Raw genomic sequence first — 143548 nt, forward strand, 5'->3', positions numbered from 1 at the left:
TGGAGCTAGGCTTTGAACCTGGGAAGTGTGACTGTAGAGCCCACATTCCTAAACCACTATGCTACGTAGCATCAGGACCAACCTTGGAAAGAGATATGGTTCACATTCCCATCTGAGCTCCAACCTAAGCACATCCACCCCCATGGACATGGTCTGTGCTTTTCCGGTCACTGAACCCAAATGAAGAAATAACCAAATAGAAAAGGTCAAGAGTTGAGGCTGTGAAATGATGGGGAAGATGTGGGCTCTTCTGGGTAAAGACAGAGGAAAAAGATTAAGGCTTTTCAAGAGCCATAAAGTAAACATGGGGATGGACTTTGAATATTTCTTTACTAAATCCTAACAAGAGGAAACTGCCCTGGTTACCTTTCAGAAAGAGGAGAATGTTAAAACTTGAGAGGTGAGTTTGGGACATTAGTATTTTTACAGTGTTCTCAGCTTATGATCTTGCTTCATCTCAAGACCAGTATGGGAGATGAGGCTAATCAGGCTCATCTTAATGAACGAAAGACTCCACAGCTTCGAGGTTAGGGGATGTATCTGAGGCCACGGAACTACCCATCACTAGAACTTAGGCTGGGTCCCAGCCCTCTCACGCTGGTTCACTGTTGCTTCCCAAGCAGCTCTTGTAGAATCATAGCTGCTCAGAGGAAGTTGATTCCTGTAGCTAATTATACTGAGCCATAGTACAAAGTGAAAACATAATTAGATTCAAAGAAGGGTTACACAGATTCGAAGTAATAACCCAATATTGCAATAATAAAATTCAAGACTTATATCTCTGACTTTTGATGTAGTTGTTCATTTAAGAAATGAAATCCTAGGTGCTTATTATGTTCAGGGACCATCAAGGTCAAAGATGACCTGGATTGCCTATTCTACATGCAGCACTGAGAATCACAGCAAAGAAAATGGAAATACTGATGTGGAGTTTTTGCATGGGAGAAAATGGTATTAATTTCAAAGGAAAAGCTGGGACAGTCAGGTTTGGGGGGTAATTCAAAATGCCAGCATCAGAAATTTGATTTTATCCTGTAGGAAGAGAAGGACCAATGAAGACTTTCAACCAAGAGAATGATCACCAATATCATCATCATCATCATCATCATCATAATGCCTTTCACAGAGTACCTTCTGTGCTCAAGATTTCTAGCTCTCACACCCACCCCATGAGGTCAGAACTAATATTAACCCCACTTTACAGAGGAGGAGCCTGAGGCAGAGGTAACACAGCTCATAAGAGGCAGAGCCTGTATCTCCCCGAGATCACTTTACTGTCACCCTAAACATTCTGCAGGATCTGTGCTTTCGAGTATATGCTGAAAAGCACCTGCAAGTGGGGGTCTGGGAGCTGTCTGCATTTAGTTGGATGGTTAACAGCATGAGAAAGACCAAATTTAAGGGGAAAGAGAACAAGACCAGAGAAGCAGAGAGAGAAAGAGCAACAGAGGCAGGCAGTGCCAAGGAAACCACACAGGTATGAATTCTAAGAAGGAAAGATGGGGATAATGGTGCAGAAGATTACTTAGTGGTCAGGCAGGATGCAGATGGATAAGGAATTGTAGGATTTGCCAACTTAAGAGGGTTTCTAGGACTTTACAGACAGCATTTTCAGGGGAGTGGTGGGGGTGGGCGCCAGATTGTCGTGGGCTGAGGAATGAGTGGGAGGTGAAGACAGGGCAGGCAGCATGTAAACTTACTCTTTCAAGAAATATGATAGTGAGGGGGAGGGGAGGAAGGAAGCCTGGAAGGAGAAAATGGTGGCTGGAAGGGTTTTCTAGGAAGGGGGTGGGAGAGGATGGAGGTGGAGAGAGTCCCAAGCAGTTGTAAGCCAGTGAAGGAGAAGCTGAAGGCCAGGAGACAGGGAGCCTCTTCCTCAGAGAGCCCCAGAGGGAGCTCCAAGGGGTGGCTGGAGAGCTCAGTCGGTGGCATAGGTGATAGCTCATGTGGCTGAACTTCTCCAGGAAGGACTATGAAATGACGAAGGTGGGTCTGATGATCTCTGTGGCCCCTTTTGGACCTAACATTCTTTTGCTTTTCTTCTTCCTTCCTCCCTTCCTTCCTCTGGCCCTTCCCTTTTCCGTGTTTCCACAATTATTTAGTGAGCACCTACTATGTGCTAGGTCTAGCGCTAGGTTTTGTGACTGTTACAATGGACAAGACATCATACATCATCTTTTCAATTGAGTGGAAAAACAGATGTTATACAAGAAGATGCACAGATATGTGTGTGACTGTAGATTGTGTGATAATATTAATAATTAAAATGTTCATTGAGCACTTTCAATACATCTTATAAGCATTTTGTTATTAACTACACACACACACAGGCTCTTAAGACAAGCACTGTTGTTATTCTTTTTTTGCAGATCAGAAACTGAGGCAGGTCAGAGGGGTCAGATGACTTCTTCATATGACTAAGGAAGGTAGAGCATGAGATTTAAATTCAATTTGCCTGTCTCCAGGCAGGAGTGCTGAACTACCACTGTCCTGAGTCACCGTGTTTAGAGCACTGGGCACCAGGATAGACAAGATTTGGAGGTAACCCTACCCTAGAGAAGGGTCTGAGTACTGGGCAGAAACCAGAAGTTCATTTACTCCCTCTTTCTCCAAGTGTGGTCCCTGAGCCAACAGCATTAGCATCACCTAGGCACTTGTTAGAAACGCATAACCTCCAGAGCAGCCTCACCCACTAGATCAGGATGCAGTTTAACAAGACCCACAGGTGCTTGGTGTGCACATTAAAGTTGGAGAAACCTGTTCTACTATGACTTCTCTTATTAGAAATGGGAAAGTTTGGGGGTTACAGAGTGATGTAACTTTAGGGCTAGGTGTCTGGCGTCCAGCCTAGGCCTGAATGGATGAGGCCAGTGGGCAGGACAGAGGGAAGAAGCGGGCTCGGCGCGCGCAAGGTGCTCGGCGCGCGCAAGGTGCTCGGCGCGCGCAAGGTGCTCGGCGCGCGCAAGGTGCTCGGCGCGCGCAAGGTGCTCGGCGCGCGCAAGGTGCTCGGCGCGCGCAAGGTGCTCGGCGCGCGCAAGGTGCTCGGCGCGCGCAAGGTGCTCGGCGCGCGCAAGGTGCTCGGCGCGCGCAAGGTGCTCGGCGCGCGCAAGGTGCTCGCGGGCTCCCAGGCCGGGCCTAGCGGGACTGAGGCGACGTGGGCGCCGGGCGGGCCGGGCCGCCGCGCCGCGTCCCAGTCCCCGAGCTGGCCCGGCCCGGCCCCTCAGCTCCACCCCCTGCCTCCCCCTCCCGCCCGCTCGCGCCTCCTGAAAAGCCAGCCCGCCCGGGGCGGCGGCGCAGAGCCGGGCCCGGCGCACGAGGCAGCCAGCGCGGCCATGACGGCGGAGAAGGCGCTGCCTCTGGGCAACGGGAAGGCTGCCGAGGAGGCGCGGGAGTCAGAGGTGCTGGGTGGCGGCGGCGGCGGCAGCGCGGCGTCCGCGCGCGACCCGCGCGACAGGCGCGACAAGGCAGTGCACGAGCGCGGCCAATGGAACAACAAGGTGGAGTTCGTGCTGAGCGTGGCTGGGGAGATCATCGGGCTGGGCAACGTGTGGCGCTTCCCTTACCTGTGCTATAAGAACGGCGGAGGTGAGGCTGCAGGCAGTCCCAGGGAGAATGGGGTGAGGGGAGCCAGCCTGGTGGGGGCGGGGAGCTGGGGGTGATAGCGAAACCCCTCCCGCGCCTGCGTGTGGCGGGACCCTCGCGGAGAACGCCGGCCCTGGGCCACCTGGCGCGCAAGACTACACCTGGGCTAGGCTTGAGGCCCCAGTGCGCATGCGTGGGTGCCTCTTCGCACCTGAGTGTGCCGCCTGCTAGCACGCGGGGACTTGTCAGTCAGGTGTGTTCTGTCTCAGCATGAGGTTCAGAGCAAGACCAGGAGCCCTCGATGTTTGGAGCAGGAGACTGCCCCTTTTGAGGCTCAGCTTTCCAAGCTGGAGACCTGCAAGAAGGAAAAGGGCTCTGATAATGATTTGAGTAGGCTGGGGTTTTGCCCACTTACCAAAAAGCCAGCCTCAGGACTAAACTTTACTCGCCTCATCTCATTTCATCCTTCGAGTTACATGAGGAAATTAAGGGCCAGAGAAGTCACTCACTTAAGGGTAAAGATGGGATTCTGATATGAAAGGCCTTGTTTTAAAGTGTGATTGGACAGACACAGGGAGAACTCTTAGGTGAGGCATTGCTGTTTGATTTCCTGCCTTTCATTTGCTCTTAGGGTCCTTTCTAGGGCCGCTTGTCTGGGAAAACGGGCACCAAGCAGCTTCTTTTACTGGTCTCAGAGTCACTCACAACAGATAACAACAGCACTGATTTAATGTTTAGAAGATGTTTAAAGCTTGCAGGGAAGGCAGGGAGGGGAAGGTGATGAGGCAGTTATTTCTAGTGACAACAGGCCTGAGTCGGTTTGGTGGAGATTCAGCAGTGAACCCTCAAGTTTCCCAGCTCAAGGAAGGGGCTCCAGACTTCAGAAACCCCCACCTGTCCTATCTGCAGGACATCTGGCAGGTCCATGGCAAGGGATCTTGTGAAACCTTGAATGCACAGTTTCTTCAAGGAAAAGCCTGTGTCTATGTATTCCTCTCTTTGCTGGGTCCCTAAGCCCTCCAGCAGATCCTTAGACCCCGGTGAAGGTGGCTCAGAGGTTGGCCAGCAGGGACCACACTGTTAGGCTGCATGGAGCTGGACTTCCTGTGCAGGCAGCTGCAGGGAGAGTGAAAAGGGTACTGATTGGCCAGGGCCCTTTCTTTGGAGACATTCATCCTGAAGGCACAGGCTGCTCCAAGCCTGCCCTGCACTGGTAATGAAGTGGCTGCCGGTGTTGGTGGCTTGGCAAGTGGACTCAGAGACCTTGAACGTGCCCTGTGCCCTCAGCTGAGAATCCACCTCTCTTTGCACATTCAGCCCGTATAAGCTGCCATGTCCACTTAGACTCATGAGGAAACCCTTTAGGATAGTCCCAGGCAAGAGTTGTTTTAACATCTTTTTTTTTTTTAATGTAGGAAATTGTTATGCCAAAACAAAACAAAAAGCATTCCCAAAAGCAGAAAACAGTGTAACTTGCATTAATTACAAACTCTGCCTCAGATTTGGGAAAAAAAAAAAAAAAAAAAAAAGGTTGTAGTGAGTAAAGTTTAAAAATGAGTCATTTTTTTTTTTACTCAGCAAGAGTCTCTGTTGAGTGCACAGATATCCTGGTTTAATTGATCTAGTTACCTTACTAGCTTTGTGAATACAGAGGCCACAAGGCTTTCAGAAAGTGTTATCTATTAGATCCTAGAGGGTTCACGGTAAATTATAGCATATTAAGGAAACTTCTGTGGCTTGTTTTAATCACTTAGATTCAGCAAACAGACCCTCATGTTGTCTTTAACACATTTTCTGCCCTCTGATATAGTTGGACTATCTGCTTATCAACTGTTCACCTCTTAAAAAATATCTACTCAGCTCTCCTCATAAATTGCAACAATAGTTTAGTATTTCTTTCCCCATGTGAAACTTTGTAAAAATAATCTCTTGCCCGGAAAAGCTATGACCCTTTCAAAACCTGGTTAATATGGTCCTATTATCAGGATTGATCAAAATTGTTGCTGTTAATCCTGTGGTTAAAGAGACTTCATTTAGCAAAAAGCAATTGCAGTGAAAGCCTTCATTTGTGAGATCAGATGGTGGGGAATAACGTGTGGTGTTTTCATGCTTTGTTATTAGACGAGAGAGGGAATGAGGGATTTGGAAAAATCCCTTTCTGGTTGTAATGGCTCGTGTTCATCTCAGTTATTTAATTTGTTTCTCAGAAAGGGCCAGGCAGTGGGTATTGTGTTTCAAGATAGGAGCCCTAAAGCTTACTGTGGTCTTTTCTCAGATTGATTCAAAGCCAGCCTTTCTGGACCAACTCCTTATAACCCAACTCCATACCTGGGCTTCATGTACAAGGGCCTGGGAATCCTCATTGCACATCTCCTGGAAATTGCTTTTCTTTATGAAGAAGACTTTTTGCAGGTCATTTCCAAAGTAAGACGAAGAGGTTCCCCTCCCTTGGTGTGTTGAGGTTACTTTATTTATTTATTTATTTATTTATTTATTTGATTTATTTTTTGTATTTTTAGGGCTTCATCCAAGGCATATGGAAGTTCCCAGGCTAGGGGGTCTAATCCGAGCTGTTGCTGCCGGCCTACACCACAGCTCATGGCAATGCCAGATCCTTAACCCACCGAGTGAAGCCAGGGATCGAACCCTCAACCTCATGGTTACTCGTCGGATTCATTTCTACTGCACCACAAGGGGAACTCCAAGGTTACTTTAGAATGAGAAAAGAAAAGCTCAGCATTCAGGGAGGGAATGGATTTGACCTGTGCTGGAAGATATGAATAAAAGAGTCAAGCAGCTAACACAATTTCTTATGCTTTGTCATCTTAGCTGCACAACAAGTCTGTGAGTGAAGTGGTACAGATAATTAAGTATCAAAAGTATCCCATTTTACAGGTGAAGAAGTTGAGGCTGTGAGATGTGAGGTAGAATCAAGGGAGTAGGGGGTGGGTGGAGAGCACAAACCCAGGGTCACGCTTTCTAACTGGTCCTCATGGTGGGAACTTGAGCTCAAGCTCAGAGAATATTCCCTCTTGCCTATAGTTGGTGCTTATTAAATGGCCGAACACAAGGTGGTGGGGCCAATTTCAACCTCATTCCCTTACTTTGCACCCTTGCAGGGGCATTCCTGATTCCCTATGTGGTGTTTTTTATATGCTGTGGAATTCCTGTCTTTTTCCTGGAAACGGCTCTGGGACAGTTTACAAGTGAAGGCGGCATTACGTGTTGGAGAAAAGTGTGCCCTTTATTTGAAGGTAAGTGCTGAATTACTCAGAAAAGAAAATGATGCCTGGGTGATAGCAAGCTGTGAAGAGTGGCTGAACACTGCTTTAACAAGGTGGAAAGAGGCTCAAATCACTGCTTTGCCTTTCTTCTCTCAGGCATTGGCTACGCAACGCAGGTGATTGAGGCCCATCTGAACGTGTACTACATCATCATCCTGGCATGGGCCATTTTCTACCTGAGCAACTGCTTCACCACCGAGCTCCCCTGGGCCACCTGTGGGCACGAGTGGAATACAGGTATGGCCCCCAGGGTGGGTCTCTCTGCTGATCCTGCTGGGGGATATGGGATTGGTGATGTGTCGTGTCTCTTGCTATGAGTCCAGGTTCTGTGGAAACTGGGGGTTATTTCTGCACCTGGTCGGTACACTCTGTGAGTTCAGAGCTCTGAACATGAGCTGAGCACTGGCATAGGGATCAGCATTGGGAGAAGAATGGTGATAGTCTTTCCTTGCTTTGCCAAACACAGAGACTGAGCCCTTTGGGGACAGAGCAGGGGTATGAGGAAGAAGCACTAAACTGAGATTCAGGGCTTCATGCTGCAGTTCCAGCCCTGCCTCTGAGTGTCAGATTTTCCTCTGTAAAATGAAGGTGTTAGATTAAATCAAGGCTTGCAGACAGGGAACCTGTAAGCCAGTTAGCCTTTAGATAAGTGACCAGAAAATTTCAAAAATGATTTGATTGCCCAAATTGAAAAATTAGAAGACTTGACCTGAAAATGTAGGTTTCCACTTTCTCTTGAAAAATTGAAAAGACCTGGCAACACCACAGTTACATTCCCACATTCTTACTTGGCAACAGGGGCTGCATCTGAGAAGCAGCTGTGGCCTTTGCATGAAGCATCTGTCCTCCAGCTGGCCGCAGTCCCCACCCAGCCCACCCTGCCCATTTGCTGTACCTGTCCAACCAAGGTAGAAACTTGAATGCACCACTATCTTCCCTTGAATGGATAACTTTGTAGATTACTTTGGACTCTAATATACTATTCGCTCTTCATTTTGTTGTCTTAGCAGGATCGAGTCTTATAATCTAAGGAAGGCAGATATTTCCCGAACCATATCTATCGAGGCTGTGCTTAGTACACACATCACTAATTGATTCTAGAACTATCCCTTTTTGAGTCTAGCCTTGACCTCTGAACTCTTCTCAGTAGTGCTCTAGGCAGCCACTGCCTTTTGACCCAAATTGGCAAACATGCTTTAACCTACTCACCATTGTGTTGTCGCCTGTGGTTGGCTTTTCCCTGGAAGTGGCCAGTATCTCCTGAAGGCTGAGATACAATAAGACGATCAGATGCTGGTCACCAGCAGAAGGAACAGCAGGCATTAGGCCAGGAAAATGGTGTGAACTAGCTTTTGCCCTGCATGACTTTGCCTTGCCCCTCTCCCTGCCACATTGTGTGAGGTCTCATTTTCTCTCCCTGGTTCTTAACCTTTCTTTACCCAGGAACCTCATGAAGATATGTATCAAACTAAAATTCAAGGACATATTCTTAGAGGCCTATGAGTCCTCCATGGTAATTTAATTTAATTGTGTGTATTTATTTTGAGGATACTCTAAAAATATGTGCATGTTCTGGCTCATCTTCACAGCCACCTTATGAGCGAGGACAGTCAGGGGATCTCGGTGCCTGATTTTGTCCCTGTTTATAATTTAAGATGCATTCTTGGTGAATAGGATGATGCTGGCCAAGGGAAAAAGAACAGAGTTTTAATGCATAAATGGTTATTGACAATAAGTCCAGCCAAAAACACAACAAACTGTAGGAACAAAGATTTTGCAAACATGTGACCCAAGAAAAATGGTGGTAGAGAAGTTCCCATCGTGGTGCAGCAGAAGTGAATCTCACTAGGAACCATGAGGTTGTGGGTTCAATCCCTTGCCTCGCTCAGTGGGTTAAAGATCTGGAGTTGCTGTGGTCTGTGATGTAGGTCGCAGACACGGCACAGATCTGGAATTGCCGTGGCTGTGGTGTAGGCCGGCAGCTGCAGCTCCAGTTCAACCTCTAGCCTGGGAACCTCCATATGCTTAGGGTGTGGCCCTAAAAAGCAAAAAAGCAAAAAAAAAAAAAAAGGTGGTAGAATTGAGTCTCAAATAGCTCATGGAAGAATAAGCAATCTGAACCCCATAGACCCTGCCTCCTCTCTGTCAGTTCTTTTTTTCTGTTGAGAAATCCATTTATTCTCACAAGATGGTTTTTTCGTACACATCCATTTTATGCTATCAATTTGAATTGTGTTGGTTCTATAGTTTATTTGGTATTTAGCTTGTAAATTCCAGCTTATAGCTGTATGAATATAATAATCACAAAGACTTTATAACTCATTATTTGTACATAGTTATATGTTTTAGTAAACATACCTTCTCAATCTTGGGTGTCTGAGAAATGCTTTTACTCTAGACAAAAAAAATTGAGAAACATTGTTTTGGAGAAGCAGATCAAAGCTAAGGGCTCTTCTCTCTCTCAAAAAAGCACAAGGGCACATTCAAGCATTTTGCTTATACTAGCAGGTTCCCAGACTCCTCTTAGGACTGTCTGGGGACACACAGACTACCTCCTCACCTAATATGGTTGGCACTTATCTAGAGAACTGGGAAGGGGGCAGACACGTGGAACGTTTTCCCAGTAGACTGTAAACCTTTCTTCCAATGCTTTGCAACTCCCTTTCTCTGAAGGCATGTGACCACTTGCACTTGCAATGTGTGAAACAGTATGTATAGGATGTGCTTCCTGCTCCAGAGATTTTACATGTAGTTGGGGGTTTGTGCACATGTCAGGAGAGAGAAATGCCAGAATGTGGTCAAACACTGACACACAGTGGCCCCGTGCTGGCCACTGTGCTGAGTGCAGGACCTGTCCTCAGGGAGCTCAGTCTGGTGAAGAAGGTGGCTCTCTGAACAGGGAGATGCTGTAAAGAGGCCTGGATCCCATGGTGGCAGACAGAACCAGGCAATGACCATGGCAAAGGAGGTGGCACCTGACTGGTAATGATTCTGTGTTCTTCCCCTAACTGGCTGGTGGCTTGTGAGAAGGACGAGGGGGTGGGGTGGGTAGGTGGAGTCCCCTCAACAACTTCTGAACCTTGATTCTTTTCAAAGTAAAGGGGATTGGAGAAGGTGATTCCTTGAAGCACCTTTAAATTCTGCCTTCCTTAGAATTCGGGCAAGGGAGATCAAGGAAGGCTTCCTGGAGGAGAGGTTAATGGGCTGATCTGGGCCTTAAAGGATGAACACTAAGATGTTTTGTGTATGAGATTCAAATCTCCCTTAGTCATCGAGTTTGATGAAATTAGAAGAGATCTTCAACAAATCCTTTCTTGGATCAAATGAGGAATATGAAGGAACAAGGGATTTCTTTACACACTTGGATGTTATTTCATCCAATCAGCAGCTCTGACATTAGCCTCTTTTTCCACGAAGGAAAAGTGAGTCTCAATTGCATTACTGGCCCAGGGACACCATGGCTGACACCCTCCTTTAGCCCCGTTGTTCCTGCCAGGGCCACTGAGCCAAACAGGTCAATGGCGTCGACAGGCTTTAGTCAGGGAAGTGGAAGAGGGGAAAGATTTGGGAACAAAGCTGGAGGAAGGAATTTGAAAGGGCATATTAGTGTGAATAGGAGAGAGGAGGTGCCGCCCCCCCCACCCCCAAACTTCTGCCTCTGTTCCAGTCAAGCCAAGCCTCCCTCTTAAACTGTTTGTAAGTGATCGATTTTCTCCAGTGTGCTCTGAGGCATGTTTACCTGGAGTGGCTGGGTGAAACCGCCTGGCTGCACCATCAGCTATGAGTGTTTTCCAAGATGCAGCCCTCACGAGGTTAATTTTCTTGTGTTTCTTGTCTTGTTTCCACTGTAGAGAACTGTGTGGAGTTTCAGAAACTGAATGTGAGCAACCACAGCTACGTGTCCCTGCAGAATGCCACCTCCCCCGTCATGGAGTTTTGGGAGTAAGTGGAAACACCTTGTCTCCTTTGGCCGGTGGGGGCTCTGTGCTGGTGCTGCTCGGTTATCGTGGCCCCCACCTCCAGCCTCGGACCCCTTGGCTTCTGTGAGCATCTGACTGCTTTGGAAGTTACAGTGGAGATCTTGAGAGGTTTCCCAAAGGGGCCCCCAAGAGAAATGCTTCCTTGTTCTTTGATGACATGTCCACGTGCCTAGTTACTTACTGGGGCAAGAAGTGCTTGTTAAAATGATGGGCAGTTTAAAAATTCATTTTTAGCAAAAGAGAGGATTTGATGTGTTTGCAGTAAACTAAGTCAAGAGTACATTCAGCCTGGAAAGCAGAAGTCTCGGGGGGAACAGGTTAGCTTTCTCTCAGTAGCTGCAATGTCATGCGGAAAGGAAGTAGATCAACTTTAATGGATAGAGGTTGTAAAGAAGTAGGTTTTAAATGTACTTAAGAGCCTAGCCTCACCAAGCTGTCTGCAAGTTCTTCTGAAGGTTGTGAGCCCTCGTTCCTGAAAGTGTTTGACCAGCGTAGGGCTGCTGATGGCTGTTGGGAAGGTTTCTGGACCCACTGACATGATAGGCAGTAATTGGGTGGGAGGGCATTTTCCCAGAGATGGGCATTTTTTGTCAGTGTTCCAAAGGGAGCTGTGACCCAGGAGTTACAGAGCTGCCACAAACAGTTGTACAAGTTGCTCACTGCATGACCCTAGAGGGCATCGTTTACATTGTGAATGTGCAGAATTGTGCAATGCCGCAGGATTTGAAGAGACGTTTCCTCTGGGTGTTGAAGCCTGGCTAAATGCTTTGAGGCTTTTCAGTTTTAAAAGGTCTGGCTTCATTGAAGAATCTCCCCTACGCTAATGTTGACTAATAGTAGAGTAGAGGGGCAGTGGCCTTAGGAATGATTTTTATTCTTTTCCCAGATACCATTCTTCTCCTTCCTACTCTAGAGGTCATTATCCTGAATTTAGATTTATCATTCTATAAAATGCATGTAAAGAATATGAGTTTATAATTTTCAATATAGATTATATATACATATAATAGTTCTCTCTCCACACACACATACATATACAAATACATATATATTTGTATCTCCAAATCATACCTAGCTCCTTCTTGCATGTTTTAAAATTTTATGTTAATGGTATCCATGACTTACATTTTTATAACTTTGTTCCTTTGTTCAATATTGGTTTTGAAATGGTCTCCATGTGGATACATGTAGCTTTGCTTCATTCATTTTGTTCCTGCTGTTTAATATCTCCAAGAGACTACACGATATTTAGCTGGCTCTTTTTGATGGGCATTTAGACCATCTCCCATTTCCCATTATGATTAAGCACATTGAATGAATGTCTTATTTGTGCTTCTCTGCACAAATGAAGGTAGCTAGAACATATACCTAAGAGTGGAATTACTGGGGATAAGGTCTACACGTTGTCAGTTTTATCAGATTATGTCCAATTGCTTTTTAAAGGGACTATTCTGTTATACTTTCCAAATGAGAATTTCTACTGCTTCCCATTCTAGATCTAGGCACTTGATCTGGCCAGAGTTTTTAAGTTCTGCCAGTGTAAGGGACACAAAATTGCATCTCACTGTTCTAAATTTGTATTCTGTAATTACTTGTGAGGTTGAGCATCTTTTCTTTTTTTGTTTTTGTTCTTCTCTTTTTGGGTTTTTCATCTGTAAACTTCCTGCTCATATCCTTTTCTCTTTGGACTATCTTTTCTCATAGGTAGGAATTCTTGATACATTCTAAATTTTAATACCCTTGCTGCAAACAGCTTTTCTTAGGGTGTAGCTTTTCTTTCTCATTTATGTGTGGCATATAGGAGTTTCATTTTTATTGAGTTCAAATTTGCCAATATTTTTCTTTTTACTTTGCATAGTTGGTGACGTACTTAAGATATAGTTTCCAACCTCAAAGTTGTAAAAAAAATTTTTTTTCTAGGTTTTCATCTAAAAGTTTTAAACTTTTGATTTTTCAAATTCAGGAGTATAATCTAATCTACCTGGAATTTTATTTTTGCATATGGTACGGGATAGGAATCCAGGTCTTTTTAAAATACAAATAACCAGGAGTTCTCGTCGTGGCTCAGTGGTTAACGAATCCGACTAGGAACCATGAGGTCGTGGGTTAGATCCCTGGCCTTACTCACTGCGTTAAGGATCCAGTGTTGCCGTGAGCTGTGGTGTAGGTTGCAGACGCAGCTCGGATCCCACATTGCTGTGGCTGTGGTGTAGGCCGGTGTCTGCAGCTCTGATTAGACCCCTAGCCTGGGAACCTCCATATGCCTCAGATGCGGCCCTAGAAAAGGCAAAAAGACAAAACAAACAAACAAACAAACAAAAATACAAATAACCAACTTCTCCAGCTGTACTTGCTGAATCCTTCATCCTTTCCCTACTGGTTTGTATTACCATATTCCATGTAAAGTTTTCCTGAAAGCATAGATCTGTTTGGGGGCTCTCTTTTCTGTTCTTTTCATCTCTTTTGTTAATTGTGTGTCAGTACTACACCTATAGTTCAATTTTAAGCCTTGGGCTTATAAGCCAGGTCCCTTGCTTTGCTCTTTTCTGAAATTTTTTAAGTCTTCCAGATGCATTTTAGAACCAGCTCATCAAGTTAACAAAAAAACAAAAAAAAACCCACTAAAGAACAAAACAACTCTGTGGGGGTTTTGTCTGAAGGACTATTGAACTAATAGGTTAATTTGAGGAAAATTGATATATTTGTGATTGAGCCTCTCTGTCCAAGAACATGGGAGAGCCCTTCATTTATTTAGGTTTTTTGAAATGCCTGATGAAGTAGTGCTACCTGATGTGGTTGGCAGAGAAGCAGCATTAGAATTACCTGGTTTGAAATGCAAACTCCGTAGCTCTCTCCCGACCTACTGAGTAATATTACCAAATAGAGCATCCATACATATGACTTTGTGCTAGGGTGGAAGCTACTTTGCAGGTGGGCCCATGTGGCCTTTCCCAGCTTCATTGGACTATGGTTTCCCAGAGGAATGCTTTGGAGCTGCACATTTGAGGGTCTGCAAAACATGGTCTCTGTGCTCCTTTAGAGACTCCATCCTGAAATCCCACAATGGATGAAGTCTCTGTGTAACATATGTTCTTTTGCACCACTCATTTCCTTTGTAACATGTATGGAAAACCTCAGTTAAATTATTATTTGTGCATTGTCTGAATTCTCCAAGAGGTGGTCATGAAGCAGCACCATTTTTGGCTTTGCTCGCTACTGACTATCTACGGAAGGCCCTGGCGAATGTTTACAGAGTATACAGGTACATGAGAGAAAGGCAAGCAGGCAGTATTTTCTAGAAAATACTGCAGGAAGAGAGTCAAAGTGGGCTCTGGCAAGAACTCATCCTGTCATGAAGCTCCCCAGCCAGCAGCACTGACTGCTTTGGGGATCCCTGTGTAATATCCCTATCATCCACTCATTTGGACACTGTGGGGTGGGAGGGGACAGCTAGTCTTTGTCTTCACATGTAACTGGACCTTTTTGTGTGGTACTTGGTCATTCAAGATGAAAGTCCATGGAAGGACGAACCATGGTTCTAGTTGTCTGCTCCGATTGCATTTCTATCATCTATGCAGTGTTGAAATCTGTATCCTAGTACTCAACTACTGGCTTGACACTCCTTCCTTTGTAAGATGTTGTTTTGGTTTGGTTTGGTTTGGTTTGCTTTTGGCCACTGCAGTGGCAACGCCATATACTTAACCCACTGTACCACAAGAGAACTCCTGTAAGATGTTTTTATCAGGCAGCTTGAATTCATCTTGTCTCCAGAGGTGAACTTGGAGCATAGAGACTGTGTGAGATGTCCGTAGCATCCTAGGAAAAGCTCTTTGGGGCCATGTTTGAGAAGAGTTGAAAGCTATGCTATTCAGTAAAAATATCTATTACTTTTGATTGAGTCAAATTCTGAAAAATATTTTCCTGTGCAATCATTTGAAATCTTTCCCCTCCTCCACCAGCCTTACCCCACCCCTGAATGCTAGCATTCCGCTAAATACAGCCCAGCAGACACTTTGGTAGAAGGAAGCCCTTCCTTAAATTCAGCCAAAGGTTGGCTTCTAGGGCTTTGGATAGAACATGCCTAATTCCTTTTCCTTGACACTTCAGGAAGTGACAGCCCTTCAACTGTTGGATCAAATAGCCTCAAAATTGTTTCTTGCCTAGTTCTCTTGCTGTCTCTTTGTGTGACCAGTTCTCATGTCCAGTGTGCTCTTATTGTCTTGTTTCACTGCCTTTAACTCCATGGAGCTCATTCAGAGCCACTTTGCTTTGTTAGAATAGACTGCCTCGGCCATCTGCTTGTTCATTTGTTCAACAAACGTCTGAGTTCCTGGTTCCCTTCACATATTTGGGAAAGGAAGATGTGTAAGACGCAGTTCTAACCCTTGAGAAGCAGAGGGGAGAGAAGCCCGTAGATTCCCCTAAAATCAGTGACAAGGTCTACTTCCCTGCCTACCGTTGGCCACAGCTTCATTCTGACCTTGGGCATCTGGTATCTTGAAGATTCCTTTTTTCTTTTCAGGGAATAGTTAAAAGTACTAACTTCAGAGCTCCCGCCATGGCACAGTGGGTTAAGAATCCAGTTGCAGCAGTTTGACCCCTGGCCCTGTGCAGTAGGTTAAAGGGTCTAGCATTTCCACAGCTGTGGCTTGGAGTCATTCCCTGGCCAGAGAATGTCTCTGTGCCATGGGTGTGGCCATAAAGAGAAAAGAAAAAATGACTGGCTTAGCCAGTGAGAACAGCTCGGGCTCTGCATCAGTCCTGGATTCTGGCTTGGGCAGGGGGGCTGTGGAGCAGGGGCTGCTTGTCTTCCTGGTGTCTGATTTCAAAATCAGGCCACCCTGGTTTCCTTTAGTAACTCATTATGCGTCTGGCACCTGTGCGTTTATCTCAGTATGTTTGCAGTTCTACATTTTTGCGACCATGTCCTCTGGTGGAATTGAGTGCTATAGGAGTGTAGCCAGCACTGGAGTGTCAGATGGACTTTGGTCTGTTTTTATGTCCCTCTCTCATGCCCTCTGGTCCCTCTCATCCAGGGTTTTGCAAGCAAGTCCATGCTGGCCATGTACACAGTTGAAATCGCTTTTGCGTGGCATCCGTTCAACACACATTTGTTGAGAGCATATTGTGTGCTGAGCCTGCATTAAGCTCTAAGGGTGTTAGGTTCTATATTTTTATTCAGAAGGATGCAGTCTTGTCTTTCTGGTTTATCTTTACTGGAGGAAGTTTTAAAAATTTGTTTATTTCTAACGCATGTGGCCACTTGACTTCCTTTAGACACAAAATTTGGGCTCAGAAGAACTGGAATGAAACTCTAGTTCTTTCTGTGGACCTGGGGCCACCCCTGCCTCCCTCTGACTCATCCAGCTGCCTTCTCTGCACTGGCTTCTCTCTGTCCTTTGGATGTCCTGGGCTTGTCCTAGCCTGTCTCAGGCTTTTGTGTAGCAGAGTCCCTTTGCTTAGAAGGTTTCCCAGCAGATCCTTGTGTGTCTGGCTCCTTCTATCACTGAGTTTTAATTCAAGTATTATTTGGGAAGCTCTCCCTGAGCATCAGGCTGAATCAGCACCCCAGTCACTTTCAACCCCATCTCTCTGTTTTATTGTTTGCTTAGGACTTATCTGAAATCCTTGTGTCTTTTTTATTAATTTATTCTCCCTCTCCCTCCATTAGACTCTAAACCCTGTGCCAGCAAGGACTGTCCTGTTTTGTTCCGCATTGACTTGCCGGCATAGTCTTGGTACTCAAGATAATTGAAATGCGTGGATGGAAGAATGAATGAATGAATGAAATTTTCCTAACCCCATGGCATTCAGTGTCCTCTTACTTTGCCTTTGTCCTCTCTGTGGAAAAGTATAAGTTCCCAGGTTCAGAAACATAATTCATAGGTCATCTTGCTTTTAAAGAAGTGGGTTCTCTGGTGAACCCTTAATTTCCTTATTGCAAAAGTAATCCATGTTTTTGTAGAAAATATGGGAGGTTCGTTTGAATAAAAGAAGAGAAAAACCAAGATGGGATTTCATTTTCCATGCTGCTAAAGCAGGGTGGAGTTACTTGCTAAAGTCTACTGTTCTGACTGCCTTGTATCCACCAGACCCACCCTGGTAACCATCCCTGAAGCCTGAACCAGGCCTCACCTCATGGGGTGGAGAGTAGTGCTTCTCCACTGCCAGGAACAGAAGCCCTAGTCCTTTTGTCACTACCACCAGCAACTTTCTGCCCTAAGTCATCGGCACCAGGGGTGCCTGCTGACCCAGAGCCCCCAGACCCCAGAAGGACCAGTCCTGATGGTGATGCTGTCTGAACACTGTGCTGAGATCAGGAGCTCAGGGTAGAGGCATGGCTTGTATGTCCACATGTCAAAATTCTCCTTACATTATTGTATTAGGATGTAGGATGCAGAGACCTGGACTCGAAAGCCAGACAGCAAGAATTTGAATCCTGTTGCTTCTGCTTACCAGCTTTGGCTCATTACTTAAATCTCTCTGCAACTCATTTTCTTTGTCTGCAAAATGAGAGGAGGAGGCAGAGGAGAAAGCAGAGCCATTGGGCTTTAGTAAGTGCTGAAGAGCTGAGATCTCCTGCTATTATCCGTTGTTGATCAATAGAGTAAAGATACTTGTGTGTAAAATAAGCTACAAGGGTCTTACACTCAGTAATGGGAGACAGTGATTTACTAAACCACAAGAGTTCTGTCTGAGGTTCCTTTTACATCCTGACAGAGGCAGTGAGCGATGGGAAGTCATGTTTATTTATTATGCACCTACTGTGTACCCTGGCCCTGAGCATGGACCGCCAGGCACGTTACTTCATTTCGTGCACCCACCCAATGGATAAACACTGTGACATTACTGGACAGAGTCTCATCTCACTCGGGATTCTGAGGCCAAGAGAAGTTAAGAGATTTATCCAAAATACCTGTCTTGGCTAGCAAGAGCCAGAGCTGGGCCAAGAGCTAGCCTCTCTCATCCAGCCTGGTCTCTCCATCCTTCTGGGCGTGCTTCTCCTGTCTGTGTCTGAAATGCCATCAGCTGCCTGATTGATCTTGGGGCAGAATCCCACTGGGATGTCCCTCCTCTCTGCAGCCCTGTGGCCCTGGGTTCTTGAAGGGAGAGTTCTGCGGCAGATGGAAAGGTATAATTGCTGGAGGGAGGGAGGAACTAGTGAAGACAGATTGAAGTCTCAAGTGCCCAGCACAGACACACACAATGAAAAACCTGTGGGGTTATGTCGTCTTGGATTTCAAGAGGTTCCTTTGGGAAATGACTTGAACCTTGCTTTTAATAGAATACTGTGGTTTCCAGCTGAGCCAGGCCTTGACTGTGAGGTGAGTGGACTCTGATTTGCTGTGATGACAAATGTAAATTGATGCTGGTCTCCTGGTGTATAGCTTGTGGCCCTGCAGCTGGTGGCACAAGGGATTAATGAGTGACTTTAATTCTGGCTCGGGCACAGGGTAACTCAGAAGAGGCCATTACCAAAGTTTAGTGCATCATCTCAAATCCACATTATTTCTAATAAAACCAGAAGCAAGTATTTGAAGCTTAACAGATTTACATGCATGGCGCATGCACACACACAGTCTGCTCCATGCTTTCCCTGGAAGACACCCCCAGGATGAGGAAGCACCAGAGCTGGGACCTGACTCTCCCACTGATTGGTGGAGACATGGGTATGTGATTTTGAACCTCAGTTTCCTCCCTGGCAAATGGTGCCCCTCACCACCATTCCAGGTGCTGTCAGCATAAAGCAACAGGGGTAGGAAGGTAGTAACTGGTCAACGATACTCTTTCATCTCTTCATCTCACCCATTCTCAGCCTGTCCACCATCCCCCACCCTACAGCTCAGGTAGATGAGGTGACATGTAAGAAAGAAAGTCCTGGCGGGGTGCATTGGACTGTGGACCCACTCCCATCCCAGCCCTTTTGTCCAGGGCTTTTCCCAATGTCACGTATGCCTTTTCTGCCCACTGTTCCTCTGTAGTAGACAGTGGCTCTCTGCCAGCCCCAACACAGAATATCTCAGAAGGGCAAAGCCGAGTAAGGTATTGGACCTTTCTGGGGCTTTCAGCCACTTGTAAAGCAGAGCTTCTGTATCGGGAGAGTCCAGGGGCTGGGAAGGCTTGGGCAGCACTTTGGGACTGTGCTGAGTCCTGGCAAGGGGGAGAGGGGCAGGAATCTGAGGGTCCTGGGACCCCAGCCACAGGGCAGGAAGATCTTTTCTGCAGCATGAGATCCCTACTTCCAGGCTCCTTACTGCCTCCACTTTGCAGGAACTTACCTTCCAGCCATGCCAGATCGGAACAGGCATTGAACTTGGGGTCAAGAGACAGGTGCAAGGCCAGGCTCTGCCACTTACCAGTTTGTGATCTATGGCAAGGTAAATGTCTACTTAGAGCCTCAGTTTGCTCTGAGCAATGGGTGTAAAACAAGATCACACACACGATAGTGCCCAGTGTTCTGTTCCAAAGTGTATTCTGCACAAGTTAGGAAACATGGCTTTGGAAAGACCAAAACGTGTTGGAGCACATCCCTCTTAACATTTTTTTATTCACTTTGTGGTATAATTTATATACCATAAAGTGCACCCCATTTAGGTGTACAAGTCAGTGGTTTTTGAGTAAATTTGCCAAGTGTGAAATTAACACCACAAGGTAGGTTGGGGATGTTTCCATCACCCTACCAAGACCTCTCACTCCCACCCCTAGGTGCCCATTTACCTACTTTCTGTTTCTGTGGATTTGCATGGTCTGGACATTGCGTATTAAATGGCATCATACATGTGTGGTCTTTTGTCACTGTCCTCTTTCGCTTAGCATGTTTCCGGGGGTTCATCCATGATCTAGCTCGTATCACAGCTTTAGTCCTTTTCATAGTTAAATAATATTCCATTGCATAGCTTGACTATAACTTGTCTATTCATTGATGGACATTTGGGTGATTTTCAGTTTGGGGCTATTTGTGAATAACCCCAAACTGAAATGGCTGAGTTTTATTTTATTTTTATTTTTATTTGTCTTTTCTAGGGCTGCACTTGCAGCATATGGAGGTTCCCCAGGCTAGGGGTCTAATCGGAGCTGTAGCTGCCAGCCTACACCACAGCCACAGCAATGCCAGAACCGAGCCGCATCTGCGACCTACACCACAGCTCATGGCAGCACCGGATCCTTAACCCACTGAGCGAGGCCAGGGATTGAACCCGAAACCTCATGGTTCTTAGTCGGATTTGTTAACTACTGAGCCACAACGGGAACTCCATGAGTTTTATGTTTAGCTTTTTAAGACACTGTCAGACTTTCCCAGTGTGGCTGGCTGAACCATTTTACATTCCTACTAGAAAAATGCCAGGGTTTCATTTCTCTGTGTTCTCAAGGACACTTATTATTATCTGTATTTTTGGTTATAGCTATTGTCGTGGGTGCACCCTAGTGGGTGTGAAGTGGTGTCTCATTGTGGTTTTAATTTGTAGTTTTTTTGTTTTGTTTTGTTTTGTTTTGTTTGTTTTGTTTTGTTTTGTTTTAGGGCCCCACTTGTAGCATATGGAGGTTCCCAGGCTAGGGGTCAAGTGGAAGTACAGCTGCTAGCCTATACCACAGCCACAGCAATGCCAGATTCAAGCTGCATCTGCAACCTACACCACAGCTCACAGCAATGCTGGAGATTTGAGCCACTGAGCGAGGCCCGGGATCAAACCCACATCCTCATGGATCCTAGTCAGGTTCAATAACCCCCGAGCCATGACGGGAACTCCTTAATTTGCACTTTGATAGGGGAACAATTCCAAGTAAGTTTGGGAAACTTTGAGTGAAATAGAGCTATAGCCTCGTCTTTACTGCAGGACTTCTCAGAGCCTTTAATATTCTGATGAGTATTGAAACTCTCTAAGAAGGGCTACAGGCTTCTCCCATCCAAGTATAAAAAGTAAGTCAGAAAGAGAAAGACAAATACCATATGATATCACTGATATCTGGAATCTAATATACAGCACAAATGAACTTTCCACAGAAAAGAAAATCATGGACTTGGAGAATAGACTTATGGTTGCCTAGTGGGAGAGGGAGGGAGTGGGATGGATTAGGAGCTTGGGGTTAATGGATGCAAACTATTGCTTCTGGAATGGATTAGCAATGGGATCCTGCTGTGTAGCACTGAGAACTATGTCTAGTCACTTATGACTGAGCATGATAATGGGAGAAAAAAGAATGTATACATGTATATGTAACTGGGTCACCTTGCTGTACAGTAGGAAAAAAAAATTGTATTGGGGAAATAACAATAAAAAATATATATATAAAAAAAGAAGAGCCACAGTGTGTAGCCATTTCTCAGTGAGGTTCTGGTGTTACCTGGGAACTCAGGGTGTCTAAAGGATTAGTGTTCTCTGAGAAGTATTAGCTTAGGACTGGGGTTAGGAAATTCTGGGCCAAATTCCATTTGCTGTCTGTTTTCGCAAATAAAGTTTTATTGGACGATAGCTGTATTTTTCATTTACACATTGTCTCTGGCTGCTTTCACACTGCAAGGATAGAGTTGAATGGTTGGGAAAGACCATGTGCCTCGCAAAGCCTAAATCAGTGTCATCTCACCTCGTACAGAAACAGTTTATTGATCCCTGTTCTAGGAGAGCCTGGCGTATATAGATATCCATTGCACCTTTAGGTGGAAGGAACACAGGCTCTAGGACTACAGGTGGCAACCAAGGAAGCACTTGGTGAGGTTTTGTATTTGAGCTGGTGCTTGAAGGACAGGAAGAATGTTGAAGGTGTGTGGGAACTGAGAGGGACCTTCCTGGCCTAGACAACCGTGGAATGAATCGTGGAAAGTGGAAAAGTGCAGGGTGTGTTTGGAGACCAGAGGGGACTTCTGCATGGCCTGGGAGGAGAGTTTCTGCAGACCAACTTCATTGCGTAATTATCTTCCCTGAGTGACACCTTTCTGATCCATCTTCCCCAGGATGGGACTGTGGGTCCAAGCTTTGTCTCTGAAGTTGGACAGATGTGGCTTTAGGTTCTGCTTCTTGACTTTCTGGGCATGTTATTTCCCTAAGACACGGTTTTCCCATCCGTCAAGTAGGAATCGTGGTGACATTCACCTCAGTAAGCGTGAAGGAAATGCAAGCTGTCACTGTCCCCAACAGCACCCTTCTACCCTCTGCTGGCAGAGCCACCTGCCTTCCTCATCACAGTAGCTTCTGCTCTAAGGATGCTCAGCAGCCTGCAGGGAGTACCCAGTCACTGTCCCGAGGGAATGCATGATGCAAGTGCCTGAGTATCTTGCCCAGGAAGGTCCTTGCCCTGAGTCCCCTGTTGATTTAGGGCTTTGGCTGAAGGCCCTGCAGGAGTAGACCACCCCCAAACACAGGGAGAGTTGGGGGCCTGCACTGGGCTGGGGAAGCAAGAGCAGGACCCCGAAGGTGAATGGATTTTGGAGGAGACAGGGAAGGTGCATTTGTTTGGGTGATGGGCTCTCTTTTTTTGCTGCTTTGGGAGACCAGGAAGGAGGCCCGAGCGAGGCTATTTATAGCACAGCCCCTCAGCGCCAGCTTTTGGGGCGGCCTCCGAGTCCCTGGCAGCGCTCCCCTCCATGGCAGGTTAAAAAAAGGTGATGTGTTTGCCGGCTCCGTGATGGACATTAAGATGAGGCCTCCCCAGTCGGCCTCGGACCTATTCCCACACTGCCTCCCCTAGACTCTCTGCCATCCGTCTGTCTCTGCTTTCTCTTGTCCAGCCCCTCTGGCTCTGGAAGCTGAGTGTTCGGAAGGGAAGCACCAGGTGGAGGCTGTGTCCTTCCCTTGACTCAGCCCCTTTGTGTGGGACATGGAGAGGGCAGTGAGGGTGACACAGGATTGGATCATGGCCATTTTCTCTCTGACAGCAGAAGACACAGGGGAAGTCTTGAGTACGAGGTGTCTGCTTATGGGGTCATTGTCTGCTAAGACAGCAGGGAGTGTGGGCATCAGAAGAAGCTGGTTTCAGGTCCTGATCTAGGCCAGTTGCTTCACCGTTCTGGGTCTCAGTTTCCCCACCTGTAAAATGGGTCTGAGCATACCGTCACGGTAGTTACGTTGCTGTCGTCACTGTGAAGGCTGAGTGCAGTGAGGCACGAAGGCTCTTGGTAGCACTGCCTCAGTCCCCTCTGCTGCTGCCTCCTTCTTGTGCCTTCCTGGAAAGGTCTCTTGATAAGGATAGTTTGCCTTTTTTTTTCTTTTTATCTCTTGTCTTTATAGGGCCGCACCCGCGGCATATGGAGGTTCCCAGGCTAGGGATCTAATCGGAGCTGTAGCCACCGGCCCACGCCAGAACCACAGCAACACCAGATCCAAGCTGCATCTGTGACCTACACCACAGCTCACGGCAACGCCGGATCCTTAACCCACTGATCGAGGCCAGGGATCAAACCCGCAACCTCATGGTTCCTAGTCAGATTCATTTTCACTGCATCAGGAGGAGAACTCCTAATTTGCTTTTTTAAAAAATTTTGTTTTATGGCCACACCCATAGCATGAACATTCTCTGGTCAGGGAAGTGTTGAACCCAGGCTGCACCTGCTGACCTACACCTTAGCAGGATCCTAAAGTGGAATCCTTTAACCCACTGCACTGGGCTGGGAATTAAACCCATGCCTATGCGGTGACCTGAGCTGCTGCAGTTGATTCTAAACCCACTGCGCCACAGTGGGAACTCTAGATAGCTGGCTTTTTAAACTTAACTCTTGGGTTCCCCAACTCATTCCCTCTTATTCCTATAGACATGACGTCTCCACCTGTGGATTCTTTTCCTGCCACCCATCTCAGAGCTTCTACCTGCTTCTCTCCTGCCTCATCCTTCACTCCTTCATGTTTTTGGAACTTCCCCTCCCTCTTGGCTCTTTCCCATTAAGTATCCCAGTCATGCCAACCTGAAAATAAAATGAATGTAAGTTAAACAGCTCTTTTGCCCAGTGGCCAAGAACCACGAGCTTCTAACCCTGTCAGAGCAAACTTTCCCAAAGAGGGTCTCGCCTCCCGTCTGGTCCCGGACGCCATGCTCTGAAGTCTGCCCGCTGGGAATGAGCGTCTCTCCTTGCTTCACCCACTGCTCTGGTCCCCAATCCCACAATGCCCTCTCTCACACACAGCGGCTGCAAGGCCCTCAGCAGACAGGCTGCATCCCATTCTGGAATGCCCTCTCCCTCTGCCTCCATGGATGCCACCTTTCCTGTGGCTGCCCTGCCTCTCTGCTCACTCTTCCTGGTCTTTTAAAGGGCACCTCCCTCCCTCTCTGCCCTGTATATGATGGGCTCCTGGGGGCTCTGTTGTAGCCCTCTTCTGCCTACTTCTCCAGGTCGCCCCAGGGGGCCTCGTGCTCCCCCAGGACACCTGATGCCCAATGGCTCGGGGCTGAATCTCCTCCTTCCATCTCTGTTGTGACTTTTTCACTCAGAGACCCAGTTGCCTCTGGCCTTGAAGCTGCCTGGGTGTTCTGCAACCTCTCAAAATCACCTCATCTAAAAGATATATTCTCCACCTCCTCCTCCTCTGCCCTGCTTGACGTTTCACTCCTGCTCAGCTAATGCCCCACCCCCAATCCATCCAGCTACAAGCCCACTTCCTTGCTACCTGCCACCCCCCAGGTAGTCATTTGTGCCCCTGCTGCTCCCCAGCCCCCTGTCCTCTCCAGGGCCATTTCCCTACCTTAGTCCAGCCCTAGCCTGTTTATTGTCCAAATTAAGGCAAAAGTCTCTGGATTGAGTACCCTGCTCCATTCCACCCTTACTGTTCAATCTTTGCGCTGCAGCCAAAGAAAGCTTTCCCAAACAGGCATCTGATGAGGTCTCGCCACTTTTTAAGATTCTTCCAGGCTTCTGTCACCCTCAGGGTGAAGCCCCAGCTCCTGAGCAAGGCTCATCCCTCCAGCCTGGTCCTCGCCCCCTCTTCTCACCCTGTGTCCTGCTACACATGGTGCCCTTTTTGGCATCTCTGAGCCCTTGTTCCAGCCTCCCGGCTTTTGCCTTTGGTGGCCTTTCTGCCCTAAATGTCTCCCTCTTCTTTGTCACCCCCCACACACCCCAGGACCTCCCCACCCCACCCCCGCCTCCAGATCCTGGCCAGATCTGCAGCTTTTGCCTGACCCTGCTTTTCCCTGTCCTGACCCTCTCCATGCCCTGCTCTTTTCCCTTGTCTGTTCCCCAGTGGACCGTGAGCTCTTGAAGGACCCTCAGGCATTACACAGTACCTGACACACTGATGACACCTTAATAAGTATCACTTGAGTAAATTAATAAACATGCGAAGGACGTGTGCTGTGAACCCCTCTTCGCCAGCGCGCAAAGACGCATAAGGTAGCTTTGGGGTGTGCACTCACCATAGCTTTCCTTTATAAAGGAGAAAAGAAGGGGTGGCTTTATTGTCATGGGGGAGCCTAGGAGCTAGCACTAAGGCTGAGCCTAGATCCTCAGGTTCAGATCCCGGCCCTGCTGCTTGCTGGTGGTATGACTTTTGACAAGTTACCTAAGTGCCTGGGACCTCAGTGTCCCCATCTTTGAAATGAGGATAGCAATTTTACCTACCTCGAGGATTGTTGGGAAGGTGAGATGAGTTCCTGCTTGAAAAGCTATGGAAAGGAGGTATCATCCTTCCCACTTGACAGGTGAGGAAGCTGAGGCTCAGAGAGATGTGATCTCGCTCTCCCAGGGTCACACAGCTGCTCAGGAGCACAGCTGGGATTTGAGCCCTGCCATCTCTGTATGTGCCCAGGACTGGAGAATCAGAGGCAGTACACCTCCAAGCTCTGAGATGTCAGCCTCTGGGTGGAAATCTCTAGAAATAGTCTTATGGCCTGGAAAAAAAAATTGCTTCACGAAGCACCTGCTTTCATGCCTGGCTCACTGTAAGGCCACAGTATTACTCGGGTAAATGAATCCCTCCCAAGGGCCCCATCTAGTCTTCGACACTTCCCGCCCCCTGAATGGTGTTGGGAGGTCTGTTCCTGGGTCCTTCTTTGCCAGAGTGTTGGCAGCAAACTCTTCCTTATTCAGACCTTTCTTCTGCCTCAGCACTTCATGGGGGAGGGTCATTAAGAAAGTTTTTTCCCAGGAAGAGCTGTGCCTTCTCCAAGTCTCCAGAGTCGAGTGTCCCAGCCCCCATGCACTCAAAGGCTGCCCTTGTGGATTTGAAAACAACCCCACAGCCCTGCAGGCTGAGAACCTGGCCTCAGAGCGAGCCTTCTTTCTTTAGAAACTCAAGGTCCATGGCTAGTTAGAGTCAGTGCTGGTAAAACCTAAAAGAAAATAGTTTGAGGATGTTTTCAAATAATGTCTGGTGGAACAAAAGAGCAATTCATCCTGCATCGCTTTTAGTAATCTGCTTCCCATTCTGGGAATTAGATTGTTCAATTAAGCGAGAGGGCCCTGAAGCAGGCTGCATGACTCAAAAGTTTGCAGCATCCAAAATGTGGAAGTGAGGGCGCACGAGCCAGCTCAGTGCTGGCAGGTCTGCCCCCTTCTTTCTCTCTCTGTCCCGGTGCGGTTTCCAGTTTTCAGATTCTTTGCTCAGAAAACAACTGCAGCAACAAGAGGGCGTGTGCATGCACGCGCGCGCTCACTCACTTGCATGTGCAGCCCTGCTAGACCTGTCTCTGTTTCTTGAATGGAGAATTTGGAGTCCACAGTGGATGGGACAGAGCGAACCAGGGCATTTCTGCCGTGGCCTCTTTCTTTCCTGCTCTGGGTTGTCCTTTCCCATTCACCAGCTGATGGGCAGTTTGTAAGGTGGTAGGTGTATGTCCTTGGCTATGAGGCTGTTAGGCTGGAGACAAGGGGGTCAGTGAGCATCCTGATGTTCCTGCAGAATTTTGAGGGTGAGTGGGCGTGTCAGGGTTTTTCTCAAGGGAGAAAATCCATCCCGTCAGTAGCTTCCCAATGGACTCCTAATTCCCTCTCCAGGTCCGCTCCAAAAAACAAACAAACAAACAAACACAAAACCATCTTGGAGTTTGTAAATCATACCTTCATTACCAGGAAATTGTACTTTCACAGTGGTGCCCACGCCTTGCTGTGCATTAGCCATCCTTGGGTAAACGTAGCAAAAGTGCAGCTTCCTGGAAACTGTTCTCAAAGAATTTGCACTCCATGGGTTCAGGATGGGGCACAGGAATTTGTGTATTTTTGTCAAGCCCCCCACAAGGACCACGCTCTAGGTCCTGCTGCTCTGTTATAATAATAGATAATCTTGAAGGTTTCATTTAATATGCCCTATAATTTTAAAATGAATTAAAGCCAAAGACTGCCAAGACATAAGAAGCAAATGAAATAACTGTTATAACTAAGTGGTCTTCTTTCTTTCTCAAATAACTTGGACTTCTTTTTGCCCAGCTTTTCCTAGTGCAGGGCAAGAGCCATACCATGCATGCCTTTTTATCCTCACTGCTAATATAGTGCCTGATGCCTAGTAGATGCTCAATAAATATGTGTTTAAGTAGATGTTCTCCCTTTAGACTACAAGTATGAGCTGGTTTCCTTTTGAGTAAATCGCTGACTGCATGCAGCCCAATTTTATTTGGGGGCCAGCCCGATTTCTCCAACAGGGACTGGGGCTGGAGGGAGCCTGCAGACCAGCACTAATTGGTGTCATTGAGTAATTAACACAGAATCAGGCCCCAAGTGGATTCCCAGGGAGAGGCACTGAGGGAGGCTTTCATGCTCGGTGGGATGGGAACTGCTTTCTTAAAGGACATTCCCAGAGTACCCATGCGACTGGCATGGTCCAATAGGGGTGATTTGGCAGCTGGAATGGGGTTCATGGAGTGGGTTTGGAGGGGGGTTGTGTTGGTGCCATGGTTTTGCACAATATGGAGTGTGGTGAGTCTGACTTCAGAGAAACACAAACCCCAGGATGGGCTCTGGGAGCCAGGCCAGTGTCAACTCTGAAGGCTGGATAGGTCCTAAGGAAGGGCTGTGGTTGGTCACATTGGCTCAGCACACCCAGGGTGTCTGCTATCCTGTGGCTGGGCCCTCTGGGACACCCCTCCCTTTGGCATGCTGGTCAAGGCTCCCAATGATTCCTTCTCTGCTTCTCTTTCTTGCTTTTCCCGTCCGGCCCCTGGGCTCCAGCGTTCCCCAAGTATCCCATGCTCTGTGTTCTGGCCTTTGCTCATGCTAGTTCCCAGACCTACTACAGCCTTTACTCCCTCCTTCTCCTGGTAAACTCTACCATCCTTCAAAGTCAGGTTTAAATAGTACTTCTTCCAGAAAGTTTTCTCTGACCTGCATGGCAGTCAGGATAGCTTGGGTTATGCTACAGTAACAGAGATCTTAGTAACTTGAAGCAACATTGAAGCAACAGAGTTTCTTTCTTCTCTCTCTCTCTCTTTTTTTTGAATGAAAGATTCCTTAAATTCTGCAGTGCTTTACAATTTTCACAAGTTTCAAGGAGTTCCCATTGTGGTTCAGTGGGTTAAGAACTTGACTAGTATCCATGAGGATGCAGGTTTGATCCCTGGCCTTGCTCAGTGGGTTAAAGATCTGGCATTGCCACAAGCTGTGGTGTAGGTCACAGATGTGACTTGAATCTGGCATTGCTGTGGCTGTGGTGTAGGCCAGCAGCTGCAGCTCTGACTGGACTCCTAGCCTGGAAACTTCCATATGCTACAGGTGTGGCCCTAAAAGAAAAGAAGTTTCATACACATGATTTTATATAATCCCATAGTAACCACCTTTTTTAATCCCCCTCTACTACCCCTCCCCCCTACTCTCTCCCCACTGGTAACCCCTAGTTTGTTCTCTGTATCCGAGAGTCTGCTTCTTTTTTGTTTTATTCACTAGTATGATGCAGTGGAAATGAATCTGACTAGTATCTCTGAGGATGCGGGTTTAATCCCTGGCTTCACTCAGTGGGTTGGGGATCTGGATTGCCTTGAGCTGTGTTGTGGGTCACAGATGTGGCTCAGATCTCACGTTGCTGTGGCTGTGGTATAGGCCGGCAGCTGTAGCTCTGATTTGACCCCTAACCTGGGAACTTCCAAATGCCACGAATGCGGCCCTAAGGCAAAAAACCCCAAGAAAACAAACAAAAACAAAAGAATGATATCGTAGAGTATTTGTCTTTCCACAGAGCTTCTTTCTTGCTCATACATAATGTCTGATGGGGGCGTTGGGAGGCGGGTGCACAGGAGATCTTGTAGTCACTTAGGAACCCGGACTGCTAGAGGTCCACCTTGACAGGCGCTTCTGTTACGATGGCAAGACTAGAGCAAAGAGAACATGGCAAACCACACCCCCTGGCTCTGAATGCTTCTGTCTGAAATGACATGTGTGTCATTGGCCAAAGCAAGTCCTCTGGCCACTGCTGAGTTCAGTCCTGCTGTCTCTTGGCATCTCTGAGGTAGGCTGGGTACTTCTTGGTCTTCCCAAAGCCCCTGTGCATCTTCCAGTGTGGCCCCTACCATACTCTTCCATAACCAACTGCTAATCAGCCCATCTTTCTCCCACACAGTGAATCCATGAAGGCTGTTCCTTTCCAAGACCCCCAGGTCCAGCCCTGAGTTTGGCCCAGAGGAGATGCTTAGCAAATGATGGGGACCAAGTGAGCTGTCCCTGCCCCTCTGAGCACGTGCTTTGCCCAAGGTGGGGTCAGGCTGGGCTGTCTCCAACCCCCATGACTCTCAGCCCTTCGTTCTGTAGGCGCCGGGTCCTGGCCATCTCAGATGGGATCGAACACATCGGGAACCTTCGCTGGGAGCTTGCCTTGTGTCTGCTGGCAGCCTGGACCATCTGCTACTTCTGTATCTGGAAGGGGACCAAGTCCACAGGAAAGGTAAGAGGTGGGCCATCAATGAGCCATGGGCAGGAGACCGGACAAGTTGTCCCTGTACAAGCGCACAGGTGGCCCAGAGAGTGCCAGGGAGCCCAGGTTGCAAAGGCCAGCTCTAAGTTGGGGGCTAGGAGGAGCACTGGACAGGGAGTCCATTCAGGAGCCCAGAGATAGAATCCCAGTCCACCACCTAACTTGCCACATATCTCAGGGCTTTTCACTTCTACTGTCTGAGCCTCAGTTTGCTCACCTGTGAAATAACAAAGGTCTGTCCTATTTTCTTATTGAGTTGAGAGTCATATAAGGAAAGAAGAATTACGGTGCTTTCAAGGAGTTCTAATTGTAGCTGAGCTGGTTAAGAATCCAACATAGTATCTGTGAGGATACAGGTTTAATCCCTGGCCTTGCTCAGTGGGTTAAGGATCCGGCATTGCCATGAACTGTGCTGTAGGTCACAGATGCGACTTGGATCTGGTCGCTGTAGCTGCAATTTGCAGTTGCTGTAGCTGCAATTTTGACCCCTAGCCTAGAAACTTACATATTCCACCAGGGCGGCCATTAAAAAAAAAAAAGAAGAAGGAAAGAAAAAAACCAAGTCAGGGGAGAAAAGGGCGTCCAGTGAGTACGGTATCTGTGCCACAAGGATCAGTAGAGGTTTTAAGTATGTAGCTCATGGCCAGATCCAGGCCACTCGTGTATTTTATTTTAAAAACAGGAGTGGAGGTGGGGAGTATTAGTTACCAAGATTGAGAAATCAGGAAATTTCATGTGAAATATGTACAAAAAGAAATATGACTCTGTGATCTCTTAGAAAGCTGAAAGATGGGACATCACTGGGCTTGCATTCCTATGGGGCAGCATTGGTGGAGCGGAGCAGCAGCCGCCTCCTCCCCTATCACCCCTGATGCTGTGGCCGAGTGTCAATGTATTAGTTTCTTCTTTTGTGATACTCATTTTTGGTTGTGAAAAACAGGAAAAGAAGGCTTTGTTTTAATGCCTGGTCACCTTGACTGTGTCACTCGTTCCCTGTCCGCTTCGTTTGCAGTTGCCCATAAACTCCATTCTAAGCCATTGGCTGGGGCAGGGGCTACAGACAAGCGTCCAATGAAAAGGAACTTAACAACCCTGGGGTTGTTTACAAAGGATGGTCCCCTCAGCTTTTATAGTGGTAGGTGGCGTGAAGAGGAAATTCCTAGAATATGAGAATTGGGTGGACCTACAGTAGTGAAGTTAGGAAAACATAGAAGAGATCACCCCAAACCCTGAGCCCTGGACTGTAAGGAGGCTGAGGACGTTCTAGAAAGTAATCATAAATATGCATGGGGGACCGTGAACAGATATGCTTACGTCCCTTCAGCCAAGATGATTTTGCTGATCTTTTGCTTTCTCTGGTTTGTATCATAAAGACAATAGGATTTTTCTGTTTTTACAAATATAAAAATCATTGTGTCATTGATCTCCTACTTAAGACTACGTGCATACTTCTCCCACCCACTCCTTGCAGCCTCTCTGGCTAAAGGAGAGGAGGCGGACTTGAGGGGCCAGGGGCCTGGAGTCAGGGTCCACTTCTCAGGGCTGCCTCTCACTGCCTGTGACCTTGGACACATCACTTGACTTCTCTGTTTCCTCTTGTGCAAGGCAGGGGTTGATAAGTGAGCCCATCTCCTGGGGTAGCTGCAGGAATGAAATGTGAGGCTGCATATTCAGCACTTAACAGAATGCAGACCTGATTGCACGTGCTGAATAAATGGTGGTTTTAAAAAATCCTGTTATAAAATTTATTCGTTCAAGAAATCATTTCTGAGTATCTGCTTGATACCTTGAGTTATTCAGTGAGTGTCTAACGATGAATGAAACACAGCCTTTACCCAACCCAGATGACTCTCGAAAGTGCTTTGTGAACCATAAGGAGAAGGGAGGAGGTGTCAAGGTTGGTGCCGTATGATTATTGCTTTTCCTACTATTACCCCCTTGCAGAAGCTCATGCTGAGCCAATGGGGCTTGGCTGGGTGGCACTTGTGCACAGTTGTGAGGAAGGCTGCACGGATGAGGTTTTGGTGCATGCACACACACGGGTTGTCCATGAGCATGTGTGACCTTGAGCTCTAGGGCCTGGATGTGGGCCATGGCAGAATTTGGTTCCACTCAGTCGTCAGGAGGAAGCTCAGTCCACTTGCCATGGGCTGAGCCCTCGAGCCTGGGTGTCAGAGAATCCCAAGGCAGGGACCAGGTTTCAAGGAAGGACCAGCAGTCTCCCTTCTGAGAGATTTCAGAAGAGGTTTAGGGAAGTCAAGATCATGGTTATTGAGTGTTTCCCTTGCCCATTCCATTCAGAACTTGAAACAGCCTCATGATGAAGGGGTGGCTACCATTATCTCCATTTTACAGATTATGAAACTGAGGCTCATCAGATTATATAACTTGCTTAAGGACCCTCAGGTAGGGGAGGGAGGGCTGGGATTAATCCCAAGCCTTGGTGACTGCATAGCCCATGCCTCTGGATGAGTGCACCATCATTCCTGCTGTGTGTGACATGGGGACAATGACAGTTTCCTTATGGATTGGTTATGAAGAGGGTGTTAATGAGATAGCCTAGCACATAGTAGGTGCTCAGTCATTGTTGGTTGCAGCTGTATCTAAATGGTGCTATTAAGGGAAATGCTGGGGTCATATGAGCAATTAACTTTCCCTAAAAACTGGGTTTCATGGGCTTTTCTGTGTTCTGAGCCCAAGGCCAGGGTACATGTTGAGGATGAGATATTGTTTGCTGGATCTCCAAGGTTTCTTAGAGATTAACTGGTCCATCCACACCCTTATTTTACAGATGAGGAAACTGAGGCTCAGTGAGCAGAAGGGATGTGTCAGGTCAGGAGCTAGTCTAGTGGCCTAGCTCCCTTACTATAGATAAATGATGAGGTTCTGGGTGTCACACCTGACAGTTCAGGGAGCAAGGAGACCTCGGATCAGCACTTGGGCTCTTTAGAGGAGGGTCCGATGCTTCAGTGACTATATATTACTCCCCTCACCTTGGACATGAGCCCAGTGTCCAAAGACTCTTTGAATTTTGGATAAAAACAGCTAAAAATAAACACAGGGTCATCTTCCTGAGTGGGCAGAGATTGCCCTTGCCACCTGCCTGCGGAACCCCAGCCAGAGCCACTCTCACGAGTCGGCTCAGGGAAGAGGGAAAGTTCTATCTTCCCACTTTTGTCCAGGCTTTTGTCCTGGCTTTTGTCCTGAGCTGGTGTTGCTTCTTCATCCCAAGTTGTAGCCCAGTCTCCATACATGGGCCTCAGCAGAAATTTCTGAAATTTCATTACCTTGAGCAGAAGTTCCTGGCCCCATCCCATCTCCAAGGCAAAAGCTATAACTCAAACTTTAACTCAGTTGAATGAGGACATCCCCTGCCCAGGGAGCAGATGCTGCAGGCTCATCCTGGTAGGTGGTTTTCTAAGTGGGGATTTGGGATCAGGTCACAGACAAGTAGCTGACAGATGAGGCCAGGGCAGGTGCCCAGGTGAAGGTGTGGCAGTCCTCTCCAGTGGCCTGAGGGACAGTGTGTGGGCCCTGAGGCCATGTTGGCATCAGTGTCCCCCATAAGGACAACCACTGCCTGTGACCTTCAGCTCTATCTCTTCCTATGCCATCCTCTCTGCTTTCCAACCTTCTGATGTCACAGAGCCCAGCACTCAGAATCTGCAAGGGTCCAAGTGAGCAACCCACACTCTCAGAGGAGGCTTCTCCAGCTGGAGAGAGTAGCTGGGTTCCAGCTTCAGTACAAAGCCACACGATTGTTGCTTAATAAACTCTTGTGGAGTGGATGGATTCTGCCTGGGCTGGGGCCCCCGTGACGTGCTGGGATGCACTGGAGAGGATGGTGTGCTGCCTCTGAGGGCGGGCACAGACAGATAATGCAGTTATGATTCCGCTTGTTAGTGCTGGCATTAAACAACAGAACAATTAGAGAACCAGGTCATGTGAGCATGAGGGTTCTAATGGTGGAGACTGGCTTGGGAATGCCAGAACATAGCATGTCTGAGCTGGAAGAGTTTACGTCCAAACCCTATTATAAAAATAAGGAAGTGGAGGCCCAGAGAGGCTGCAAGATTTGCCCAAGGCCACCCAGCTTGGAAGGAGCAGAGCAGGAGTCAGATTCAGGTCTGTCTGCCTTCCCTAAGCTTGGTGCTCTTCTGATCTACTACATGCAGCTGAGAGTTCGTGTGCAGGCTCAGGGAGAGCACATGGGTCCGATTGCTGAGCGTGTGGCAGGTGCTTAGTAAGCCATTTATTTTCCTGCCCCAGTTTTAGTTTGACACAGTTATTCTTCCTCTCTGTCCTGACAACACTGGAAATTCCCAGAAGTCTGGATTTAAAAAGTAAGTAAGAACATCTTTCAATTGTCTGTTAAGTCTTAAGAAAAGGTAGGAGGAAACTCTAGGCTGTTTATAGCTTGTCATCTTCTGGATGATAGACAGGTTTCAAGTGACAAAGATGTAGAGACCTCTTTTGATTTTCCTGTGTCCTTGTTTTGTTTGTTTCTTTTTCTTTTCTTTTTTTTTTTTTTAAGGGCCGCACCTGAGGTATGTGGAGGTTCCAGGCTAGGGATCCAATTAGAACTGCAGTCGCCAGCCTACACTACAGCCACAGCAACTCGGGATCTGGGCCATGTCTGCGACCTACACTACACCTCACGGCAATGCCAGATCCCCGACCCACTGATCGAGGCCAGGGATCGAACCTGCATTCTCATGGATACTAGTCGGATTGGTTTCCACTGTGCCATGATGGGAACTCCCTTTTTTTTTTGTTTTTAAATAATATATTTTTTTAAAAAAAGAACATATTTTTTAGAAGGTTTTAGGTTCGCAGCAAAATTAAGCAAAGTAGAGGGATTTCTCATATATTCCCTGTCCCCACACTGCATAACCTCCTCCATTATCAGTATCCCCCAGGAGAGCAGTGCATTTGTTACAACTGATGAACCTACATTGACACATTGTAATCTCCCAAAGTCCTCAATTTACATTAGGGTGCACTTTTGGTGTTGTACATTCTGTGGGTTTGAACAAATGCGTAATAACATGGATCTACCATCAAATCATACAGAATAGCTCCACTGCCCTGAAAATGCCGTACTTTACCTCTTCATCTCCTTCCCGTTCCCACCCTGGAAACTACCAAAAAACAATCTTTTTGCTGTCTCCATAGTTTGGGCTTTTTTAGAATGTCATATCCTTGGAATCTTACTATATGTAGCTTCTTTATTTTTTGTTTTTTTATTTTTGTCCTTTTAGGGCCACACTGGCGGCATTTGGAGGTTCCCAGGCTAGGGGTCAAATTGGAGCTGTAGCTGCCAATCCACACCACAGCCACAGCAACGCCAGATCTGAGCCACATCTGTGACCTATACTGCAGCTCACGGCAACACCACATCCTTAACCCACTGAGAGAGGCCAGGGGTTGAACCCGTGTCCTCATAGATACTAGTCAGGTTCATTACCACTGAGCCACGACGGAAACTCCCTGTATGTAGCTTCTTTAGATTGACTTCTTTCACTTAGTAATGTGCATTTAAGTTCCCTTTATGTCTTTTCATGGCTTGCTAGCTCATTTCTATCACTGTGTAATATTCCATTGTCTGGTTGTACCACAGTTTGTTTATCCATTCGCCTATGGATAGACATCTTGGGTGCTTCCAAGTTTGACAATTATGAGTAAAGCATTTGTATACCAGTATTTGTGTGAGCATAAGTTTTTTACTCCTTTGGATAAATACCAAGGTAAGAGTATATTTAGTCTTGTACAAAACCACCAAACTATCTTCCAAAGTGGCTGTGTAATTTCACATTCCCACCAGTGTATAAGAGTGTCTGTTGCTCTGCTTCGTCATTTGGTGTTGTCAGTGTTTTGGATTTGGGTCATTCTAATAGGTATGTACTGGTATCTCTTTATTGTTTTAATTTGCATTTCTCTGATATCATGTGAAGGTGAGGTGTCTGTTAAGGTCTTTGATCCATTTTGTAATCAGTTGTTTGTTTTCTTATGGTTGAGTTTTCAGAGCTTATTGTGACTTTTTTTAGGATAACAGTCCTTTATCTGAAGTGTCTTTTGCAAATATTTTCTCTGGTCTGTGGGTTGTTTTCATTCTTTTGACATTATCTTGTGCAGGACAGAAGTTTTTAATGTAATGAAGTCCGGCTTATCAACCAGCTCTTTCATAGATTGTGCTTTTGGTGTTGTACCTTACCGAAAGTCTTTGCCATACCCAGAGTCATCTAGGTTTTCCCTTATCTTCTACGAGTTATATAGTTTCTCATTTTACATTTAGGTCTGTGATCCCTTTTGAGTTAATTTTTGTGGAGGGCATAAGATGTGTGTCTAGAATTATTTTTGCATGTAGATGTCCATTTGTTGAAAAGACTGCTCTTTCCCTGTTTTTTTATTTGTCAACCAAATCCATCTTGCCCATCCCTGCCACCAGGTCCTCCATCTGGTCTCAAGGGCCTGAAACCACTAATTCATTTTGACAACTTCTCCCTTAACCTCTCATCAAATCATTTCCAGGGTATAATCACCCTGGAAAACAACCTGTCCTCTCCATTTTTATTGTCCATCCATCTACTCACCCTCCCACTTGGACATTCAACAAATAATGAGCCCTTAGTAGCTCCCCAGAACTTCCAGGGTGAAAAATGCTCTTAGAATTTCCCTTTCACACATATTGCTAACATGCAGAGTGACATAACTGAAATCGTTTGTAGTCTAAGAAACAATAATTTCAAATAAACTCAAGGTGTTCCTATGTTTATTCTTTATCTTACTACAGCGTGGAAGCAACATTAGGGTTTTGCCATATTTTCCTAGTACCTGCTGTGCATATTTGTTCAAGACTGAAAAACTGGTGCTTACTTTGTGTCCTTCTCTTGTGGCTTTGCTTGGCCTTAATCTGATCCAGGAATCAGCCAGCACTGGCCTTAGGGCCAAATCCCACCTAGGGCCTGATTTTGTAAATAAAGGTATATTGGAACACAGCCACATTCCTGTCTTTCTGCATGGCCTACAGCTGCTTTTGTGCTAGTACGATGGCAGAGTTGAGTAGTTACAACAGAGTTTGTGTGACCCAGAAAGCCTAAAATATTCACTATCTGGCTCTTCACAAAAAAAAGATCATCTGTCTCTAATCTGTTAAACTAATTCATGCAAACTGTTTGCCACATAACAAGAAACTAACATCTAAATTGCTGTCACCCAGGGAGTTCCTGTTGTGGCTCAGTGGGTTAAGAACCCAACTAGTAACCATGAAGATTCGGATTCAATCCCTGGCCTCACTCACTGGGTCAAGGATGTAGCGTTGCCGTGAGCTGTGTTGTAGGTCACAGACTTGGCCTGTAGCCTGAGTTGCTGTGGCTGTGGTGTAGGCCAGTAGCTATGGCTCCGATTTGACCCCTAGCCTGGGAACTTCTACATGCCACAGGTGCAGCCCTAAAAAGAAAAAAAAAATTACTGTCACCCAAAGCATGAACCATTTGAGAGGCTGAAAGGTTACAGTGATGGTTTGCAATGGTGAGTTTTCCAAAGGATGCTTAAAAACCTCACCCCAGCCTTTCCAGCTCCCAAATATGCTGGGGTTTGTTTTGTTTTGTTTTTTATCTAAATGCTCACTTGCTGTAGATGTTACTCATTTATTCTTTTATTCATCCAGGAAGTGTTTACTGCTCACCTATTAGGTGCCAGGTACCAGTCTGGGGGCTCTTTTCAGTGGTGAGTGAACCAGCCAGTGAAGCTGTCAGTGGGGGAGAGTGAGTAGCTGTGGAAATGCTGTGGGCGGAGAGCAGGGGCCTTGAGGGGAAGAATGAGGGCAGGACTCCTTAGGGGGGCCCAGGGAAGGCCTCCCTGCCAGGGGCCCCCATCTGTAATGGGAAGAGTGGGAAGGGATTGGCAGGTGAACAGCGCAAGTGAAATTGCCAGGTGGAAAGGACCTGGTGAATCTGAGAGGTGAAGCCAAGGTGGGGTGAGATGGAGTCAATGTTGGCACGTGATAGGGCAGGGGTTAGACCTCCCAGCTGTGGGGAAGGGCCAGGGACTTTATTTGAGGGCACTGGAGGGCCACTGAAAGAAAGCTTTTAAGTAGGAGTGGTGTGATCTGACTTTCATCCTTGAAAGCTGGCTCTGGGTATTCATTGTGAGTGGATGGGTGGGGACAGAGGCTGTGGCAGCCGTGTTAGTGGGTGACCAGGGCAGAGGTGCAGTGGGAAGAAGAGCAGTGGTCAGATCAAAGACACCTGTTGGTGTGGCCTCATCGCCCTGTGAGGAGTTTGAGGCCTTTCTCTTTTTGGACTTTGAAGGGGGTGACTGGCCCTGCTCTTGCCTAGACACTCTGCTCTCTGCAGGAAAGCCAACCCTGCCCACCATAGTCAGGTGTCCCTTGGCGCTGCTCCGCTCCCTCCCCGGCTGGCTCCTTGCTCTGTCCCCCTGCCTGTCCCTTCTTCTGTCCTCTTGGCAGCAGATGATTTATGGATTTTTCCCTCTCATTTCCTGGTCTCCAGGAGCAGGACTTGGGAGGGGAGGGTGCTACCAAAACAATTGTGGTCCCTTCCCTTCTCCTCCAAGTACCACTTTAAAGGAAGCTGCAGGATTAGCCGAGATTTTAAGAAGAATCCTCTTTTCACTGCTTTAGGGCACTGTTTTTATCCTTTTCAGAGTGCCAGGACACCAAGGCAGGAAAAAAGAAAACACACACACAGACAGACGCACTCATACAGAAACAGCTGCAAATAGCCTTAAATTGATTTTTTTTCTTTTTCTTCCTTCGTTCATCAACTAGCAGAGGAATTGGAGGTGGTACAAGGACTCTTTTTTTTTTCTTTTATGAAATATAGTTGATTGACAATATTACATTTTTTTTCAGATGTACAACCTAGCGATTCAATATTTTTTATAGATTATAGTCCATATAAAGTTATTGTGAAATATTGACTATATTGCCTGTACTGTATTAACATCCTTGTAACTAATTTATTTTATGCCTGGTATTTCGTACCGCGTAATCCCCTTCACCTATCTCACCCCCTTCCTCCTGGTGACCCTTGGTTTGTTCTCTGTATCTATGAGTCTGTTCCTGTTTGGTTGTATTTGTACAAGGACTCTTTTCTTTTTTTGTAATTGAAGCGTAGATGATTTACAATGTTGTGTTAGTTTCTGGTGTACAGCAAAGTGATCAGTTTTATGTGTACATATATTATGTACATACATATATGTATTCTTTTTCACATTCTTTTCCACTATAGGTTATTATAAGATATTGAATATAGTTCCTTGTGCTACACAGTAGGGTCTTGTGGTTTATCTGTTTTATATAGTAGTGTGTATCTGTTAATCCCAAACTCCTAATTTATCCCTCCTCCCCCTTTCCCCTTTGGTAACCATGAGTTAGTTTTCTGTCTCTGAGTCTGTTTCTGTTTTGTAAATAGGTTCATTTGTATCATATTTTAGATTCCACAAATAAGTGATACATGATATTTCTCTTCCTCTCTCTGAGTTACTGAGTATGATAATCTCTAGGTCCATCCATATTGCTACAAATGACAATATTTCATTGCTGAGTAGTATTCCATTATGTATTTAAATATGCCACATCTTCCTTATCCATTCATTTTTATCCATCCATGTTGATGGACATGTAGGTTGCTTCCATAGTATAATGACTCTTAAACAGTCTGTGTCCTCTGCATGATGATAATGGTAAGGCACATGTTTTAAGTGGCACTTTGACCCAGGCCCTGGCTTAAGGCCCTTGCTACATTAACCCGTTGAGTCCTTACAGCAAGGCTATAAGAAATGAACTATTGCTAGACCCATTTTGCAGATGAGACAAAGGTTTAAGGGCTTAAGCTGCTTGCCCAAAGATCATGGGAGATCAGGTCCCTTCAGGATCAGGGAGGAGCAGGGTGGGGCCGTTGGCAGGTGAGGGTGCCTGCTCAGCCAGCTTATCCTAGAGTTGCCAGTTGGTGATGCAGTCTGAGGGGTCATCAGCAGCTCCTCCCCTGAGTGTGTGCCTTTTCCTCCCTCCCTCCCACTACCACCAAGGCGGGTTGGAGTTGCCAGCAGAGAACCATCAGGAGCGCCACACAGAAAATTTATTCTTCAGGAGCACCCTATAAAATGGCTAATGGATTCAATGAGGCATAAAGCAGGAGTAAAGGGGGCAGGGGGAATAAAAGGGAAAGATGTGTGAAAGGGGAGAGAACAGGCCCAGGAAGGGAACTGGGCAGCGCTGTCTCTCGGCCCTCAAGTGGCCTTTGTTGCAGCCTGAAGCAAGCGGGACGGGGTTGGTCGTGGGGCTCTCCCAAAGCAGGCTGATGTCTGCATTCAGAGAGGAAACTAGAGCGTTCATGAGATGCATGCAGAGAGCCCTGCGGGAAGATCCCCTGCCTTCCACCCCCAAAGCCTGAGGACACCCGAAACCACTGCCGAGGGGCCTTTGTGCGGAGTTGGGAGCACTTCTCACACAACTGGTCTGGGGAGAGCCGAAGATTGTAACATTAAGTCAAAAGAGTTTAGCGTCTTGATTCAACCCTTTCTTTGGCCTTGAATGACAGCGCTTCACCTTTAGCGGGAACCCTGGCAGCGAGGAAGGTTGGAAAAGAGGGAAGCTTTGCAACTCAGTAATACCAGCTTTATTAAAGCACAAAGGCCCCCCAAAGTCCGAGTGGTTGCTGGGTGGGAGGGGCTCTGTGGGGCTGGCTGCCTCCTGAGAAAGCCCTCAGAGCACAGAGGGGGGCCCAAGGAGAGTAGGTGCTGTTAACCCTTCCAGAATACTCCAGGGACCCTGGCCCTGCCTGGAGCCCGTCCATGTACACCTGTCTCCCTGGGAAACAGGGAGCTTCCGTGTGGCAGCTCCAAGGAGTCAGTCAGATTTGTGCCTCACATGAGACCAAGCACCATGCCACTGGACTAAACCAGAAATGAGCATAGGAATTTATGTTGTGCCTGCTGGATATTAGCACCTTGCTGAGCACTGCAGGAGGGGAGTTTTAAAACTCAAGAACTGGGAGTTCCCGTCGTGGCTCAGTGGTTAACAAATCCGACTAGGAACCATGAGGTTGCGGGTTTGATCCCTGGCCTCACTCAGTGGGCTAAGGATCTGGGGTTGCCGTGAGCTGTGGTGTAGATTGCAGATGCAGCTCAGATCCTGCTTTGCTGTGGCTGTGGTGTAGGCCGGCGGCTACAGCTCTGATTAGACCCCTAGCCTGGGAACCTCCATCTTCTGTGGGTATGGCCCTAGAAAAAAGACAAAAAACAAACAAACAAACAAAAAACTCAAGAACTGGACAAAGAGAGCGAAGACAGAGCTAGCAATGAAGATGAAGAATGGAATGAGCTGGAGTTCCTGTCATGGCTCAGCAGTAACAAACCTGAGTAGTATCCATGAGGACATAGATTCTATCCCTGGCCCCCCTCATTGGGTTAAGGATCCAGAATTGCTGTGAGATGTGATATATGTTTCAGACATGGCTTGAATCTGGCATTGCTGTGGCTGTGGGGTAGGCTGGCAGCTATAGTTCTGATTCACCCCCTAGCGTGGGAACTTCCATGGGATAAGGGCATGGCCCGAAAAAAGTAAAAAAAAAAAAAAAAAAGAACGAAACAAGCTGACTTTGGCATCAGGAGTCCTCCCGCCCCAAACTGCCAGCTGTGTGACTTAGTGCAGGCCACCATGACCCTCCTAGCTGTTCACGTCACTACATTTCTCTGGGCCTCAGTTTTCCCTCCTTTCAAGGGTAGTGCGACAGGTGCAGCAACAGGTGGGGGGCTGTGCTGATGTCACTATTAAGAGAACCTTTGAGGCAGGGGGGCCTGGCAGCCAGAGCATGCTGGCAGTAGGGAGGTCTGGGGCAGGGGTGACATGTGGGCTGGCTTTGACAGATGTGGTGGGAACAGTGACCAGAAAAGAGGCATCTGGAGGACCAGTGAGAGATGGTGTGAGGCTACGTAGAATGCAGCTGGATGGCTGAGCTGGGGGCTGGCATATTACAGAGGTGCCCACTTGCCAGGGGCCCAGAAGCAGCTGGCCAGCTCACTCCAATGCAGCTGGAGTTGACAAGGGACCACTGTCTCCCTCCAGATGCCTGCAGACCTCTCCCCCCTACCTCTCTGGCCATCTTTGTCAGTCAGCCTTCAATCAGAGTGGCAGAACCAGGAGAAAGGTATCTAGAGATTCAGTAAGAGGAATTGGTGATGGTGGGGGCTGACTGGACAAGTTTGTAATCCGGAGGGCAGGCTGCTACTCTCTGCAGGAGCCTATGGCACTGCCCACAGGCAGAAGGCCATCATTAGGGAAACTGGTTCTCCCCTTAAGGCCTTCCAACTGATTGGGCCAGCTTGCCCAGGTCATTTAGGAGAAACTCCCCTACTGAAAGCCAACTGATTATGGACTGTAATCACATCTAATGAAGCACCTTCACAGCAACACCTAGATTAGTGTTTGATTGAATAACTCGGGACTGGTTTAGCTACCTTGCACATTACAGAGCCTTCCCAGCACCTTCATCCAGGTGCACCCCACCTCCCACCTGGATGCTGGTGCCATTAGCCACCCTGGCCAGGCCCAGGCCATGTGTCTACCACTGCCAGACTCTGCCTCCTTAACTGGGGCTTTCCTTGTGGAGCTCTTCCACTCAGACCTCTCAACTAGCTTCCCATCATCTCTAGCACTTAGTCTGATTTTTCAAAATTGCCCAAACAATAGTGTAAGAATAGCTATTTTAAAGTGAAAAATGGAGAATTCCTGGTGTGGCTCTGCAAGTTAAGAACCTGACATAGTGTACAGGTTCGATCCCTGGCCTCCATAGTGGGTTAGGAATCCAGTGTTACTAAAAGCTGCTGTGTGGGTCACAGACAAAGCTCAGATCCCATGTTGCTGTGGCTGTGGAGTGGGCTTAAGTTGCAGCTCTGATTTGACTCCCAGCCCAGGAACTTCCATATGCCACAGGTATGGCCTAAAAAGAAAAAAAAAAGTAGAAAATTGTCCCCCCAAATTGTTTCCATGTTGCTCTCCAACCCCTATACACATATAACCATAGTTTGTACCTTGTTTGATCATAACACGGTAGACTTTAAGGTTTTGCCTTTTTCATTTAACAATTCATCACAAAGCATTCTCCCTGCCCCCATTTTGCTCAAAGATGACTTTGAAATTCCGCTGAGTAGATATTTCATGACATCGTAAACTCTACCATGACTATTGCAAGATGCGGCTTTTCCATGTCATTGAAAATGCTAAAGGAAATGCTTTATTCATATGGCTTTCCTTCTCTATGGCTTTTCCATGTCATTGAAAATGCTAAAGGAAATGCTTTATTCATATGGCTTTCCTTCTCTATGGAGATCATTTTTTGTTTTGCTTTGTTTTGTTTTGTCTTTTTTTTTTTAGGGTAGCACCTGTGGCATATGGAAATTCCCATGCTCACATTGGAGCTGCAGCTGCCAGCCTACAGCTGCACCTGCGACCTATGCTGCAGCTTGTGGGAATGGTGGATCCTTAACCCACTGAGTGAGGCCAGGGATCCAGCCCATGTCCTCATGGATACTGGTTGGGTTCTTAACCCCTTGAGCCACAATGGGAACTCCTGGAAGATCATTTTGATAGGAAGGTTACAGGGTGGGAAACCTCTGCCAGAACCACCTGTCTTATCTGCCCAGAAAGTCTCTGTCCACTTCCTTCCCCCACCCCAATTCCCGCAAGGCTGGGCCCCCCACCCTCTCTCTCCTCATGCCCAGATGTCTTACCCCACCCTGCCCTGCCCTGCCAACATTCTGCTCATGTTCGAAGGCCCAGCTCACATCCAGTCTTGAGATTTGGCAAATGTTAGGACTGGGTGAAAGATTTGTCTCTCTCCCCGTCAGACCTGCCTCCCTGTCTCCCCCTTTCTGCCTGCCCTCCCTTCTCCCCATTCACTCGCAGGTGAACAAGGTGCCAAGCACTTGGTCCTCTAACAGCTCCTGCTTCCTCACCCCTCCAGGAAGCTTCATGGGCCCCTCTCACCCTCATCCTTCTCTTAACCACCCCGGTGGCTCTTGCCGGCAGCAGTGGCCAGCAGTTCTGAGTTTGCCTCTCAGCCTTAATGGCTGGGCTTGTGGGCCCAGAGAGATTTCTTACCTGTAGAGCAGATGTTTATTAAACATGTCCTCTGCACCATGTCCTGTGCCCAGGACGACAGCTGTCAACTCTGAACAAAGTTTAGTGGCTAGAGTTTAGGCAGACGAGTAAACAGGCAGTTACAAAATAGTCCTGTGCCTGGGATAAGTGTGGCATCAGGAGGCAGTGGCATCCACACTGGCTGGTGAGGTACAGATGGTTATTAATTACCCATAGGTGGAGGAGAAAGGAGATTCCAGGTAAAAGGAAAGTGTACAAAGGCCAAAGCTAGCTTACATCCCTCCCCTCCCCTCTCTTTTTTTCCTGCCCTCTTTCCTCTTCCTTGTATGTGTTGAGAGAGCATCCACTGCATGTCGGGGGGCGGGGGGGGGGAGGCTTACACATTTCTCTGTCCCCAGGGTAACCCACCTGGTAGGTGCTGGGAACCATCACTTATTGATTCAATCAGCCAACAGGTGTGTGATGCCTGTCACATGCCAGGACCCATTTGATTGAGGTGAAAGTTCTAAAGCACTTCCTGGCAGTCATACAACCAAGCTCTCTCCTCCCTGCTCTCCCAGTGGCTAAAGAACCAGCAGAAGGAAAACCTGCCTTGGGGGGAAGGGGTGGAAAATGAGCCAGGGTTGATGGGAATTGTGTGAGATCTGTGTGCAGTATTAGGGGCAAGACCCTTTCTGGGGACGAGGAGAAAATGGAGGATGATCGCAGGCAGAGAGGGATGCAGGGAAATGGGCAGGTGGCACAGAAGCTAAGGAGTGAGACCTCGGTTCAAGGCTCAGGTTCTCTCCCAAGCTAAGGAAACATCTTTTACAGAGAGCCTAATGTGTGCCTGATGTTGCACTTGACACTGTGTGTTCATTGTCTAATTAATATCACAACGGACGGTCAGGTGTGTTAAAGCAAGCCCACTTGAGAAATGAAGACACTGAGTTCCAGAAAAGTAAGGAATATGTGTGCACAGGTCACATGGCCAGTGCAGACAGGATTTGAACCCATGTTTGCCAAGGTGGATCCCCAAACCAGCATTCTACCCACTGGTGAAGTGAGAAGCCTTCAGTAGGAGATGAATGCCGAACCCTCAGTAAGTGGCGGTCCCAGAAGAACATTCACCAGCCCACATGCTCGCCATGTGCCTGGCACCATTGCTGGACAGCAGGATGGGGACAGACTGAAGAGAGTGGAGCCAGGACAGGGCTTTAAATCACAGCTCTGCCTCCACCATGATCTTGGGTGTGGGCCTTCCTTTGTCTCCAAGCTGTTTCTCAGCCTTCACCGGGGCAGTAAGAGCACCCATGTGTTTGGGTTGTTATAAAGCCTCACTGAGTTGATGTCTGTAAATCACCTGCCTGGCACACAATAAACCCACAAATGACTTTTGTTTTCATTTTACAGCATGTCATTTCTACAAACTCATTGTCCATCTTAAAAGAGTTATTCATCTAGTAGGAAAGTAAGACTGGATTCACTCACCTGAAGATAATGAACAGGATTTTGTGGTATAGATTAATTGTCGAATGATGGCTTAGTCAGTATTGGTAGAGTTTGGATAAGAAAGTTGCTATGGCCTGGAATGATCTGGAAAGACTTTCTGGGAGAGGTGGGAGGTGAGCTTCATGCTAAAAGGACCACAACGTGGAGGGCTGGTGCAGCCCTTCCAGTTAAAGAGGGTAAGAAAAGGGAGTGTCTAAGGTGGCTGTGGAGGTTGGCAAGCGATAGTCTGGGACAGACTTCAGAGCTTCAGAGTTGAGCTGGACCAGGTCCCGAGGGAACTGAGAAGCCATGGAGATGGTTTTGGTTTTTGTAATTTTTAGAGCTGCACTTGCAGCATGCGACGTTCCTGGGCTAGGGGTCGAATTAGAGCTATAGCTGCCAGCCTACACCACAGCCACAGCAATGCAGGATCCGAGTAGCGTCTGTGACCTACACCACAGCTCACGGCAACGCCAGATCCTTAACCCACTGAGCAAAACCAGGAATTGAACCCAAATCCTCACAGAGACTGCATCAGGTCCTTAACGCACTGAGCCACAGTGGGAATTCCAAGAGTTCTGGGACAGAGCTGTATCTGGGGAGAGTAGAGGGGTCCCTGGCGGGCCTCACATTGCACTCTGTGCTGGGCAGCCTCTGTCTTCCTTCCTGTGTGTCAAACCCCCCTTGAGTAGCAAATTAGAACCCCCAGTGAGAACATTAGAGCAGATGTTAATTCACTCTGTAGAGGCCAGGCGCCATCTTTGTCCTGAATTGCAAGCATATGTCACAGTTAGGACTGGCCCAGAATTCTGATGGTTATCCTATCAGCACCAGGAAGCCAGTGCTGACACCACACCAGCCCTGGTATCTCAGCCTTTACAAGCTCTGTTTATAGATCTAGTGCCTTGTTTATGATGAGGTTTGTAACATAACCTTCACCACCTTGATTGAGGTTTGTAACATAACCTTCACCACCTTGAAATGCAATCATAAATAATCTACCAGCACAGATAAGTTCAAGAAAGTCTATAGAATACCTAGCTATGTTTTTAAGGAAAAGCAAAAGGAAGGAACTTATGATAAAACAATATTTGTCTCCATAGGTAATTGCTCAGGCCCACAGGCATAATGGAGTTGACAGATGCTGGCACCAACCTGGAGTGATTGCATTCGGCTGTAAAACAGGGGAGCTAAGTTTCCGCCGGCTGTTGCCAGTTTTTTTCCTCTCTATTTTATGTCTTGAAATAAGAGCTTCCCCCATATATTTCTGTAGAATCCCCACAGACACCGCAATGACAAACATAGACTGATAGAAGGGGGTGGCTCTGGTCACTCGGGTGCCACTGGTGGCATTGCCATTAGTGACATGATTTTCTGAAATGATGGATGACATTTGGTAAGGTACTGAAGAAGGAATCCAGTCTACCTTCAATTTATATGGTAATTAGATTTCTGGGAAATTCAGTTTATATTAAAAAAGGTTATATGGAAAGCAGAGTCAGATTCTAGGCTTAATAATTATAAGCAACACACTCATGAGTGTCTGGTGGCACATTTGGAAGTTATGAGAAATAGGGTAGTATTGTGGGGGGACTGTCCCCATGCATGCAGGGGACATGCGTGGCCAGCCTTCCTAGGTCTCGGTCATTATATGCTGAACCTCAATCTTATGGTGCACTGCAGTAGCCCTGTATGTCTCCAGGTTGCCATTAGAGGACAGTACTGCTTTTGCAGCAACTACCAAGTTGTATTAAATTGTTGAACCTTTGCAATAATCCTTTGCAGTAGATATCTTCATTCCCACTTTATGGATGTATACACCGAGGCTTGGAGAGGTGCCATAACCTGCTCCCCTCCCAGAGCTGAGACCAGTGCCCTCTCTCTCTGCCTCCCCATTGCATTTAATACTGTGTTAGTGTTTTATGGAACCATGTGCCTTAAGATTACTTCAGCATGAGAGTTCCCGTTGTGGTTCAGGGGAAATGAATCTGACTGGTATCCATGAAGATGCGGGTTTGATTCCCCGCCTTGCTCAGTGGGTTGAGGATCTGGCATTGCCATGAGCCGTGGTGTGAGTTTTGGACATGGCTTGGATCCCGTGTGGCTGTGGTGTAGGCTGGCAGCTATAGCTCCAATTAGAACCCTAGCCTGGGAACTTCCATATGCTGTGAGTGCAGCCCTCAAAAGCAAAAAGCAAAAAAAAAAAAAAAATTACCTCAGCATGCATTTATTAAACACCTACTGGATTAAAGGCACCTTGGTAAGTCCTGGAGACATGGAGGCAAATATGTAAGATGTAGTATTTGTGCAGCATGTGGGCTGGTACAGAGGGGAGATGAGCTGGGCATTCTTGGCTCAGGAAAGGAATAGAAAGGAGTTCAGGGTGGCCAGTGCACACTCCATGAGAGGGAACAGAGAAAGACCAGCTAGACTGCTAGGCAGGAGCTGGCTTATAAAGGGCTTGTAGGTGAGCCTGGTAAGAAGATGCAAGCAATAGAGAGCCACAGAGAGCTTAAGGCAGAGGGATGACGTGACCAGGCTTTCTTTACAGAAAGGCCGTTGTGGTCGTGGCGTGGGGAATGAGTACACAGGAGCTGAGACTGGGTTCCACATACCGGTCGTTCAGTAGGAGGTGGTGGCAGCTTTGAGGAGAGGTGAATTGTGGTTTGAGAAATACGCAGGGGTGAGAACCAGCTGCAGGTAACTGAGTGCAGAGGCTGCAGGAGGCCGAGAAGTCCAGGAGGAGAGTAGCTTCCTGGCTTGAGTGCTGTGCCTGGAGGTGGTGGTGGTGGTGGGTGAGCCGAGGTAATGTCAAGGGAGGAAGAGGTTTGGCTAGAGGTAAGGGAGCACTGCTTCTCTCTGGGCACCCGTTACATTTGCAATGCCTCTGCGACAGCCAAGTGGAGATGTTGGGTGGTGGACAGGAGGCCTGGGGCTCACAGAGATAAGGACTCCCCAGCATATGTGTTGGGATTTCTTCACCTGGGCCCATGAATATGTCAAGGGGCCCTGGAACTCCTGGAATTGTATAAAAATGTTGGGATCATGTGAAGAAGTACATTTTTTGTGTGTGTGAGTCCACAGCTATCCTCTGACTTTTTCAAAGGGCCTGGGTCTCCCCAAAGGTGAGAAACCTCTGATAGGCCATATTTCACCTGATCTAAGTTATGGTGTTCTTTTATATACCAGAAGGTCTGTTGTGCTTTCCATTAAGAAGGACATTTATCAGAAGCAGAAATACTTCTGGTTAATCTGCTCTACATTGCCTTTAATGTTTGTTATTCCTGTGTCACACCTGAAATAACCATGCCAGACTCTTTGAAGATTCTTCCTCTTCCAAAGGGATTGGTAGAGTCCCCTGTCTGCAGGTGTGCTGTGTGAGGAATGGCAGGGATCAGCCTGTACCTTGCACGTTCTGCACTAACAGAATAATGGAGCTTTGTCTATGGCTGGGCATCTCTTTAGATCCATAAATACTTGCTTGTTTCTTTGCCAGAAAATACGGGATTATGATCATTTTTCTAATGATTTCTCATCACTTTAGAGTATCAACTTTCACCCCCACCCCCGTCTATAAAACACAGTGTAATCTTTTTAAAAGACATTCTAAACAGCAAACAGCAATTGATTTAAATGACATTAATTTAAAATGTTTTAACTAACAGAGTCTGTAACTCAATTGAAATGATGACAGTGAGATCAGCTCTGACCCAAGGGTCCCTCACATGAAAAGAGTGGTAACTACATTGCAGCTGCCACCTGGGCCGGAGGTGGGGGACAGATTTCAGAGGTAATAAGATAAATAGTGCTCAAAGCAGGCATCTTGGAGTTGAGGGAATTAAAGCTCTGGGGCAGGTGGGATACAAGGTAAGAATTCAAGAGAGGGATGAGAAGGGTAAAGACATGGGACTTGGAGAACTGAAAGGCAGAGGAGGCTGAGTTCTCAGGGAAGTAGAGACCAGCTGAGAGGTGGGATCCCCTGCACTGGCCATGTCTGGTGGAGGAGCCTCAGTGCAGTGAAGGGCTGCAGGGCAGTGGATGCCCCCCAACTATGTATCTCTCTTTCAAAGTCTTCATTCATGAAGAGAGAGAGGCTGAACTCAAAGAGGACACAGTGAGGTGGTCACGTAGGTGACACCATTATCTGAGAGAGAGATGGCAGAAGGAGGAACAGGTTGAAAGTAACAGTTTTGGTTTTGAGCATGTGGAATTGTAGGTAGGAAATCCAGGTGCGTATACACATAAGGAGTTGAAAGTATGGGTCCTAAACTCAAGAGATACCACTGGCCTAGTGAGAGACCTCGAAGATCGTCAGCTGGAAACATCACTGCCTCTGAAAACCATAGGAATAGGTAAGAAAAGCCACGACTGTGTAGAGAAAGAATGAGGCAGGTGGAGGCCAGACTTCTGGAAGCAGCTTAGAAATCTGCAGACCGTAAGCAGCTATCACGAGAACTCAAGGGCAGGGCCTGCCCCTGGTTTCCTTTGCATCCTCTGTGCTATTGCAGTACCTGGCACATAATGGATGCTAGTCAAAGCTGGCTGGCTGGTTGGTTGATTAATTGATGGAAAGAATGTGTGAAGAAATGAACCTGTGAAAGACTGAAAAATAAAATCATGAGGAAAGAAAGACTGAAACCAGAAGCATCTAATGGGAAGACAGTTTTTAAGCTGAGGACTGGGAGAAAATGGCCAAGAAGCTATTAAGTTTGACTTAATGGGAGGCTCTGGTATCCTCTGGGGTGGCTTCTGAGTGGAGAGATGGAAGACAAGGCAGATCGCCATCAACTGAGGCAAGAACAGGAGGCAAATTATAGATTCTTTCAAGAAATGAATAGTTTGGGAAGGCACGTGTTACAACTTGCCCAGGTGGTCTGGAACAGATCTATGTTCCTCAAGATGCCTGAGCAAGGGCCCAGGAGGGCCCCAAGTTATTGGCCCGAGGGGTGGACAGGAGGCAATCTGTCTTAAAGAATGGGTTATGCTTACAGGACCCAGGCAGCATCTTTCCCTTGCTGGCTGCAGACACAGCTGCCAGGCATGGACTCTGTCCTGTCTCCTGCATCACCAAGAGCATGTGGAAGACTCGAGGAAGAGGGCATGGAGTGGTGCTTCTTGTCCAGCTGCCTCCCTGTGCTGGTGAACCCCTGCCTGGGATTTAATGGTGTGCTTTCATAGTGTGCCCTTGGTCGCCATGGCGACACAAGCCTTCTCATCCAAGAGAGATGGATGGTGTTTAAATCATTATTAGCCAGGGTACCACTGTGTTTTCCAGACAGTAAATAATAGCCCCTAATGCTGATGGAAGCTTGGCTGGGGCCTGCATAGAATATTTATGTCACTTGGGCTGTTCGGGGATTTGTTTTCATTTGTGGTCTTCATGGTGGAGCAATGTAAAAATCAATAGCATTGACTCCCTAGCTAATCTTAATTCACCATGAAATAGGCTTAAACACCAGACTCCCCCTTCCATTGAATTTTTTTTTTTTTTAGCTATCCTGTGGACGGGAACTTGAATTGAGCTCAACCATCTTCATGAGTATGGTTGTTCTTTAAGTCCTTGTCCCCTCTGGGCCCAGGTTCCCTGCTACCATACAGTTCTTGTTTCTTTCCTAGAGGTGAGGTTCCTAGGCTGAAGTACCCCATGTGCTGACACTTCTTGCCCTAAGAAACTTACTCACCCAGCGCTTCCTAGATCGGGACTCCTTGGAGAAAAAGGACAGCCTGTCCCAATTCAAAACCCAGTCCCAGGAGGACCTTACTAGTTATGCCACTGCCACCTGAGCTGCACTTCCCTGAGCCCACACTGCTGCTGTCCCCCGAATGATCTGTCATCATGACTATTGGTGTCTGGGGCCGGCTCATTCATAAGCATGATCTCCGAGACCCGTGTAGGACCTGGCACCCAGTGGGCTTAATAAATGGCTGGTGAATGGAATGGAACAGAAAGTCCTTTCCTCTCAGATGGAGAGACTCGAGCAAGAACAGAAACTGTTACACCGAAAGCCCATTGTAGACACATGGGAGGATGTCCTGTCTCATTCTATCCATTCTCACTGCGTTATTAGGGTCTGAATGTGCTCATTCACCAACTGTTTAGAGTCTACGTAGGCCTCTGCGAGAAGTGGTCAGAGCCCTCAAAGATGAGGCCCTTACCCTTAGTAGATCCTAACCTAGAGGAGGCGTGTGTACAAGAGGATAGAATGAGAAAAGTCTCAGTTACAGGAGAGCTGTTGACTAAGGGCTGCTGTGCCTGGTGCTGTGTAGACACTGCCTCATGTAGTTCTCACATGTGGCAGTGAAATGGGAACTGTTATCCCCATTCCACAGACTTAACAACCCTAGGCTCAAAGGGGTTGAGTCAGTCTGCTGCACTCTTGTCTCCATTTTACAGAAGAGGATATCAAGACCTAGAAAGACAAGAATGTGCCAAAAATAAGTCACATACATAGAACATGCCAGAGGCTGGGTTTTGAACTTGGTTTCTATGGAATCAAGGCCCATCCTGTATCCATGTGCTGTATTGCCCAGTGCCCGGTGGGCTGTGGAAGGAGCAGTGCATCTTCTTGGATGGCCTCACGCTGAGTCCTGGAGGACAGAGTCATTGAACTGGCCCCAAAGGTTGGCAAGATTTTGGTAAGTGCAGAAGCAGGACAAGACCTTCCAGGTGAAGGCAATGAGAGGAGCAAAGGCTTGCATGTGGAAAGAGCAGGATTTGTTCAGGGCACAGGGAGATGTGGTGTGGGACAAAGCTGGTCAGACTCTGGCACTTGAATTCCCCATGGTGCTGGGCTGTGGTGGAGTGTAAGCTTTGGAGTCAGATGGATCGCAGCTTGAATCCTACCTTTTTCTAGCCGGGCAACCCTGAGCCAAATACTTGAATTCTCAGTACCTCTGTGGCCATGTCTGTGACAGGGGAATGATGATACTAGTTTCTGTCTTTTAGAATTGGACAACACAAGAGTAAAGCATTTATTGCAACACCAACAATAAATATTAGTCCCATTCTTATACCATTACTATGTTTCTCCTGCTCTTCCATTTCTCCTGAACTGAGCACTTGCCCCCTTGGGCCCTCTGCTTTCAACCAGGATGTCCCTGATTACTAAATAGTAAAGCCATGGAATCTCAACGTTGGACTAGGCCATGAGTGTCAATGACCTTTTTGGTCCCAGCCATCAGTAAGAAGAAAGAATAGCACCCTTCCCTGGCCTCCTAAGATGTTGAATTTCTTGTCCGCAATATCCCAACCCTGAAGATTAGATTGTGCGTTGAGCTAATCCTCCCCACCACCCCATTCCGTGGTCTGCCAGGGCAGGGAGTGGCATTTTGGGGTCAGTATCTGAGAAATCTCAGTGAGTTTCTCTCTGTAAGCTGCACTCAAGCCCCCAGCAACCATGTACCCCTCAGTGGGGACCTCCTGAACTCCTTCCTCATGGTGGGTTCCTGGAATCCCACAAACGTTGGTGATACTCCTTGTCCTTGGCTTCCCCCTTTACAGGGCAAGCTTCATAACCTAACATAAACATATCTAGGATGATACAGCTGGGACCCATCCTTCCTTTCAACTCAGCTTTCGAATCCTTCTCTTCTTTTAAATTGGAATTTGGTCTTAAATGGCCCCTCCTGATATAATGTCATCTATTCCATCAAAGTACCCCCTGTACCGTGGTCCTGCACCGTGGTCCCTGACCTTCCACAGCTACTGACTGGTGGTGCAACTCTAGAGGATTCTCATCTATAATGGCCACTGTTGCTTCCTCCCACTGCCTTCCATCCTTCATCCGGGAGTCTGGCTGCTACGCCTCTTGAGGATGGCTGTGCCCCCTTCCCTCTGTCTTGACAGGTTTTTTTTTTAAATCTCTAGTCCTGTTCACCTAGATTTTCTAGCCAATGAATGAATAATCACCTCTTTACCCTAGCTTTCCACTGCCACCATATTGCCAGTCACCCCACTGGCAATATGAGGGATACCATAGGGATTTTCAAGAGACACCCCTCTAGCTCCCACTTGCAGCCAAGACAGGGCTTCCTCCAGTGCCTCTGCATTCTTGAACCCCTAGATGTATTGCAGTGATGCCAGCAAAGGTGATCACAGCCCTTCCAGTTATCGAGCGGCAGGTGTGTGTGTGTGTCATGTGCTTTGCATGGTGATCTCTAATCTTCACATCAACCTTTGAAACAGGTGCTATCCTCATTTCACACCCAGGGACACAGAGGCTCAGGAAGACCTTGGAGACCTTATAAACCACACACACACCTTTGTACTTGGTGATGGGACCCACACTGTCACATCATTCTAAACTATGGCAGAGGAGTTCCCATCATGGCTCAGTGGTTAACAAATCTAACTAGGAACCACGAGGTTGCAGGTTCGATCCCTGGCCTTGCTCAGTGGGTTAAGGATTCGGTGTTGCTGTGAGCTGTGGTGTAGGTCGCAAACACGGCTTGGATCCCACGTTGCTGTGGCTCTGGTGTAGACTGGCGGCTACAGCTCCAATTCGACCCCTAGCCTGGGAACCTCCATGTGTCGCAGGTGTGGCCCTAGAAAAGACAAATAAATAAATAAATTAATTAATTAAATAAACTGTGACAGAGAAGGTTGGAACTTGGCTTACCAAGAATCAGTGATCTCTTTGGCAGGTCTGTTCTAACAGCTCTTTTAACATTATGGACTGCACCTGTCTGGAAACTTCCTGACTCTGTTTCTGCTTCTTTGTTGACCCCAGGTTTTGGATGGTTGCTCACAAGAGTCTACCTTCAGGATCCTCAGATCATTCTCAGCATCTTCTCTTCATTCTGAGCAGAAAGGGATAGTGGGGATCATCTGGGCTGTGCCTTCATTTAAGGAAAAGTGACATAGACTAGGAGTGTGAGCAGGCCCTACCCATGATCACAGAGGTAGTCAGAGGTTAGATAGGTACTTATTTATATGTTTGTTTGCTTATTTATTTATTTTTGGGCTGCACCTGCAACATATGCAAGTTCCCAGGCTAGGGGTTGAATTGAAGCTGCATCTGCAACCTACACCGCAGTTGGTGGCAACACTGGATCCTTAACCCACCGAGTGAGGCCAGGGATCAAACCTGTGTCCTCATGGATACTAGTCCAATTATTAACCCACTGAGTCACAATGGGAACTCCCAAGGGTTAGATATTTAGGCTATATGTTTGACTCCTTGCAACAAAGACCTCAGAGAGTAAGAGCAGGAACAAGACAGTTCATTTCTCTTTCCTGTAACAGTCCAGGCATACGCTGCCTGCTTTCAGGGACCCAGACTCCTTCTGTTTCATTGTTCTGCCTTCTCTTGGGTGTCTCCCCTAGTTCCATGGTCTAAGATGTTCACTCCCTGGTCTTCGTTTTAGCCAAGGGGGGAGAGCAGTTAGGAAAGAATAGGGTACAGCTCTTCCCTTTAAGGACACAACCTGGAGATTGTACATGGCACCTTAGTTCATAACTGACTGGCTAGAACATAGTCACGTGTTCACACCTGGCTGCAAGAGGCTGGGAAATCTCTTTATTCTAGGTAACCATGGATCCAGTCAAAACTTAGGGGTTTTGTTACTACAGAAAAAGGGAGAAAGGATTTTTGGTGGGGAGCAGCTCATGGTCTCCACCACTGTGGCAGAATGGGGACTAGAACCTAGTCATCCCACATGCCTTTGCTGCCTCCCAGCTCTAATCCTGTTCCTTGTCCCCTTCCCCACTTCCTCCTCAGCCCAGCTCAGGGAGGATGCCATGAAATATGAATCCTAAGACAGGCCAATGTTTTGGTAGGTTCTTTTTCGGCTTCATACATGTGCTATTGACAAACCATTGTCATTGCCCCATAATTAAAACATTAGCTCCTCATGGAAATATTGCTGCATTATTAAAGTACTCTTACACACTTGAATAGTGAAGATATTCACTATTTTCTTACAAAAACATGATTCCCTCCACCTGTTTAGAATTTGGTTGCTTGAAACAGACAGAATGTTTTTCCTTCGTTTACTGTTTCTGTTGGAATGGCCTAAGAACACCTCTAAAAATGATAAAGAGGCCAGAAATGTCCATGGTGGCCTCCCTTCTTCAGATTCTCATTCTCCTAGCTTCTTGTTCCTGGAGATCAGTAGTGCAAGTTTTGCTGTCTTGTTTGGTAGAATTCTTTCCTGGCAATTCAGGTAGTGCTCTCTCAAAATCCAAAACTGAGAAAAATCTACTGGTGTTCATAGCAATGCTTCTGTAAGGATTTTGTATGTTCAGTACCATGCTTTCCCACCATATGGATGGACAGATGTAACCCAGACACAGAGGCAAGCAATGCTGGAAGAAAAGTGGGGGAAGACTGGGCTAACACAGCGATTCCCAGCCTGGGATAGTGAGCAATGATGAGTTGCTCCCAAAAGTCAGGCAAACTGGGCCCCTGAGGTTAAGATCAGAGGAGAAAACAGGAGTTGAAAACAGGAAGGTATATCTGGCCAGGTTGTGGCAGGGTGCATAGCCCATGTGGTGGAGACAGCGGACTTCTGATTGCTTACAGCTTGGTGACCTGGAGCAAGCCACTTCTCTCTCAGTCCTGTTTTTTGTCCAAAGTGAGGATAGAACTTACTTAAGTGGTATGCAGATCACTTACAGGCACTATGTGACACATCTCAGCACCCAGTAGGTGCTCAATAGCAGTGTCTTCCAATGCTTCAGATAGCTGGCTGGTAGAAGGTTCAGCCCAAATCAGTGTCAGGACCCCGGAGAGCTCCAAGGAGTCCCCCATTCTTTGCAAAGGGTTGTGTTCTAGAAATCCCTGCAGTTGTTGGGACAGACCTCAGCAATTATCCATCTTGTCTTTCTCACAAATGTGGGAAGTGTTCTTTCTCCTGGCGGCCCACGGGATGATTTTAGTGAACCCAGATTAAAGGACATCCAATCACATAATGAAACAATATTCCCTTTTCATGTGTCTGAAGGCAGAAGGTGCAGTAAACTGGCTGATTTTTTAGCCTCTCTCTGACACTTGCTACTCTTGCTTTTTTTTTTTTTTAATTTTTAAATGATGTTTATTTTTTCTATTATAGTTGTTTTACAGTGTTCTGTCCATTTCTATTGTACCGCAAAGTGACCCATATATATACATGATGCATATATATATACATTCTTTTTCTCACATTATCCTCCATCATAAGTGACTGGATATAGTTCCCTGTACTATACAGTAGGAGCTCATTGCTTATCCACTCTAAATGCAATACTCTTGCTTTGGAACAAAGAGAGAACACAGCTCAGGCTCAGAGCCTTTGGCTAGAATTTAATCACATTTTATCTTCAGTGCATTTATGTCTGCATTTACCTTCTATTTGTGGTAAGAGATAATGGCTTTTAGTTTATAGCGGCAATTCACGGTCCTCTTATTACATATATTTATTTAATGTAAAAGAGCATATTGACTTACAGAAAATATTAAGTCAATAATACAAAGAATTAAGTGTGTATGGCAAAAAATTGGCAAGGTGGTTAAAAATGATAGCCGTTTGGATTAGTCTACCCCTGCCTCTTCGTCAATGGTAAAATGCCAGCCTAAAGAGGGTATGGAACTTGTCCAAGCTGCCCAGCATATTGTACCTTCTGACCCTGTGGTCTTGGGTCCCTGCCTCCACAGCACCCTGCTAGCCCAGCCCCTTTTGAACAATGCTCAGCTTTCCAGTTGACTTCATTATCCTAGAAAAAGTAGGGAAGGGCAGTCCTTCTGCAACTTCCCTGGCTTTTTAGTCATCAGACACCCCCCACCTCCTGCTATGAAATAAATAGCTGTGTCCTGGAAGTAGGGGAAAACACCCCACAATTCCAGCATTGAAATGCAAATGAGCAATTAGAGTCAATTAAAACAGGATACAGTATAATTACCACCAATTGTGCTAACCTTTATATTCAGTGGAACTTGACCTGCTGAAAGGAAATTAAACAATAGTTAAAAAAAAAAAAAAAAAAAAAACCTCTTTTTTAACCAAAGGGTGTCTTTGGTCAGGAGTCTCCTTTCAGAGGCTGGAGAGGTCTGATAGACAAGACCCTCCTTCCCCTACACCTCCCCTTTCCGGGTCCAGACCATAACTGGCAGTGACCAGGAACAGCTGGGCTTGATGGTACCTTGTCACTGACCTTATTATGCCCATAACCAAACCCTGCATAATTTAGCATAATGCCTGAGCCCTACCCTGCTCTTCCAGAAAAATCCCTGAGGCCTCAGAGAGCTTGAAACTGAACTTTGCACCTGAACTTCCTTGTCCTCCATCACAAGGAAACACTGGTCTGTGTTTCAAAACCAAATCTCCCATGGTTTCCTTATTGATGAAATACTCCTTAAAATCTCTGTAATTTTTAGAACCCCATTTTGCATGGCTCTAGCATTTCAAGAGGACAGAACACAAGTGCTGTTTTGAAGAAACCTGCGTTCTAACCTCAGGGTCCAGCTATCAGCCTATTGATTTGTTTCTCTAACAGATATTTATCGAGCACGTTGTATGTACCGTGTGCCAGCCCGGGCACTGTGGATGCAACAGGGAAGGTAAAAGCCACAACTCCCTTTCCTTTTGGAACTTCCATTCTAGAAATCTTAAACTTAAAAGGCCACAAAACAGCTGATGGAGAATAGATAGAGTTCTGGGAGGATGCTGGAGTGACTGGGGGATGGTTGGGATGGGGGCCAGGGAGGGCAAGACAGATGGCTTGATTTATAGTGGAGAGAGTGGCTCCTGACATGGGGCCTCACATCTACCACGGGGGCCTTCTGCTGCCTGATGTGGACAGTTGATTGGACAACAATACCACAGCTAGAAGGCAGGGCCCCTGGCTTTGAGGAGTCCTCAGCCTCATGGGGATTCAAGCACAACCCGGACTAACGCCGTGGGTGGCCCAGGAGCCGGGGATGGATATTCTGGACAAAGGGAGGCATGAAAAGGCAGGGAGGCCTGAAGGAGGCCTGGCACATTCCCCAGTGGCAAGGAACCTGGCACAGCTAAGAGCAGAGGGGTGGAGACTGGTTGAGTTGCACAGCAAGTAGGGGCAGTGCCAGGATTGGAGCCCAGGGTCCCTGCCTCACAGCCGAGCCTTTCTCTATCTCCATAGCCAGCCCTGAGCATGAGGCTGGGAGGTAGACTCAGAGGAGCAGGAAGACATGTGCCAGATTTTTATTTTCAAAATTTGGACCATGGTCTGGAGCCATCAGTGACTGAGAGGGATGGTAATGAAGGGCCCTGATGAGGAGGATGCAGAGGGCTGTCATTCAGGATACTCTTGAAAGTCACGGTGGCAGGATGATGCTACTGCTGGGATGTGAAGGAGGCTGAGGAAAGCGGTGGGACTGACCTTGAGCACCGGAAGGACAAGGTGGAGATGCTTCAACATCCCAGGGACCAGTGTCTGAGCTCATTTCTACATCCTTGGCTGGTCCCATACCTTCCTTGCCCAAGTCACCTCCCCTGTTCTTTCTTATCCTTAGAGACCCAATTCCAATCCTACTTAGAACTAAAGGCCAAAGCCCTTCACAGGGACTCTCCAGTCTGACTCTAGCCTCCTTCTTGTTTCACTGCTGCTCTGGTGTGTTCATGACCCCAGTCACCTCACACAGGCCCATACCTTCAGCAGTTCTTTCCTTGAGCACAAGACCTGGTCTTACTGTTTTGAGAGCCAGAACTAAGGACTGGGAAGGCATGAGTGAAAAGTGGGCTAGAGCAAGGGGAGCAGAGAGCAGGTTTCTCCCCAACTGATAACAGGCTGCCTAGAGTCACATTCAGGCTTAGCAGCAGAGTATTCTGATTGAATAGCTATGTCTGGCAGGAGCACAGGAAGGATGTGGCAGTGTGCATGCCATATGTATGCAGGAGCTCTTGAGGACAAGATCTGGATTGTTTGGACAGTTGTCAGCTGCTCTCAGGAAAAACTCAAGGTGCTGTTCCTGTGTCTGGGTGGCTGAGGGTGGAGACAGATTGGAAGGGGCTTTTCAGAGAGCTGGGCCAGCATTGCCTTTCACCTTTCATGCTGCTCTCCACCTGTGTGTATTACATAATGACGCCTTTGAGCCACCTTTTATACCCTGCCTCAAGGGCTCTCAAATGTCGGCTTACAAAGGAATTTTTTAGCTAACGCCTGCCAGCCAGTGGCTTTATTTTGGCAGCCTGACTCATCTGCAGTGTGGTCTTTGGGCAGTTCACCTGCATATTCTATTTCCCTTATAGTTACATAACATGTGTGTAAAAAGGAGAGTGTAGTTACCAGTGGAGGGAGTGAAATTCTCCTAAATGTAATATAGAAGTGGAGCATCCACATAGAACTCTGAACAGTGGAATTATCTCAGCAGCAGCATCAGCCATTCACTAAATCCTGTTGCTGCCCTGCCTGAGGAGCAGTCTGCTCTGAGTGTCACCAAGGGTATGGCAAGAGTGCCTTTCTGGCCAGTTTATAAATGACCCCTAGTGACATGCCAGTGGCCCAGTCCACCCTATACAGACCGGGTAGAACATAACCAACAAGTTTAATCACATCAAGATGGTCCCACAGATGAAGGACAAATTTCTATGATTTTCATTTGTTCTTATATTTTACAGAGTAACACTATTTTCCCTAAATTTTGTAACCATGGGGGCTTAAGCTCCAGAAATATCATTAATTGTGTCCTGGGCATTCTGCTTAATTAACCTGCTGCCATACAACAGAGACAGAAGTAGAAATTATACAATGAAAGCAATAGATTCTAGTCTTCCCAGCTTCATAGGTATAAGTTAGTTGAATGGAAGGGGGGGTTTATTTGAAGGAAGAAAATCAATAATTTATAAGAAATGGTGAAGATTAGTGATGGATTGTGCCCACAAAGCTAAGGGAAGGCGAGTTCCCATCGTGGCACGGTGGAAGTGAATCCAACTAGGAACCGTAAGGTTGCAGGTTTGGTCGTTGGCCTCACTCAGTGTGTTAAGGATCTGGCATTGCCATGAGCTGTGGTGAAGGTCGCAGACGAGGCTCAGATCCTGTGTTGCTGTGGCTGTGGCATAGGCCAGCGGCTATAGCTCTGGTTAGGCCCCTAGCCTGGGAACCTCCGTAAGCCACGGGAGCGGCCCTAAAAAGACAAAAAAAAAAAAAAAAAGCTAAGGGAAGGGAAGATTTAATATTGCTCTTGGCTCTCTGGGAAGGAGCCATCAACCCTTATTTCTCACTGGTCTCCAATTTATTATCATCACCATCATCACCATCATCATCATCATCATTATTATTATTAATGTCGACTGCTGGCCTCATTATATATTTGACTTGCCTTCACCTCATCTGGGTTACAATATATATGACAATAAGAGATTGTATGTATTGATTACATGATGTGTCAGTTGGTGGTTGATTTGGGAACAGGGATGCTGAAATTGGTGGAGGGGGGCTGGGTTAGACGGAGGGTGGTGCCGTCATCATCATTGTAGGTTAAAGACAGTGTCTGGGATTATCCAGACTCCAGGTTGTGTCAGTGGCACCCATTGACACCAGCCCCTGCTGGTTTTTATTTCCTATTTTTGAGGACTGAGTTTAAATTTCTGCTTTGTCATTTACCAACCAAATGACTTAACTTCTCTGAGAGTCACATCTAGAAAAATGGGGAAAATAACACCGGATTTGTGTTGCTGTCATGAGAGTCACATATGCAGCCGGATGGTTGATTACGTGACCTTGAAGTCAGACAGGCCTCCTTGTGAATCTTGCATCTTCCAACATTACCTGGGCCACCCTAGGTGAGTTAGCAGTGCTCTCTGTGAGCTTCCTCATATCTTAAAAGAGGATAACCATAACTATCTGAAGAATAAATGCCTGGTGTGTGAAAGTGATGAATAAATATAGTAATTTCTATTGTCGTGTGGAAAGTGCCTGGCGTGTAGTAGGATTTTCTTTGTTCTTTCTTCCTTCCATCTCCATTTCTCCTGTCCTAAACTCCTATTCATCCTTTACAGGCCAACACCTATATCACCTCCTTGGAGAAGCCCTCCCTGACTGCTCCTGAGCTTAGCTACTCCCTTCTCTATCCTCCACTGTCCTTTGTGCTCCCTTGATTACACAGTGCATTTGTTATCTACCTACATACACACCTGTGTTTTCTTCCTGTAGAGAAGCCTCCACTTCAGAAACTTCCATCCTGTGACTCTTGTAATTCAGGAGTCTAGCTCAGTGCTTGGTGCGTAGGAGAGTTTGGGATGTTTGAGTGAGTGTGTGAGTAGGTGAATGGGTGAGTAAGTAAATAAATGAGTAGAGTGAAGGCCTGAACCACTGGTAAAAGAAACCCTGTGTTGCAAAGGGCTGAGGCTCCAGCAGTGATGGAGGAATTCAGATTATCATAAGTCCTGGAATCTGAGCCTTGGGACCATGTGAAAGCTGGTGCTCATGTCTGTGAATGTGCAGATTTGGGATGGGATCTGTCTGTCCCCCCCAATCCCAAATATTTAAAAGTCGCTGCTCTAAATAGATGGAACAGGCACTTCCCACTGAGTGGGAAGGAAGCAAGTGGTTGGAGGAGAGAATGTGATGAGAGAGAAAAAATGAGACCAGGAGGGGCCACTGAGTTCAGAGGGCACCTGATATAGGACAGGAACTCCTGTGGTCTGTCAGGGTGTTGCTTCTTGCCTTCTAAGCAGCTTTTGTTCAAGGAAGCTCAGGAAGTTTTTTTTCTTTCACTGCCTGATTCTTTTTTTTTTTTTTTTTGTCTTTTTGCTATTTCTTGGGCCGCTCCCACAGCCTATGGAGGTTCCCAGGCTAGGGGTCAAATCAGAGCTGTAGCCGCTGACCTATGCCAGAGCCACAGCAACACAGGATCTGAGCCACGTCTGAGACCTACACCACAGCTCACGGCAACGCCGGATCGTTAACCCACTGAGCAAGGGCAGGGACTGAACCCGCAACCTCATGGTTCCTAGTCGGATTCGTTAACCACTGTGCCACGATGGGAACTCCTCACTGCCTGATTCTTACACAGAGTCCATGGGCCGAAAGGGCATCTCACATTCATTGGGTCTGATGGCCTGCTTCCAAGCAGACCACGTTGAACTGATCCAGGAAGACACTGGGACTTTCCCACCCTAAGCAGCTTCCCTCCGTCTCTCCCCCTCCATTCCCTTCTCTATTTCATCTTGTCTTTTCCAATCCCATCTTTGGCTATGAAGATTTGAATTTCCTTGTTTTGAAAATCAAGACCAGTGATTTTCAAAAATCATGGCCCTTGAACCATTGGTGAATTGCAACATGAATTTAAAGGATCATGAGCAGCTTTTTAAAAAAGGAAGCAGGGAGTTCCCGCCATGACACAGTGGGTTAAGGATCTGGTGTTGCTGCTGCAGCTGTGGTGTAGGTTGCACTTGCAGCTTAGATTCGATCCCTGGCCTGGGAACTTCTGTATGCCATGGGTGCACCCCCCCCAAAAAAAAAGAAACAGTATGATAGAAATTATTAGAGGCATCACACATGTAAGGTGGAATGTACTGCTCCAGCTCCACGGGTATATAGGGTTGTGATAGTGTACGTATTTCTTTCTTTGGTTGAGGCAGACAGTGATTGGGAGGCACTGATCCAGTCTTGCTGAAGGCACTCAGTAGGTGCTCACTGAGACTTGACCTGAAGGGGATGGTGGTGGGAGAACAGGCTGTGTTAGGGGCTCACTTCTTACTGCTGCACAGGGTGGCCCTCTGTGCCTGCTAGAAGTTAGGGGCCTACCAGGTGGCCCAGCACTGTCACCCCTTCTTGATTCTTTCCTCTTCTCTCCTGGGCAGGTGGTATATGTCACCGCAACATTCCCCTATGTCATGCTTCTGATCCTCCTGATCCGAGGGGTCACATTGCCTGGAGCCTCCGAAGGCATCAAGTTCTACCTGTACCCTGACCTCTCCCGGCTCTCCGACCCACAGGTAAGAGCTTCCTGCCGCCTCTGGGAAGCCTTCTACATGGACACCCACAGAGTAGTCGGAAGTCTGTGGCCTCTTTCTCAGAATAATACTTTTCAATATAGGCATTTCATACATGGAGAATCGAATATATTGAAATACAATCACCAAAGCATGAAAAAAGGCACATTTGTGACATGGCAATGTATGGGCTTCTTTATCAGTACATTAAATAGCAAGATCAGCATAAGGTGAATAAGTTCCATGATTTCAAATGATGAGCATAAATGATATTTGGAGATCTTGGTACCGTGATGTGAAAATATGTGGAATTTCTACCACGTGCAGGACTGTGGTCGGTCACCTGTATTTGTAATTGAAGGAAATGCTAAACTTTAGTCAGTAAAAATAAAAATATATTTTTTCCCCCACCAAGGAAGGCAGATCCCTGCAGTTGTGCATCTCTGAGAGAAATTGGGTCTGTTTGTCGGAGGCTGGGAGTAACTCCCAGAAAGAAAATGAGTGGTCACCTGGCTAATCTGCTAGTTGTCTTTGGAAAGGCATCAGCCCTTTGAATCCGAGGTAGAACTGGTGATGCCGAAGCCTCTCCCCGGGGAGGGAGCAGGGTGTGCCTGGGGGGTGTTAGACAGAAGGTGAACATAGCACCTCACGGGCTCTGGTCTCCTCAACCTCCACTACTTGTTAGAAACTCGTAGAGAGTTTTGGAAACTCTTAGTTCCCAGAGCACAACCAGACCAATTCAAACAAACTCTCTGGGGTGGGTCCCAGGTATCTGTGTCTTTGAAAGGCCCCCAGGCAATTCTAGAGTGTGAATTACATACTCACAGATACTTGAGTGGGTGGGAAAGCATCTGTTTCTCTATGAAAACAAACAAACAGAACATGCAGTAGAAGGTGGACTCTGCATTCAGTTGATCATGAGGCTTGCAAGAGATTTCAGGTCTTCTGTGGCTTCGGTCACCCCCTGTTGGGAGGGGGTGGGTGGAAGTGCTTGTGGGATGCTGGTTCTCGCAGCTCAGGGGTAGCTAGTTACAGTGAATTAAAGTGGACGGTGGGGTGGGACCGTGTGCTCATTTCTGTCTCAGTTTTCCATGCCATGAGGGCCCTGAGGCCTAGGCCCCACCAAGCACCTGCTGGCTGCTGCCTGAGTTGCAGGCAGAATCCCTAGGAAGAAGGAAATTAGCTCCTGACAGTTGGCCTCACCAACTCCAAGCTCTGATGACAAAGGCTCAGTTGAAGAAGCAGTTTTGGAAAACAGATTTCCAGAATCACGGGTGTATACGTTTTTGTTAGGTCCACGAATTCTACCTTGATCCAGGATGAACATCCTGTTCTTTCCTCTGCTCACAGGCTTCCTTCTCCTGGTCCTCAGCGACAGCCAGTCCTGAGCATCTCCCAGAACTTCCAAACCTGGCTGATCCTCAGAACACCTTGGCACATGTTGAAATGCATTGTCAGGGGACTGAGGTGGCATCTGGGCATCTGTATTGTTAAGAAGCTTCAGGAGTTCTCTTGTGGCACAGTGGGTTAAAGTTGCACCATTATTACTACAGTGGTTTGGGTCACTGCTGTGGTGTGGGTTTGATCCCCGGCTTGGGAACTTCCACATGCTGCAGCCAAAAAAAAAAAAGCTTCAGTGGCCATACTGATGATCAGAAAAGTTTGCAAAAACCCAGTCCTTGGAGCTCTACATATATACACAGGAGTACACACGCAGACACAACCCCACGGAGAACAAAGGTGAGGCCGGGCAGTGCATCATTCAGACCAACTGCCCTAAGCTGCCCAGTTTCCTACCAGTTCCTTCCTTGGTTCCCAGGCCAGCACTTACCTGCAAGCTGTTCTGTGGAGCGGTCACCTGGAGCGAGGAATGCTCAACTGGGCTGGTAATCAGGACGTGGGTTCCTTCTCTGGTTCTGCCACTGGTCCCGAGAGACCTTGGACAAGTTCCTCCTCTCTTTGTCATTCTGGCCCTCAGTTGACACATAAGGGCGAATTCAATCAGTGGTTTCCAGAGTAGGTTTGGAGAGCCCAGAGTTTTCCATGAGGCTGGTTTGTAGGTCATCATACTATGAGGCACAGGCCAAATTCAGCCCTCTGCCCATTTTTATAAATAAGGTCTTACTGAAACACAGCCATGGTATTATTAATTTTTTTACCTATTGTCAGGGTCACAACTCAAAAGCAGAATTGAGTAGTTGAGGCAGAAACCACATGACCGCCTATAATATCAAGGGTCCAAAGGGAGTTCCTATCATGGCTCAGTGGTTAACAAACCCTACTAGGAACCACAAGGATGCAGGTTCAATCCCGGGCCTTGCTCAGTGTGTTAAGGATCTGGCGTTGCCATGAGCTATGGTGTAGGTCTCAGATGTGGCTCGGATCCTACATTGCTGTGGCTGTAGTGTAGGCTGGCAGCTGCAACTCTGATTCGACCCCTAGCCTGGGAACTTCCATATGCTGCAGGTGCGGCCCTAAAAAGCAAAAATAAAATAAAAAAGAGTCCCAAGACCTTCCCACCATCACCCCACATTCAGAAACTTATTAGAAGGGCTCACAAGGAGTTCCTGTCGTGGCGCAGTGGTTAACGAATCCGACTAGGAACCATGAGGTTGCGGGTTCAGTCCCTGCCCTTGCTCAGTGGGTTAATGATTCGGCGTTGCCGTGAGCTGTGGTGTAGGTTGCAGACACGGCTCGGATCCCACATTGCTGTGGCTCTGGCGTAGGCCAGTGGCTACAGCTCCGATTTGACCCCTAGCCTGGGAACCTCCATATGCCCCAGGAGCGGCCCAAAGAAATAGCAAAAAGACAAAAAAAAAAAAAGGCTCACAAGATGTAGAAGCAGTTAGACCGTTGGATGTGGTTTAGTTCCATCGTCAGTGAGAGAAAAAGGGACATCAGGCAGAGTCTGGAGGAATCCACACCAGGCTTACGGTGGTCTCTCCCTCCTGCCAGGAGGGGCTGCATGGAACATCACAGAACATCCTCCTGTCAGTATCAAAAAGCAGCATGTAGGTAGTAGCCCTTCTGCCCAGAGGAGCCCGCTCCAGACTTGGGGTCCAGGTTTTTAATGGGGACAGTTTATTAAGTGCACATGTACTTTCTTCCTTCATTATATATCATAGTCCTTGAGATTCCAGACTCCCAGCAGGAAAGCAGTCATTCACCATAAATTGCATTGTTTGTATAAACAGCCCAGGCAGGCTGGTGTGGCAGAACTAAGTACCCCACGGATACAGAACAGCCATATCACTTAGTACCGTAGGGAGCATCTTAGCAGAGTTTCCAGGCACCAGTGCAAGCAGGCCCTCCTGGAGAGCAACGTCAGGCCTGTGACAGTAACCCTTTCCTGCATACCTACAAAGCATAGCATATTTACTATTTGGCATTTTCTAGGAAAAAATTTGCTGATCCCTGAGCTGGAGAACCCTCAAACACCTGTGAGGGGCGGATTGATGGGCTCCAGCCTCCGTCTGATCCCCCAACTCCATCCATGTTGCTCTCTGCCTCTGTGCCACCAGCCTCATTCAGGTCACTACCATCTCCCAGTTGACAAATACAGCAGCCTCCTAACTGGCCTTCCATAAATGGCTCTTGACCCCTCTCGGCTACTCCCCATCCAGCAGCAGAGTGATCTTTTTGAAATATAAATCTGATGTGCACCTCTTTGCTTAAACCCCTTCTGGGGTTCCCTGTGGTCTTTGAAATAAGATCCAAGTGGTGGGGCCTCTGAGATTCTCCATGAGCGGCCTCCTTGCTGCCCCCTCCTCACTCCTCTTCTCTACCATTATAGGCATTGGAATTCCAGATATGGGCCTTTCCTCCTCAGGACCTTCACACAGGTTGTTTTTCCACTGGGCACATTCTTTCTTCCTCAGACCCCCTTCTCCCCCTACCTTGCCTGAATAACATGCACTCACCCTTTAGGATTCAGTTTAAACATTATTTGGTCAGGCAAGTGTGTTTCAACTGCCAGCCATGCACCCTGGACTTATTTTCCAAATCACCTATTATATTTGCAATGAAATAATCATATAATTATATGTCGTATATATATATATACACACACACAGATACGTGAGTATATATATGAATTATGCATGCATATATGTATATATGGGTGTATGTGTATAGTGTGTGTGTGTGTGTGTGTGTGTGTGTGTGTGTGTATAGACTATATGACTTATTTGCTGTCCATTTATTTGCAGCAGATATTTACCGAGTGCCTTCTCTGTATCAGAGATTATTATAGGTATTGGGCATATAGAATTACAAAATGGACAAAACAGTGATCCCTGCCCCATGGAATTGATATTCTTATTGGACAAGAAGGCAGTCAAAATAAACAAATAAAAGATGCGGCCCATCAAGTGGTGGCAAAAACCATGGAGGCAATATATGGCCCCAGAGAGAGAATGCTGGGGGAAAGGGCTGCAATGTTCAACAGGTAGGCAGGGAGGAACTCCATAAGAAGGCAGCCTGGAAGCAGGGTCGGGAAGTGGGTGGGCCATGCTTTGCCCACCTCTGTGTGCCTAGTCCCTGGCAAGCTTAGTGCCTGCTACATAATAGCTCAGTAAATGTTTCCTGGATGAATGTAAGAGCCAGAGCTGCTTTGGTTTTTAAAGAAAGATTTTGTTGCTTTAGCAAGAAATCTAAAAACCTCCAGTGCACCAGATCTGTGAGCTGTAATGTTTTTTCTTTCTGTGTCAGTGGTGGCCAGGAAATGGGTATGTTGGTGTGTGTGTGCCTGTCTCTCCACCAAAAAGCAATAGTTATAGTTGATTGTTTGAGCCCAAGAGGGTGGCCTTGAACTCAGAACCGAACGTCTTTCTTGTGGGTCCAATAAATTAAGTTTCCCATCAAGCACTTGAAGTGACACAGCAGCTCACTGCTTTTGTCCCCTGGCAATTTGCATTCCGTGGTCTGTTATAATTTTCTAAACATCTATTTGTCTTCCTTGTCAGCTGTGTGTTCTCTCTGAAGTGTGAGTGCTTCCACTCCATTTTTTTCCCCCTGAAATTTTTATTTTCTGCCTTTTCAGCCTTTGGGGAGTGAAGGGGCTCTTGCAGGAAATCACATTTTCCCTGCCCCAGATTCCTGCCACTCTCACTCTTCATTGTACTTCGAGTGTGTGTTTTCAGGGCAAGAACAGAAAGGACTGTCACAGATCCAAGTCGCGGGGTCTGCTTTCCCAGGGCGTGTACAAATTCCCCAAGTCAGCCTCCTCTCTGGAGAGAACTGAAGCCTGCACCTAAGGCGTCCAGATCCTGGGGATGGGGTACAAGGCTGCCCAAACAGGGAGAGCTCTCAGAAAACCATCTCTCTCCTCCTCCCCACCCCACAGGAGTACAAATCAGGGAAACAAGACCCCAGTTGAAAACCCTACCTGATGAACCTCGGGGACGTGACCATGGAATTGCTGCCACCCGGTGGCAGTGTACTCTGATTCCAGGCAAGGACCCAAGGGAAAACGGGCATTTTGGCTGTTAGATGTTCAAACCAAAATTTTAAAAATTGGCCTTGACTCAAAAATATTGGATGTTTTTGAAAACGTCACAAACTTCACTCACAGAGGGGCTGCCTGGGATTAAAAATCCCCCACAGTTTCCTTTTGGTATACTTGATCCTGGGTTGGGGTCACCAGCTCTACTATGCTGGTTTGTGGTCTACTTAGTACCAAGCAGGGGGATACAGAATCAGATAGCACATTGTACCTGTCTTCAAGAAGATGACAGCCTCTTAGGAAAGACACACGATAAGGTAGGTGTGAACAGTGGTGAAGGTCTGTGCAGGGGTTGGAATTCACTTGACACAGGTGTATTCCTACCAGTCATTAGGTAAACTCAGCAAGAGTTAGAGACATCTTACTAACATTATATGCACTTATAAGTAGTGAATGTTTCTTCTTTACTCGAAACTCCTCGAGTTGCCTGTTGGTGGATCAGAATTCCTGTACACGCCACTGAAATGAAATTCTCTGCTTTGCTGGGCACCTAAGTTCTTCCAGCCACAGGTTTCCTCAGGGTGAAGTTTTGTGACTTAGTTTTCAGCAATTTTAGTGGCACCTTATTAATCTGCAGTCTTTGTGGTTGAAGGGCTGCTCAGGTACCCATATGAGTAGTGATACTGGTTACTGGTTATCGTATCTTGATGGCTAACTCCATGCCAGGTACTGTGCTTTACAAACTTGTTATTTAATTTATCCACCTCACTCAATCAGCAAACATGTGGGTGTTGAAAGTTGTGATGTTTCAGTCTTGGAACTAAGTGCTATGTATAAGTACCTTAAATTCTGATGACAGATAAGTCCTTAAGGCCCTATGACCATGAGAAAAGTCCTATTTTATAGGTCCTGAGAGGGAGTTCCTGGCATGGCTCAGAGGAAACAAACCCAACTAGGAACCATGAGGTTCTGGGTTTGATCCCTGGCCTTGCTCAGTGCATTAAGGATCCGGTGTTGCTGTGAGCTGTGGTGTAGGTCAGAGATGCGGCTCTGATCCTGCATTGCTGTGGCTGTGGTATAGGCCGGCAGCTACAGCTCTGATTGACCCCTAGCCTGGGAACCTTCATATGCCGCAGGTGTGGCCCTAAAAAGAAAAAAAAAAAAAGTTTATAGGTCCTGAGAATTTTAAAACCTATGACCTAATATGATGAGGCAGCTAGGGCTCCAACAGGTTAAAGCACTGGCCTCATGTTTACACAGCTAGCGCTTGAACCCAGGTGAGTCTGATTCAGCCATGTAAAGGATGCAATGTTGAAACTTTCTGTCACATCTAATTTTTCTGGGCTCACTCTGTTTCTGCCCAGCACTGGGCTGGAAATCCTGGCTCTGGGGCCTATGAGCATCTCAGACCCATGTGACTATTTTGCAGGAATCCTAGAATCTCAGCATCAGGCAGGTTCAGTCCCCATCTGTTGCAGGAATCCCCTCTGTAGTACCCTGGTCAGCCACCAGTTGGTCCCTTCTGTGACAAGGAAACTCCTCACCTCTACTTTGGGACAACCCTGTACTCACCTGGGTCCCAATGTTGAGACATTCATTCATCCTTTATATGCCTAATCTTTATTGACTCATCTGCTCTAATTTATCCATGCCCCACTTTGGGAGTACCCACCAGAGTTGAACACACTAATTTAAATAAAGCCTAAACCAAGGTACAAACCACCTCTAGGGTAATAGCATAGCCCCCATATTCCAAAGTAGGCCTCTTACTCACTGCTACTCTCTTCCCAACACAGCAGACCAAGGGAACTCTGAAAAAGGAATCCTGCATCATACAACTACCTGCTGTGGTTCTTTGAATATATTTTTTATAATGCTTTGAATATATTTATAATAACTACATTCTTTGCTAGATCTAACATTTTTAGCATGTGAATAGTGTTTTTCTGTTTTGTTTTGGTTTTGCCTGTCTGGTAGTTTTCACTGAATATTATGGGTAATATGCTGTAGATATTCCGGATTTTGTTATCTTCCTCTGAAGAGTGTTAGTTTTTATTTTAGCAGGTAGTTCAGTTACTGGCTGATTACATAAAATTTATATAGGTTCAATTTGGTTTTTAGTGTGAATCTGTGGAAATCCCAAGTTCTTCTAATTTTATAGGACTGGATAGGACTTAATAGGTTTCTAAGCTCTTTCTCCCCTGTAGACCTTGTCAGGGCTTGGCTTTAGGCTTTATTAGGGTGGATCTAGAATAGTGATTACTCTAGAATGATGGTTCTCAACCAGGGACATTTTCCCTTCCATGAGACACTTGGATGTTGGCAAACGCATTGATTGTTACCACTTGGGGGGTTACTGGCATCTAGTGAGTAGAGGCCGGGGATGCTGCTAAACATCCTACAGTTCACGGGACAGCTGTATAACAAAGAATTATGTGTTTCCACATGTCCATAGTGCCACAGTGGAGAAACCTTGCCTTAGGACATGGTTCTTCCGCCTAAGGGTAGGTCTTTCTGTGTCTCAGCCAGGTATCAAAGGTGAATACTTGGTGTCGGCCAGATCTGCTCACTCTGGCAGGACAGGAGCCCTGACCGCCTGGCACTCTTCTTTCCCAGACAGTGTCTGGCTTCTAGTGTCTCTGTTGTACTTTCAACCCCAGTTCTATCTAGAAAGTGCTAGTGCTATTTAGAGAGCCTTGGGTGGTCTCTCCCTGGATGGTTACAGCCTAGCCATCAGCCACAGCCTTGTGGGGAACCTCTATGTGGACATTTTGGGCCTCTGTTCTGCACCACTCCCCCTTTCTGGTGCCTGGTACTGTAGATTCCAGCTATTCAGCAACCCTACACTCTGGCCCTGCCTGTTCAGCTCGATGAGACTGTATGTTCTGCTCAGGCACCAGTTCTTGTCCCCAAGCAGAGAGCTCAGCAAACCCCTCTGGGGATCTTCCCATCTCTCAGGGATGGCAGTCTTGCCCTGTGTATTGTCTACTGCCTGAAAATGGTTGCCTTCTACATTTTTGTCTACTCTGATAGTAGCTCATGGTGGGAGGTCCAGTCACTCATTCATGACCAGGAGCAGAAGTCTGACTCTCCTGCTTACCACCCCTAGCAGCTTCCCCTTGACCTAGGATTAAAATCCAGACTATTCACCATGGCCAAGGCTGAGGAGCCCCCTGTGGCCTGGTGCCATCTTCTACATGGCCCTGGGCATCCCAGGTCCTTTCCTACCACAGGCCCTGTCAGCCTGGACCACTGATTCATCTGATAGTTTCAAGGCCAGCTCCCTTTCAGCCTGCAGGTCTCTGCTTCAAAGTCATCTCTCATCAGCTGAGTTCAAACATCCCCACCAACCCCCACCCCCTGACTCTAACCAACCCCCTGTTTATTTTATTCATTGGGCTGACAGCTGTCTGCAACAATCTCATGTCCATTTGTTGAAGCCTCACTGTTAGTCTCCCTCAGAATGTCAGCTCCATGTAAGAGGGGAAAATTGTGTGTTTTATTCGCTGTGGACTCCCTGGTACCTGGCACAAAGCCTCACACATGTTTGGCCCCCAATCAATACTGGATGAGAAAGTGGATCTGTAGATGGGTATGTAGGTGGATGGGTAGTAGATGGGGGGATGGATGTGTAGGTGAATGGGTGGGAGGGTAGGTGTGTGAGTGGATAAGTGGATGGGTAGATGGGTGAGTGTGTACCATATGGTGGTTTAGATATAACAGAGGAGAACAAAATTATTTATACTTGTTTGTCCCAGGGAAGACTAAAAAACAGGAAGCCTTTGATTTGATCCTTCAAGGATGGAAAGGGGAAGGCTATTTGGAGATAAACAAAGATGAGAAAGTCTACATATATGAAGGAAATCTCAATGTGGCTATGGGATAGGCTTTGTAACAGAATCCCAAGAAATACAGTTGAGACAATAGACTGAGGCCCCTTCTTTGGGAACATCAGATGTCCAGCCCAAAGAGTTTAAGATTTCATCATGGTCTATAGGGAGTTGTTGAATATTTCTGGGCAAAAGGTTGACTTGCATGAAGAAAGCTGTAACTTCAGAAGGGTATGCAGACAACAGAGGCTCAGCAGAGCCTGGTGGCAGCAGAGCAGAGAGTTGGAGAGTCAAATAGAGCTGCCTTTGAATGCCTGCCTCTCACTCACCCACTGTGTGACCTTGAGCAGCTGCTAGAGGGCAGGGTCCAATCTTTTCCTGTTTCTTATTTCTAGCCCCCTCCTCATAGACGTCAAGAAACAACACATCCCCGGGGGCATAGAAAGAGCCAGAAAATAGAGTAAGTTTGGAGTCAAGAGGGAAGAAGTGGAGATACCTATCAAATGACCTTGATCGGGGGGGGGGGGGCATTGCCACATCTGTCACAGCAGATATAAGAAGCAGCCCTCTAGCTGTGGTGTCATAGGCTTATGGGCAGACGTGGTTGGAGTTAATGCCATTGTGTGTGTCTGGCTGGCTCCTTGAGGACGCCCAAGAGGCACCAGAGACAAAAAAGGCAGATGTCAGCCAACATTGAGGGCGCACCCACTGTGTGTGAGGCCTGTCCGTGTGGTGGAGTACGAGCGGTGAACCAGGCAGTGGTTTTGCCCTTGAGATGTCACTGGGAGTGATCACAGCTGGGGCTGGCAAGAGCCACATAGAGTAAGGACTCTGACTGCATCACAGAGGAGGGGAACATCTGTGAGCCCATCTCCAGGAATTCTTAGGCCCCTTTTTTAGAATTGCAGCCTTATGTTTATTCATCTGGCAAGTATTATTGAGAACCTACTGTATGCCAGGCATTGTGCTGTCTTTGCTTTTAATTTTTTACAGTGATTTTTAATTTTTTCATTATATCTGGTTTACAGTATTCTATCAATTTTCTACTGTACAGCAAGGTGACCCAGTTATACATACATATATATATTCTTTTTTCTCATATTATCATACTCCATCATAAGTGACTAGATATAGTTCCCAGTGCTATACAGCAGGATCTCATTGCTTATCCATTCCAAAGGCATTAGTTTGCATCTGTTATTCTCAAATTCCAATCCATCCCACTCCCTCCCCCTCCCCCTTGGCAACCACATGTCTATTCTCCATGTCCATGATTTTCTTTTCTGTGGAAAGGTTCATTTGGGCTGTTCATTGTTCATTCCAGATATAAGTGATATCACATTGTATTTGTCTTTCTCTGACTTGCTCCACTTAATATGAGAGTCTCTAGTTCCATCCATGTTGGTCTTTGCTTTTAAAATGAATCCTCAGAAATGTACAGAGAATCCACTCCTGCCAGACACATACTGGGCTCTGTGGGTGTGGGCTCCAGGGGTAGGGGGGTGAGTGGTATATTCTAGGACAGGAGTTTTGTCAATGGGGGAGGGTCTTTTGCCCCTCTCTCCAAAGTTAGACATAAAATTTTGTGCATTAAGCATGTTATTTTTTCAGAGTTCCCTTCATGGCTCAGTGGTTAACGAACCCGACTAGGATCCATGAGGATGTGGGTTCAATCCCTGGCCTTGCTCAGTGGGTTAAGGATTCAGCATTGCTGTGAGCTATGATCTACGTCTCAGACATGGCTCGGATCCCTTGTGGCTGTGGCTGTGCCTGTGGCCGGCAGTTGCAGCTGATTTGACCCCCTAGTCATGGGTACGGCCCTAAAAAGAAAAAAAAAAAAAAGCAAGTTATTTTTTCAATTAGTAAGTTTCTTTTTTTTTACATTTTTTAAAAATATAGTTGATTTACAATGCTGTGCCAATTTTTACTGTACAGCGAAGTGACCCAGTCATATATATATATATATCCCCTTTCTTATATTGTCTTCTGTCATGGTCTATCCCAAGAGACTGGATATAGTTCCCTGTGTGGTACAGCAGGACCTCATTGCTTATCCATTCTAAATGTAGTAGTTTGCATCTACCAACCCCAAACTCCCTGTCCATCCCACTCCCTCCCCTTCCCCACTGGCATCCACAAATCTGTTCTCCATGTCTGTGAATCTGCTGCTGTGTCCTAGCTAGGTTCATTTGTGCCATTTTAGATTCCACATATGAGTGATATCAATTTATCTAACCATTTAAATTTAAAATAACTGAAATTAAATGTAAAGTTCACTTCCTCAGTTTTCATGGTCAGATTTCAGGTGCTCAGCAGCCACTTGTGGCTGGGCCTCCCCTATTGAACAGAGCAGGCATAGATCGTTTCTGTCATTGCAGAGCATTCTTTCAGATATTCATGCTCAATGTGAAGAAGCTCTAAGAAGGAAAAGAGTCTGGAAACTCAGACTCAAATTGTACCAGGAGCGAAGTGAGCCCCATCCCTGGGAAGTCATGCTCTAGGCATTGTGGGTCTCTTTCCTCTACCCTATGGGGGTCTGGTTCTTTCCATAAGAGTTCAAAGAATGCACATTGAAGAACCAGGAGCAGCACTGTGACCACAGCTGTCTCAGACAGAGAGGACTGCAGTGGAGGTCCACCCAGGGGAGTGCTGAGGAGGCCACCACCACCACTTGCTGTGGCCCCCAGGCTGGGAGGAAAGGGTCTGCCCCTAGTGTGGTGGGGAGACAGGAGATGCAGGAGCCTAGTTAATCAGAGTGGTTCTTAAGTGAACAAGAAAATGCCATAGGGCACAAACTTCCCTCCAGCTTCTACACTCACCCCATCCTTGTTACTGTTCTTTACCCCTTTTAAAATTCCACTTTATTACTATTTAGCACTGATACTTGGATTATACCACATCTTTAACAATTTCTTTGCTTCCTGTTATTTTCACTCCTTTCTACTGGATTAAATTTCCGTCTTGTTGAAGTACATCCTTTAGTAGTTCTTTCAGCAAAGGCCTGTGGGAACGAAGCTCTCTTAGGTTATATCTGCAAAGGTATATATCTCACTATCACTCTGGAATGAGTGTTCAGCCACATATGCAATTCTAGGTTGAAGTGTCAGTTTAAACTTGGGTACCCACATTGCAGGAGCAGTGTGTGATCACCCTCATACCTGATACTTCCATTGCATCCTGGGCTGAGGGGCAGAGTTTTCTGACTCCTTGTTCACTATAGGACAATCCCTTTCTGGCTCCTATGTTTTTGTAGTCAAGCCCACTCAGTTTCTGGTCAAGCCCCAGGCCTGAAATCTTTTTTTATTAATAGTTTGTTTTATTGAAATATATAGTTGGTGTACAATATTATATAAACTACAGGTGTACAATATAGTGACTCATAATTTTTAGAGTTCATACTCCCTTTATAGTTACTATAACATATTGGCTATATGCCTTGTGTTGAACAGTATATCCTTGTACCTTATTTTATGTGTAACAGTACTTCTTAATTCCCTACCCTTATGCTGCCCTCCCCCACACACACACACTCTGGTAACCACTAGTTTGTTCTGTGCATCTTTGAGTCTGCTTCTTTTTTGTTATATTCACTGGTTCATCATATTTTCTGAGTTCCACATATGTTTGTGATGAGCAGCAGGGTGATGGGGCTTTGATATGTCTGAGCTTGCTGGGAATTGAAACTTTCGATGTTGAAAATTCACTGGTGTGTAAATCTCCTGTTCTGCTTCCCTCAGTGCTCCTGTGCAGGCAAGCGCTGAGAAGACCTGCAGGGCAAGTATCAAGTCACATTCATGGAGAGGGCGGACGTGGATCAGACTCCTTAATTAGTGCCTAGAGATGTCCCACTTAGCCCTGCATCTCCCACCTTGCCTTCCCTGCCCTCTCCTGCCTCCAGGAGGCAGTGCTGCTTAGTGGGAAACTCTCAGGTTCCAGATCAGGGGACCCAGCTCCACCACTGACCTTGAAGAGACATTGTCCCTCCTTGTGCTGAGTTCCCTCAGCCTTAAAGTGAGGGCATCAAGTCAGTGACCCTTGACTTTTCTTTCTCCCCTTATGCCCCATTCTCCTGGGATATTTCATGTTGAAGGGAAGTTCCTATTAGCAGCTGTATGTGTGTGATGAATAAAAGGTGCCAGAGCCCAGGAAGTATTCTTTAAAATGTCCTCTGTGAATGTCCTCTCCTTGAGAGAGATGATTTATCTGTGGCCCTGTGGGGTTTTTTTTTTTTTTTTTTGTAGTTCACCCACACATCTCCAGGGTTGTAGATAACACATTAGTTCTCATGGCCATGCAAGTCAGTGGGGAGAGAAGGTTGGTAGAACATCATTGTAAGCAAGTGTGTGGTTAACATCCTTGGGGGAGAATCCAAATCGCATGTGCTCACCACCCAAGACTACTCTTCCAGAACATGGACAGCTTCTCATCCAACCGCACATGCCCCATGGTGGCTCCATGCTGCCCAGCACACAGTACGTGCTCTCTAAACCCTTGTAGAGCATCATCACCTTCTCACTGCTACATTCCTGCCTGCGACAGGGTGAGCCACGATAGTTGTTTATATCTCGAAATAGGTGACAGAGAAGACACACAGGAAGGAAGAAAGTAAAGATTTTCTAAGAAAGACAGGTGAGGGAAACACAGACATGGGCTTCTTAGTGAATGCCTCGGAGACAGGATGCAAAACAAATCTGTGAGATGGCACAGAAGCCACGGTGGAGAGTGCGCCCTTGGGCCTTCTTGTCCTCCACCCTGCTCCTCTCTCAAACCCTGGAAGGTTGTTCTGCCTCGGCCAGAAAAGGGTTGTGGTTGACCATGAGGTTTCAGCGCCACTCAAATAAATCCGCAAATCACAGTTGGATGATTTAAAGAATTTAGGTGTTGGAGTTCTCATGGCCATGCGTGAGCCTCGCAGTTAAAGATTCTGCATTGTCACTGCTGTGGCTTGGGCTCAGTCCCTGGCCTGGGAATTTCCACATACCATGGGCACAGCCAAAAAAAAAAAAAAGAAGAAGAAGAATTCAGATGAGGGGGGTTATATTGTTTTTTATTAAACTATAATTGATTTACAATGTCATGTCAGTTTCTGCTGTACAGCATAGGGACCCAGTCATAGGTATACATACATTCTTTTCAGCATATTATCTTCCATCATGTTCTGTTCCTAGAGATTGGATATAGTTCCCTGTGCTGTGCAGTAGGACCTCCTTACTTATCCATTCTAAATGGATTCACATGTGTTTTTAATCCTTGAGGTGAGGTCAAGGAGACACATGAATTGCAGAAAACTCCTAGGTTCCCTGGTCAGGGACTGAACTGGGTTTGGCCCCTGACTGTCACCTGGGCAGAGCAGGGATGTCCTCAGTTTAGCCCCTGCCCACTTACTTGCTCATGGAGTATTGGTCACAAAGCACACATCTGCTGGGCGTGTCCCTGGGAAGTGTGTCCCTCTGTCTTGATTGATGGGGACCCAGTGAGCCCACCAGGTCCCAGTGCTGGGGTGGGAGTATCCCTCCAGTATCTGGTTGGTTCTGCCTGCACAGGGAACACCCCCTGGTACCTGCCACCCAGCCTCTGCCATCGACATTCTGCTGTGTTGGCTTCATCACAGGCCTTCCCGGACTTGTATCCATCCATTTTATTTTTTTGGATACATTTTAAAGTAAGCTGCAGACATTGGCACTCTTTACTCCCTAAGCACTTCTACATTCATGTCTTGATTTATTTTTAAACTGGACGTTCTTGGTTTCATGGCTTAAGCAGATGCCCGGGGACATCACTAAGGGAAGCATAAGGAATGAGGACAGTCACCCTGTCCGGTGGCTTTACCCAGAGCTGCAGGTGTTGTATTAGCCTTTCTCCTGTCAGTCCACACGTGAGGTTGGCTCCTGTTTTCTTGCGTTCCATGACCTCTGTGGTCAGAAGATGACCTCACAGCTTGCGGGTGGGGGGCGGCCTGTCATTCTATGACAGTTTTCCACTGCCCTCCCCCCACCCCCCATCTCCAGACTTGCTCTGCCCTCTTCCTGGGTGCTCTGGGCTTCCTGCTCTGTCAGTCAGACTCCAGAGGATCAGGTGTCATTTAAAGCTGTCACTTTTCAGATGAGCAGAGAAAAGACAGTATGGAGCAGATAGCCATGTGATGGTGAGGGTTGGCCAGGATGCAGGGCGGGGTGGGTGGTGGAGGGAGAGTATGAGAGTGGACACTGGCAGGTCCTAGATGTCAAGCACCAGATCCACGGGGATGTGGGCCTGGAACGAGCAGGGACTCTCGGGGCAGGCCTGTCTCTCCTCTTAGTTGAGATGGCAGGACTCTTACTGGGGAAATTAAAGGGAGAGCTTTAGGGTCAACAGGTCTGGGTTTGGGTCTTCCACCTGCCAGCTGGCTGACTGAGGGCCACTTCCATAGCCCTGGACCCCCCCTTTCCGCATCTAGATAAATAGCTTCCTAAGACCCCAGAGGAAAGTGAGTCTGGGAGAGTTTGGGGGCCTGTTTTTCTGCTGCTAAGATGGTAAAGAGAACCCACCTGCCTTCTGTTTCTGGAGCAAAGGATATCTCAGCCCCAGGTGGCCAAGAAGGCCCACACAGCCTCAACCTTGGTGGGTTTCCCCTTTGTTCTCACTCTTCATGCCTGGAGGCAAAGGCCTCAGGGAGACAGAGAAGCACCCCGAGGCCTACGGAGCCCTGGGTTCATCTGGAGAAGAAGGAGGTATGGCATTGAGAAGTAGGCCATGTGGGGCAGTCGTCCAGGCAGTTCTGAGCCTTTGCAAGGGGGCCAGGCCTCCTGACCTGCATAGGGCTTTCACACCAGGTGGGAAGGAGGCAAGGCTCTGAGACCAGCTCCTAGCTGGGCCCAAAAGAGTGGACCCACTCTTTTCTTCTGCTTCCCTCCTGGGACATACCCACTCAGCTCATAGGCCCTTCAAAGATGCCTCTCACACCTGAAGTCAAGAAGCACCTGGGGCCCCTCAACCCCTCCCACAGCATGAGCATTTACCCGAGCCAGGGCCCAGCACACTGTCTACACACTCTGACTTGGGTGTCCAGAGCAGCTTGATGCTTTTGTTCTTCCATTGTACCCATGAGTGCACTGACCCACTTGAAATCGCCCTATTGAGCTGGCAGTCAGCCAAACTTGCCTGAATCTGTGTGACCAGGGAAGGTGCTTGCCTGGTTTCCTTTTCCTGCATACACCTGCTAGATTGCAAGCCTGTGAGCAGGGGTCAGGGATCCTAATCATCTCCATACCAGCCCTGCCTGGTGGATATAAATGCTCAGAAAATGTTGTTGAGGGAAATTGACCCACTTATCGTTCATTTTCTTACCAGCAGGAAACCTCAGAGATTTTCCACCCTAACTGCCAATGCAATGCAAATATTTCCTCACTACAGCCCTGCCTCTGCTTGGTTACCTCTAACAACAGGGAGCTTATCCCAGGCTGGGGGTCTCAGGCAGGGAGGAAACTCTTCCACTGCTGACTGTGACTGATCCACCCCCAGCCACCATGGATACCCTCTGGGAGGCTGCTGGGGGCAAGGGTTTGAGCATTTTCCCTTGCATTGTTGCAAGTCTACTTCACATGGAGCTGAGTAGCATCTGTCTGCATCTGCTCTGTGGCTACCATGGGCATTTTCCCACTTCCAGGCAAAGACAGAGTGATGGGTGACATAGCAGCTCTGTGAAGCAATGGGGTCCAGGAAAGACATTCCGTCCCCTCTTTTAGTCCTTGGCATTCCTGCTGGGAAACTCAGACCTTTTTTTTTCCCTACATCTAGGCCTCTACATATGCCACGTCCTTCCAGCCTTCCAGGCCAGGAAGAAGCACCAAAAATCCACTGAAAATGTATATCTCCATGAGCATGGTGTCACTCTCCTTCTTGCTTTTATAAAATCTCTCTGTCCTATGCTTCCGACTTGAAGTTTGTTCCTAATGTAGGGGAGGAGCTTAAACTCTGTGGTGTTACAGTGTCTCCCTAGGCTTTCAAAGCTAAAGATTGAAATACCCCAAAGAAAATGAGTCAAAACTGACCCCCAAACATATCCATGCCATACAGGTTTGAGACATCCATTGCCCTCAGTTGTTAGTGAATTAGCAACTCTGTGACTGGTGGTGGACTTCTTCCACCACAGGTGGGGGCCAAAGAACTCTGATTGATTAGCCATGTCTGCCATGGGCAGGAATGATTGGGGGGATTGATTAGCAATGTCTGCTGTGAGCAGGAATGGGGTGGGATGTGCATGCCATATATTTGTCATCACATTGCATTCTAGTTCCCTTACTTTAAAGACTGGAAAAACTAAGGCTAGGAGGAAAGAGTGAACTTTAGGGAGAATACATAGGAACTTTCAGGACAACCTGGAATCAGAACCAGGTGTCCTAACCCTCTCAGTCTAGTGTGTTGTAAACTTGGCCTTGTAGCTAGGACTCTGCATAAGCCTTGAATTCTCCAGTCCTATGTATTGGAGCCTTTAAGCAGCTGCGGCATTCAACGTATGTTTTTTGAGTGCTTACTTACCGTGTGCCAGACAGTGCTGGAGATACATCAGTGAAGAAACCAAACTTCCTGCTCTCCCGGTGCTTCTGTTCTAATTAGAGAGACAGACAAAAAACAAGAATAATGATGTCATTAAATGGATTGATTTCTCTGTCTCTGGGCAGATGCAGAGATGGGTAGCTGCTTGCTTCTTTGTTTTCCTCCCAAGAAAGTCCCTTCTGTAGACTAGCGTGTACAGTGCTGCTTGGCTATCCCAGGGCCTGAAGCCTCCTTGGGTGCCTTTTCTTTTCCTGGCTGTCTGCCATTGGCCCAGCTCCATGGTTCTTGGAGGAGAGAAGTGGTTAAGGTGGGAGATGACCAGGATTCTTCTCCATCTCAGTGCCTCCTTGGATGATACAGGAGACCAGCCTGCTCAGGGTGGGGTTTGGCCCTGGAGACCCTGGTCTTGTGCTCCCCATGGTGGCAGCTGGGTTCTGCAGCCCCACCACTGATGCCAGCTCAACTTCCTCTGCCTTGCTGGTTCTCCTGGGGGGCGGGGACTAGGACCCCTGCCCAGGGGTCATTTAGAAACGCTTCAGGGCATAACCCTGGTTTCCTCTATGATGGGGGTGGGGTGGGGGGGCACCTGTGCCATTGAGAGAAGGGGACGCAGCAATGGTAAACCTTCTACAATGAGCAGGACCATCCTGAATGATGAATGTCCTGTACAGAAGGCCAGTAGCACCCTCCTAGAGGAACACTGCTGAGGAAGATCTTGCCCTAACATGTAGCCCTCAAGGCTGCATGGACAGGCCTGGGAACAGCTCAGGACTGAGAAGACATTATCTTCAGGTCGGTCCTGCCCACACCTCCATTGCTCCAGACCTCCTCCATTTAGCCCTTTAGTAAAATGGGGCTCCATTTTACTAAAGGACTCCATGTCTCATGCCATGGTTTAAGGGGAAGTTACTCATGGCCCCAGGATTCTACCACATAAGGCATGGAGGTCATTGCCTTCAGCCCAGTGCCAGCAACTGCTCATCCACTCCCTCCACACTCTGTGACCAGAACATGGCCTTTCAGCCTCCAGGCAAAGGCCCAGTACAGTGACCCTGCTCCCCGCTGCACACAAAGGAGCCACTGGGGTCAGCCTACACACCCAGGCTGCCCCGCAGAACTGAACGGCTCCTCACCGCCCACAGTGCAGCCCTTCAGCCCAGTGACACTTCACTGGCAGGGCCTCTGGCAGGGCTCGAGTCAGCCCCAGGCCAGCTGCCCAGGGAAGGGCTGGCACTGAAGCCAGAGGCTAAAGAGCGTACTTCCAGTGGGATGTCCAGGCCAAGAGCTTCTGCCCCTTCCCACCACTGTTCCCCTGGCCCTGCCTGCCCGCCCAGCACATTAGCATCTCAATATGTCCAGAATCATCTGCCCTGAAGCCCTCTCCTCGCATTGAGTCCTCCTCCGTCCTGCACTCCCTCCCTGCCAAGGGCCACACTGTATTCATCCGCATCTGTATGTGGCATTAGCCGAAAGGAGGAGAGAGGGCGCCTAGCAACCTGTAGGGGCTGAGAAAGAGGTGGGAAGGAAGTGATTTTCATGTAATTCTTCGCTTCTACAAAAGCTGTTGTCAGGTACACACTGGAAACACAGCTGTCGTATTATTCTCCTAACCTACTTTTAATCTTTTGAGAATATGTACCAATATAAAAGGCTAAAAGAAAGAGTTTAATTCAGCCGTTTTTTGCCGAGCTATATAAGTTATGTTTTCACCTCAATAGGAAGGCTCTGCTTACAAAAGTTGTGTTGTGTGTGTATTTGTGTGTCTGTGTGTGGCTATCTGTCTGAAAAGAAAATGTTGAAGAAAGAGAAGGCCGTGGTCATGAGCCCAGGAGGGCCACCAAGCCCTGTCTGGGCCATTTGGATCCAAGAGCCAAATGCCACATGTGCCCTTGGGTCTGAGAGTTTTCTGATGTTTGTGGCCAGGCACTGGGATGGCAAGGAGCATGGGAGAAGGGAAATGCAGTCTCCCTCTGACCCTCTCTGTTGTACCCTTGCTCACAGCCCTAAGGGCCAGTGAATCTGCTTTAGTGATGGGTTGCAGCAGTGTTTGGTACTGCTCAGGAATCTGATCAAGGGAGTTCCCATTGTGGCTCAGCGGGTTGAGAATCTGACTAGTGTCCATGAGGATGCAGATTCGATCCCTGGCCTCGTACAGTGGGTTCAGGATCCCATGTTGCTGCAAACTGTGGTGTAGGTTACAGGTGTGACTCAAATCTGGTGTTGCTGTGGCTGTGGTGTAGGCTGGCAGTGCAGCTCCAATTTGACCCCTAGCCTGGGAATTTCCATATGCCACAGATGTGGCCCTAAAAAGCAAAAAAAAAAAAAAAAATGATGTGTTCACCTGGTGGGGAGAAGTGGGCTCTTTTTATCATAGCATATGTAGTAGAGATGCTTAGCCACCAAAAGGAATCCCATTAAGGGAGTGATGCCAGGTACCTCACACTGTACTTTACATTCATTGGCTCTTTTGCAGACAAGGAAATAAAGGCTCAGGAAAGTGAAGTAATTTGCCCAGAGTTGTGTAGCGGGTGAGCAGACCTGAGGGGCTCTAGCCCGGGTCTACCTGATCCAGAAGCTCATGCACTTTCCATTAAGTCCCAGTAAGGCTTGGAACCAGGCACCTAGGAGCAGCCATCTGGTTTAATTTTGTCCTCCTTGCATGATGCTCTAGTGACTTCTCCCCGGGGCAGGCCAGGTTCCAGAGGTTCCTTTGTCCCTCAACCTGACCGGACCCCTCACACAGTGGCCAGTATGTACATCTCTCCAAAACTAAATGGACAGGTGACCCCACCTCTCTGGGTGGTAGTTTTTTCATTTATACAAGGGAGGTAATTGCACCAACCTCCCCAGGAGCCTAAGCCTTGTGAAGTGCATAGAACAGCCCCCAGGGTGTTGTCAGTGCCCCCAAAGGGGAGCCGGTGTCCTGGTCATTGCCATCACCAACCCCTCTCACGGGTGCTTTCCTGGCAATGGATTAACACCGAGTTTGTCAGGTACCTGGAAGCATCAACACAGCAAACACCACCACCTCCAGGGCACGGGACAGATAGACCAGGCCTGCCTGCTGGCTCCAGCTTTGATGGCAGGCAGAAGCACTGCCCTTCTGATCTGATGGGAGGCTCTGTTTGTAGACATGAAAGCATGTTTCTCCGGGAGCTTCTTTGTCTAGCTCGTGCTGTCTTAGACTCTAGAGAATCACATCTGTAGCTCCAATTCCCTCTCAGCTACCCCTTCATAGGACAGCGCCCTGGCCCAGCTGCCCCACGCCTCCACCCCTCATCCTCCTCCACCAGACACTGTGTCACAACATACCTGTCTGCATCTGTGGTCTCTGTCCTGCAGGAATGGAAGCTCCCTGGGGGCAGGAGCTCCTGGAATGGGGCCTGGCACGTAGTAGTCATTCAGTGCTTGTTTACTGTGGGGAGTAAAGGGAAGAGAGGCTTTTGCCTTCTCCATGTTTATGAGGACTTGCAGGTCCTAAGACGTGATTAATGCTGCCTAAGCATCTACTGTTTGTCAGAGCTCGCGGCCAGATTTCTGAGCACTTCCTCGGTGTCCTCATGGAGCGAGGCACTGGGCCAAGTATCTATTTCACACCAATCATCTTATTCAATCTTCTATGCATGAGAATAAGGGGGAGGTGCTTGCCACATATGTACAGTGACCTTCTCCCTGACCTCCCCAATTGGGAAGCTCTCTTCTCTCCCAGACGTGAGAAGATGTAAAGCTTCTGCCCCCAAACTTCTTTAAGAGATTAGACATTCTGCATAAAAAGTCAAAGTAGGAGCAGAGGAGAGGGCAGATGAGTTTCCACCCATACCCACAGCTGTCCAGTCTGGGCTTAAAGACACCCACCCCAGGGCACTGGGCAGGACATAAGACCATGCCTTATACACTGTAAAGTGCTGTCCTGTAGACTGGGGCAGCACATACTAAGCATCCATCTCAACAGCATAGCTCCTGAACTTGACAGGGAAGTGTGTGTCCTTGTCCACTGTCCTTCTTTGCTCCTCCCAGCCAATGCCACTGAGGACCTACTCCGAGCCCCCTGTGCTGGGCCCTGCAGGACCTGTTGGGAAGGCAGGTTAGGCCTTGGTCCAGTGCTTTCTGCACCTACTGTGAACTCAGGCTCAAGGGAACCAGCTGCCCTGAAAGAGGTGAGGTTGCCTCACAGCCAGAGGCAGGACCACCTCTTGTCTACAGGGGCCCTACTCCCCTGTTCCCATGCAAATCTGTCCTCCAAACCTCTGAATGTGGACCGCCCCTGGCCACACTGCCAGAACGCCCCCCATTCATTGCCGCAGAACATGGGGAGTGATCGGTCTCTCAGCTGCTGACCCAGCTTCCTTAGGCCTTGTTCTGTGGAGACTATTTTCCCTTCAAATTGTGTTGGGAAATAGGAAGCCCTTTCTCCACTGAGCTGCCCCCCTTGTAGCATCCTAGGAGATGCTGGTCAGTGGGGCTTGGTTGCCTGGTCTTCCTTTCATGGAGGTGGGGTTGCCTTTTCCTGTTGACCTCATAGCCACGGAGCTGCCGAAATCTCAGCCGAGAGTCCAGGCCTACTCAGCGCATCAGGAGGCCCCTACTTTGCTCTAAAATGTGGAGCCAGAAGGCCCTGGGTTAAAACCTGACTCTGTCCCTGATTAGCTCTTTGACCATCTATGGATCCGTTTTCCTTTTCTCTGAAAACAGATGACAGCACTGCCTAGTGAGATGGTTATGTAAATTTGGGGGTCTGCTCCACGAAAGCCTCATATAGCCAATAAGTTTTCAACACATGCTGACTTAAGATTCCCACCTCCTAAGGCCTCCCCACACTGGTAGAAGGTTCATGACTGTCCCGTTGGCCTGTTTTATTAGCCTGTTTTTGCCCTTTCTGTCAAATCGTTCTAGTGCCCACCATGATCTACTTTGATCTCTGGGTGTTTGTAGAATTCCTGGTTGAAGAAAGAAGTCACCTTAGATTGAAAGGACTTGAGATAATGCCTGTAGGAGAGATAAGGCTTTGTGTTCACTGAGCATCAATTTTTTTTTTCCTTCCTCAATGAAATGGGAAGACTTTCTTGCCTTTAGGTTGGGACCACGGAACTTGGTGTGTGGGCAGAAGTGATAGAAGTAATTTCTAAGTCTGGCTCTAAAAACTTCCCAAGTAAAGGTCCAGTTCTCTGCCTCAAAGGTTGTGCTGGCATGGGGGTATCATAATAAGGTAGGAAGGCTTGCATTCATGTCACTGGGGGAAAATAGTCCCTCTTTGAACCCTCCTACACGATCGGTGGGAATGTAAATTGGTACAGCCGCTATGGAGAACAGTATGGAGGTTACTTAAAAACCTAAAAATAGAGCTACCATATGACCCAGCAGTCCCACTCCTAGGCATCTATCTGGAGAAAACTATAATTCAAAAAGACACATGCATCACTATGTTCATATTCATAGCAGCACAACTCAGAGTAGCCAAGACACGGAAACAACCTAAATGTCTATAGACAGATAAATGGGTTAAGGATATATGGTATATACATACGGTAGAGTATTATTTAGCCGTAAAAATCAATCTAATAATGCCATTTGCAGCAACATGGATGTAACTAGGAATTATCATACTAAGTGAAATAAGTCAGAAAAAGAAAAACAATACCATGATATTACTTATATATGGAATCTAAAATATGGCACAAATGAACCTATCTATGAAACAGAACCTACCTGTTCACAGACATAGAGAACAGACTTGTGGTTGCCAAGTGTGGCGGGGGCGGGGGGGGGGGGGGGCAGGGGGAGTGGGATGGACCAGGAATTTGGGGTTAGTAGATGCAAACTATTATATTTAGAATGGGGTCCTATTGTATAGCATAGGGAACTATATCCAGTCTCTTGGGATAGACCATGATGGAAGGTAATATGTTAAGGTGTATGTGTATATATGTATGACTGAGTCACTGTGCTATACAGCCAGAAAGTTGCACAGCAGTGTAAATCAACTATAATAAAAAAACAAAAAATTTTTTAATTAAAAAAATGATGCAGAAAGAAATTTAGAAAACAGTAGTTGAAGAGCTCTGAAAAGAAGCAGAAGCTTTTTATTTATTTATTTATTTATTTATTTTGGTCTTTTACTTGGGCCACACCTGTGGTGTATGGAAGTTTCCAGGCTAGGGGTCTAATCGAAGCCATAGCCACCAGCCTATGCCAGAGCCACAGCAACGCAGGATCCAAGCTGAGTCTGCGACCTATACCACAGCTCACAGCAATGCCAGATCCTTAACCCACTGAGTGAGGCCAGGGATCAAACCCGCAACCTCATGGTTCCTAGTCAGATTTGTTAACCAGTGGGCCATGATGGGAACTCCCAGAAGCTCTTTATTAACAATAAAGTGGAAAAAATTGTCATTAAATAAGAAAAAAAAGAAAGAGACCCCCTTTGTCATCTGCAATTGGCTTTGTGTGCCTTGGAAATAAACTTCTATTGTGCTAAGCCATTGTGGTTTGGGGTGGGGGAGTTATTGTTTTTTCTAGCATAGACTAGAAGCAATTATCTTAATAAATACAGCTATTCCTGGTGAATTCACTTGTCCCTTTCCAGGGTGGAGGGACTCTAACAGGTAGGGCCCTGTTGCATTTTCACAACCACAGGTGTGTTTAAGGACGTGGACGTGCATCAGGTACGCCCATCTGCCAAGGAGTCCAATAGTGCGGACTCCATGTGAGAACATATCAAGCTTCTTCTGGAGACTTTTTTAAGAAATCTAATCCTGAAAGTTCTTGGGCTCTGCATGCCTAATGAGCATGTGTCTTAGCAGAAAAGTAGTATCAACACTGGTTTTCCAAGTGTAGAAAATAGAAAAGGCTGGTGGAGAAGGCTTTGAATCTGGAGTCAGGGAGAGGTTATGTTTGTACCAACATCCTGGTAACTTGCAAATCTGTGTCTCTAGGAGTTCCCATTGTGGTGCAGTGGTTAACGAATCTAAGAACCATGAGGTTGTGGGTTCGATCCCTGGCCTTGCTCGTTGGGTTAAGGACCCGGCATTATTGTGAGCTGTGGTGTAGGTTGCAGACGCGGCTCAGATCCTGTGGTGCTGTGGCTCTGGTGTAGGCCAGTGGCTACAGCTCCGATTTGACCCCTAGCCTGGGAACCTCCATATGCCGCGGGAGCGGCCCTAGAAAAAGGCAAAAAGACCAAAAAAAAAAAAAAAATTCTGTGTCTCTAGTCCAGACCACAGTATTTAGCCCTAGACCTCCTACCCGTCTCCTGAACAACTCACTTGGGTGCCTTATCTAGATTATGCTTAGACCCCTTTCTCCCACTTTATACCTCCAAACTCTTTATAAAACCAGCCCATCATCTAGTGTTTCACCCCCATCCACCAAATCCCTCAATTCTGGGTGTTCTTTTCTCACCTCCCATCAAGACCAATCTTCTTTAACATGCCCTCTGAAAATTTCTTGAGAACCAGTTTCCTCATTTAATTCCAAGACACTAAATGCAAAGGCCTTACTTTGGGGGTGGGGGGAGTATTCATTTTTTAGGTCAAGAGGCAGTGGCATCATGGTCCTCGTTTTCAGTAAGTATTTGTTGAGTGATTTAACAAATGAGTAAATCTAGGGTAGAGTGAATTGTACTTGTAATTGAATCCCCAAGAGAGAGGAAATAGAGACATTTTGCCTGGAAAAGGGAAAGTCGTAGAGGGTTCGTCACATGTCTGAAATGCTACCACATGGGAGAAGGAGATGTGATCCAGGTGGCCCCAGAACTAGGCACACAGGAAGAGAGATTTCCTCTCTTTTTAAGAAGTGTTCTAATAGTCAAAATTTTCTAAAGAAGAAAAAAGCTGAGTCAAAAGATAGTGAGCTCCCCGTCACTGGTGGTAATCAAGCAGAGACTAGTCTGTCGGGAATACTCAGAAGAGAGTCCTGTATTGGGTGGGAGTTTATACCTGAGGACTTCTGAAATTCTGGGACTGGTTAAAGCCAGAGGTGGGTCTCCTTGGACCCAGCTGTGTGGTCTTGAGCCAGTTACTCAACCTCCCAGTTCTTCAGTTTCCTCCATTGTAGAAGGGGGCCAATAATAGCACCTATTACATGGGTTCGCTGTGAATTTCACATGCAGGAATGTGTACAGGGCTCAGCAGCAGTGCCTGGTGCATTGTAAGTGCTTAGCAAATGTTTGCTAGTATTTGTATTTAGTGTAAAGGCCTTTACTCTATATGTCACTTGATTCTCAAGTGTCTGTCTTCTCAGCTGCATTTGGCTTTAGCCATGGATTTTCCTCTGTAACTTCTAGAAATGGGCTCCAAGAGAGCCCAGGGCAATGTATTTCCTGTTGTGTGTGTCACACCATCCATGACAAGTTTTTGTTAGAAGGAAATTTGGAGACAAAGAAAGTAGTTTCCATATGTACCACACACAGGAAGCCCCAAAGGCACCTCTTTGGAAAGATGATAAAGGTTATTATTTTGTCAGGCCTCCCCTCTCCCCTTTTCACTGCCCTCTGGCTAAGGGCACAGGGCAGAGTGAGAGAAGCCCCTAGATCTGTCGGAAAACTGGGGGCTTCATTGTAACTGGGCCAAGTGGTGAATGGTCCCCACACCATTCAGCTCTGTGAGTTCAAAAACATCTGCAAGTGCTTTTCTTATGGTGACCTTAATCACAAAGAAGAAAAATCACTCATTTTGGCTTTAGTGATCCTGAGAGGGAACTTTGCAGATGAGGAGACTAAGCCTCAGAGAGGTTAAGTAACATGTCTAAGGTCACACATCTGGAGCAGAGTCCTAAACACCCGAATTCTTGCTCTTTGGTGAACTATTGTCCATCATATCCAGAAAATTCTGTATTTAATTAAGGACATTATATTTTAATCACCTCAAGAATAGAACTTCTAAAAAACACGTTCCTGAAATGAGGACATTTGATTGTCCCTTTGCGGAGTTTTTTTTTTTTTTTTTTTGGAGGTAAGGTGTGTGTGTGGAGGGGCATTTCAGAGAAGAGGGCGACCCCCTTGCCAGACATTCGACTTCTCTTTGTGCCAACTTGTTTGTGCCTTCCTACAGGTCTGGGTAGACGCCGGGACGCAGATCTTTTTCTCCTATGCCATCTGCCTGGGTTGTCTGACTGCTCTGGGAAGCTATAACAATTATAACAACAACTGCTACAGGTGAGTGTTCCCCATGCCCTGCCAGCTCTCCGTCAAACCCCAAGAGCCTGGCTAGTTCACAGTCACCCTGCCACCTTGCAGGACCAGGAGGAGACAGATGGGCTATTTGCCAGCCACCCCTACCCCAGGGTCAAAGGGTGGAGCACCAGAGGAGCTAGGAGAATACTAGATGTCATCAGAGTACATTCCAGACTGCAGAGTGGGTCTGCTTGGATTCTATTACAGCCTCCATCCTACCCTGTACAGCAGAGGTTTATCCCACGTGAATTAACCCAAGGTCACACGGCAAGTAAGTGCCACTGCTGGGCCTTGAACCTGGGCTTTCCAACACCAAGGGCCTTGTTCTTCTGCCTTTTGTTCAGGAAAATCCTTCCTGCTGCTTCTCACTTGGTTGTGGGGACCTCTCAAGTCCCATCTGGAGTGGCCAGTGCCCACTTTCTTGACAGCCCCCTCCCTCCCTGGCTTCCTGCGGCTGGCTGTGCCTATTGAGAGGAGGCTCATGGAGAGGTGAGCCTCAGACTGTCTGACCCTGGCTGCCTGGTCCCACACCTGCAGCCTGGGCTCCACCTTGAGGCTAAGACCCACAGAGGCCCAAGGACTTGCACACGGTCACCCAGCAATGCCTGGCAAAAGTGAACTTTGCACCCTGGTCTCTAACTCTAGGCCAATGGCCTGGTTGCTGAGGTCCCTGCACCCCTGAATCAGCGCCTGGTCACAGTAGGTGACTATGCAGGGATGGCTGGACTGGACAGCGCAGCTCTTACACAGAGATCCAGAATTCCTTACTCAGGTACAGTCTCAGGGAAGAATGGCAGGGAAGCCATCCCCAAACACAAATTAATTGAAAACGGCAGGGTTTTTCAGCAAATAACTCTGAGATAGGTAAGTACTGGGGGGAAAATAAGAGAGATCCTCATATCTTGTCCCACATATGCCCCTTAATAAGTGTCAGATTGATTCAAGAGTTAAATATTTTTAAAAAGAAAACTACCCTAAAAGGAGTGAAATATTGTTTTCATAGTGAAAAAGATATAGAAAACATCAGGATAATTAAATCAGGAAGGAATAAAGTGACAGATTGGTTCCCATAAAAATCTAGAACTTCTAAAATTTCTGGAAAGACACAGAAAACTATTAAAAAGAGCCACCTCTGAAGAGAGGGCCTGGGAAGTCAGAGATGAATAGACAGGTTTTTTCCACCTACACCTTCCTATACAGTTAAAATGTTTTGTTTTGTCTTCTCTTTGCTTTTGGTTATGTATGGCTTTTATAATTTTTTTAAAAAATCATGCATTAGTACAAATATTATCCACATAGCCTCTGTATTACATCTCCAAACAAAACATTGTGAAAAAAATTGGAGTTTCCCTGTGGCTCAGTGGGTTAAGGATCCAGTGTAGGAGTTCCCTAGTGGCTCAGCGGAAACGAGTCCAACTAGGAACCATGAGGTTGCAGGTTCAATCCCTGGCCTCTCTCAGTGGGTTAAGGATCCAGTGCAGTCACTGTAGTGGCTCAGGTCGCTGCTGTGGCACAGGTTTGATCTCATGGCCAAAAAACCAAATTGTGAAAATCACCTACAAAATTGAAGGGCATACTAACAACATATAAGATGATACCCAAAGGGTTTGTATCCTAATATGTAAAGAATACAGGTAGAACCTTGTGAAAAACACAAGAAGAACAAGAGAAAAATCAGCAATATGCTCTTAAAATGAGTTCATTTGCCCCAACTAGCAAATGAGCTGCAGTCTAAAAACAAACTCTGTTTGGTGGGGGCAAGGGTACAGTGCGAAGGGCCATGTCATACTCTGCTGGTGGGATGGGAACATGGATGAAATGGCCACATCACTTGGCAGTTGTGTGACTCCCATGAGACTTCATTTCGGAGAACTTCTGTTAGTGAAGTCCCTCCCATGTCATCCCCATCTTCAAGGTAGGGAAACTGAGGCTCGTGGATGTCGACCCCTGGCTGGATGTGGTGGAGCCGGACTCCAGCTCCAGTCTTCTCATCCCCATGCCAGGCCCTGCTGCATCCTCTCTGAGAGCTAGCTCTGTGATGGGTTTACCACCCCATTCATTAGGACAGCCATGTGCTCTGTGTGCCAGTGTGAGATGCCTGGATTGCTGCCCAATAGACATAGCTCCTGTCTATGGAGAGTGCAACCTGGGGAAACTGAGACAGTGAAAGCAGGCAGGTCCAGCATGCTGGAGGGAAGGGCACCGGGGAAACCAGTGCCCCATCAGGCAGTGAGCTTTGCTGTCCCCTGGGCAGAGAGGTCACTGGGTATGTCTGGACAGAGTGATGATGGAGCGGTAGGGGGTCAGACCAGGTTGTTCAGAAGATCCTTTTGTCTTTCATGCATTCATAGGAAGGGGGCTTCGGGCATGAAAGGTAGAGCTCTGTCAGCCACGATACAAAATAGAACCATAGACAAGAAGAGAAAGGCAGAAGTTCCCGCTATGGCACAGTGGGATCAGTGGTATCTTGGGAGCACTGGGTTACATTTTGATCCCTGGCCTGGAACAGTTGGTTAAGGATCTGGCATTGCCACAGTGGTAATGCCACTGGCTAGGATCTGATCCTTGGCCCTGGAACTCCATATGCTCCAGGGTGGCCAAAAAAGAAAAAAAGAAAAAAAGAGAGAGAGAAAGTCTGGGGAAGCAGCAGACAGATGTCTGGCCCAGGTTGAACATGACCCCTTTGGCATGTAGGGGACGGATGCTGTCCTCATACAGCTCTTGGCCTCAGCAGCCATCGTCCAGCCGCAGCAGCTCTCTGTGCTGGGCATTACACAAATCCCTAGTTCACTACTGTACATTACCTCCAGCCAGGCCATCAGCTCCAAGGGGACATGCTCTGGGTCCTAGGAGAGCAGTGGCTAACACATAAGGAAGCGAGGAAGGGACTCCACCGTCATACAGATGAGGAAACTGTGGCCTGGGGGAGGGGGCAATCACTTGCTCCTGTTCACATTGCCAGAGATGGAACGTGGCTTTGAGCCTGGTTCCTGCACCCCTGTTCCTCACTCGCATGGTCATTTCTTTCCCAACTGCTGCAGTCAACAAGGATTTCGCCAAGACTGCCTTGTCATCAGGGACAACTTTCTTCCCCCCCCCCAAGTGCATGAGTGAAATATGCTGACCGCCCCAGATCCCTCTGCTTTCCCACCCCACAGGCAGGGTTTTTTTCCCGTCACGTCAACAGACGGAAGCAAATCCCCTAGGTGACATTGCACAATCTGAAGGCTCCTTTTATTTCCGCTTCCAAATTGTTCCGCAAGCAGATCTTCCCATCTCAGAGGGAGTAAATTAATACCCTCTCTTCTGACAGCATAATAGCTTCTGGAGGTCTTCAAAGCTCAGCTCAGTTCCTGCCAACTTCAAAGCACTTGTTACATAGCTTTTCACCTAGAAGGTGTCCTGTGGGGAAGGAATTAGAGGGATGGGGCTGGAACCAACCAGGCGGCGAAAATCCTCACTTTAGAGCACCAGGCGCTAAGCTCCCTCTGCTTGGAGGTGAGGTGCTCTGAGGATTGGGGTAAGGGCACAGGGCCCGAAGGGACTTCAGGTCTGCTCAGAGGCTCTGCCCCTGTGGTGTCAGGAAGTCGCTCTGGGGAAAGATGGGGACCTTGCAATAAGGGATATTTGTTTTCATAGACACACAAGGATAATTTTCCAAAAGGAAGAATTTGGAAATCTGAATTCTTAGGGAGCATTGTTTCTCTGTAGCTTCTAGAAAAAGCATAGGCTTTGGCGTCCGAGAACTGGATTCATATCCCTGCTTCACCAGCAGGTGACAGACAGCTTGCGTATATGACTCCCCTCTCTGGGCCTCAGGATTCAGTGACAGTGTTCAACACTATGGGTCCAAAAGACACAGGATAATTCTAGGATGGAGAGGCTATGAAGAAAACACCTTCCTTCTTTACTGTGCCACCTTGTTTTGCACTGTTGGATAAGTAGGGGCAGGAAAGAGGCAGGTGAGGCAGCTTTCTCCCAACAATAGGAGTAATTTTGCCCTCTTGGGCTGAGCTGAATTTCCCTTGGGAGGAGATCAGGCTTGCAGCCCAGCCTGTGTCCACAGTGTCTGAAGGGACCTGTATGTCAGTCACTCACTGCCACAAGCATGCTGTGTAACAAGCAGCCACAGAACTCAGTGGCTTACCACAAGCATTTGCTTTTATTGCTCACAAGTCTGCTGGTTGGTTGGTTTTCTTCAGGCTGTGGGTTGGGCAGGTTTGGAGCCAGGGTCCAGGCCAGGCTCAAGCCCACTCCATGTGTACATTCTGGCTGCAGGGACAGCAGCTCCCCAGGGAATTCCTTCTCATGGCAGATCACAGAAGGGATAAAGAACAAGCCCAGTTACACATGCACATGTCAAGCCTCTGTTTGTGTCGTATCTACTAATATCTCATTGGCCAAAGCAATGGAACAGGAAATATACTCCATCCCAAGGAAAAAGGTATGGGAGTAACTATTTGTTGAAAAATGACTTAATCAATCACAAGGCCCAAGAGACCCTGTTGTCCAAGCCACCTTGTCTACAGTGCAAAGATCAGACCCTAGAGCAGATACTGCAGGGACAGTTGGAACCCAAGGCTCCTGACCCCTGGACTCAGGCTCCTTCCACTCTGCCCTTGATTCCTCGGGTCAATGCAAGGCAACTGGAGGTCAGAGTCAACAATAGTAGTGTCGCCTCTGGCTGTATTACACAGTGTGATGTCCAGAGAAGAGATGAGAGTCCGCCTCGTTCTTGAGTTTTGTACTCAGTCTCAGATATGACATTTGAAGAGGGGCTGAACAAGTTGGAGTCAATTTCAGATCACACGCAGAATGAGGAGCATTAGGAATGGAATTGGGAAGTTTTATTGAGCAAACTAAAAACTCAAGGGGACATAGCACCGCCGTCTTCAGCTCTCCAGGCTGCTTGGGGGATTAGAACTGGGACTTACCAGAGAAGGTGGATACTGGTCAAACACAGCCAGAGCCTTCTAGGAAGCAGAGCACCTCAGAGTGAGGTGGCTGGTACTGCTTGTCAGGTGGGAGCAGAGGCCAGCTGGCATCCACTGCAGGGATGCTGTAGGTTGCTCATGCATCAGGTGGGAGGTTGGACAGACCACCCCAAGCTCCTCCTCTAAAGTGGAGCATTACAGGGACTGTGAGCCTGACATCTCCTCCCATCACACACTCTACAACGGCTGGGATCCTGAGCCACTGATTCCCTGACCCAGCTTTGTGGGGATGGACAGCCCGAGGTTGAAGTGGCCAGGTTGTGAGGGTTCCATCTTCCTCATCTTGGCAAACCCTGGTTGTTCGTAGTCTGATTCCTCCTGGGTCACAGCTGAATGCTGGCACTTCTTTGCTAGTGAGCCCTTCCCAAGAGCAGAGGACAGTCACTGCTTGGGTAAAGCCCTCCATGAGGGGTCTGGCCTGGAAGGGGCTGCCCCTCGCAGCAGCAGAGCAGAGGCTTGCAGCAAGGTCTGAGATGCTGCCCTAGTGAAGAGGGAGACTGGGAAGGGTGTCTCTCCCAAAGCTGCTCCACTGACCAAAAAGCAGCCCTTCCTCTCCAAGGCTTATGTCCTTGCTTTGAGCTCCCAGAAAATCACACATCTCTTGCTTCCCTTGGTTTTCTCCTACCAGGAATTTGCAGGAACATTGATTTGTTTCCAGGTCTTTCCTCACTGCTTGTGCATTTTCCTACTTGCCAGCCTCCCTTTCTTCCCATCCCCTATCCATGCTTCTGGTCCATGACTTACTCCATCTCCTAGAAACACAGGAAGAGCTGTGTGATCAGGGGCTAGCCTCCTCCCCTCTGTGAGACACAGGGATTCCCCAAACACTGGGACTGCCCTGGCCCACAGGACAGCTGTGGTGCTCAGACAGAACATTCCTGCACGGCACAGGTTCTGCCTGCTCTGACCCGTGCCCTCGTGCTGCCCCCCACAGGGACTGCATCATGCTCTGTTGCCTGAACAGCGGCACCAGCTTCGTGGCCGGGTTTGCCATCTTCTCGGTCCTGGGCTTCATGGCGTACGAGCAGGGGGTGCCCATTGCCGAGGTGGCAGAGTCAGGTAAGTTTGCTAAAGTGGAGATGCGACCCTTCTCCCAGCCCACTCTTCTCCTGGGCTCAGGTCTCAGGAGTGGAGGGGGCCCCCTGCCCATCCACACACCAGGTTCCTGGAGGGGAACCATCAGCCCTGAGCACCATCACCACTCACTACCTGACGGCACTGTCTCCACTACTATCCTTTCTGTCCTGTTCCATGCCTGCAGAGTGATTTTTTTTTTTCAGAGTGCAAACCAGGACATGTCCCTCCCTGATCAACAGCCTGTTTTGGCTTCCTATAGTACTGACCTCTCAGCACAGCCCCTGGGCGGCCTCCTGCACTGCCCAGCTCCTCTGGCCTCCCCACCAACTGCGTCTCCTGTGTGTGCACTCAGCCTCATCACACTGTGATCTGCTTCCACTTCTGCAGCATTGCTCATACCCCCTTTCCACCTCCAGGGCTTTAGCTCTGCTGTTCCCTCTGCTTGGAGAGCCTATTTCCCTTGTTCTAGATACAGAATCATGGTCCTGGTAACACTTAAGTGTAAAATGACATGTGTTTCTATCAAACACACCACAGGTAAGGTTATTGCTGCCAAGGCGATTGTACGAAATAGTGAATAACTCTTTCCTTGATGTACATGGTGTTTGAATTCTGGAAGATTCATTGTGTATTAAAAAGTATAGGGAGTTCTAGTTGTGGCTCAGTGGTAATGAACCCAACTAGTATCTATGAGGATATGGGTTCAATCCCTGGCCTCGCTCAGTGGGTTAAATATCTAGTGTTGCCATGAGCTCTGGTGTTGCTTGCAGTGCAGAGATGACATGGATCCACATTGCTGTGCCTGTGGCATAGGCTGGCGGCTGTAGCTCTGATTTGACCCCTAGCCTAGGAACTTCCAAATGCAAAAAGAGTTTGTGTTTACATGACAGAGCTAGACTCTAACATCCAACACATCTGAATAGGTTTTTCACCTACAGGAATGTCTGGTGGGACAGTTAGGAGCATGCTGGGGGCCCAGCCTCCCTGGCCTCCATCTATTCAATGCCGATCATGCCCCCCTTTCATTGTGATACCAGCCACCCCTGGAGCTACATTGCCTCTCTGAGAACTCTAGTCTGGGGTTTTGCCTGATGTGCACAGATAAAAAGGCCCCCCTCTGAGCCCCCATGCTGGGCAGGGTGGTGGGTGTGGACATCGGAGCCAGAAGCTGGTCGCCAAGCTCTGCTTCATGACTACTCAGGGTGGTCCTTCCTCTGGATGATGGCTGTCAGAAACGGTCCCTGCTGAAGTAGGGGCCAGAGCTGGGCCAGAGGATATCAGTATGATCAAAGCCGTCAATCATCAAGTATCTGCTATGGGCAGGAATGTCTCATGTGATCTTCAGCTCAGCTCTCCAAGGTGGTACTTGTACTACCCCCAGTTTACAGATGAGGAAGCTGAGGCTCAGAGAGATACGGCCACTCACCCAAGATCTTGCAGACTGGAAGGAACAGAGCTGTATTTAATCCATTCTATGCTCTGACCACTCCGTCCTACTGCCCCCTGTGGGCAGGCACCTGGCACCTCACAAAACATCCCTGCTCCTTCCTCAAATTAAACCCTGGGGCAGCTTTGTGAAGAAGGAACATTACCTTCTCTGTGGGAGCCTTGCCCTCCCTGAGAACCTGCTTCCTCCTCTGCAAAAAATACAAACTAATTCCCACCTCAGATGTTGAGTGAGCTAGGATATCCACAGCCCTATTGTTAGTCCTTTTATCATTATTTCCATTTTACAGATGAAGCTCAGAGAGGAGTTGCAGCTAGGAAGGAAAACAGCCAACTGAATTTTTTAACTTTTTTTCTTATTTCAGATTGAAAGCATATTCACTGTAGAAAAATGTGCAAATATTGACCAAGTAAAACTCTCCAAACTAAATCTGGCAACACTTTGGTGTTTTCCTGCCAGGACTGTCCAGGCATATATAGCTGTATTTGTGTTGATGGAACCTGGGCCATATTATCCTTGGTATTCTGTAGGTTGCATTTTCCCTTCACAATAAAGCATAAGCGCTTTCTGCCTCAGTAAACAGAGATCTCAATCATGAGTTTTACTGGCTGTGTGGTATTGCACAAAATAGATGTTCCATAATTGATTTACTCACTGGTCAGGTCCTGGGGTGATTGTTCATACACAACATCAAATGCTCACAGCCCCTCTATAAAGCAGGCTTTATTGAAGCCTCCATTCATGGCTATGCAGAATGTGCCCTGCAGAACTCCAGGGGGCGCCATTCACATAGATAGCAGCCCTGGGCTTTATACTGCCCAGTACAGATGAGGATCCTGTAGCTCACAGCAGGAAGTGGTTCCACATAGCCCAGGGGAACAGCCTGGCTCTGACCTCTTCTGCTTCACCATCCTGTGTCACTCCTGGTGCCAAGCAGGTAGAAGCCTGCTGTATGTTAAGGGTGTGAATCAGAGCAAGATCTCCTTTAGGAGTTCCTGCTCTTTGGAGAAATTGCAAGGGGCAAGTGAATCTAGCCCCCTCACCCTGTTCAGCAAGACCTTATAGGGACATTTCTAAGTTTAAATACCTAATTAAGAAGAAAGGTTTAAAGGAAAAAAATTAAGTTTTTATCTGAAGAAGGTGAAAAAAAAGGAGAACAAATTAAACCCAAAGTAGAAGCAAAGAAATATTCAAGGTAAGACATACAAACAATAGAGAAAAGTTTCAAAGCCAAAACTTGGTATAAGAACAGATAGCAAAATGTGTAACACCTTGGCAAGACTAATCAAGGGGGAAAAATTAGAGAAAACACAAAGAATGAAAGAAGAGATGTGACTGCAGATCCTACAGACATTAAAAATGAGAATAGGAAATATTATGAACAACTTCAAGGTAATATACTTGCTAATGTGAATTAAATGGACTAATTCCTAAAAATACATGATTTTCTTAAACTGACTCAAGAAGAAATAGAAAAACTAAATGGATCTTTATTTTTTTTAAAGAAATTTGAATCATTGTCAAAATTCTTTCTATCAAGAAAACTCCAGGCCCTGATGGGTTCACTAGTGAATTCTACCCAAGATTTAAGAAAGAAATAATATTGATCTTACACAAACTCTTTTAAATATTAGACAAAGTAAGACTTCTGAGTAAGGGCAATGACAGCTGATAGCTATTTATATCCCAATTTTTTCCCCAAACAATAAGAAAAAAACAAGAAGGGAAAAGTCAATTCAACACAAAACCATAACTTCTATATAACTTGAAGACAGAAAATATTGGAGTTCCCATTGTGTCTCAATGCTAACAAATCTGGCTAGTATCCATGAGGACATGGTTTGATCCCTGGCCTCGCTCAGTGGGTTGAGTATCCAGTGCTGCCACAAGCTGCAGTGTAGGTTGTAGATGTGGCTCGGATCCCTCATTGCTGTGGCTGTGGGGTAGGCCTGCAGCTGCATCCCTGATTCAGCCTCTAGCCCAGGAACTTCCATTTGCTGTGGGTATGGCCCTAAAAAAAGAAGACAGAAAATACCAAAGCTGCAGCAGAAGCTCTTGAAGGGATCTAAGACTGATTTGAAACAATCACAAGAAAGATTAAATCTACTCTAAATCTGAAAATACTGGAAGGGATCCAGACAGATCCCTTAGCCTGGACTACAGAGAAGGGACTCAAAGGAGGTGTGTTTTCACAGGGCAGGAACCATTTAAAGAAGAGGCACCAGTTAAAGGAGGTACCATTTGAAACACAAAGCTGCTAGGGGAGAAAAAAAGGCAAAAAGGAAAGCAAAAGCACCCTTCTGCAATGAGGTGATGAAGGAGACCAAGAAAAGGAGATAAAATGTAAAGCCCTGCAAGGCAACAGACAACCATAGAGTCAGAGTGCAGAAGAGGTGGTCACCCTTCCTCCAAAACAAAAGACTGCTAAAGTGTCCGGACTTGCTATTCTGGCAGAAGAGGATGCCGTTACACCGGGGCTGTTATAAAATACCCAAGAACATTAACAAGAGAAAAGTGGAGTCCATACAGAACTATTACAGAAAATAAGGAGTAGAAACTCCTCATATATCTAACCACACTGCCCCTCTGAAAACCAACCAAACCAATCAACACTCCAAACAAAATTAAACATACTCAAACAAGTCTCTGAAGATGTGGGGGGGAAAAAACCCTTTGAACTAGTAACTTTAACAAATGGGCGAAGGGAAGAACAGGAATAAATGAAAAGAGTTGACTGAAATCAGGAGGGAAAATGAGAAAAAAAGAAAAGACAGTATTATCTCAGAAATGAAGAATAAATTGCAGAGTGTCACATGGAGAATAGTCTCAATAAGGGGCATTTTAAAAAGGAAGGAAAGCCACCAAGTGAATGAATATGATATGAAGAAGTGGAAATGATCCCTACCAAACAGTAGAAATGGAAGACTGGTAAAGAAGAAAAATATTCATATTTCAGAGTCCCTGAAAAGAAAAATAAAACAATGGAACAAAGGTAAATAATATTTAAAACCATAATCAAAGAAAACTTTTTAGCAACAGAAAAGAACCAAATGTATACATTGAAAGAACTTCTTGGGCACTAGGGAATATTAACCCAGAATGATCAACTCCAAGACATTCCAGTAAAGTTACCAGTTTTCAAAGATAAAGAAAATCCTTAATCCAGACAAAAAAAAAGATCACACGAACATATGCACAAAATAACACAGCAATAATCTTTATGAAGCAAAAACTGGAGATGCAAGGAGACCTAGATAGAAATAAACTAACCATAAGAGAAAACTCCACTAAACTCATGAATCAATAAAAGTGAAAGAATGAAAATAAATGAATTATACCCCATGTAGAAAAATAAAAACAACAAAGTGAATTTAAAGAAAGCACAAGGGAGGATAGAATAAAGATAAAAGCAGAAAGTAATGAAGTAAAGAATAGAGAAAGAGTAGACTTAGGGTTTTTTTTTTAAATAATAAAATTCTAGTTTTTTTTTTAATAAAAATAGGCAAATCACCAAAGGATCAAGAAAAAAGAAAGGGAGAACATACAAATAGCAAAATAGGAAATGACAAAGGGGAAATAAACATTGAAGCAGAAGACATTTTTTAAAATCATGAGATTATTTTATAATCCTCTTTGCATACAAATTTGAAAACCTAGATGAAATGAATATTTTCCTAGGGAACTAAAGATTGCTAAAATTGACCTGATTTGATTTAGAAAGCTTAAACAGGCCAAGTTTCATAAAAGAAATAGACATAGTTATTAAGGAATTACCCACAAAAAATGCCAGGCCCAGATGATCTCTCAGAGAAATTCTACCAAACCTTCAAGAGCAGATAGTCCCAGTGCTCTAATAACTATTTCTGAGCATTGAAAGGGGGATAAAATTCCCTAACTCATTATATGAAACATAATATCTAAACCAAATAGACAATGCAAAGAAAGAAAACTACGGATTAATATCACTCATGGATATTGATGAATCAATACTAAATAAAATATTAGCAAACTCAAATCCAAAATGTTAGAATCCAAAATCACATTAAGAAGGTAATAGCCTATGTCCAAGAAAGATTTGTTCCAGGAATGACGTAAGGGTGATTTAATGCTTAAGAAAGCCATAAATATCACCATGTTAATAACCTAAATGAAATACATCATAAAATTATCTCTATGGATGCCGGAAGTCTTTGAAAAAATTCAACATCCATGCACTGTGAAAAATAATCAAGTAAATGGAATTGAAGTGTATTTTTAAAAATAAGTGTGTATGTATCAAAGTTCAAAAACCAAGTATCTACAGTATCCTACCCATCATGTAAGAAAAAAGGAGATAAGAAAATAAGTCTGCTTATTTGTGCCAAAGAAATATAGAAAGGAGAAACTAGAAAATAAAGAAAATGTTTACCTATGAGGGTGGGTGGAAAAGGGATAGAAAAGAGGAGGAATTAAGAAATAAGGATGAGAAAGAAGCACCCTTCCTCTGAGTATATATCTTTATTAACTCTGATTCTTAGAGCCACAATCATGTTTCACATACCACCCAAAATAAATAGTTCTTTATATGGGTGGAACCAAAATGGAATACAAATAGTAACTAATGAACTTAACTGTATTGCAAATGAATAATGCAAACACATTGAAGAGAATAGGGAAGAAAAGAACTAACATAAGTGAATTTTAGGAAGCTGTGTGTTGACCGGACACTGTAGGGCCAAAAATGAAAATTAATGTACTCTTGTTAGTACAGGGAAATGGGTTAGCAATTCTGTAACAATTGTATATGTATGTTAGGATTAAACAAGTCCATGTAGATAACTAAAGGCAGATTTTTTACTGTCTGAAAAAGAAGTTAGAAATAAGGAACGCTAAGCTAAGAATGAACTGGAATTAGAATTGGAGGTGTTAGTGTGGACTCATGATTTTAATATATATGCTAGTAGGCATAGAAACATTTTTATGTCTGTTTGTGTCGGTAAATATATGTAGACATGTTTCCTAGCTCTGTGTGCTGAGAGGGCCTCTGAGCAATGATACTCCAGTGGCCGTGAGCATATCCAGTGGCTAGATCTTGGTTTCTAAACACCATTTTCTAATGTAATGAATATAAGCTCCTTGGAGAAGCAGTTGATTTGAATGCTGCAGCAGGACTAGATGAAGCTGGGACATTTTGTGGTGCCCCCAAAGTAAGAAAGTGCTCAAAAAAAAGGATGGAAGTATATCAAAAGGACACAGAAATCAACCTGAAGAAGTTCCCAGTGGCCAAACCTGGGGCAATTTGAACAGCAAAATAAATAATGGTAATATTGGATTATGACCCCTAAAATAAACAAAGTACCCAGGAGTCCATACCTGAAATGAATAAGAGTTGAATAAACAAATAAGTGGATGTGAAGAGACAGCTCTTCTTTACAGAAGAATTCTAATTAGTAAATGTAGGAGGAATAGAAAAAAAATGTAAAACCTACTAGGCAAATGCCGTGGAAATAATTGTTGCAGGCATATTCCACCAGTGGATGATAAAATCAATGGGTAAAAGTTTGACCTGAAACAGGATGTTTTCATGATCTCAAAATACCCTCCCCAGTGGAGTTCCCATCGTGGCTCAACGGTAACAAACCTAGCTAGTATCCATGAGGATGCAGGTTCCATCCCTGACTTCACTCAGGGGGTTAAGGATCCAGCGTTGCCAGGAGCTGTGGTGTAGGTCGCAGACATGGCTTAGATCCCACATTGCTGTGGCTGTGGCATAGGCCAGCAGCTACAGCTGGGATTTGACCCCTAACCTGGGAACTTCCATCTGCCACAGATCCAGCCCTAAAAAGAAAAAAAATTAAAAATGAAATAAATATCCTCCCCCAAATATTTACCAATTACAAAGGGAAACATAGTACCTTAAGAATGGAGAAAATTGGCATTCACCAACTTACCCAAATAATCAAGGTCACCATCTCCTGTGCTAAGGTTTATTGGCATCCTGTGTCAACTGTTATGATAAACTGAGAAAGACACAGCATCATCTCTATAGGTTTCCTGCCCAACATATGCATAACTTCAGTTTAATAATGAGAACATAAGGCAAATGTACATCGAGGAACATTCTGCAAAATAATGATCAGTAGTCATCAAAAATATCAAGGTTATTAAAGACAAAAAAAGGGCTTAGAAGAGAGTAAAGACATACAACTCCACAGGTTGGAGGAAACCAAAGACAAGCAACCATGAAGTGCAGTGTGGAATCCTGAACTGGACGTTGGAACAGAAACAAAAAGGATATAAGGAGAAAAACTGGTGGAATATGAATAAGTTCTGTAGTTTAATCAAGAGTGTGTACTAGTGTTAATTTCCTGGCCATTAAATATTGCACGCTCCTCCCTAAAATCAAAAACAAAGCAAAGATATATGTTGTCTCCATTTCTTTTTTTGTCTTTTGTCTTTTTAGGGCTGCACTTGTGGCATATGGAGGTTCCCAGGCTAAGGGTCAAATTGGAGCTGTAGCTGCTGCCCTATGCCATGGCCACAGTTTTGTGGGATCTGAGCTACATCTGTGACCTGAACCATAGCTCATGGCAACACCAGATCCTTAATGCACTGAGTGAGGCCAGGGATTTGAACCTGCATCCTCATGGATACTAGTCAGGTTCGTTAACCACTGAGCCATGACAGGAACTCCTGTTGTCTCCATTTCTATTCTCTATGATACTGGAATTCCTAGAGAATGTGGTAAGGTAAGAAAAATTAAAAGTATTAAGATTGGAAAGGAAGAATAAAGACTGTCTTCATTCATAAAACAACCTGATTGACCACATAGAAGAATCCTAAGAAACCTACCAAAAATTACTAAGTGAATTTATTAAGGTCGTGGGATAAAAAGACAATAACCAAAAATCTACAGTATGCCAGCAACAAATAATGGGAAGATTTTAAACTGCTTTTCACACAACACCAAAAAATGAAAGGGCAAGCCACGGACTTAAAGAAAATATTCATAATGCTTCTTTCTCATAAAAGATTTATACCCCAAATATATATAAGGAATTCTTACTACTCAACAAAAAGGAAACAATCCAATCAAAAATGGGCAAAGAATCAAGAGGTACTTCCCAGAAGAAGGTATGTGAAGGATATGTGAAGATACTTTATTCTACATTGTTAGTCATCAGGGAAATACCAACTAAAACCATAATGATATAATACTTCACACCTACTATAATGACTAAATTTGAAATACTGACAGGAGTTCCCTTCTTAGCTTAGCAGCTAACGAACCCGATTGGGATTCATGAGGATGTGGGTTTGATCCTTGGCCTCGCTGAGTGGGTTGAAGATCTGGCATTGCCATGAGCTGTGATGTAGGTTACAGATGCAGCTCAGATTCTGCCTTGCTACGGCTGTGGTGTAGGCCAGCAGCTGTAGCTCCAATTAGACCCCTAGCTTGGGAATTTCCATATGCTGTGGCCCTAAAAAACAACAACAACAAAAAAAAAAAGGCAAAAAAAAAGCCAACAACATCAAGTGGTTGTGGAGCCACTGGAACTCTCAAACATTGCTGGTAGGAATGTAATATGACACAACTACCTTGGAAATCAGTTTGGCATGTCTTAGAAAGTTAAACATGATTACCATATGACCTGGTAATTCCACTCTCCTAGGTAGGATGAACAGAGATAATCCAAGGTGAAAAAAAATTAGATCAATGCTTTCCTAGAACAAAGACAGGAAGCAAGGGTAGAGACTCTGCAGAGGGACCCCAGGCAATGGTAGAAATGTCCTATATCTTAATTGCAGTGGTAGTATCTGGGTATATCCACTTTTCAAAATTCATTGAACTATACACTTAAAGCGAATGCTTATTGTGGTAAACTGGACTTTAACAAGGCTGTTTGTAAGATAAAAAAACATAATCAGAATGAATTTTTTGAACATTTACCTTATGAAGTGCTTCCCATATTCTGCATCATCCCATTGAATTCTTAAAACCACCTTATTAGGTAGGACTCCATTGTTCTCTTTTTCCAGCTGAAGAGGTAGAGGCAGAGCTCACAGTAAAAGACAGGATTTATTTGAACCCTTGACCACTGCGCTATAGGGCTGGAACATCAGAATCTCAGCCTTGACATTAATAAAGCTCGTCCTGAGGCCGTGCTAACAAGCCCTCCATTAGGAGCAGGCCAGACAAGAGAGTGACCTGGGAACTGAGAGGAAGAGCCCAAAGGAAGAGGCAGGCCTGGGTAATCAGCATTTGTCCAAGTCTGGACTCTTAACAACTTACCTGGGAATCATCCAGTGCCTGGGCCTTGCCTCACCCTAGACCAACTAAATTAGAATCTCTGGGGTGGGCCTAAGAACCTGCATTTTAGTAAGAATGCCTCCCTTCTCCCCTGTCACCTACCCCCATAGGAAGAGTAGCAAAAGGTCTGTGCAGAGGAAGGTCTGGGTGTCAGACCAACCTGGGCTTGAATCCTGACCCTTCTAGACCCTTGCTTCCCTCTCTATGCCTCAGCTTGCTCAGCCGCACAGTGGGCATCAGGCAGTACCAATAGCATGGGGTAGCCGGGAGAGTTACCTGATTTGAGTGAGAATGAAGCACAGCACAAAGGAAGCACTCAGTACCAGTGGGTTAAACCAACAATTGAATGTGGGACTGGACTCCACCTGGCACCTCTCTCTCTCCTTCCTCTCCAGGCCCCGGCCTGGCCTTTATCGCCTACCCCAAGGCTGTCACCATGATGCCTCTCTCCCCACTGTGGGCCACCTTGTTCTTCATGATGCTCATCTTCCTAGGCCTGGACAGCCAGGTAAGGGGGCGCCCAGCCCAGGAGGGCGGGAAAGCCAGATGCGGCTCTCAGGAACACCCTGGGGCCTACACACCACCTCCTGGTCCTGGTTGTCAGCACCAAGCCAGGTCACAGAGGACACGGGGATGTGGAACAGCATCTTCTTCCTTCATCTCTGTGTTGGGGTCCCACATGTCCTCAGTACCACCACCAGTACCCCGCCACACACATCCCACCCACCTGCCTCTCTTTGCAGCCTGAGGGCCTCTCCACAGCCACCCTCCCCTTGGCAGCCTGCCTTCCTCAGCGAAGAATGTGTAGTTAGAACTAGCAATTTATCTGTGAGTATTTTCCTTTCTCTCCACAAGAATGCAAGCACTTACATCTTCTCACATTGCAAAACTCAGCCCAGCACCCTCCCAGCCCTCCTCCAACCCTCTCCTTGGTTTTCCTGCCAGAATCCTGTGACCTCCAGGCCCTCTTCAGTCCCAGAAATCTGCCCTCTGCCCTGCTGCCCTATTGCAGCGGGTTCCCCTGAGCCCCAGAGAAGGCCTTCCAGCCAGAGCCAGTCACTCTGCTGTCAGGCGGGGGTCTCTTGGCAAAGCGCTGCCCCCAACCTGTGACCTTGTGTGAGTCACTTAGCACCCAAACCCCATGGCTGGCCTACCTATCAACCCAGCCAAGTCCAATTTCTTCTCCTGGATGGTTTCTCAGAAACTGCTAAGCTGAGCTGCAGAAGCACCGGGTGTTTTTGCTGATAACCGTCACCTCCTTTGTTGCGGGCAGAGGCCTCAGGAGGGATCGCCGGCTTATGTGTGACAGTGACAGGCCTGCCTCCACAGAGGGATGCGGGGGCCAAGCCTCAGCTCTGAGTCCCTGGGCTAAGCAGGCCCACACTGGGAATGAGATACTCTGTTTGCAAAGGGGGCCTGGGGGCCCAGAGGGCGGATGGCTGCTCTGCTCACCCCCAGGTGTGAATGGCACTTACTGTGTGCCAGGCCCGTGTCCTTTGTTCTTAATCATGATAACCACGTGGACTAGCCCCCCTCCAACTTTGGTTAGCCCCATTTTGCAGAGGAAGAAACTGAGGCTCAGAAATGCGAGTGACTAGCTGGGACATGCACCCAGGTCTGTGTGCCTCTTAGGCCACCTGCTCTCATGTCTCTCCAATTGAGGAGCTGTATCAACAGCCTCCCCTGCATCTGCATCTCCTTCCCTCCCTGGGGACCCCAGAGAAAGCATGAGCACAGCTGTAGAGGCTGGGCAGCCTAGAGGCTGGGAACCTGGGCATTGGAGTCAGATAGGCCTGGGTTTGACTCTTGCCAACTGTGTGACTCCAGGGTAGTCACTTCACCTCTCTGTGCTACAGCCCTTTGCATAGTGAGGATGGAAATACTTTTCCTGAGGAAATAGAGGTGAATCAGAAAGGATCTGGAGCCAAGGAATGGCTCCAGGGAAGGGAGTGCTCTCATACGGTGACCCCCCAGTGCCACCCAGCCTCTGGTACAAGATTGCCTGATTCAAATTCAGGCTCTATGATGTTGCCTCTGTGACTTTGGGGCAAGTTCCTTACATGCCTATGCTTCTGTGTCTTCATTTACAAAATGGGGGTAATAATAGCACTTAACACATGGATATTAAGTAAATTAAAATCTGTTAACTGCTTAGAACTGAGCCCAGCACTCAGCAAGCACCATGTGTTCGCCATTTATCAAACATTTTCTGAGCATCTCCTCTGTGCCACCGGAGATAGATAAAAATGACTTGGCCCCTGCCCTCTGGGGTCTCACCTTCGTGTAAGGAGACAGATATAACCCCATGGGATGAGGGGTTGGGACAGAGCCTGGAAGAGGGGGGGGTCAAGAAGGAGCAGGCAGGAAAAGGCTCATGCAGATCTTCCCACAGTGCTGGGAGAACCCCAGGAGTGGGGGAGGGGTGCATTGGGGTATTTGGGCTGGGTGTTGGCGGGTGAGTAGGAATGCAAGGGATCCTGGACCTGGCCCTCTCTTAGCATGGTGGGACACAGGTGCTTAGCGGCTCAAGCTCTGCCCAGTCTGGCCAGGCGCAAAGACTTGCCCAACTCACACGCAAGAGCTAGGTGTTGGCTCACCTGACTGTCCATCCAGCAGAGGGATGCCTGCCAACCAGAAGCAGAGGGCAGGGGAACTGTCACAGTCTTGGAGGACAAGCAAGTCAAGTCCCATCGCAGACTGACCAGAGCTGCCACCAGCACAGACCTCAGCTCTCAGGACAGTTAAAGAAACTCCCATCTGGCTTCCCAGGCAGAGGCTGGGTCTCATTGAAGTCACTGACCCAGCACATAGGCATATGGCAGGCAGTGTATGGGGGTGGGGAAGGGGGTCAGAAGACCTTAGTTCTTCAAGTCGTGACCCTACTTATTCCTTGCTGAGAGGCATTGGATAGGTTACTTCCCCTCTCTGAGCCTCAGGGTCCTCCTGTGTTAAATGGGTCTGCTGAAGTTCGCTAAGTGTCAGGGTTATTGATTTTATTCTCAGGTCAGTGTAAGTATGGCCCAGGGTTTAGGCACAGGGCCCAGGGCCACTAAGAACAGCCTTTCTCTTGGGCTTCACACCATCATATCTACCCCGTCCAGTTCGTGTGTGTGGAAAGCCTCGTGACCGCTGTGGTGGACATGTACCCCAAGGTCTTTCGGAGGGGCTATCGGCGAGAGCTGCTCATCCTGGCCCTATCGATCATCTCCTATTTTCTGGGCCTCGTGATGTTAACGGAGGTGAGTGATGTACACCCACGTAGGTGATGTGAACAGGGTAGCACAAGGCTAAGTGCCTGGGCTTCGGGTCAGGGGGTCCGATGTCAAATCCCAGCTCTGACACTGACGAGCTGTGTGACCCTGGCCAGGTCCAATGCTTCTCAGGGACTCGGTTTTCTCATCTGTGTAATGGGTTGTCTTGAGAATCAAGTGAAAGCTCTCATTAAGCTGTTAGCACAGTTTCCTGCCTGTGTTAAGCATTCAGCTAAAGGTCTCAACTGTCACTTGTTAGAGGGAATGAAACTCAGAGGGAAAGACTGGGTTTACCTAGTCATGGCGAATGTCTGCATGCCTGGGCCGTCGCCCCCCCCCACCCTTCTTTCCGTTTTTTTCCATCTTACTGCCATACCTGCAGCATATGGAAGTTCCCAGGCTAGGGGTCAAATGGGAGCTACAACTGAGGCCTATGTCACAGCAACAGCAATGCCAGATCTGAGCAAGCCATATCTGTGACCTACACCGCAACTTGTAGCAATACTGGAACCTTAACCCACTGAGTGAGGCTAGGAGTTGAACTTGCATCCTCATAGAGATGACACTGGGTCCTTAACTAGCTGAGCCATGACGGGAACTCCTGGGCCACCCCTTACAGTAACTTCTGGGTGAAAGTAACAGTGTCAGCCATGGAGGCCTCAACTAGTTACTATTACTGGTGACAAGTTCAGAGCAGGCTTTTCTGGAGAGTCACTGAAATAGACATGCATGAGATTGGACACTTTCAGATTGGACTGAATGTTCCAGCCCCAGCCTTCCGTGTGTACCCTCTCCTTGTCTCTGTCAGGCCTGTGGGTGAGAAGGGGTTCATCATGACCCCAAATTAAGACTGTCTCATAAGGCCATGTATCTCTCCCCTCCTGCAGCCATCCTGTCTAATAAATGCTTTCTTAAGTACCTTGGGAAAGTGAGATGAGCTATCTTTTTATCCACACTCACAAAATTAATTAATATTAAAAGCCACACCCCCAAAGAAAACCCCCAAAAAACTGTTGCCTAGAGTCAAGAGGAGGTTTTGTAAGAAACATGCAAAGAAATGAGGAAATTCAGAATCTGTCAAAGCAGATGATGTGGTATTGAGGTCGGTCTCTTAATCTTCATCATCCTCCACTTCTCAGCTCAAAAACCACCTCCTCCTGGAAGCCTTCCCTGCATTCTTCCTGCCCAGGATGTCTTTCTAAGCTCAGCCCAACCTCCATCTGGCCAATACGATGATCTGTCTGTTCACTTACTACCCCCACCTGCCCTGAGGCCCTCAAGAGCTGGAGGCGGTCTTGCCCAGCCCTGAGCCGGGGCCTGTCATTGAGTGGGCTCTGGGACTGGTGGCTGGTGTTATTACTGCTCCTAGTCATTGTCACATTAACAGAATGATAATCAGGTTGGAGCAAATGAATGGGGCAGCACTTCCCATTTCCATCTCGCCTCCCCCACACAGAGAACAGTGCTGCAGTGAGCAGGGCCTCATTAAGCTGTTTAATTACGAAAAGTAGTCTTTTGTCACATACAAATTGGGGGGTTGACTTGATGCCTTAAAGAAGCTGGTGGGGCTACCAGAAGTGCAGGCGTCAGCAGGGTGTCCCTGGCTTGTAGCAGGCGGGTGGCAGGCCCTCCTGGACACCAGCCCTGGGTGCCCCGCCTCACAAAGCCCCCTGCCTGCCTTCTCCCAGGCTTCAGGTCTGCCCCGGGGCACCTCAGCCTTTGGCTGCCCAGGACCATGAGCCAGCAGACACTTAGGCCCCACATGCCAACCTTCTCCCTTCGTGAAGGCGCATCTGTGAGTGATCACACCAGGAAGTTCAGATTGCCAAATGGGCCGTGTCAGCCTCAGTAATTGCTGGCAGGATCTTCTCCTTCATTTATACATGTTTAAATCTTGATGCTAGGGAAAAAATAGCCCATGAATGTCTCACCTTCCTCTGGAACAGCGTGGTGGGTGGTGAAGGGCAGGACCTTACAGCCAGATACCTGGGCTCCATCCTCAGTCCTGCGACTGGGCAGCTGGGTGACCTGTGGGAGTGTTCTCCCCACCCCGAGCCTCAGTTTCCCACATGGGCACTGAGGATGACAGTAGCACCTGCCTGTGGTCCCCCTGCATGGTCAGCTGGACAGAGACATGGGGGCAGTTAAAGCAGAGCTGACACTTGATAGGCGTTGCATTAGGCTTCCTCCTGGTTTTCTTTTTTCTTTTTTGCAGCCGCACTCACTGCATGTGGAAGTTCCCAGGCTAGGGGTCGAATAGGAGCTGTAGCTGCTGGCCTAATGCCACAGCCACAGAAACAAGGGATCCGAGCCACATCTGTGACCTACACTGCAGCTTGCAGCAATGCTGGATCCTTACCCACTGAGCGAGGCCAGGGGTCAAACCTTGGTCCACTAAGTTGGGTTCTTAGCCCACTAAGCCACAACGGGAACTCCTGGTTTTCTTTCCATGTCTGATGTTCAGGAGACCCTCAGGAAGGTAATGAGGAAGGCAGTCCTGGGGTTAACTCTAAAAGCTCCTGACCCTCAGAGACCTGAGCATCTGCCACATCCTCCCCAGACAGGAGGCCCCAGACCAGATGTGGCCTAGGGATCATGTTGTTTTACCCTCATGTGGTTTTCTAAGAAGATGAGGAGATCACCAAAGTTACAGATTTCTCAAGAAAATTTGGATTTTTCAGTCTCTTCCAGAAAATCTATAGCCCTGGCTGCACCCAGGTCTGCATCCCCCAACACCAGTTGACCAGAGTTGTGTGGCCACATTGGACCTGTGCTCCCCAGTAAGCCACAGTCCCCACCACTCCCTGGTGTCATGCCCTTGGACCACTTGTACTCAGTATTGAAATGTTGCCCCTGATCTAGTTGAAGAGATGAATGAAGAAACAAAAAGTCCCAGGGTCTCTTGTATGATAGGAGGCCCAGGGGCTGTGGGGACACAGGGAGGAAGTTTAGTTCCAGGTAAGTCCCTGTGGCAGACACACAAGGAGGCTGTCCTGGCTGTGTGGTATATTTGGCACACCTCCCCCAACCACACCCTCCCTCCCTGTTGCACTTTTATTTCTGCTGCTTTTGATTGTGTCCTGCTAAGGGCTCTCATTGTACTAGAGGATTTTCTTTGTAGCTCCCAACCCTTCCCGCACCTGCATCTCCCCTTAGATGCCTCCCCTGCCTCCCAGAGATCTTCTCGGATTACCTTGGCCAGTGGAGCTTGCACCTCAAGGCCTTCCGCTGAACCTGACCATCACAGATTCACATGCTGCAGAGCTGGCCCCCCTCATTCCTGCATCCCACAAAGATTGCACACCTACCATGTGCTGAGTCCTCGGCCAGAAATTGGGACACACCTGTGGGCAAGCCATTCAGAGTCCCTCCCCATGGGGCACTCACTCCATATAACTCAACTTGCACCTACAGGGACCTCCTGGAAGCCAGGCCCTGCGCTGAGGGTGGGAGACACACAGAACAAGGGTGGAGACCTTCCCAGCAGGGGCTCAGAGCAGGTGATGGGGGAACACTTCTTTTTTAAAAACTACCAATGCTTAAAATGTGCTATGGAGGCACAAAGAATGAGGCTGTCAAGGAGGGCTTCTTGGAGGAGGTGACATTTGAGCTGAGCTTTGGAGGTACTTACCCATTGAAAGGGAATAGCATGTACAGAGGCACAGAAGTGAGACCATCCTTCCATCTGTCCAGGAGGGAGTATGTTGAGGGTGGCTGTGGGAAGGGAGCTGAGGCCCCGGTGAGGAGCATGGCCCTGGCTGGCAGGATGAAGGAAGCCAAAGGGTAATGGTAAACTACTGAGTGATGTGGTTGGATTTGCCCATTGGAAAGGTCCCTGTGAGAGGTGGTGTGCAGAGGATAGGCGAGGCGAGGCTGGAGGCAGGGAGGCCAGTGGCGAGGCTGTCTGGGGAAAAGGGCTGAGCCTGCCCAACCTCCAGTCTCTTCTTTTGTGTGTTGTCTCTGGCATTTGGGGAGCAGAGATAAGACAAACCATCTCAATCACAGCACCCCCCCCCAGGGGGTGGTGTCCTTAAGGGGTGCCCAGGTACAGAAGGCACAGCATTCCAGGACACTAGGGAGTCCAGTCTGCCCTGGTGGAAGTGACTCCAGGCTGGTAGCCACAGAGCAGAGGGTCCTTCCCAAGGCCAGGTGGCTGACCTTGGTCTCCCATGTGTCTGTCCGTCCCTGTCTATGTGTCCCTCCTCCCGCCCTGCAGGGTGGCATGTACATCTTCCAGCTCTTTGACTCCTACGCAGCCAGCGGGATGTGCCTCCTCTTTGTGGCCATCTTTGAGTGTATCTGCATCGGCTGGGTGTACGGTGAGTAGAGGCTGAGCTCACCCCCACCTCAGCAGCCACCGCAGTGCCCGGTACACATGTGGGTGCGGCTTCTGTGTGACTGGTCTCCATCTGCTTCGACCTCTTTGTCGTCCTTCCCCTTGGGGACTCCTTGGCCCTTCCCTCTTGCCAGGGACCCTCCTGCTTTTATACCCCTGCAGCCTAGAGAGGGGTTCCAGGCTCAGACAGTGTGACCTTGGGTCCAGCCTTCTGCCCCTGAGGCTCAGTCTTCCCATCTGCACAATGGGTAGTCATCACCATGTCTCCAAGTAGGAGGTAATGTAGGCAAAGCAGCCAGCCCAGTGCCGGCACTCAGTCAGCCCCTGCCTTTTCCCTGAACAGAACTTGTGGATAAGAATTGCTAGACTCAATGATGACGGATGCTCTTGGGTGTGGCTCAGGAACAGACGCCCCACAGGCCACCCCATCAGGCTCTCACCTTCAGAGCCCTGACCCCCGGCCCCATGCAGCTCACCCAGCCCCTGGCCCTGCTGCAAAGGGCCACCTTCTGTCTTTCCCTCAGAAACTCCTCACCTTTTCCTGCGCCTTCCTGCCTAAGGCCGGGAGGGCTCTTCCCAGTATTGAACCAGAACCCCTTTTACTGCAGTTAATTCTGAAACCTCAGAGAGGTAACGCCTTGTAGTTTTTAAGGAATAAACGAGGTCCCTGCTGCAGTGTGTCTCAGACTGGGCAAAGTAGACACTCATAGCCTTTCCTCTGAGTCTTGTACAGAAATTCTCTGGGGTGTGTGTGCCCGTCTGCTTTATTCTGGACAGGAAGCAACCGCTTCTATGATAACATCGAAGACATGATCGGCTACCGGCCATTGTCGCTCATTAAATGGTGCTGGAAGGTCGTGACCCCGGGGATCTGCGCGGTAAGGGCCCCACCAGGAGCCGCCGGCAGCCCACCCACCACCCGCCCACTTCTCATCCACTCCAGAGCCCAGGCCTGGCCAAGGCTGAGACTGTGGGGGTGCCGTGCCCCGGGGGACCCTTTGTGCGTACAGGAAGCCCAAGGCACCTGACACCTCCCAAAGCCAAGGTAGTGGGGACAGTGTCCTCTCTGGACTTGGCGAGGGGGCCACACTAGGACCCCAGCCTTGCCGTCATCTTGATGTGTGACTGTGAACAAGTCACCTCCCTTCTTGGGGCCTCAGATTCGATGACCTGCAACCTGGGTGGTTGGGACCTGCCTCCGTGGGGGCTGAGGTTACATGAAAGACCTTTGCCTCTGCTCTTGACAATAAAGCAGCAGCATGAGGGTAAAGAGGAGCTAATGCTCTGCCCCTCAGAGCAGACCATGGATAGGCATTTTTGAGAGGATGTTTCCTTAAAAAAACAAATCTCAGCGTTCCCGCTGTGGGTCAGCAGGTAAAGAACCTGACTAGTGCCCATGAGGATGCGGATTCGATCCCTGGCCTTGCTCAGTTAAGGATCCAGTGTTGCTGTGAGCTGTGGTGTAGGTCATGGATGCGGCTTGGATCCTGTGTTGCTGTGACTGTGGTGTAGGCCGGCGGCTACAGCTCAGATTTGACCCCTAGCCTGGGAACCTCCACATGCTGCGGGTGCAGTCCTATAAAGCAGCAAACAAACAAATAGACAAAAACAAACAAACTCACTGCTCTTTGCCCAGTTCTTGGCACTGGGAGTTTATCAGAGCATGTTTGCAAACCATCTTAGTTCTGAAAGCAGCCCTGGAAAGTATCTAGGAAAAAATTACAATGCCTGCCTGGGCAGCAGCAGTCTCAGGGGATCTGTGGGGTCCGTTCTTTGCATTACTCCCTGTGGACCAGGCAGGGCCTCGCCTCTCCCAGGCTGCTACACAGGGTAACAGTCTCCCCTGCTGGCTGCCCACAGGCAGACTGAGGGTTGCCCCAGGGATCCCCTCCCCATCTCCCCGCAGGGCATCTTCATCTTCTTCCTGGTCAAGTACAAACCCCTCAAGTACAACAACATCTACACCTACCCGGCCTGGGGCTATGGCATCGGCTGGCTCATGGCCCTGTCCTCCATGCTCTGCATCCCACTCTGGGTCTTCATCAAGTTGTGGAAGACAGAAGGGACACTGCCTGAGGTAAGCAGCCCTGGAGGGGAGGGGTCGGCAAGGGTGGCTCCCAGGGGTTGGGGGCGCAGGGCGGGGCTGGCTCTGCTGGGAGGGCTGGTGAGCGTGGGCGCAGCCACAGGTGCCTCTGGATCCCAGCTTCCTCATCTGGGCAAGAGGTGTGATGAGAATGTGCCCCCACTTGCCTCCCAGGGAGGCCTGACCGGCTCCTCCTTGGTGGGGGTTCATCACGACTCAGGCCCCAGAGTTGAGCCATTTTCCCTGAGCTCAGCCTCAGTTTCCTCAGCTGTAAAATGGGCCAACAGCAGTCTCTCTTACATATAGAGGTTGTTTGAGGCCTCGGAGAGTAAGCAGAGGGAAAGCGCTTAGACTAGGACCTGGGACACAGAGGCACAGAGTGTCAACTCTTACTGTTCTGTAGATTCTGTTCATTAACGACCCCGTTTCTAGGGCACAGGGAGCAGGTCCGACATTGGGGGAACACCTATCTTGTGTCACCACTATGCCAAGCTCCCCTCCATGCTGCATCTCCTACAGTCTCCAGAGCAAGCGTCATTTTTTTTTCATTTTTTAAAGTTTTATTGGGGTATAGTTGATTCACATTGCTGTGTCAGTTTCTACTCTACAGCAAAGTGATTCAGTTATGCACACACACATATCCTTTCCTTTTCAGATTCTTGTCCTGTATAGTTTATCACAGGACATTGAGTAGAGTTCTCTGTGCTATACAGCAGGTCCCCGTTGACCATACATTCCACTTACACTAGTGTGCATATGCCAGGCCCAAATCCCCAATCCGCCCCTCATTTTCCGTGTGTAATAGGTGAGGGAAACTGCAGCTCAGAGAAATTGTCACTTGCCTAAGATTGCACAGCCAAAATTTAGCAAACCAAGGCCTTTAAACAATTTTATTGAGGTACATCTGTATCATAAAATTCAGCCATTTTGATGTACACTTCATCAGTGGTTTGTGGCTTTCTGCCTAGCGCAGACTTCACCATGAATCAGTTTGCGAGCATTTTTGTCTTCCTGCTAAGACCCCCGGTGCCCAATATAGTAAGGCCATGCCCTGCCCCAACACCCTCCAGCCTTCCTCTCTATCTGTGCCTGTGCCTCTTCTGGACGTTTCCCGTCAGTGGAATCGTGTGGAACGTGGTCCCTTGGTAGCAGAGTGAGTTAACCCTGCGGCCCTTCAGGCTCTTCTCCCACCTGCTGGCGGATCAGGTCTGAGTCAGTTTCTCACACATTTCTGTCTGTATCACACACACACGCACACGCACACACACACACACAGCCACTGTTCTAAGCCACTTGCAAACACCAGGCCACTGAGTCCTCATAGCAGCCAGTGAGGTGGAGGTGGTTACTATCCCCATGTCACAGATGTGGAAGCTGAGCACAGAGAAATGAGGCAAGTTGCCCAAGGGCACAGAGGCTCTGAGTGGTGGAGCAGGTTTCCTGAGGCTGTGCTCTCAGGGCCCCCTCCTTATTCCTGCCCCAGGACAGCACCCCAGGGCTGACCTATGTCTCCCAGGCCAGGACCAGAGAGAGGTGGGCGTGGGCGTGTGTGCAGACCCCCACAGCGAGTGCCAGCTCAGAGTTGGCTCCAGCCAGCCCTGCTGCCCAGTGAGGTCCTGGGTTCCAGAAGAGCCAGCATCAGCCGAGAGGAGCAAGCCCAGAGGAAAGGTGGCTTGCTTCTGCCTGCTCCAGCCCCGGAGCAAGTGCAGGTTCTCCATTCCTGCAGGAAGCGGGGAGTTGTTAATTCTGGGACCAGATGTGTCCAGAGGAGAGCAGTCCTGGAACCCTAACACCTTGGCCACTGCAGGCCTTTGCCACTTGGTTCACCTCCCTCTGTTTCCACAAGGTTCTGCCAGCTGATGGGAAGGATCTGGGAGGGAAAGAATTACGGTGAGGATGGAGAGTCTGTGCTTAAAGGCCAGGATTGGTCAACAAACCTGAGGTTGCCGCATCGTCAGCCAGGACAGAGAGAGCTCTGAGTAGCAGAGCTAGGGCCCAGCCCCGGCCTGTGGGCTCCACAGCCCAAGGTGTCCACTGGGCACTGGGGGAGGTGCCAAGGCAGGCCTGGGACCCGGCAGCTGCTCTCAGACAGCTCTTTTCATCTCCAACCATCTAGAAATTCCAGAAGTTGACAGTCCCGAGCGCTGATCTGAAAATGCGGGGCAAGCTGGGGGCAGGCCCACGGACGGTGATGGTTAATGACTGTGAGGCCAAACTCAAGGGCGATGGGACCATTGCAGCCATCACAGAGAAGGAGACGCACTTCTGAGCGCCGCCTGCCACCACCTCAATGCCACCTCTGCCCCACCCGCTGTGTGTACAAATGAATCCCTGAGCGTACTTCACCTAATGGTAGAGGCTTGCTCGTTTTGCACAGGATTTATTAACAAGTTAATTTTCAGTGACTGTGCCCACTCTGGTTTAAAGCCACATCTCCCTCCATTCTCCCCACTTCCCCAGTTGTCCTGTAAGTAATGGTACGAAGGTATAATCCTGTACAGGGACTAGCAGAATCTTCTTGTGCTAGAAAGGTTTTAACCAATGTTCTCTAGCGGGGTAGGAAGAGGTTGTATCATAGGGTCAAACTTTTATCCTCAGGCGGGGGAGCAGGTGGGAGGGAGCGGCACCTGTCCTCATCCTCAGCCTTTTAGCTGTTCAGTCTGTGTCCCACTTTGGCCCCTGACCATTGCAGCTGCCTTTCCTCCTCGCCTCCATGGTCTTCCTTCAGCACCTCCCTTTCCCATTGCCTGCTTCCTAGAGGTAGGTTTGCAGAGAGCAAGGCTGTTTCAGAGAAGAATAAGCCCCACCAGACTCAGGTCTCCTGGGTGGCAGGTCCTCCTCTGCTCTGGTCCCAGCGAGTGACCTGGGCTCCCCTCCCCTCCTGGCCTCAGCTGCTCCAGTGGAAGGTCTGGATCAGGTGATCTCTGGGGGTCTCCCCGACCACCCCGTCTCTTAGGATCCTCTTTGCATGCCCCCCCGCAGACTTGCTGTTGATCCTGGATTCTTCTGAGAATGTGCCGGTGGTCTTTCCTGCACCCACCCACCCCCAACCCCTGCTTATTTAAAATCAAGTTTGTCACGAAAGCTCTGTGGTTTGATTTCCTCCAGGAGCAGCCTCATCCTCTGGAAACCAGCCAGGGCCTTGGCCCCCTGGCAGGGCTGCCCCTGGCCATCTGCTCTTACCCTCCGCTCAGACTCTCTGTCCTCAGCCAGACTGCCTGGGCACCTCCAATCTGCCCATGGCTGTCTGTCTTGCCACTGTCCCCGCCAGGATCTGCACTGACAGACCTTCCACCAACCTCCTGGGAGGGAGCTACGGTCAGGCCCAGAGCCTGGTTTATCCTCCGGCCCCATCTCTGTCCCCCTGAAACGTCTTCTCCCTCTTGCTTTCCCTTACTTCTTTCTCCTGACATCCAGCGGCCTCCAGGCCCCTCCCCATCCTTCCTGTCACCAGCAGAACCTTGTAACCTTCAAGAGGCTTCTTCCCTACATTTTTCCCAGGAACCGACCCACCTGCCACTCTGGCAGGGGGCTGGGAAGCCTCGGGGCTCATGGGAGGTAGACCTGGCCTCCTGCCACCCCACCCACACCTCCACAGGTCTGGGGTCTGGGGAGGAAGCTGGAGCGCTGCTCCAGGCCTCCCTGGCTGATCCCTCTCTTCTCTAATTGGATTTGACGTCAGAGCCTCTGCCTTGGTCCTGAGTTATTTGGGGACGGGGAAGGTGCATTCTTCATCTTTATGTTCCCAATTTTATTTGCTGGAAATGCAAACGTTCTCCAAACTGGATTTAGTTCCTTGTAATAAATGGACATGTTTGACTTGCCCAGACGCCCAGCTTCTCGGCCCTGGCCAGCCCCTGCCTGAAGCCTGTGTTTGCTAAGAGGGCTGCCTAGTGCCCCACAGGCAGGTTGGGATGCCTGGTTCTGGGCCCCCTTTTTGCACACACAGCCCAGGCCTGCCCGGCATCTCCTTGGCTCTCTGAACCTGTGAACCCAGGAAGTGGATGCAGGAAGATCGGGGCTTGGGCTGAGCCCCTACCTGTGTCCATCCTTGTCTGCTCTCCAACAGGTTGGGGGAGTCTCCCCACTGCTGCTGCTACCGGTTCTTCACCCATCACTCTCACCAATGCTCAGCCCCCTGCAGGGTCTTGCTGGGGACACTGCATTGTACATGTGGCACTTAACACTTCACTCACCTAACACAACTCATGGGGCAGGGCGGAGGGAGGGCTTTTGTTCTTTTTTTTTTGTAATTTCTTACTAGTATTTGTGTAACTTTGGGGGGTGGGGAGGGAGAGGTGGGGGCAGGCGAAACATCATTGTGGTGACTTTTTTGATATTCATTGGAAACAATACATCCTTTCTGAGATATTTACAGTATTATTAAAAATGAAAAAGGTTGTACTGTTTTGCATAATGAATGTTTTTATTGGGTATTCAAAGGGTACACAATTGTCTGCTTACTCATTTTTAAAAATTAAAGAAATGAACAAACTCTCTGTGGCAGTTCTTGGCAGAGTAATATTCATCGGTGGTTTTTCCTCTTTTATTACCTCTGTGATATTCCTGCAAAACTATCTTGGTTCCATATTTAGAGGTTGCTGTTTTCAGTGGGGGATTATTTGCTGTTCCAATTTGGGGTTCCTGTTTCCAGAGCCCACACTGCCTTTTCTGTGATCACCATGCATTGATTGTCTCCTATGTACCAAGTGCTTTACAAAAGTTCTGTCTTTAATCCTACGACAACCCCACTTTACTTATGTATTACTTCCCCCACTTTACAGACAAGGGAAATTGAAGCCCAGAGGAGGCCAGCCGTTTTCCCAGAGTCCCACAGCCCGTAACCCGTAGGAGCAGAAAGCAAAGTTTCAAAACCTAGTCTCCTCCTCATCATGATGCCTTCCTGTCCCTCAGGCTGCAAGACCCAAAGAAGGCAAAGCCACCTCCTCTTGGCAGCAGTGGTGCCACCAAGCTTACACACCTATCCTAGTGGGCAGCCCACGTGTCTGAGGCAGGCACAATGGGGTGGAAGGAAATGAGGATTTGGAGCCTGCAGCCCTGCTTTTGGTTCCAGGATCTGCCCTTGGCAGCCTCAGTTTTCTCATCTCTAAAATGGTGGTCATTGCTTGCCTCAAACTCAGGGTGATTCTGGAAATCCTGTGAGCTTGTGGTGTGAATGGTAATAAAGCTTCGAATTCACACTGGTTATTATCCTGAAAGAACTGTGCCTAAGCTCTAAAAAGGGTGGTGTTGCTCAGAACTTCAACAAAAATCTCCAAATCTGCGTTGGAGACTCCCTGACAGTGGCTGGGGTCATGTCATGTGTTGTCCTGCTAGCACATGGCACCGTAAGATCGCCTGCATGTGGCATCTGCTCATTCCTGCCTGGTTGACCCTTCTATTTAAAATCCCTGCTCTTGGGGTCCCCCTGAACCTGTCTTGGCCTCTTGCCCTCTCTAAGGTGGTAACATCTGCTCATGGGGAAAGCATCCCAGAAAGTCTCAGAATTCAAAAAAGTCTCTTTGATTCCCCAGAGGGACCCTAAGTACATTATGACTTTTTCATAGAGTCACTGGGATTGGTGCAATCACCACCTGCCACCGGTGTTCCCTCCCCATGTCTGAAAGTGCATTGTATTAGGCAGCTGTCCCCAGCAGGGCACAAAGAGGCCATGTCATGGAAATGTGGGTCTCCCTCATTCACAGGACATCTTACTTGCAGACTCTGGAGCTTACAGAATTGGGAACCATGGCATTTATTCCCCCAGTAGATGCTGCAGGCTGCAGTGTGTCTAACAGCCCCTGCTGGCCAAGTGTGACTACGCAGCCTGGCTCTATTGGGCACTGCAAATAACCAGAGAAGGACAAGGGAGTTTTGGAAGTGAGGTCAAAGGCTACTTCATAGCTAAGATAGTTTTCTCTGCGAAGAGGGAAGGGATCAGGCACCAAATAGGTACTTTTAGCTGAGGGCTGCATATTTGGGGAAACAGGGTCAAGTCTTCAGGAGGCTTTTTCTGAGCACCCACTTGTCCCTTGGATATTGAAACAAACAGAACAGCCCCTTGTCTTGAATATTCCTGCTCTTAGACAGAAAGAGAGGTGTCCACACTCCTCTGGAAAGGGGTAAGGCATGGGGAGAAACTTCTCTGCCTCCTCCAGCCTTTGCCAGCCAGTTTGAATCCTGCACTGTGGCCCTGGGCAAGTCTGCCCACTTCTTTGGGCCTTGGCTTGGCCAACAGTAGAGTGGTGATGAAAACGTGACCCAGAGAGGGAATGTAGATTCCCCTAGGAGTCTTCTACATTCCTGTCTCAAACTCAAAGATCAAATGGGCCCTCAGCCCGGGTACCTCATGACCTGTCAGAGAGCAGAGTCAGTCTTTGCTGCCAAGGCGTGGCCTTCTATGTCTCTCACTTTTGACTAAGGTCCACTTTGTGAAGGCTCCTGGGAGGAGCGACATAGGCGCTGCCCTCAGAGCTTCAGGCTAGCTGGACTGCCAGGACCACCCCCACGGGAATGTGCCAGAGACCAAGTGCTCAGGGAGTGCCAAGAGCAGGATAAGGGCAGTTTATTGAGCACCTACTGTGTGCCGGGTGTCATGCCTATATTACCTCATCAGAACCTCCCAGCAAATCTCACAGGTAAGTGTTATTAATCCCACTTTTTATACAAAGAAACTAATGTTTAGAGACAGTAAATGATTTGCCAAAAAATGATTCCAAGATATACCTCCTGGAAAGTGGAGGAGTTGAGTAGGACCAAGGTTTGTCAGATCTGTCTGGAGCCCATATAGCCAACCTCTTAACCAAGGGTTTGGGATTTGAGTTTCCACCATGTTTCGACAAAGACATTTTTCTGCTGCTTTTTCTCAGGCTGTTCCCTCATCTCAAATGCCCTTCTCTGCCTTGTGAAACCTTCCCATCCCTCAGGGAAGGCAGCGAAGGGCATTTGAGATGAGGGAACAGCCTGAGCAAAAGCAGCAGAAAAATGTCTTTGTCGAAACATGGTGGAAATCAGAGTGCCCCCACCCTCCACCCCACTCCCACCAGCCCTGGTCTGTGCTCACGACCCATCGTCAACCTCAGCAGCTGTGAGGCTGGCCAGTCCCCCCCACCACCTCCCAGAATAAGGGGTTTAGTTAACACCAACAATAGGGCATGTCTTAGCACAGAGCAGGTACTCCTCAGGGCAGGGGCTTCAGTGCATATGCGCCCAGCTTGCCTGAGGAGGGGGCACAGGAGAGGGAGTAATTAGGCATTGAAGACCCACCTGATGCCAGAAACCATGCTGGCCTTTTCAAAGCTATTACCTTGCCCTTGGTCTCCCCACGGGCTGACATGGTGAGCACAGTCTACCAATGAGCATACGGGCTCAGAGAAGTCAAGTCAGCTGCCCCAGGTCCCAGCAGAGCTGTGGTGACACCCCTGGGGTCTCTGGCTCCAAGGCACTTTCCAGACCACCTTTGGAAGGCACGGATTTCCACCACTGCCATGAACACTGATGGATCATTCAGGGCCGGGGGGGCGGGGGGGTGGACAAGATAGTGATGGAGGCCATGGGGAAGGACCAAGGGTCTTCGGAAGCCTTGAAACACCTTTAGTGACATGGGACCTCTAGAAGTCTCCATAGTTTCCCAGAAATGATATGCCACTGGTGTTCAGTGAGATGGACAAGAGGATGTTTTGGGCCAGGGAGAGTTGAAGGGATCACTGGGCCCTCGGAGACCTGAGAGTTTGGGGGATCCTGGGGATCCACTGGAGTCGTCAGTGAGTGATGGAGCCCTTTGGAAGTTGGGGTGGAGCGTACTGCTGGGTGGGGGTTATAGGGGACCATTGGGAAAACCAGAGGATAATTGGGGAGCCCTTCAGAATTACTGAGTGCCATCAAGAGTTATAAAAGTATCAATGCCCTTTGTCATTACTGGGGGGCTTTGGAGCCATTCAGAGTTCAAGGAGGCACTTGGAGTAGCCTTGTAGGAAGCATGCTTCCGAAGAACCCCCTGCAAGGTGCACCCTTGAGGAAAGGGGAGGAGGGAAGCTGGGAAGTGCTTTGGGGGTGGGATGTGGAGGCAGTCGATCTGACGTGAATAAAGGGCAGGTGCCTGCCTGGAAGCGATGGGGAGGCCCAGCCAGAGCTGCAAACCGTGGGAAGCAGTGGGTAAGGTGGGCCTGGGCCAAGGACTCCATGACCTTGATCGTGAGAGAGTGAAACAGGCTTGGCTCTTCCAGAGACACCCCCACCCACCCAAAACCTGGGTGTGTCAGACCAATTCTAAGCAACACTTGGCTCTTCTTGTTCTCCCAGGAATTTTCCCAGCCTTCCTTTTGAGCATCCTCCCAAAGAGAACCATTTATAGAGTGAGAAGACTGTCGGGCTGGTCCACACAGGACCCTGGGCCCCACCAAAGAAGAGTGACTTAGGAGAAGCCCATCAGAGGGACTGGGCCTGGCCTGCGGGGGGCCCTGGGAGGATGATGGGGAGGGGGTTCAGAGCAAACGGTAGCAAAGGCAATGTCATTTCCTGGCATTTATTTATTCAGCACCTACCCTGTACCTGGCATAGGGTCAGGTATATTTCCATCAGCCTCAAAACAAGCCTGCAACTGAGATCTTTACAGATGTGGAAACAAACTCAGAGGTAGGTGGAATTTGCCCTGTGTCACACAGGCCGAGTTAGAATTCAGAGGCAAGTCTATCAAACCCAGTGTCTTCGGTTTTTCTCTAAACCAGGGGGCTCTTGGGTTTACCTGGGCTCCAGCTGGGAAGAATGAGAGCTGGGGTCCTCCTCTCCTCAAGGCTGCTGGCCCACCCAGGGTCCTGAGTTCTGTGGGGCGCTGGTGGCAGCAAATCAGCCACCAGGTGGCGCTGCTGCTAAACCGAACCGCCTCCCTGTGGTCCAGGCTGTGACCAGAGGTCAGAACTGGAGCAGACGGGAACTTGAGACTAGAGGGTTCAGAAACTCCACTCTGCGTGCCCAGATGAGGGGCAAAGAGGCTGCCCTTGACAGAAGGGCACGATTCACCCTTCCCACCCCGCCCCATCCTAAGCTCCTGTTTGCAGCACTCCCCCAACAGCCAGATACACCTGTAGTGAGTTAACATCCCCACCCACCGGCTGTGTGGCCTTAGGCAAATAGCTTCACCTCTCTGATGTCCTTATCTCTGAAACTGGATGGAATCAGCCCCTCTGGCAGGGACATTGGGAAGAATAAAGGAGACGATGTTGCCTGTCCAAAGTGTCTGGCATGTGGCAAGAAGTGCTTCTTGTTCTATGTCGCTCTGCTCAGGATGCTGGTGTCTGGAAACCTGGTTCTGAGCTTGCTCTGTGCCTTTAACAAAGTCATTTTGCCTCCCTGAGCCTCAGTTTCCTCATCTGTGAATTGGGGCTAGTAACAGCAACTCCCTTTTGGTTATTCTAAGGATTAATGAGATACTGGCTAAATGGCATTTATTTTACAGAGCTACAAATAAACAAGAAAGATACTAAAAATATTCAAGTTCCAGAGGGGCGGTCAGGTGAGTATGGAAATGATTATAAAATATGAGGAGTGCAGGGCAGCCCCCAGGGACTGACCTGGAAGGTGGGACAGACTGTGGGTTTTGCTCTGACCATAAACCAGGAATTACACAGGCCCCACCTCGGTACTTGCCCAGCCTCCCCCCAATCTCCACCTTGCTCCATTTGCCCTGGAGTCCTGCCCCAAACCCATTTGGACACAAAAATACAGAATCCAGAGAAGAACGCTGCCAGACACTGAACTGGAGATGATGGTTATCTCTGGATGATGAGGTGCGGACTGATTTTAATTTTCTTCTTTTTATTCTGTACCACCTAATTTTTTCTTCAACGAAGAACATCTATTGCTTTTATATCCCCAAAAATAAATCAATAACGCTATTTTTAAAAATCCTCTCCTCCCCACTGAGAGGTTGGTCACAAACACAGGCCCACGGAGAATGAGAAATGATTGTCACGTGGTCAGAAGAAATGGCGAGAGGGAGCGGGGCTAGGAGGCGGTATGGCCACTGCTGCAAACGTTCCGTAGTCCTTTGGCTCTGCCAGGGCTTCTGGGCACCTAGTGTGCTGAACCTCAGGAGGAGGGAGAAGCAAATGGGCAGGACCCCTCCTCTGGGCCACATGATTCTTGAAACATTTATGGACACACCAGCAGCTTCAAGCTTGTCACAGGGAACTTGTCACAGCAAGCTTGTCATAGCTGTTTGAGGAGAGAAGGGAACACACCAGCAAGGAAGGGCTGACTGTGCTGGCTACTGCCACACTTTTATCTCAACAGACCTGCCCTCTTTGCAGATGAAGAAACTAAGGTCTGTGCTTGTGTATTTGACAGCCACCGACCTTCCTTTTGGGTGTCCATTGGGGCATCTCAAACTCAAGTTTCCCAATGGAATTTTCTGCTCCAACACTCACATCCACCAGTCTCTTCCTCTCTGTCTCAATAAATGACACCATCACTCAACCATCTCCTTCCTCAACAAATATTGATTGAGGACCCACAATGACTCTGCCCTTATACAGCTTGCATTCCAGGGGGAGGACAAGGAAATTAATATTTTTGCATGTCCTGACAGTTCCCTTAGGGTGTTGGCCTAACTTAGGATAATATCTCCTGGTGCCTGATGGCCCCCCATAAAAGGAATAGGCTCAAGTTCTGGACTAGATTCCCATTCCAGCTCAGCCACTTACCAGCCCAGTGAGCACAGTGAAGTCCCTACCCCTCTGAGCCTCCACCCCGTCTCCTGCAAAATGGAGCTGACCTCTCACCAAAAAAGCAGCTGCCCATGCTCCATCCCATAGTGTGTGCCCAGCTAAAGTGTGGACTTCACCCTGGAGGCAGCTGGAGCCACTGCCTGAACGCCCCCATTCCTGGGCGGGGGCAGCTACAGCCCCCCGATGGAGTGTTTTTATCTCCAAGCTGCAGTGGGCTCCGCAGAGCTCGGCAGAGTCCCTGGTCCGGACAAAGAGCTGTTGTTCCCGCAGATCTAAAATTGCCTCCCTCTGATTGCCGCTATACAAACCCAAGCGGCTGCTTGCTTCCCCCATCCAGTTGGGTCTATTTCAAGAACACGCTGATTAGCGCTGATTGTGCCTTGATTATGGCAAGCACATCGCCCAGCCCCCTCCTCAGGCTCTGCAGGGACTACGTACTCCCGCTCCCATTCCCACCAAGACCCAGCCGGTACCCAGGGGCCCTGGACCAGTGAGGGTGCCATGCAGCCAGGCTGGGGTCCTCCGTCTGCCTCCACCGCCCCTGGGATTTGGGGAGGTCACGCCCGTCCGCCCCCTTCTCCAGCCTCTATTCCTTTCACTGCAAATTCTTCTGTGTTCAAGATGGCATGGAACAAAATAGTGCATAGGGGACTGTGGCTTTGATGGTGGGCTTACAGACACTGTGCCAGTCTGTGAGAAGGAGGAACACAGTCCTGGCCAGAAGACCGAAACACCCATCTCTCTCCTCTCTCTCTCTCTCTCTCTCTCTCTCTCTCTCTCTCTCTCTCTCTTTCTCTCTCTCTCACACACACACACACACACACACACACACACACACACACGTGCGCGCGCGCATAGAAATTGCTCTGCTCCCACCTGTACCTGACCTTGGTGCAGTGAAACTGAACTTTAATCATCAGAGCTTCCCTTTACCGAGCACTGCCAGCTGCCTGGAGCCACATTACGACATGCAAACGGCACAGTTCTCTTTTGAGGGACCTATTCCATGTCCCGTGCAGGTGAGGACCCTAGGCTCCCAGAGGTTATGTGACTTGCCCAGCACTTCCCAGCCAGAGAATGGTGACATCTGAATTTGAGACAAGGTCATTGAAGGGGCATAGCCTGCACTTCTCAGCACCTCAGAGTCTGCTCCGGGCCCTTTGCCAGGGTTAAGGGGAACCATGAATGAGAACAGTGGATCAGACTCCTAATGCTAGTTACTTCTACTCAGCTAGTCCTGTGTGATTCTGAAAGATTTTTCCCCCTTTGAGGGGCCTCTCTTTAAAATGGGGGATTGACTCAGTCATTGCCCTCATTGCCCGTAGTGCATGGACTGATTCTTGGCATAACCTGAACACAAATTTTAAAAATGCAGATTCTGGACTCTACCCTTAGAGATCCAGTCAGTAGGCCTGGGGCTATGGGCCCAGGAATTGGTGTTTTAAGACACTTTCCAGATGAGGCTCAGTAGTTCTCTCTTCAGTCAATTCTGCCCCCAGATTCCTCACACAACAGCCCTCTCCCTGGCCAGCCCATCAGTCCACCCGCTTCTCTGCACCCCCACTACTTCCCACCCCCAGCCCAAGCCCCCATGCTCACTCCTAGACCACTAGAGCAGCCTCCTCCTGGACTCTTGGCTGCCACTCCGGCCCCTCCCATCCATTTCCTGCACAGCAGATCCAAGGATCTTCTTGAAATGTAAATCCAATCGCTCATACCATCCCCCCCGCCCAGTTTAAACCATCAGTGTCTCCCCATTTTTCCAGGTTAAAGACTGAAGCCCACCTTTGCTCTACAAGACCCTGCAAAGACTGGCGCCTGCCCCTCTCCAGCCTCATTTCACACCACCAGCCCCCTCCCTGTGGTCACCTGGTCTTTTCAGATTTCCGATTTCCACCCACTATGTGACTGCCACCAGAGGGCCTTTGCATCACTGTTTCTTCTTCTTAGAACACCTCCTCTCCCCTCTTTTTCCGCTTAATGCCTGCCCATTTATTAGATGGAGCTAAGCATCACTTCCTGGGAGAGGTTGGGCTACCCTGGGGATAATAAGCACCCTGTGCAAGGAGGAAAGCAAAAAAAATTCTCAGGATCCACTTGGAAGGAGGTCATGGTGGGGATGTCTGCTTTGACTCTGAGCCCTAGGTCCTTCTCCCCAGCTGGGAGAGCCTGTGGGCCTCCAGAACAAGGTATCCTGCCCTCCTGGGGTGCAGGGAGCAAGGGGGCATTGTGGAGATCTGGCCCTGGTCCTCAGAACCCCAGGCAGTCTAGGCAAAGGCCTCTTGGCAGCAGCGGGGGCACCAGGGGTCTGGCAAAGAGACTGGAATTCTCAGATTTTCCCTGGCCCCTGCGTCCTGGGCAGCTCTGGGGAGTGGAATATTCTCCTGGTTGGCAGCCCTTCCAGCCTCCAGAGGCTTCTGAGCAGCCTGCAGATCAGAGCTCCTGTCTCCTCTCTGCTACCCAGAGATCCCTTCTCTGGCCAGCATCCCCCAGTGTCTCCCCTACCCCTTCCTCGTCACCTCTCCAGTGTCTCTGCTCCCTCCCCTGCTCTGGAGGCTTCAGCCTCTCCTCTGCGCACTCCAGCTGCCTCCTCTCCCCACCCTGCCTTTTACAAGCCTTCCCTGTCTGGACACCTTGTCCTCTCTGCAGATCCCCTCCAACCCCACTCCCTTCTCTTTACAAGACCAGGGACCTCTGTCCACCCTGCCCTGGGTCCTAGTGAGGGCCTCAAGTGACAGGCCAAGCCAGGCCAGGATGGACCCCAATGTCACCATTCTGGGCAGGAACACACAAGCCCTCAGTCCTCCCCTGAGCACCAGCTTCCGCACACACAGTGGTGCTCTGGAACTCTCATAAGTGGCTACAGACTGACCTTGGTCCAGGCTTGACCTCTGGACCAAGTGGTGAGGGGGGTGGTGGTGAATGACTGAGCCACTTTCTGAGTTTCTAGATGAGCCTCAAAAGAAAGTGAGTGTGGAGGGTTAAGACTCCCAAGGCGCCTTCATACCCATCATTTTCACACCCTCCTGACCAAGGCACCTTCATACCCATCCTGCGCCTCAGCCAGGTTGTGAGGAGTGACCCCAGCATTATACACAGAGAGACCCATCTCAGGAAGGTGAGGCCACGAGCCCAGGTCCACAGCTGGTCTGGCAAGGCCAGGGCTTGAACCCAGCTGCATGGCCCCTGGAGACCTGTCTCTCCCCCTTACCTTGTCCTGGGCCCCGACTCTGAGGGTCCTTGCAGGGCTGGCTTGGGGTCTCCAAGGCCCATGCTTTGGATGTAGGAGATAGGCAGGATGTTTGCCCAGATTCCAAGATTATGCAAACCCCTCTAAGCCTCCCACCCCCTGTTGCTAGGCAACAGCTGCTCATGGTTGAGGGTATAAGCAGAGGTTGAGTAGAGGGAAGCTGAGCAGCTGGCTCTGTCCTTCACAAAGAGGCTGATGGAGGCAGTTCCCAGGCCAGTCCCTGTGAGAACCTGGCCTCAGAGATGTACGGGGACTTACCCAAGGCCACTAGAGATGAAGGATAACTCATCCTAGCACCAAAGTGTCAAAGCTGAAAGGACCCCTAGAAAATCGGCTCATAAAGAGAATACATGCTATAACCCTCCGTTCCTGAGCCAAGGCAGACATTGCTAGGGGATGACCATACTTCTCACCAAGACCAGCCTTAGCTCAGAATTCTCAACAATTTTCAACATGCTAACAATGGACCAGAGTTGGCATGCAAGAGAAACCTATTTCTTCCCTCTTATTTGATCTGACCTTCTCATTTACAGATGGAGAAATTGAAGCCCAGAGAAATGTAGCAGAACGAACTGCTCATAGGGCCTGGGAGTCAACAAGCTCAAGTCTTAGCTATGTGCTGTCTTGCTTTGCGACCCTGGGCAAGGCCCTTCACCTCTCGGAACCTCAGGCTCTCTATTATAGAATGGGATTGATAATAGCAATCCCCCACCCACCCGCCCCACCACCACCCTGTGAAAATTAAACAGGGGAGTGGGTGCAAGCATTCCCCAGGCACCAGACACAGACGTGGTGCTTGAAGAATTATGACCCCTTCTTTCCTTTCTCGTCTGTCTGCCCAGGGCTTGGCCGGAGGCAGGCTAAGATGCCTCCTGCCCAGGACACTCCCTTCTCAGGTCGAGCTTTGCCAGCTGCTCTGTTCCTAGGGGCAGATGTTCACCCAAGAAATGGGGTTAAGTGTGAAGGGTAAGAGAAGGGTCAGAACTCAGTGCACAGGGTCTTGGTGCAGCTGGAGGAGGAAGGAAAAATGGGGCTGGGGGCAGGTATTGGGCTGGGGAAGGGGAGTGGTTGCCAGGCCACTGGGCTCAGCTCGAGTGTCTGCCTGGCTGCTAGGGTTTGGAGTCAGCAACCATCTCTCCCTCAACTTCTCTCCTGTTTCCCAAACCCAGAAGCCAGCAAGGCTCCACACACACATGCACACACACAACACATACATACCACAACACACACACGCCACACACATCACATATACACACTACACACACCATACACACACCACACACCACACACACTGCACACATACCACAGACACCACACCACACACACACACTGTATACCTACTACAAACACCACACCACACACACCACATATAGACCACATACACTGCACACATACCACAGACACCACACACTACAAACACACATACCACACACAGAACACATATACCACACACACATACAAACACACATTCTGACTTATCCTGCAGAGCTGTTTGGGCTTTTTCTCCCTGAAATGTTTCCATTGTCTTCTTTGTTTGGGGAGACCCCAAGCCATGCGGAAGTTCCCAGACTGAACCTGCACCACGGCAGTGATCCAACCCGCTATGGTGACAACACAAGACCCTTAATCCACTGCACTACAAGGGAACTCCTCCATTGCCTCCTTGATAGTCTCATCTCACATATGATCATTCTGACCCATCCTAGGAACACAGGAGGCTCCCATGTTGGGCAGCAGCCACCAGGGCTGAGGCTGGCGGTGCAGCTCCTGTGGCCAAAGGCAGCTGTGAGCAGGTGAACAACCACGGGGAACAGGTGCTGGGGCCCCGGGTGGTCAGCTCTTCCAGGACCCAGGCCTTAGCAGGCTTGACCCATCTGCAAGGAGGGACCCAAGGCCTTACTGGGGAACAGAGGGACTCCCCTGACCCTTGTTCAGCGGCCGCTCTGCCCAGCCTCCTGCTCAGACTGCACTGGAGGGTTTGACCCAGGCTTGATATGTCTGCGTTAACGGGCTTGGGGACCCTCACCAGAACCAGCTTTTCCCAGACTTCTCATTACATTCTGTTAAAGTCATCTTTTCACTCTGATTATGTTAGTCCTCTTCATCTTCCATTTTCAAAGGATCCAGAAGAGGCCGGGTGCCAGGAGCTGGGGTAGACATACATCGGGAAGTATGGGTTGGTTATCTTTGGTTAATTGCTCGTTAACTCACCAAATAAAACTTTATTGAGCACCTCCTGTGAAACAACCACCATGCTGGATGCACGTTTCTTGCCGCGTGGAGTACATACCTTAATAAATCCACCTGTAAGGAAGTAAACTGATGGCACCGCGCACCAGGAAGGGGTCACCTGCCTGAGAGTGAGTCGCAGGCTGGGAGTGGGTTGCTCCTGACAGTGGTCAGGAAAGGCCGCTCTGAAAGAGATGCAGGGTGGGGGGGGCAGGAGAAGGAGCCAGCCAGGCAGCAAGTAGAGAACCACGTGGTGGGGAAAGGAAGCAGCCATTACAAAGCCCCCAGGAGTGTGTGAATTACAGAGAGAAGGCCAGAGAGACTGCACCACAGTGAGAGAGGCAGGAAAACGCCCCTGATGGAGGCTGGGCAAGTGGGAGGGGCTTGGTGAGGGAACAGGTAAGGCAGCTCCCGCAGGGGTGTCGGGAGGAAATGGAGGAGTCAGGGACGAGCCATCGATGTGATTTGCTGAGGGCCTCCTGTGCGCCAGATCCAGATGCTTCATCAAGCTGGTGTGAGAGCCCACGGCTGCCTCGGCGGGAGGACTGAGTCCACGGGCTCAATGGGGTCCGGGGCGGGGAAGTGGGGGTAAGGGCTGTTCAAGGCAGCAGCTGCAAAAATATCCCCTCCCTGCAGCCTTCACCTGACCCTCAGGCGCTCCAGGCATGGGGGCCCCGGAGTAGAGACGCATCTCTGAGGCCCGCCTGCTGGGGTTGAAACTGGAGAGCTTTCAAAAGGTCTGGCGCCCAGACCGCAAATTCCTGCACGTTCCAGGAGTTCTGCCATTTTATTCCCCAGACTCCCACCCGGGTGCAGGCAGCCAGAAACCAGCCTGTTCCCAGGGCCACCCCTAGAGCGTCCACATTCAGATCAAGTCCTCCTTAAAATGCAGCTCCCAACCCCACCATAAACTTGAAAAATCTCCAGCTTCCCAGGACCCATCCCTGACTCACGAATTCAGCAGTGTCTAGGGAATTCTGTATTTGTAATAAATTTCTTTGGGACTGGGAACCGGTGCTCTGGAGTAGACCTGGCATTTATCAGGACAAAGGGGAAAGCAGGGGGCCCTAGAGGCAAAAAGCCTGGGGATTACATCCCAGCACACCTACTGTGTGACCCTGGGCAAGTTGCTGAACCTCTCTGAGCCTTGCTTTCATCATCTATACAGAGAAAATCAAGTATGATGCTGGTCCGCTGGTCCATCTATCTATCGCCAAGATTCTTCAGGAGGTATGTCAAGTTCCTGGCACATAGTGGGTGCTTAATCAACGAGTCCTTGAGGTATGTCCTTCTTGTGGATGTTCAGAGAGAAACCACTGGCTTGTAACGGCTGCCCAAATGATTCTCAGGGCCCTCTGAGCCGGCCCCTTGTTCCTGCTCAGATGAGCATGCTGAAATCTCTCTGGCAGGTCTCCTTGGTGCTGATGGTACCAGGCACGTGCTTTCCTCAACAGAGGCAAAGAGGGAAGGATGGTCCCCATGTCCCAGCTCCCCCATGGGTGGGGACAAGCCCACTCACCCAGTCTCCACGGGCAGGGGAGGAGGGGCCTGTGCAAGACTCAGAGAGAGAAAACGAGCCCCAAAGTGGGTCAGCGCTGCCCTGGACACTAACCCATTTCTACTCCCTCCAGCCCGCAGGCCCGCCGGCCATGGGACTGTCATCTTGCATTCCCTCCTCCCCTGCCAGCGACTTTGACCCCGTTTTCTACCTCTTGCCAATGTAGGGAGAGACAGGTTTGAGCACTGCCCACGGGGGCTACGGGGAGGGCCTTATGGTTCATGTTGGGTGTTCTAGACAGGCTTGTCACCCCTGTGTCCCAACTTTATTTGGAGTGGCGATTATGGAGGGGTTTGTGGGGCTGTACAGTGGTCAAAATAATTCGGGCCTTAGGGCAGCTGGAGGTGGGTTCAAACCCAGCTCCCCCTCTTCCAGGCACTTTGCGGTCTTGTGCAACTGGGTTTGTTTCTTGAAAGCCTCTGTTTCCTCACCCATAAAATGGGCTGTTGTGAAGGTTAAATGAGGTGGTATCTATTAACATCCTTAATTGGGGCTTGCTGAGAAGCCTGCTTCATTAATAGCCACTGTGATCCTTATTCTAGTATAACAAGGCTGGAGTTGGCCAGACCCTAGGCTGGAATCCTGACTTTGGCCCTCAGTGCAATGTGATTTGAGGCAAATGGCTTAATTTCTCTCATCCTCCATTTCTTCACCTGTAACATGCAGATACCCTTCCCCAGCCTGGGAGGATCCTATGTAGTAATGTAACAGGGCCTCGTGCAGAGTAAACTCTCAGCCAGTGAGAGCTGTGAAAAATGATAATCAGGAACTGTGTGTGACTGTTTGCTGCACTTACCTGTGTGCACAGTGCTTGCACCTAGGAGGGAAAAAGACATTTGTCTCTGGGCCCCACTTTACCTGAGTTGGGAACTGACTCAGCCCAATCTCTGCTCTCCAGAGAGGTCCAAAGGAGGGTGATGGACCCCAAGTCGGCCAGCAAGGGAGGGAGGTCAGGCTTCCCAGGACACCTCTTCGCCTCCTCCACTACCCCTGCTCCCCTTGATGAGCCATGGCACTCCCCTGGCAGGCCAGAGGGGAGCTGGCTTGAGCTTCCAGGGAGAAGTCTGTTTCAGAGCAGTCAGCAGGCACTTGGGACTTAGAGAGCTTCCTGGCTCACAGTGACCTAGCCCCTCTCCTGCCACAGCTGCTAAGAATCAAGCTGTGGAAGCAACTGGATATGGGTGGCTGTTTCTTGACAGTTCTGTGTCTGCACCGCCAGGATGTGAGATAAGGGTCTGTGGAGTCCCAGTCCCAGGCTGATGGCCAGAGACAGGGGAATGAGCCAAGTGAGGTCTGCAAAGAGCAACCCCGGAGAGGCCTGCAGCGGTGAAAAAAGACAACCCCAGGCTGTCAGCCCCATTCTCCCTGGCAGTCCAGTGCCAAGAACTCACCCCAGGAAGTGATCTGAGCTGGTGGATGGCTGAATGCTGCTGAGGTAGAAATATCCCCAAACTCCCCCTCGTGGGTTGGGCAGCTTGGAATTTGGGATATCATAGGAGAGGAAAACTCAGACTTTGGGGTCAAATTTGCATCCAAATTTCACCACTCACTAGCTATACCTTGATTTTCTCATCTGCAAAATAGAAACAACAAAAACAATAATACCACTGAGCTTGCAGGATGGTTGGGAAATTTAAAAGGGTTCACAGATGTAAAATGAAAACAAGACTTGGCACACAGCCAAGTATAGTGAGCGCTACCTGGTGTATGGTCAGAGTGAGCAGTCTGGCTGGTACAGTGAGCCCAGAGAACTATCAAGGAGAGGCCACAAGGAAGCTTAGGTAAATGGTAGATTCACTTGGGCGCCTGGAGTGATTCTCAAATGCTCACCACATGTACTGTCCCCCCGCCCCAGTCTCAGCCACGGCTCTCCTTGCAGGCTCCTTCTCACGTTGCTCAAGAACATGCCAGAGTCTTTACCTAAGTGAGGGACTGCCCAGGGAGCTCAGAGATTCAGGGGGATCAGCACCCCATCCCAGGCAGCCCTCAACACATGGGGGCCCAGAGCCAAGGGACAATTCTGGGAGGGCACAGTTCTGAGGAGTTAATGGACAGCTCCTCAGAAGGTGATGGCTAACTTGACTCCCATTTTCTGCTCGAAACCTCTTTCTCCTTCCTTCCTGCCCCTTTGGTGGCACTGGTCAGACTTTTGCCCTTGGCTCCCTAAGTGGAAGTCAGCGTCCCTGGAGGCCACATCCTTGCCCTCCCCCAAGTGCACCCACCACTCAAAAGCAGAGCCTCGGGGAAAGCAGCGAAGGTCACACAAGCGCCCCTCCCAGCCTTTCAGAGACAAAAATAAAGTGTGTAACTGTCAGAAGCATTATGGAACTGTCAAAGGTATATGAAATCACTCCCGTGAATTATTAATAAGTCACGAGCCTAACTAATCAGTGACAGTATAAAAATGACAGAAATGTTTATCAAGAGATAAAGACTTTGAAAAAGAAAAGAAAAGATAGCTGTGGGAATAGCTGTCCATGAGTTTTCAGAACCAGGAGCCAAAGGTTGGAAGAAAGCATGAACCCCAGTGCATTGTGTTTCAGGACCATGGAAAGCGACATGGGGACCTGGGGGGGCAGTGGAGAGCGGGGCGGGTGGGGGCGGACCTTCTGTCACCAAGCTGATCTGGGAGCAGCTGCCACTGCTGCCTGGATCTCCACTTTAGTGGGCTCCTGCTCCAACTGCATTGTCTTTGCCTAAACCACAGCCAGAGCTGTGACCCTGCCGGCTGTGACCTCAAGTCCCTAGACTCGGGCTCGCTGTTGAAATCACTAGGCCCAGTGTCCCTATCACTGCTGGGGGTGCATCCTGATGATAATTGTCTATCTCTGAGCAATTCAAGGTAACTAATGAGCATCATGATATTGGCAGCTGTGACTGCTAATGGAGTTAGAAGCTGTCAAACTGAAGGTAATAACTGTCTCCTTTATTTAAAAAAAAAGTTAATTAGCATAATCAGGGCATACATGGGCCAATATTCCTAACCCAACTTGGGAGATGAATATGAATTATGGTGCCTTCAGGGTCTCTGGTAGAGTTATCAACACCAGCCAGGGGTTGGGGTCACCTGTTCAGAAGGAAGAGAAGAGGAGGGCAGGTGTGTATTTAGGAGTGATGCTATGTGAGTATCCCCAGGAGACATTGTTTTATGTAAAATGCACCCTTGTTTTCAAGGCAGTGATGTTCATCTTGGCATTTTCCCAATCCATCCTTTTATGTGTATTTACTGAGCACCTGCTGGGAAGGCAGCCAGGATTCATTCTTGGCAAAAAATTTTGTAGTTCACAGAGTCTGCTTCCCATCCCCCAAGCCCTTCATCTGCTCTCCCACTCCCAAAGAGCTTTGCTCTCTGTGTTGTCAGGGTAAGGGGAGAGTCCATTCTGGTAAGGGTCCCCAAAGGACTCTGGGAATGGAAAGAAATCAGCACTCATGTCTCTCAGTTATCTCCCCAATCAGTTGCTGCCTGAGTTGTGTGCCCTTCAGATGGAAGAGTGGAAACAAACATGAAATGATCCTCATAATATAAACCCTTATGGTTGTACTTCTGAAGCACTGGGCATTGACCCAGATTATGCACACGTTCCTTTAATCCTTCCCACAGCATATGAGGTAGGTACCGTTAGCATCCCCACTTTACAGAGGAAGGAACTGAGGCTCAAAAGGATTAAATGACTTGCCTGAAGTCACCACGCTGGTGAGTTCCAGAGCCAGCATTTGAACACAGGCAACCGAAACTCAGGGTTCAGGTACTTAAATCTCAATCCAAACAAGAGTGTTATGCCATGAAGTCAGATAGCCAGAATAAAGGGCAGGACCGGGAACAGAAGGAAAGTAACATATACTAAGTGCCTAACATGTGGAAGGCACTGGGTTAGGTTTGGAGGCCATCAAGAACCAAGACCTGTCCCCATAACCAAGGTGCTTGCAGGCTGGAGCTAAGAATGACCAAAACAAATAATGCTGGGCTCTTGAGCTGTTGCTTCTTGTGCTCTGGGTTTGAATCCTAGCTCCTACAGGCATATGCCCTTGGGTAAAGGTCTGAGTTTGGGTTCCCCCAGAAGCTGAACCTAAAATGAGAATTCAAGTTCAAATAGTTCATTTGGGAGATGAACCCAAGAAAAAATGGTGGTGGAGTAAGAATATGTATTCATTAATGATTACTGTCACAAAGTCCCCCAAAACTGAGCTGCATAAGCAAGAAATGTCTATTATCTAATAGTTTCTGAGGATCAGGAATCCAAAAGTTGTTTAGCTGGCTGGTTCTGGCTCAGGGTCTCTCACGAAGTTTCAGTCAAGCTGTCAGCTAGGGTTGCAGTCATTTGAAGGATCATCTGAGACTGAAGGATTCCCTCCAAAGCTTTGTCTCATGGTTGCTGGTAACCCTTGACTCCTCACTGGCTGCTGGCTGGGGTTTTCAGTTCCTCACAGTGTTGGCCTCTGTTGGTTCTCACGACATGGAAACAGGCTCTTCCTGGAGTGAATGATGGGGGGGGGGGCGGATCCAGAGAGAACCCACAGCTTTTTTTATAACCTAATATCAGGTGACATACCATAACTTTTGTCATATTTTGTTGGTCACACAGACCAACCCTGATACAACATGGGAGGGGCTACAAGGATGTGAATACCTGGAGGTGGGGATGATATGGGTCATCTTAGAAGTTGACTGTGACAGAAATTGAAACAGGAGAAGCAAAGGACACCATGAGAATATGTGTTATCAAGCCAGATCCCACTGTGAGCAACTAGAGCTTAACCCTACTCTGGAAGATGGTGCAGAATATGCCTCAGGGTCATCCCAGCCTGGATGTGAGGATGCTAGTATATTCTTCCATCCAGGCCTCACCCATCATTGGTTGGGTGATGTTTCCATGGGCATCAACTCCAGCATTTTCAGCTTGCCCTGTGCACTGAGCAAGCATAAAGGGTGATTGCCCTAACAGAATCTATTGCAGTGATGGCCTCCTCTCTCTTGCCCTAAGATTCCTTGTCTGTAAGTCAGGATAATAATAACACGTACATGATAGGGTAACTGTGCAGTGGTTGTGCCTGGAAAATAGAAATTATTCAATAAAGCCTGTAATATGGCTATTGTGGTCATTCTGAAGGATGGATGTGAAAATGAAAGGACATGGTGATAATACCGCCCTTGTTAAATCCCCATTTCCTGCCTCCCATTCTTATGCTCTTCTCAAGCCCAGCACATCACAATCTCTGGATAGGATAGTAACACGCCAGGTCACCATGCTCTGATGCTTAGAGTTCAGAGACGGATGGAGAGTAGGAACAGATTGTTTTAAAAGTCACTGCCAGCATCAGCACGCAAGAGACCCATGGGACTCAGGGAGCCCAATACTTTATCAGCACCTCAGACAGCTCCCAAAATTTTGACCTGACACAGACCTGCCTCACCTGGTTTATCCCCTCCTAATTAACAATGCCTGTACAGTAGTTAAATATGTTGGGACCCTCCTGGTTGTCAGTTAAGTGGTTCACCTTAGGCTCTATAGCTTGAAGAGTAGGGCCAGGAGTCAAAGCCCAGGTATAAATGCTTTAGATAAGATGCCTTAATCTCTCTGTGCCTTAGTTTCCTCATCTGGAACAAGGGAACAGAGTTGGCCTCCTGGGCATTTGATGTGGTTTAATTTTCTTCTGTCACTGTCTTGAAATTCTAATAATTTTTTAGCAAAGGAATTGGCATTTTCATTTTACACTGAGCCCTAAAATTCACTTAGCCAGTGTTGCAGGGGAATGATAATCATGGCACCTCCCTCTACTGGACATGTTCTGTTCCCCACTCCAGGTCTACTCGCCAGCCTTCTCCCCTGCCCCCTGGCCCAGAAGGCTGGCCTGTAAGAACTAGCCCTCAGGCTCCCTTGTCTTCTGATGAACTGTTAGATTCAGCCAATGGGAGGCCCTGGCAGGCGATGGGAGAGCAGGAGGAGGAGGGTGCTCAGGTTCATGGGTATACTATTCGTCCCCCCAGTGGGGTGTCTTTCCACAGATTCCTCCCTGCTGGGATCACTGCAATTTGGCTACATTCCTCTATCAGAGCCACAGCTTCTATCAGGTAGGCCTCTCCTAAAGCAATGGCCATGCTCCATGTTTTAGTGACATCATCCCTTGGTCCATCTAGGCTCATATTTGCTGACCGCAGGCACTTCATTGTCCTTGATTGGTTTCCCTTCATCTTTTGTTAAACTCTCCTTAGACTCTCCATATGTGTGCACCTTCTCTTTCCTGTTAGGGTCCTAACTGATACACTCTCCCATGGAATTATTGGGAAAGTTAAGAAAAATCCCACATGTAACACATTCAGCACAGTTCAGGTGCACAGTATGTACTGAATGAAAATTCGTGGTTACTATTTGTTATCTAGCTCCAAAGACCTAAAGCTCCTAGCCATTATCCTATCTAGCTATAACCATTCCAACACACACACACACACACACACACACACACACACACACACACACACCGCTCTACTTAAGACAATTCATTTGATGGAGTGTAATCAACCAGAAAGAGCTGTGTCTAGGGGTTTCTGGCTTTGGAAGTGAACCTTGGAATATAAATTTCTCCAAAGAACCTCTTGTTACCAGGCCATGGGCTGTAGGCTGCTCTGATTCTCATCTTGAGAATCTCTTCTCCTCTCTCCCACTCCCACTCTGCATTTATCTTCCTGCCTCCCTCTAAGAGGACCCAGCCAGCTGGCCTGTGGAAGCCTCCCTACCCTCTGAGACTTGGGTTTCTGCAGCCTTGACCTTCCTCTGGGACACATGGGCTCTACACAAAAAGACAGAAGCCAGTGACTGATTTCTCTTTATGAATGAGTCGGCAAATAAGCTCACAGATGCATTGCCCCTTCCCAGGGATAATCAGGAGACCACAGTAGACCAAGGAGTGTAAAAAGACCATTGTTGCCAAGATGAGCCAGTACTGTCAGCAAACTGATCACTGCCACTACCCAAAGCAGTGCAGGGCTGCTCAGAGGACAGGTTCAGTTTCCTTCACTGGGGCCCAAATCCACTAGACTCCAAACCACATAGGGTCCCAAGCCATGGAGCTCCTGAAGCCTTGGGGTGACCTTGTTGGGTTAAGGTTAGGGTTAAAGCCATATCTGTCTTGTTCTCCACTGCAACCTTGGATCCTGACACATGGAGTGGGGGCTCCATAAATGTGTGTTGAGTAAATGAACAGCTGGATTGAGTCATGAACCCTTGTGTCCATAAGCTACTACAAGAGCCAGCTGAGCTCTTTCTGTTTTTGAGACCCAATTTATTTCAAACAAAGTCTCCCCTCCATGTCTGGCCAATGGATGCTGTGGAAGAATCTCCCCGACACAAGACTTCTTCCTCCCAGTCACCTGCTGTCTCAGCCAAATACACACTCCCCTGACCTGGGACAGTTCTAGTTGGAGGGAAGATTGCTTCAACCACCACTTTGATTAGTTCTCTTCTATGCAGCCCAAGTCCTGGCCAGGAGCCCAATTGTGGTGACAGGTGGAATTTCAAAGGCAAATGTCAAGAGCACTTTTAAGCAGACCACAGAGACAGCTGGTGGAGTGGAAAGGCTTAGCCGGGCTGTAAAGAGGGATGCTGAGGCTCCCCATGAAGACCTTCCTGAGAATCTACCTGTCTCAGGTTGGACTCCCCAGAAACAGACCTTGAGACAGGGATTCATGTAGAAGAAGATTATTAGGTGGTGACCCCAGGAAGCCGTACTCGGGGAAGGTGGGGAGAGTAAAGAAACAGTGCACTACTGAGTAGCTTCCACCGAGGGCAGCTGGGGCTTAGCACTCACCTTGAGCCTCCCCTAGAGGGGTAGGAAACGGGGTCCACCCGCCCACTCCTGTCCATCTTTGGCTAGAGCCACTTCCAGGAGTATACCCACCTGCTCTGCATGGCCAAGAGAAAGCCATCAGGTGGAGAGAGCCAGGGCCTGCAGTGGAAACTACCCACACCCCCTCCATCTGAAACGTACCCACAAGAGGACAGAGCCTCCTGTGCGGTGAGTCCTGGTCACGATTGTGTCCATGGGTTTGCACAGCCACCATCTGCACAGGGATTTGTCCCTTACATATACTCCACCGCAGTCTTCACACAGCCCCATGAGGTTGTGGGAACACCCATCTGCACTTGACAGATGAGGAAACTGAGGCATAGAGATTACATGACTTTCATAGGGGCAGACAGCTAGTAAGTGAACAAAATAAAATGAAAATTCCTGCCCTGATATTGTTTAAATTTTCAGAGAAGTAGATAGACAATAAACAAAATAGATAAGCAAAATGTGTAAAATGCATAGGGCTTCAAAAGGCAATAAGTGCTGTGGAGAAAACTGGAGATGTATATATCACACACACACATACACAGATATATAGATATATAAAGTAAGGGAGATATATACGTGTGTGTGTGTGTGTGTGTGTGTGTGTGTGTGTGTGTGTGTGTAAAATAAAGAGGATTGGGAGAGTTCCCATATTGGCACCATGGGTTAAGAGTCGACTGCAGCAGCTCAGGTCGCTGCAGAGGCGAGAGTTCCATTCCCGGCCCAGTGCGGTGGGTTAAAGGATCTGGTGTTGCCGCAGTTGCACCTCAGATTCAGTCCCTAACCTGGGAACTTCCATATACCCACAGGTGCATCCATGAAAAAAAAAAAAAAAGAGAGGCATGGGGAGGGGTCTAAAATGAAAGAGGGTAAACAGGTTCCAGGGATGGCAGCATTTGAGGCAGGACTTACAGGAGGAGAGGGCAGGAGGGATGAATGTGAGGGAACCACGTTAAAGGTAGAGGGAACAGTAAATACCAACTGCTGTGGAGAGAGCCTGCCAGTGTCTGTAGAAGAGAAGCAGTCAGGAGGCCTGTGTGGCTGAGATGAGCGGTGGGCTTCCCAGAGGAGGGGACCACAGGCCAGATCACGCCTTGAAGGCTACAGCAGGGACTTTGATTTCCACCCTGAGGAAGGTAGCTTCTGAGCTACCTTCTGCTTATTTAGCAGAATGGGTCTAGCAAAATGGGTCTGCTCATTTAGCAGAATCTCTCTGGTTACTGGATTGAGAGGAGAATAAAGGGATGAATGAGCGAATGAATGAATTAGTGAATGAATGAATGCGTGAGGATCCTTGTACCTCTCTGCAGATTAACCACTTACTCTACAGAGAGACGGGAGGCAGGAGAGGAGAGAAGCTGGGGGAAACTATACTGCACACAGCGTCTGGAATCCAGACCCAGCACACAGGCAGCTGGGCCCGGCGGGAGGCTGATGGTCTTTGCTGTGATCCCGGCTGCCCTGCCATCCTTGTGTTCCCGCTGCCAGCACAGCCTCAGGGGGCTGGTGTGATCACAGACATGAAAGTGAGCCCCACACAGAGAAGATGATCAGAAGCCTCGTGACAACTGTTTTCCCCCAGAATACCACTTTCAAGAGGCCCCAGGCCATCCGGGCCTTCCTTCTCATCTTCCTCCAGTCCCAGGGCTGCCTGCTGGGTACTGAGCAGCAGGCTGGGGCCTGACACTCCAGCCCAACAGGAGAAACAGCTCACAGTTGCTGACATGATAACACTTGATGGGGGCAGCCCCGCTCTCGAGGGGGGAGGCCCATAGCTGCCAGGGAGGCTGGTGAGAGGGTGGCTGCAGGTACCTGACCCCCAGCAGGGCCTTGATCCTTTGAACCATTGCTGTACCCTCCCTCTCTCTATGCCTTTGGACTGTAAATTGGGAATACTGAAAGAGAGAGGAGGGAAGAAATGGAGCTGAAAGAGGAGGAAAATGAAGGAGAGAAAGAGAGAGGATGAACAGAAAAGAAAAGGAACAAAAGATCTTGTGTGAACATCCACTCTGGGCTTTCAAGTCACTATTTTTCTAAATCAACATGACAGACTTGTGAAGCAGATCCCATCAACATGCCACTTTGTGGATGTGAACATGTAGCTCTGAGAGGTTAAGTCACCTGCACCAAGACACAGAGCAGGGCAGCAGCAGGGCTGGGGTTCTCTGTCCCAATGCTGACCCTGCCTGCATGCATGCAATAGTCTGGTGTGTGGCACATGCTGGGCCTGGTCCTTGGGCAAGGTCAGCATGGGGCAGCCTGAGATCCCTGGGGCCCAGGCTCCAGACCCAGATAAGGAGTCAGGGACAGGGGAAGATGCGGGAGGAGAGGAGGGCCCAGCCACCAGGCCT

The 143548-nt window shown here is 48.2% G+C and overlaps 1 protein-coding gene across 1 annotated transcript; it reads left to right on the top strand.

The window, feature by feature from the left end:
- Nucleotides 1–3271: 3271 nt before the first annotated feature.
- On the top strand, nt 3272–119830 carry SLC6A11 (solute carrier family 6 member 11). Its single transcript, XM_047780844.1, has 14 exons — nt 3272–3585; nt 6702–6836; nt 6963–7103; nt 10718–10808; nt 29502–29634; nt 63020–63154; nt 90007–90110; nt 96057–96181; nt 106332–106444; nt 109038–109175; nt 113404–113506; nt 114301–114401; nt 115430–115600; nt 117723–119830. Exons 1-14 carry the CDS (start codon nt 3333–3335, stop codon nt 117873–117875), a joined length of 1896 nt encoding a protein of 631 aa, XP_047636800.1. The 5' UTR covers nt 3272–3332; the 3' UTR covers nt 117876–119830.
- Nucleotides 119831–143548: the final 23718 nt, after the last annotated feature.

The sequence above is a fragment of the Phacochoerus africanus genome, chromosome 1, assembly GCF_016906955.1.
Source record: "Phacochoerus africanus isolate WHEZ1 chromosome 1, ROS_Pafr_v1, whole genome shotgun sequence".
Lineage (NCBI taxonomy): Eukaryota > Metazoa > Chordata > Mammalia > Artiodactyla > Suidae > Phacochoerus > Phacochoerus africanus.

Excerpts from the sequence above, each read along its gene's own strand:
- SLC6A11 (XM_047780844.1), top strand. The coding sequence starts at position 3,333 with ATGACGGCGGAGAAGGCGCTGCCTCTGGGCAACGGGAAGGCTGCCGAG. Across the intron at positions 63,155-90,006 it reads CCCGGCTCTCCGACCCACAG|GTCTGGGTAGACGCCGGGAC; the intron begins GTAAGAGCTTCC and ends GCCTTCCTACAG. Across the intron at positions 113,507-114,300 it reads CTGCATCGGCTGGGTGTACG|GAAGCAACCGCTTCTATGAT; the intron begins GTGAGTAGAGGC and ends TATTCTGGACAG.